The sequence below is a fragment of the Cyprinodon tularosa genome, unplaced genomic scaffold (genome assembly GCF_016077235.1).
Source record: "Cyprinodon tularosa strain WSP-4 unplaced genomic scaffold, ASM1607723v1 ctg197, whole genome shotgun sequence".
Lineage (NCBI taxonomy): Eukaryota > Metazoa > Chordata > Actinopteri > Cyprinodontiformes > Cyprinodontidae > Cyprinodon > Cyprinodon tularosa.
The window spans coordinates 1,475,873-1,600,956 of NW_024038720.1; the positions used below are offsets into that span (position 1 = coordinate 1,475,873).

General features: G+C 37.0%; 5 protein-coding genes across 11 annotated transcripts; 4 read left to right on the top strand and 1 right to left on the bottom strand.

Moving 5' to 3' along the window:
* Positions 1-786: 786 nt before the first annotated feature.
* golm2 (golgi membrane protein 2) lies at positions 787-12,411 on the top strand. 4 transcript variants are annotated; one of them, XM_038283831.1, is made up of 10 exons: positions 787-1,795; positions 4,545-4,599; positions 4,735-4,837; positions 5,056-5,146; positions 5,454-5,562; positions 5,674-5,754; positions 6,011-6,289; positions 6,397-6,516; positions 8,045-8,221; positions 11,783-12,411. In XM_038283831.1, the coding sequence occupies exons 1-10, from the start codon at positions 1,469-1,471 to the stop codon at positions 11,860-11,862; spliced, it is 1,422 nt and encodes a 473-aa protein (XP_038139759.1). In that variant the 5' UTR covers positions 787-1,468; the 3' UTR covers positions 11,863-12,411. The 4 variants fall into 4 exon arrangements, with proteins under 4 accessions (XP_038139759.1, XP_038139757.1, XP_038139760.1 ...); XM_038283829.1 differs by having other exon boundaries at positions 788-1,795; positions 5,671-5,754; XM_038283832.1 differs by having other exon boundaries at positions 788-1,795; positions 5,671-5,754; positions 8,045-8,212.
* Positions 12,412-18,632: 6,221 nt separating this feature from the next.
* Positions 18,633-27,012, top strand: ctdspl2b (CTD (carboxy-terminal domain, RNA polymerase II, polypeptide A) small phosphatase like 2b). Of its 3 annotated transcripts, none has more exons than XM_038283823.1 (13): positions 18,633-18,753; positions 21,374-21,564; positions 22,311-22,449; positions 22,558-22,704; positions 22,902-23,150; positions 23,302-23,395; positions 23,773-23,884; positions 24,186-24,272; positions 24,357-24,419; positions 24,506-24,585; positions 25,133-25,259; positions 25,602-25,697; positions 26,434-27,012. In XM_038283823.1, exons 2-13 carry the CDS (start codon positions 21,397-21,399, stop codon positions 26,497-26,499), a joined length of 1,428 nt encoding a protein of 475 aa, XP_038139751.1. In that variant the 5' UTR covers positions 18,633-18,753; positions 21,374-21,396; the 3' UTR covers positions 26,500-27,012. The 3 variants fall into 3 exon arrangements, with proteins under 3 accessions (XP_038139751.1, XP_038139749.1, XP_038139750.1); XM_038283821.1 differs by lacking the exon at positions 18,633-18,753 and adding an exon at positions 18,796-18,972; XM_038283822.1 differs by lacking the exon at positions 18,633-18,753 and adding an exon at positions 19,092-19,233.
* Positions 27,013-29,999: 2,987 nt separating this feature from the next.
* strc1 (stereocilin 1) lies at positions 30,000-57,843 on the top strand. The gene is made up of 28 exons (XM_038283866.1): positions 30,000-30,876; positions 32,073-32,765; positions 32,844-32,868; positions 35,783-37,145; positions 38,377-39,198; positions 40,662-40,727; positions 40,831-40,941; positions 41,079-41,230; positions 43,804-43,990; positions 45,444-45,559; positions 45,855-45,984; positions 46,058-46,240; positions 47,288-47,326; positions 48,438-48,629; positions 48,994-49,134; positions 49,431-49,492; positions 49,743-49,878; positions 49,968-50,053; positions 51,010-51,145; positions 51,934-52,130; positions 54,035-54,125; positions 54,391-54,562; positions 55,952-56,127; positions 56,249-56,404; positions 56,555-56,697; positions 56,797-56,945; positions 57,673-57,770; positions 57,832-57,843. The coding sequence occupies exons 1-28, from the start codon at positions 30,834-30,836 to the stop codon at positions 57,841-57,843; spliced, it is 5,877 nt and encodes a 1,958-aa protein (XP_038139794.1). The 5' UTR covers positions 30,000-30,833.
* Positions 57,844-61,919: 4,076 nt separating this feature from the next.
* eif3jb (eukaryotic translation initiation factor 3, subunit Jb) lies at positions 61,920-66,743 on the top strand. Its single transcript, XM_038283940.1, has 8 exons — positions 61,920-62,039; positions 62,192-62,280; positions 64,804-64,861; positions 64,994-65,094; positions 65,173-65,269; positions 65,395-65,553; positions 65,668-65,741; positions 65,983-66,743. The coding sequence occupies exons 1-8, from the start codon at positions 62,018-62,020 to the stop codon at positions 66,109-66,111; spliced, it is 729 nt and encodes a 242-aa protein (XP_038139868.1). The 5' UTR covers positions 61,920-62,017; the 3' UTR covers positions 66,112-66,743.
* Positions 66,744-71,473: 4,730 nt separating this feature from the next.
* Positions 71,474-80,592, bottom strand: LOC119782725 (cartilage intermediate layer protein, nucleotide pyrophosphohydrolase). Of its 2 annotated transcripts, none has more exons than XM_038283826.1 (9): positions 80,440-80,592; positions 79,620-79,734; positions 77,658-77,693; positions 77,278-77,547; positions 76,942-77,121; positions 76,556-76,861; positions 75,902-76,010; positions 73,939-74,087; positions 71,474-73,855 (listed from the first exon to the last, which is right to left on the bottom strand). In XM_038283826.1, exons 2-9 carry the CDS (start codon positions 79,681-79,683, stop codon positions 71,511-71,513), a joined length of 3,459 nt encoding a protein of 1,152 aa, XP_038139754.1. In that variant the 5' UTR covers positions 79,684-79,734; positions 80,440-80,592; the 3' UTR covers positions 71,474-71,510. The 2 variants fall into 2 exon arrangements, with proteins under 2 accessions (XP_038139754.1, XP_038139753.1); XM_038283825.1 differs by having other exon boundaries at positions 79,620-79,765; positions 80,438-80,590.
* Between the last annotated feature and the right edge of the window lie 44,492 nt (positions 80,593-125,084).

The window sequence follows — 125,084 nt, forward strand, 5'->3', positions numbered from 1 at the left end:
CATGTCAAATAATATATATATATATATATATATATATATATATATATATATATATATATATATATATATATATATATATATATATATATATATATATATATATATATATATATATATATATATATATATATTATTTGACATGCAAGTATATATATATATATATATATATATATATATATACTTGCATGTCAAATAAGTATTGTAATGTGTCTTCATCCTAACAAAAAGTAGAGCGTTGTGTATATACTCATCTTATTCTAATTCCTCCCTGAAGGTGCTCCATTTGATATGCAAAACATAATTAACCAGATCATAGAAAATAGGTGCTTTGTGACATTTTCTAACAGCAGGATAGAAATGGAATTAGGAGGTATTAAGTGCCCTTAAAGAGATTTGAGGAAGTTATTTTGTTTAGTAAATGCTCCTTTAAGGGGCTTAAATTATGCTAGGGAAATTTTTCACTTTCATCACGCAGCCTTCTCCACTAACTTTTGGAATCACGCTTTTGTGCGTTTAAGCGTGTATATATTATTTATCAAGACAGACATATTTTACCATGTACTTCCGGTTTTGGGATTAAAGTTTTCTGCCGGATTTGGGTTAATTCTTTCTCAAAATATCACCAACGTACCTGAATTTGTATATACTAGGCAAAACTAATATTTTAAATAAAAAAATAAACCTATGTACATGCTTATTTTTTTATGTTTTTTTTGTCAAAAGAACAAAAAAAATAAAAGAAAATCAGGACTTTAATTTTGAAAAGTAAAGCGGAAATGCTTAGTATCTTTGGCTAACTTTGTTCGTGCAGAGGACGACTGCTATATAGTCAAGGAACATAGACCTAAAGCTGGCACTCTTAGTGTATCGATTATCGCGTTATATTTAGCTGTCATGCAATGGAGTCGCTTTAGCCTTAAAAAAGAAGAATATTTTTAGTTTGTTGTTTGTCTGACACCGGCTAACGTTTAAGTGATGTGAGTGAAACACTAGCTAGTGTGTCTGGACGTTAGCTGGACGTTAGGAGCTAACATCAACGTCAGGTCAGAAACCTTTGGTGGGGGGATCAGAGAGGGTCCAGACGTTAATCACTTGCAGCAAAACGATGAAGGCGGCTCGAACTGAAGCAGACAGTTAGCAGGAGGAAGTGTGGCGCGCGCGGTATGCTGGCAGCCCACTGCCACGGCGCCTCTTTGCTGTCCACGTCGAGTCCCATCTGCTGTCTAACAGGCCACGTCCCCCGCGGGCGTAGTTCAACCAGAAGATGCCGAGTGTGCGGAAGGGGATGGAGAGTAAATATATGAAAAGCCTTCATTTCTGACCGTGTGTGTGAGTGTGGCGTTTGTTTTTCCCCGGCGGCATGTCACGTACACGCTTGTGTTTTACATCGGGGTAACGCAATCAGAGCTGCGGTAGCGATCTGTTGTCACGTTAGGCTTTTTTATTTTGAAGAGCGTTTGTGTTGGAAATGATTGGGTTTGGTGCAAACCGACGAGGAGGCCGCATGCCGTCCTTTATCCTCATCTTTTTGATGATCGTCATCGGCGTGCTGGCGTTTAACTACTGGACTGTGTCCAACAAGCACGGCCGCCTGCTGGATGATCTACTGGAGATCCAGACGCAGGTGAAGCGCTCGGACGCGGCGCGAAGCCGCCTGGAGAAGCGCAACTCGGAGCTGATGGTGCAGGTGGACACGCACAAGAAACAGATCGATCAGAAGGATGGAGACTACAGCGTGCTGGAGAACAAGCTGCAGGCCAGAGAGGGAGCCTTCAAAAAGTGCTCTGATGAGAAGGTAAAGCAGAAACATTCATGGATAAACTCCCTTTAGCAGAGATGCAACCTGTGGCAAATCTATTCCAGAAAAAAACCACAGAACAACAAGCAGAGGAAAATATGTGGGCTTTATGGAAATGTGTTGGGCAGCACTCACAACAAAACGCTGCTAATGTTTATATCGTCAAACAAAATAGTTTTTGTTTGAAAATATAATATTACAAGGAAAATATAACTATAGCTCTCACTTTGACCTCCCTGATCACAGAGATACTCTTTAAGGATGATTATATTAAATCAGGGGTCTTCAATGTTTTCCAGGCCAAGGACCCCAAACTGATGGTGAAATGGAGCGGGGACCCCATAATTTTATATATATATAGTATGAAATTGTGTTCTATCAAACTGGTCCAATAGTGACTCTATTACAGATGGAGTCATGTAACGAAAGTAATTCCTCTCTGGGATTATTAAAGTATTTCTGATTCCTGGTTGATGGGACAGGTGTTGTGAATGAAACGGTGCCCAGCTTGAAATACTATGCTGAATGTGTGCATTGATGACTGAAAGACATCTTCTGCCTCCACTTATCTGTTTACTATAGTCTGTTGAATTCAAGACATTTCAATTAGTGAAAAAAATTCAGGGTGAATATGAAAAGAAAAGTCTAATCAACCAAAACTTTCATGACCCCCTTGCATTACCTCCGTGGATCCCCAAGGGGTCGTGGACCCCCTGTTGAAGACCTCTGTATTAAAGGATAAGTTTCAAAGCTGAAAGGCATGTTAAATCTGTCCTGGTTTCTATCTCCTGGTGCCTCCCAGGTCCCCCCTTTCTGTAAAATCCATGACACCAATTTGTAGACATGTAATAACCTCATGTCACTTGAAAAGTCCGTGCAGACTTTCCCTTTATTAAGATCCCATTCATTTATTCTCGCTGTTGCTCAGCCCTAACCGTTCTTTCCTGAGATCTACTCCACCCAATGTTTTTCTAGATAATCACCACTCTGCATAAACGCTCCTGGCTCCTCAAGCAGTACAGTTGTTCAAGTATCTCAGGGAGTGTCTTTGTATGAGTTTAAGGGAGTATAAATAATCTATAGTTCAGGGGTGGCAAACTGGTTCCAGAAAGAGCCGTGTGGCTGCAGGTTTTCTTTCCAACCAAGCAATGGCACACCAGACTCCATTCATCTCATCAAGTCATCATGTTCAGATTGGACTCACTTGATGAGATGAATGGAGTCTGGTGTGCCATTGCTTGGTTGGAAAGAAAACCTGCAGCCACACGGCTCTTTCTGGAACCAGTTTGCCACCCCTGCTATAGTTGTTCTGCCACACATCTTCCACATTTCAAAGGTCTGAAACTTTCATATTATAGATGAATAAAAGTTATCTTTCAACTGTAAACCAGCTTGACTGTTTTTTTTTTTTTTTTTTTTTTTTTTTATCAGAAAGTCATATAGTTGGTCTGGTCATGAATGGTATGTTGTTTTGATGATCGAATCAGACAGGCTTATCTGATCATAACCTGCTCAGGGTAACAGTTTTCCACCAGTTGCACACGTTAAGGAACTGCTTTACCAAAAGATTTTGTAGTATTCGTTAGTCGGTGAATACGAACCACTGAAGACATCAGAAAAAGTTAGCTTAGGTGGGGAAACCTTTCAGACGAGAGTCAATATTTGCTGATACGTTATCTCTAACTACAGCAAATACAAAATCCTCCCAGCTTCCTTGAAGAATCTGCTATGCAAACTCGTGATTAACCGATTATTAAAATAAGTTAGCGATTCATCATTAACAGAGTAACCCACTTGGAGCAGTAATTATACAAAAATTGTACATTTAAGATAAAAAAAAAAACTTTTTCTTTTCTCTCAATATGCTCTATCCAGAACACCACAAGTGGAAAAGTTGTAGTTTCACCTGTTCTAATTCTATAAAAAAAAAAAAAATCTTCTTTAAGGAACCTTTTGCTATCTGATTATTAATTAACAAAATCATCGACAGATTAATCGATTAGCATAATAATAGTTAGTTGCAGCCTTAAAAACAGAAAATCTACTTCTTCTTTTGGCAATCCTTCTATTCTATGAGCTGTCTCTTCAAAGCAAACTACACATTATCTCCTGAAACTTATTATGGGAATTAATTCAGGAAGCTCATATAATACTGTAAGGAATTTATGTTTAAGAAAATATGGATCAAGTCATATTATAAGTAGTAAAAAAACGCAGATAAACGGAGGAGGCTGAGCTCCCGGTAAAACAATAGTGCTTCTGTAATGAGGATGGAAGCTGGTTTGTTCCACTTCTCTCCCTGTGCAAACATCCCACCTATGTTTTCCCAGAGGTGCATACAGTATGAAACCTTTATTATAATAACTAACTCCCATATTTACCAAGTTAACAGAGGAAAGTTATCTTTCAGTTTGTTTTATTGTTTTAATCAAATCCTTTATCACATGCCTCGCAATGCATGGCAGTATGTTTGAAAATTGCATTGAGTTTTTCAAAAGAGGGCAAAAGACAAAGTTACAGAGAAACTTTTATCAGAAGCTGATGCACCTCAAAGAACCATGAGTGGCTTGAACTGTTTCGAGCGATCAGGTCTAGCCTGTTCCTCTTGATTTTCCTTGAGTGAGTAGTATTACCAGATGAGCAGTAAACCCTCCTGGTATTTGAACTTTTACTTTAACATAATGTCGAACACTTCTTTAAACTCCTCCTCAGTTCACATAACTTCTGGATTTACCTTTTGCCACAGATGAAGTTACAAAATGACGTCACAGCCCAAAACAGTGAGGTGCAGAGACTTAGAGGTAAGTACAAGCCAGAGGGCGCCCCAAAAATGATCTCTGGTGTGTTTATTACATCTATATGCCTTAGTTATTTTACATTTTTACACTTTTTTGCCAACTTGCTTTGTGTTTGCATGGTGGTGTTGCTGCAAACAGAGCAACTGATGGAGCTGAAGCAAGAGTTCATGAAGCAAGAAGAGCAGCTGAGAGAAGTGAGGAAAAATAGCACTAATTTGGAGAGAAAATTGGAATATGAGAGGTATTTAACTCTGTTCTTATTATCTGCATTTTTAAAGCAAACTTATATAAACAAAAAAAAAAGAATAGAAACATATTTCCACTTTTTGAGCAAAAGCCTTTCTGTGTTACTGTCTCCTTTGTGCTGAAATCCCACCGAACAACTTTATTACCTCATAACACGCTAAAATAATCCTAGATGGTGAGAATGACGCATTGAAATTTTTTTGTGTTTTACAGTTTACAGTGTGGCCGTCAGATTGCACAACTCAAAAGAGAGTATGAGGAAACAAATAAGGCTCTGGAGAAAGAGGTGGCAAGGCTGGGACTGGTTCGTTTTAATTCGTCTTGTTAATCAAGTTTTGAGAAATCAGAAAATTGAAGTCTGTGTTTGGCATAAAAAAAAAAAGCCAGGATTTTCCAATGCAACCTTTCACGCTACACATTTTTGATAGTTTATCATATAATTCTATTCATTTATAACTCTATTTTTCATTTTACTGCTAATGCTATATTTAGATTCATTTGAATGTTCAGTTTCCTCTTGGATCCATTTCAGCTTTAACTTTCTACTTGGTGACCTTTTGTATTTCCTTTAAGCTAATTTTTTTTCCTCTCTGTTTGTGATTGGTGACCAGAACAATGTAGGAGCAGGAAAGAACGTAGGTGAAGCAGCTGATGTGAATATGGCTGGAGAGCGCCACACAGTGGCCCCTCATCGACATGACAGGCAGTTGGATATTAAAGGTAGACTGAGCGTCCAGATCATTTCCATACTAATCTTTTGATCTCTTAAAATTATTTAAATCCCCGTTTGTATCCTTGCTGCGTCCCGTCTCTTGTGCCTTCTGGCAGAAGAAATGGGCAAACCTGGCAGTGATGCTGGCATGCCTGGAATTGAAGACAGCGAGGTGGGAAAAATTGACGAAATGCAATTTGGTAAGCATTGAATCTGTATATTAAGATTTATTTATTGTTAGATAAACCAAACATCCTGTTATGTTATATTATGACAATACCATGATTTTGGACCTACTCATTAGAAGTTTAGCAAATACACAATGTGGGTAAACAGTTGTTAACACTATTGTTTTAGTTAAGCTTTACTTTTCTCATTGCATGAACTGTAATATCATGTTCAGTTTTGATAAATGGATAATTCAAAGAAAGCACTGACTTTAGCATTTATCCAAAGGCCTGAAGAAGCCTGCCATCACTCAGAAGCACAATGATGCACCTGAAGTTGGAGCAGCAGCTGGGGTTAATCCTGAACCGGAAGCAGCCGACGGTCGCGGAGGCCAAGGCCTGTTGCTGGACCAGCCCAGGCTCCAACAGGACCAGCTGGAGGGTCGAGCAGCGGGACTCGCACCCCCACTTGTTATCAAACAGGGAGACAAGCCAGAAGTATTTGAAGAAGATAATAAAGCAGGGGTCAAGGCGGACGAGCTAGGAGAACAGCAAAGACAAAATCAAGGTGCAATCTTTGAAAAAGTGTCTTTGTGAAACACAGAAAATAAAAGCTTGAAAGGTAATTTTGATGATAACTTATGAAGTTTTTGTTATTTTTTTTTCCCGATCAAGTTGATGACAAACGTTTTAAGAGGATTCCTCTTCCTCACGACAACGCCCAGGTAGCAAAGCCCGTCCAGCTGCAACGTGCCAAAGACCAAGTCCCTGCAGAGCAGCTGCACCACCGTCAAAGTAGGTTTCATATTTCCTTGATTCGAAATGTCCATGGTCAAGGTGTGTTGAACTAAAGGGTACATCTTGTTAAAAAAGCCAGCCTTTCCTTTCACACCTTTGTTTTGACTCTGCATTTCTTTAATGCCCAGAGAACGATCCAATCTTCAATGGTGTCACGTGTGATTTTTTTTTTTTGTCTTTTTTTTTTTTGTCACTTGCTCTGATATAAAAGTGTCATTGTATGCACTTGAGTTTTAGTACAATCAGGAGTTGAGAATGGCAAAAATTAGAGGAGAGGAGGAACACACTACTGCCAGATTTTCTGCTTGGTGCCTGCCGTCTGCTTCGCTCTGCTACCTTTGATCTCTCCTCCTCCTTGTAAATTGTCTGCTCCTTTATCTCCTTTGTGTCTCTGCCAGAGAGCCATCGTTTTTTAGTTAGTTAAAGGAAATCCAAAGAGGTCTGGGTCATATCTAAGGTAGCATTCTGATGTGTCGGACAGTCCTAATGATTTAGACCTTGTTACGTATTTTCTTAAGTTTAGATACTAAATCTTGGGCTGTTTAAGAGATGTTTCAGAACTGGCTGCAAAAAAACTCTCAAGGCCTGAAATCCTTATCATTTTTTTTCCAGTTGGGAATATAAATTTAAATATATTTCTTTTAGGGATTTTATAAATATATATAAACCAAAATAAAGGAGGCTATAATTGGGAAGTAGAAGTGAAATGGTATATGGGTTTGCAATTACATTTCTACATCAGGATATGATTCAACAATACTTTGGATAACTTTTATTTTTTCCCAATTGCAATTTCAGCTGCAGGTTTTCTATGTTTTTTTTTTTGTTTGTTTGTTTTTTTTTTTTTTTTTTTTTACTTCCAACAAATTCCCATGTAGAGGCTAAGATTTTTAGACTTTTTGTTTATTTTTTTGGCAAAAAAATGATAACTAACTTCAGCTAGATTTGAATGGACAGCCTCAGACAGATGAGGTCTATACTTTGACTGGGACAATTTAAACACCTGCTAATTATACGACATCATATTACAGTTTTGGCAGAATATTATTACAGGGCTAGCCGAAAAAATCTATTGGCTTTTTTTATTGAAAAAGCACTGCCATCCTTATGTTATTGACAGGTATTACATTATTGGTTGCTGTTCAATTTCCTAAATGAATCGATATGCTGGCACAACACATAATGTGTTAGAGTAACTACCTATATTGCTGGGTATGATTATGAGGACTGCACAAATGTTTTTCTCAGTTCTTCACATTTTACCTTTCAGTTTCAAGATAATTTAATTTTTTTTATCACTTTTTTCCTCTCCTTGAGTCTATAAATAGTTTTCCTCCTTAGAAAATCCTGAACTAAAAAGCCTTTCTTCACGTATTAACCTCATCCTCTGTATGCCATCACTCATCCCTCATGCAAACTCCAAGTGGTTTTCCTTTTTTTTTCCCCCTCCCATACCTTTTTCCTTTTCCCACGACTGCCTCTGCTTCCCTTCTTTCCTGATGAGGCCCTTCTCTGCCTCCTGCAGGCCGGTTCTTTGATGAGAACGAGTCCCCAGTAGATCCGCAGCACGGCTCTAAGCTGGCGGACTACAATGGGGACGACGGGAACGTCGGTGAGTATGAGGCTGATAAGCAGGCCGAGCTGGCCTACAATGAGGAAGAGGATGGTGATGGTGGGGAGGAAGACGTCCAAGGTGAGCCAGGTGTGGGTCTTGGACTGAGTGTCCAGTGTGCATCCATCCTTCCTCCCTTGTGTCCTCCCTCCACCCCACATTCTGCTGCAGCCCCACCGTATTTTTTCAGAGTAGCTCACAGTGCCCTGAGTCTGGTCATCTGCACAAAGCAAAAATTCAACTTCTCAAAAAAAAAAAAAAAAAACATTTTTATTTTTTTTTCATTTATATTGAAGATTTGACCATGGAACTTGCGGTTCTGTGAGAGTTTCCATCTCGTATTTTCCTTTGTGCCTGTGCTTCGTTTTAGCTAAACCACCTGTCTGTGTCCACCAAACATCTGACCTACATCCAAACCAGTAGATATATTTAGCTGACTGTGCTCCTGAATGTGTCTGTGTTCTCCTTGAAATGTATGTCTCTGTGTTTGTTGCTCTTACCCAGCGGCGTAGGAAGCGGGGGGGACGGGGGGGACATGTCCCCCCCAATATAAAAGCCAGGTGGATATGTCCCCCCCAAAAAATTGTACCGCAACATATTATTTTGACATTTTTTTTAACTAGCGTGCTTTTATTTTGAAGGCGCAGCATAGCGTTACGTCACTGTACTCCCCCTCCCCTCTCTGAACTGCTGTGTGTTTGAAGGGAGGGAAACGGCGACACAGAATTCAGAAACTTGTGAATGAGGTGAAATGGTCTGTCGGGAATGCTGCTATGAATATTGCCAATTTATAACGTCTTGTCAGTTCACTTTCATATATAGAAACTGAATCTTTTTGGTTTAGTCATCTTGGTCTTGTACGGAAGAGGATTAGGGCCACTGAAAAAAAAAAGGTTAACTGATTTTTACTTTTTTTTTTTGTTTAACATGGGTAAAAAAGTCAGAATTCTGACTTTTTTCTTCTGACATTTTTTCTCATAAATCTGACAGATGATTAATATTTCTAATCAATTTACAGTGTTTTTTTGGGGGGGGGTACTATACAGATATATAAAAACAAGAAGGTCTAACTAAAAAATAACCAGAATATATGTTTAGAGTAAAGATTGACTACTTGTGTTTACACAAGCACACAATTTCAAATCTGCTGAGCTTGCTGTGCAAGAAAATGTAAAATATACTTTTAAAGAAATATAACAGGATGTACTGATAAAACAAACTAAATGTTAAATAATGTAGATATTGGTTTAAAAAATTCTTCAGATTTGGAAATTTGGAAGGAATACATAATTTTGAAATTAATCAACAAATCTGGTAAAAAAAAATAAAAGTTGCACTTTTTTACTTGAGGAATTTGTTGAATCACTTCATAATTATGAGTTTAACTAGTTGGAGGTAATGCTACACTTCTCTGCTTACTGTCCTGCTCATAAAAGGTAAACATTATAAACCCACCATTAATTTTCTATACTATTTGGAAAACACAACACAAATGTAATATAACAAAATGTTAACATCAAGCCATAGCCATGTCTGTTTTAGAGACTAGCTCTCTTGTTTTAATGACCTTCTGCTCCTCCATTAATGAGGGGACCCCTCGGGCACGTAAAAAGTTGCCACCAATGTGTCACTGGCTCTCTCAAACAAACTCACATCTTTGTCAGTGAAGCTGAGTGCTCCCACATCTCTGCCTTCATGGTGCCCATCTACATTAAGATCCAAAATTCTGAGAAAAAAAGTCCGAATTCTGGGATTAAAGTCAGAATTCTGAGAAAAAAAGTCTTAATTCTGAGAAAAAAAAGTCAGAATTCTGAGAAAAAAAGAATTCTGACTTTTTTCCCATATTAAACTGAAATAAAATTTAAAAATCACTTAACTTTTTTTTTTTTCAATGGCCCTATCCTCTTCTGTAGTCTTGGGCTGATCACTCATCCAATATTTAACTGCTTACTTTCTCTAGACGTTTGCCACGCTAGCCAAAATGTTTTTTTTTTTTTTTTTTTTATATATATCTCATTTAAGTACAATGCCACCACCAACTAAAAGGCTGAAACAGCAGTAGGACTTACTCAGATTTTTTTAAAAAGAGAAACGTCAGTGTGAGTAACAGTCACCTAACACAACTTGTGTTGAAATTAGCCCGGTCTGGGCGTGAGTTTTACGAGGATTTATTATTTTTTCCGTGGTTTTGATTCCTCGAAATGGACAGATGTTATACCTGCCGTGCTCCTGATCGTTAGTTAAAACCACAGGGAGAATTAATTTTTATTCTTAGCAGCGGCGGTCGCATTGGTTGTGCAACCACTAATTAACCAACTAATTAACTTCTGCACCTTTATTTCCTCAAATAAACTGCTGGCTCCTCTTTTTAGACTATAAACAGATTAACACAACATTGACAACTCTGTAGTTTTCTCTGTTCTCTACTGCAAACTGGAATTAAAGGCGCCATTTCTACCAAAGGTCTGGACAGACTGGCGACCTGTCTAGAGTGTACCCCGCACCAGCACCTCCCGACCCCACTAAGGGACAGGGTGTACAGAAAATGGAAGGATAGATGGATTTCTACCAAAGGTTTAGAATACGTTTTTTAACCAGATGCTTCAAAGCGCCCTGTCCGTAATTCTTCAACACACCGTCAGCTCCCTCTGTCAGTCAACCTATATAAATTCATTTTTGACCATTATTGCAAGTTTGAAAAAATAAAACATATCAAACTTTGCACTTCTGTGGCCTACTGAATTGTTTTTAATCAAACTGAAATATTTGATTTTCTAATGCGTATGCGGACACTAAATATGCCAAGGGCTGAAGCCCTTGAAAGACATCTCCCTTTGCTTAATAAAAGACTCCAGTCATTTTGTTTGGTGATATGCTCACATCTTATGAACAAATGCATTATGTAAATTTTAAATGCATTATTTTTGCAAACACATTTATAAAGGAATAAAGTAAAAGATTAAATAGCCTTTTTTTTAAGTAGCGTACTTAAGATATGTTTCTGTTGAATATTTACGAATCTCAGATTTCCGACATGTGTCCCCCCCAATTATAAACATATTCCTACGCCCTTGCTCTTACCACTGATTTATGAGGCTGCCAAAATGTCCAAGAGTATAATCTAGTCAAAATGAAAAAAAAAAAAAAGATGAAAATACATTAAGATGCTATGTCAACATGTGCTTTTCTTTTGGTGAGGGTGGTCATATGTGTTGTTGTTCCGCTGAATAAATGAAAGGGTTTTTGTGTGTGGTTAAATTATACATTTGATTAAAAAAGAGGTACTTCCTCTTTTGGTTTTAGGAGCTTAATGCAAAAATATAATCCGTTTCCTGAACGTTGGAGACTTTTACAGTCGGTTTTTAACTCTGAAAAAAGTCTGGAATCAGATTCTAGTTTTTTCAGGTCTGCATAAGAAAATATTTTTGGGTAAAAAAAAAAAAATACAAATATTTTAGGACTTTATTTCCATCTCATTGTCTTTGTGTTCCTCCCTTCATTGTATCCTGTTTTTCTCCTTGCATCCTTTTGTTTATCTCTTTCCTTCTGTCTTTTACATTTAAAGGTCTGTCCAACAATAGAAATATCTGCCATAAGTCATAATTAATCTGCTACATAACCTCTAATGTTGGACTTTTTGTTCTTTTCCAGATGACGACGATCGCGACATTCAGGAGCGAGACAGAGCGGTGGATTATGGGAAAAGACATCAAAACAATGACATTCTTTGAATGGAAACTCACTTGGCTCTAACTTATTAACAAACCTCCTTAAAAACCGTCTTCTACAATCAAGGTCTCTCCTGGTGAATAAGCTGGAGCATCACTTTGTCCAAGCACCTACAGGAGGCCTCCTCGCTGTCACGGACCATTTTGACAGACATTCAAACAATTTCTAAATAATAATCTTAGTAGAAATATAAACAGATCATTCTCCTAAGCTGCTATAGCTGATGTTTTTTTTTTGTGTTTTTTATTTGATGAAGGTACGATGATGTACCTTTTCACCTTCATGGACTGGTCTCAGAGATTCTCTTCTGAACTTTTGAATCAAGTGATTTTTTATTTTTTTTTTAGCTTCTTCCTCTTTGATTTTCCTAATATATATAGAAATTTGCTTCCTGAGATATTTATCAAATGAACTAATCGGGGCTCGCTAAGACAAGATGCCTACATTACAGACCTTTTTGTACTGGAGTGGGAGATTAAGTTGCCAAGGACTTTGTTTATGGCCTATAAAACCTTTTTGTGACAGAGACCTGGAAGCATTCCTCATTCTGTATAAAATACCACTGCATGTATTAGAAACTTTCCAGACATCAAAACACAGCAAAACCTACTGCTAAAGCAATACCTTATGGTGATGTTAGGAACAGACAGACATGCTTCCGCCAATGAGGTCTGCTTATTATTTGCTGTAGTTGAACTGTTGATATTTGTACTGAGGAAACATACACTATATTGCCAAAAGTATTTGCTCACCCATCCAAATTATTGGAATCAGGTGTTCCAATCACTTCCATGGCCACAGGTGTATAAATTCAAGCACCTAGGCATGCAGACTGTTTTTACAAACATTTGTGAAAGAATGGGTCGCTCTCAGGAGCTCAGTGAATTCCAGCGTGGAACTGTGATAGGATGCCACCTGTGCAACAAATCCAGTCGTGAAATTTCCTCGCTCCTAAATATTCCACAGTCAACTGTCAGCTGTATTATAAGAAAATGGAAGTGTTTGGGAACGACAGCAACTCAGCCACGAAGTGGTAGGCCACGTAAACTGACGGAGCGGGGTCAGCGGATGCTGACGCGCATAGTGCGAAGAGGTCGCCAACTTTCTGCAGAGTCAATCACTACAGACCTCCAAACTTCATGTGGCCTTCAGATTAGCTCAAGAACAGTGCGCAGAGAGCTTCATGGAATGGGTTTCCATGGTCGAGCAGCTGCATCCAAGCCATACATCACCAAGTGCAATGCAAAGCGTCGGATGCGGTGGTGTAAAGCACGCCGCCACTGGACTCTAGAGCAGTGGAGACGCGTTCTCTGGAGTGACGAATCGCGCTTCTCCATCTGGCAATCTGATGGACGGGTCTGGGTTTGGCGGTTGCCAGGAGAACGGTACTTGTCTGACTGCATTGTGCCAAGTGTAAAGTTTGGTGGAGGGGGGATTATGGTGTGAGGTTGTTTTTCAGGAGCTGGGCTTGGCCCCTTAGTTCCAGTGAAAGGAACTCTGAATGCTTCAGCATACCAAGACATTTTGGACAATTCCATGCTCCCAACTTTGTGGGAACAGTTTGGAGCTGGCCCCTTCCTCTTCCAACATGACTGTGCACCAGTGCACAAAGCAAGGTCCATAAAGACATGGATGACAGAGTCTGGTGTGGATGAACTTGACTGGCCTGCACAGAGTCCTGACCTCAACCCGATAGAACACCTTTGGGATGAATTAGAGCGGAGACTGAGAGCCAGGCCTTCTCGTCCAACATCAGTGTGCGACCTCACAAATGCGCTTCTGGAAGAATGGTCAAAAATTCCCATAAACACACTCCTAAACCTTGTGGACAGCCTTCCCAGAAGAGTTGAAGCTGTTCTAGCTGCAAAGGGTGGACCGACGTCATATTGAACCCTATGGATTAGGAACGGGATGTCACTTAAGCTCATATGTGAGTCAAGGCAGGTGAGCAAATACTTTTGGCAATATAGTGTAATTCCTCACCTTTGGGAAAATCTGTAAAACCAGAAATGTGTTGTCTTAACAACCTGGGGGAAAAAAGGATTTCTCACTGAAAGGCGCATCGAATGTAATTTAATTTTATTAAAGGTGATGCTTCATGTTTTTTGTCACTTGTTGCATTCACAATTTAGTTATAGTGATGGTTTGTCCTTGGGATGTTTTTTTTTTTATTCAAGAATACCTTTAAAATGCACTTTTTATAAGAACAAAATTATCTACTCAGTTAACAAACACAATGTTTTTGTTTTTTAATCGATTTTCACTGAATGCTATACTTTGGGAGCTTCATGGTGGGTTCTAGTCCCAAATATGGACAATTTGTAATTTGTCCATATTTGATGGATTGCTTTACTTAAAAAGCAACAGTGTATACAAATACTATATATATAGCTGGGAATTTAAGGGACCAATTCTAATCAACTGCTAATCTAATTTTATTAATTTTTTACTTGGGCTTTAAGTTGAAATGGGAAACCGTCATTTTCAAGAGTTTTTTTTTATTTTTTATATATATATATATTACAGTTATATTTAATATTAATTACCATGGCAACTTTAGATTAAGTTATGACTGTCTTCTGCATTCACTGATTAATAGAATAGAATAGAAAATCCCCTTTTAGTCCCACAATGGGGATATAGCTGGGTTACAGTGCCAAATGATTGTAGCAAAAGTGGTCACACAAATTAATGGTACTCAAGTTGAAGAATAAATCTAAAAAATGCAAGATAAATCACTTAAGATTCAGGGTTGAAGATCCAAATATAGAGCTAAAACACAAAGAAACAGGCATTCAAGCAAAAGGTTGAATTCTGAAAATATTGCAGAAAACAGATATATGACCATGGAAACACAATGGTGTTTCCAAAGGTGTAGACATTGCTAAAGAAAATTCACATTTTGCATTGATTTTCATACTGAGAAAACGAGTGATTTCAAGTTGTTCACACTGTCCTGCTTAAAAAACAAACAAACATACTCATGCAATTCTTAATACATTTAATGCATGATAAGACTTTACTCCTGGTGATATCTACCAATTTCCTTAATTTGCATTTAAGTGTACAACAGAGTTAACAGATCATTGGTGTGTAATAAAACCAATGAATTATTGATGGAAAAGGGGATAATATCAGCAAGAGTCACAGCTCCAGCTAATGCAAAGGAATGCCCTATATTGCACATCCCATGCTTTTTAAAACTAATGTATGTAATTGTCTCCTCTCAGGTTTTAAATATGCTCAGATTTTATACAGGACTTAATTACATTTTGTTAGACCATTGCTTTTCTTACTATTAATTTTTATCACTATTTATATTTTTCAGTTTGTTGTAGTTTGAGATTTTTGTTGTATACCTCCCATCTCCTTCTGGGAAAATTCAATTGAACTAAGTGATATTGAAATACCTATTCCAGTCCGGGCATTTTTTTGTGTATGAGGCATTACATTTAAGTGATTTAGATCCAAAAGCAATTGAGTGAAATGTCAGAGACAAAAAAAAAAAGGAAAATAACAATTCACAAATATTGGTTGACAATTTTATTTTTAAACTTCCTGAATTACTTGATAGGATCAGCTATGGTTATTGACTAAGTCATCTCAATTTTGTGCACATTTTAAAATCTTTACTGTAAGATGTAAGATGTTGTTAAAGGTTAAAGGTCATAGGAACAGTGGCAGTTCTAGACCAACTTGCGGTTCTGGAGCTGCAGAGTTTTAGACCCCTGAATCCTGCAGATGAAAATAGAATAGAGTAGAAAATCCCTTTATTGTTCCACCATGGGGAAATGTTGGTGTTCCAGCAGCAAAATGTTCTAGCAGAAGTGGTCACATAACGTGGACCTTTTAAAAGTGTATAGAAATAACATAAGAAAAAAAGCACTGTACTGTATAGTGTTTTAACAATATAAATACTCTGTATCTGGAGAATAAAAAAAATCAATAAACAGCTGTGGACATGTTTTAAGTAATGGATATGTGAAAACTCATCCTGTTTTGATACGGCTAAAGCTAAAAGCAGAGCACTTTCACTTTTTAATCATTGTTAAAGCAAAAATGGTAACTAAAAAAAAAAAAAAACTACTGTAGGTACAGTGAGCAAAGGAGATCAGTGAAAATAGTCATAGTGACACTTTCATAATTAATTGTTGTAAGAATGAGAAGAAAGAAACCTAAAACCCTGGTCCTGGTCTTCTAGTTTGTATAGCTATATCCGCAGCTGGAGGCATCACTCGGAACAGTTTGGACAGTCCCTGAGGAATAAGATGAGCACTGGATGTGCCAGTCTTGAGAGCCTTGGTTTTATCTCCCACATAAAAATAAAAACAGCTTTCAGGTTCTAAAGCTCTGAGTGGAGCTCATTCAAAGGACACAGAGACGACAAGCTAATGTAGGATCCACATGAAAACAGACAATATGCAGAGGTGACAGCTGACCTAGCAGACCCAAATCTAACAGTTGATTAATCTAAAATACTTTTCCCCAAAATACGTCACAAATGTATCTGTTCTAAGAGAAAAATCGGTTCTGCTCCAGAGGGTACCATCCAGAGGTGGGTATAGAGTACCCAGAAATTGTACTTAAGTAAGAAGGGCACTATTTCATCATAGTTTTACTCAAATAAAAGTAAAATATAGCCTTTTAAAAAATTTACTCAGCTAAGTGCAAAAAAATGGGTAGACAGGCAACTATTGAACAAAATATTAAGTGATATGCAAATTCTGATGATTCAAAGAATAAGGAAAAATAATAAACATAGAATTTAATAAAACAATAAAAAATGTCAAATGAACATGATATAAAATACACACTGAGTTATAAAACTTAAAAAATCAATAATTACTGTATGCAGAATAGGTTAGATTACTGCATGCAGTATTTTCACTCAACATTCAAATAACGGCAGACTCAGCAGATGGAGAATAATATTTAACCGATAAGCCTTGAGTACAAGAAAGAAGAAAGTGTCTCTCAATGGTGCATATTTGTTAAAAAGCAGCTTGTTTCTTATCAGGTGAAGTTACTCACAATGGACAGGTAGCCAGAAATTTTACTCAAGCATAGCGATGCTAAATTATATTTTTGCTCAAATAAAAGTAAAACCACAATGCTGTAAAATAAATCCTTATATTACTTCTCTCTCTTTTTTTTATTACACAAGTAAATGTAACTAGCTGCTACCCATCTCTGATGACATCATAAGGAGCAGACGTTTTTGTTATATCTTCAGAAGCTAAAGGCTAAATTTACCCAGGGGCGGAGCTAAAATCTAGAACTAGATTTTGTGTTATATGGGGTAAAGAGAAAATTATGTGTCTCTGCAAGTCATCTAAGAGTCTTCAGTAAAATCATACATAAATAACTAGTTTAGTAAAAACATATTAAATAATCAATTTATGTAGATATTAGTACATGTAAATATCAATTTTATGCAGAATGATTACTTATAAAAATAGGTAAGTAATGACAAAGGAAAAGATGTTCGCCCAAAACTCAAACCTGAAAGAATTGTTTCCACTATACCTTTAATCTAGAAAGCACGGATTTTTATATATATATATGCGTCTATTTGTTGGGAAAGGCTGCAGGAAAGTATAGTTCGTCTTTATTTAGAAAATATGGATGTTGTGCTTGTTAATTTTCCTGTTGGAACAGTGTAGATCAACCCTTAGGTTCTGGCGCCTATCATCTTTCGGCCACCCCTCAGTGTATATTGCTTGTTGCCTTGCCAGCCTTAAATACATTTTCTGGCTACGCCTCTGCCAAGACCTACAGAAGAGGATTAGGGCCACTGAAATTTTTTTTAAAAATTAAAAGATTTTTAAATTCTATTTCAGTATAATGTGAGAAAAAAGTGGGAATTCTGACGTTTAATCTCGGAATTCTGACTTTTTCCTCAGAATTTGACTTTTTTTCTCAGAATTCTGACTTTAATCTTAGAATTCTGACTTCTTCTCACAATTCTGAATTGTTTCTCACAATTCTGAATTTAATCTCAGATTTCTGACTTTAATCTCAGATTTTTGGATCTTAATGTAGATGGGCACCATGAAGGAAGAGATGTGGGAGCACTCAGCTTCACTGACAAACATGTGGGTTGTTTGGGGGGTCCAGTAACACGCTGGTGCAAAATGACGGAATTAGGTGACTTATGTGCCCAAGGGGTCCCTGGTGATGCTATTTCATTAATGGAAGAGCAAAAGGTGATTAAAACAAGAGAGCTAGTTAAGTCTTTCAAACAGAAATGGCTAACATATTTATTAGCTGTCAGAATTCTGAGATTAAATTCAGAATTCTAAGAAAAAAGTCAGAATTCTGAGATTAAAGTCAGAATTCAGAGTAAAAATTCAGAATTCAGAGATTAAAGTAAGAATTCGGAGAAAGAAGTCAGAATTCTGAGATTACAGACAGAATTCTGACTTTTTTTCCCCTCCCATATTATGCTGAAATAAAATTCAAAAATCAGTGAACTTTTTTATTTTATTTTTTTCAGTGGCCTGAATCCTCTTCTTTACATCTACATTAACATCCAAAATTCTGAGACGACAGTCAGACTTCTGATTTTGTTTTCCTAATATACTGAAATAAAATTCAAAAATCAGTGAACTTTTTTTTTTTTCAGTGGCTCTAATCCTCTTCCGTAAAGACCCCTGTTGGCCCCTGTCCAGAACCGCCCATGCACAGGATAAAGGAAATAAACCTAATGTTTCTTTTGTGTGTTCAGAAAGACAAATATGCGGTCATTGTGGTCAAATAAAAAAAAAAAACATTTTTACCGAGCCAGTGGGGAAACAAACTGCATAATTGTACTGTACACTTTCTAAACGCAATGTGAGGCTTTGGAGATCCAGCTGCGGAGGTTGCTGCGGATTGTCTGCTGTTTTCCAGAGGTAACTCAGGGGGTGTGTCCCATACGGGTATCTGGCTCTGAGAGACAGGGCAGAGGCGGGAAATGGCGCCTGGTAGCTCAGCGGTGTGTCATTTCGAAGACGGTCCTTGAACAGCAAAAATACAACAGGGGGCGGGTGGGGGGAAGAACATGCAGTGCTATGTTGTGATGTTTAATCTGTCTTGAGTCGTTACTGTCACGTCCAGCGGGTCACATTACAGTAAGTCGCTAATATTTAACTGTCCGCGCATCCTTTATGCACTTGGGGTTGTGTTTATGCAATTGAAGCTATTGACAGGAGATTTATGCTCCTCTCTCCATGCCTCTGCACATCTGTTAGCCCGGAGCAGTTCTGCGGGAAGCTTTCGAAGCTAACAAGCTAAGAACGGGCTAATTCACGGCCTACCTTCGACATGACTAATTTGACTAACCTTTTATTTAAACTCAACCTGTATTCTGACAGAAGCATTTTATTGAAGAGGTGATTTAAACATAACTAGACGCACAGTACATATTAGTGTTACTTCGTTTAAAAAGTATCATTAAAACCCGAAGCGCTGCTTGGCTAACGGGTTTAGCCGGCTAACATTCCTAAGCAGCGCTACGCGTTAGCGCTCAAACTGCAGTTTAGCTTTATTTCAAAACGTATTTCAACATTTCCGTATTACTCATTCGATGAACTATCATCAATTAAATTCACGGAATGGTGACTATATCAGATTTACTGGTGTTATTGTGACTGTCGGCTTTGATTAACGATGTCAAAATATTAACGGCTACTGCAGCTCGGCAACCTAAACAGTGTTGATTTAACTTAACAAATCCTTTCATTATTCTTTACTTTGTCATTCAGATTGTGATGCTGCATTGACTGGGACACTATAAAGTGTTTTGTTTAGGTTTCTCCATTTTTAAAATCTAAACTTCTCCCCGGATTTGCTTTACTTTGAATTGCTCGTTACTAAAAGTTACCTTTTAAGCAAAAGCTAATTGTGCTTAAACTCAGTGATTACACTGCAGAGCTTTTAACGTGGGATTTACTGGCTACATCTTTATCAGTAATGTTGGTTTTAAACAATTAATTGCGATCTGGCTATATGTCATTGTCCGATTTGCTTTCGATTATTAGCTAAGCGTTGCTAACTTGTAAGCTTTTTGAAACTCTCGTTATGCATTTTTGCAACACGAACGAAACGTTTTTTGGAAGGGCCTCCACCCGCTGTATGGTTACGGATCCTTGCTGTTGTCCGTAGCTAACTCGTATTAGCCTTCTCAGTCTCACAGATGTTCTTATTTCCCGCTCACTTCACTCTCAGCCAGCAGTGTGCATGATCCATGGCTGATTGCTTGGAAAGGTGGATGTAATGTATTGGAGCTGTTGGTGTTTCCATCCTCCCTGTCTGATCATGTGTTGAGATTTCACAGATTTTATTTTAATCTGTAAGCTCACTGCTCCATAAGAACTTAGAGATATGATGCATAATTAAAAGGAATTAAATCCAACATTAAAAACCAACTTAGTTCTGCAAACCTACTGTCAGCATGTATAGCTGAAATGTCTGAAATCTGTGTCCAAAATTGTATATATATATATAATTGCGTAATATATAGACCTCATCGGGGTGATTCAAAAGATATAGGTAGTAAAAGCTAAAATGCTGCAAAAACGAAAATAAAATGGGGAGGTGTGTGAATAAATATATAATTGCATTAGAATAGATTAGTCTTATAAAAAACAGTATAGAGACAGTTTATATCAACTATAACACCTGCTTGATTAATGGTGATGATTACAGTTAATCTCTAATTTACTGTAGTTAGTCATCCTAAACATTTTTTGTTCTGCTGCATGTAGTTGTGTTCCATTCTGCACAGTTGCAACATACTTGCACTGCGTTTTCTCTCCTGTTGCTTTGGCAAGCTTTTTTTTCTTCTTTTCATTTTGCTGTGCATTGAATACAGCATCATTCATTCTCTACTCGGTTATGTCGTTGTGTAAATGCGAACCAGATGTTGGGAATTACAGCATGCAGCATGTTCAGCTTCTACAGAGAAGGCGCTGTTGCATCTGGAGCGGTTCCTGACTGGTTGCGGATATGTCTGGACACATTTTGTTTTTTGTTACGCAAGGGAAAGAGCTTTGCGGAATTAATGGGTTAATGCAACATTTTTCTTTTTTTTTTCTTCTTTTTTTTCCCAATCCATAATACCGAGCTACTCAATCTGTCTTGCAGAATGTATGTAAATATCTTTGCGGATGTCTTGGTTTATCGCACCCATGTCTCTTTAAGTCTTGTCGTTGCTTTATTTTGTTGCCCTGAGCAAAACTTTGATCTTACTTTCATGTCATCATTCCTGCTTCATGTTTAGAAAAGTTGTTTATTGTATGATCCAGAGAAATGCTCCTTTCTTAACTGTAGAGTGGAAGTAAAGCCAGCTGTGGCTGCTGTGATGCTCCTGATGTAAGTGAAATGGGATCTTGAATGCATCCAGATGTTGGCAGAAAAGCAACCAATGTTGCCTTTTTACACAAAGTTGCATCCTTGAGACTTAGCCTTTTTTTTTTTTCTTTCTTACATCTGTACTCATTCTTAAATGTTTTTTTTTTATTCTTGCAACAGCCTTACATGTGACTGCAAGAACAATGAGGCTGAGAATGCGAAAGGCGTCTCAGCACCAAAACCCAGCTCTGACAAGCCGCACGTCCCGAACCAAGAGGAGGCATTCAGAGGTAGAAGACGACCCTCCTGCCAGCGGAGGAAGGGGAATATTATCCACCATCAAGAAGTTAATCCGAGGAAATGCTGTCAAGGTACCTCTCCTATGACCACATAGTCACTTATGTGAAAGCAGTCATTTTCTTTAACAGCTTAAAAACTTGGTCAGTGGGATGGAGTTGGTGCTCCTGCTTGGTGTTTATTTTAAAAAGGGAAAACGCTACCAGGAAGTACCAGCTTAGAGTTGTATTGGCTATTGTGTGCTACATGTCCACAAGTCAAATGCAGCATTTCTGGCTGCAGAGTGTCATGTTTCATAAGAAAACTCTGATGGAATGCAGCAGCTTGTCCGAGAACCCTCTTTCTGATCTAATTTTAGATTGTAGCTCACAATGTTGGCGCGCAGTGACAGGATCTCTATGCGAATGGAAAAGTCAACTAAATTTCCTATAGGAGGTTATAGTTGTTTTTTTTTATTTATTTTATTATTATTTTAATACTATGTATAAAGAAATAAACTGGTTTTAATATCAAGCATGTGTCAAATGGTCATTTCCTGCCTGTATTTAGAAAAAATATATTAAAAACTATGCTAAATTTATATCATTGTCCTTTTAATACTTAGATAATGGTTGCATCTGCTTTGCTGGTTACTTTTAAATAATATAGTTTCTAGATTCTGCTCAACTTTTTTGTTACGGTCATTTTGTAACCTGCACAGCAAGCTGCCATTAATCCTTGGCTTCTGTAAAAGATTGTATACTCTCTGTCACATGCTGTTTTTGTTTAAGAACGGGTGCATTTTAAGATGTCTACAGCTGTTATGGTTTCTTTTTGCCAGTTACAGCAGGAGAGCCCGGCTAAGAAGACACGCCTCCACTGCGATGTGGACAACAACCTCATCACCTCCACTCCTTCAAACACCAACTCCCCCCGGAGGACTGCAAGCAGAGTAGGCAAGAAAGGCTCCATCAATGGCCGTAAGTTAACAATGCTTAAAGTAATTGAGTTATACCACTTAACATCTGGCCTTTTTTTTTTTCCTCCGGATTATACTTCTCTTGAACCTTGTGTTTTCCGCCCTGCAGAAGCGACCAATCATGACAGGAATAAGGAGAAGCCGAACGGCAGTTTGGAGGATACGGCTGCAGTTGAGCTGACCTCCAGTCCTCCCAGGACAACCCTGCTTGGGACGATCTTCAGCCCTGTTTTTAACTTTTTCTCACCAGCTAAAAGTAATTCCAGTTATCTCAATGTTATTTCACTGTTTTGTACATGTGCATCATTTGGCATCTTACCTTTTCCAAAATGCTTCTTTTTTATCTCTCTTTGTACTTAATTGTAAACCATATAGAGTGTGCAGAATTATTAAAGTGATGCTTTGATATGTCAGAAAGAGGATTTATGTTAATTTTTTTTCTTTGTTTCTCAGCATCTTCAGGCTCAGACTCCCCTGGCCAGGCTCTGGAAGCAGAGGAGATAGCCAAGCAGCTGGACATGGAGCAGGTGGTGGAGACGCCCACCAGCACAGCCACATCCACCCAGGATCTGTGCCCCGTTAACAACTTCTACTCCAGCGTGTCACACCTGCCGCCTCTACGGCCTCCACACATCCTTGAAGCGTCCTCTACGTCAGAGGAAGAAGAACTGGATGCTGATGTTGACCTCCCCCCTTTAACAGGTACGACCCCATCATAGCCAATTCTGATTTCTTTTTTTTTTTTTTTTTTTTGAAAGGAAAGTTAAATTGATCAGCTGCTGGTTCTGCTTTTGTAGTGGGCTGTTCTGTTGTTTTTTTTTTTAATTTTTATGCTTTTTCGTTGCGCTTTTAGCTCCAGGTTCTAATCTGAACGTGATGTATGTGGATGTTCCAGCAACCGTGCCACCTGAGGCATCCTATGAGGAAGACTGGGAAGTGTTTGACCCGTAAGTAACGCACTGCAAAGACAGAGAAAACCCTTTCCAGTCCATTACAATGTTTTTAGACAGCTGGTTTATATATCTTTGACCGTGTTTCTATAACACTTAAGAAACTACAAAGCTGTTTTTTATTTATTTTATTTTTTTATAATTTCTTGTTGACACTTATAGTTATAAAATATTTTCTGAGAGTACAGAGAGGTTTGCTGGGAATCTGCATTTGCCATGGTTTGGAATCTCAAACCTTTTAAGCGCCTTAATGCTGCATCATTCTATGAGAAAAATACAAATATATTACTGTTTAAAAGGTTTAAAAGTTCCAGTATTTTATGATTTGACTAAATATGGGTGTTTCTCGTTTGGTTTTCTCTTTTGATTGGCAGGTATTTCTTTATCAAGCATGTCCCTCCTCTGACAGAAGAGCAGCTCACCAGGAAACCAGCCCTGCCGCTAAAGACTCGCAGCACGCCTGAATTCTCTCTGGTTCTGGACCTGGTTGGTTAATTATTCAACCTGTTGGATTTTATCAGGGAATAACAATCCATCGATTGTTAATCTCTTTACAAGGATGTCCCAGCCAAGCATGATGTGCAAATAAGCTTTTGCATTTACAAACACCAGATATTTCTTGAGCAGTCAGTAAAATCCTGAAGTATTAAACAGTGAAAATAAGACTTATGTTTATTTAAAAAAAAAAATGTGTAAAAAAGAAAAATAAAACTTTAAAATGTTAAGTTAAAGATGTTTGAACCGGGAAGTAACTGGATAAAATTAACTTTTTATGTTTTCTGAAAAGGATGAAACGTTGGTTCACTGCAGCTTAAATGAACTAGAGGATGCAGCACTTACCTTCCCTGTCCTCTTCCAAGATGTCATTTACCAGGTTGGTTCACTTTCATTTCCATTCCCATATTATGCCACTAGAGGGAACCAAAGTCTCCAATAAAGCATAATCTGTCCTCTACAGGTGTATGTGCGCCTGAGGCCATTTTTCAGAGAGTTTCTGGAGCGTATGTCTCAAATATACGAGGTAAATAACCCCAGGATAGTCCTTTGCTACATTTTTATTTTGCATTTATCATGTTAGAAGAGTGACCCAGTATCATTCTGTTCTAGATCATCCTTTTTACGGCATCTAAAAAGGTGTATGCAGACAAACTACTCAACATTTTGGATCCTAAAAAGCAGCTTGTGAGGTATGATGTTTGTTTTATTAAGTAGTTCTCGCATGGCAGGCATTACGGCTTAAACAATTAATCAAGGTTTATGGCTTTTTCAAATAATCGATTAATTTGTTAATCGATTAATTATTGAAGTATACAGACCCTAGCACATACCATTAAGTGAGAAGACAACTGATTAAGAGCTTAATAATGCTAAAATCGTGTTAAATAAATAAAAGGTATATAAAAATACTTGCATTTAAGATGGAAAAAGGATCACCCCTTAGGGGATATATTTTTTCTTGATAAGATTTTGCTTTTCGATTATTAATTGATCAATTGGATAACTGATCCTTTGATTAATTAATTAGGAAAAAGATTTTTTGGTTGCTACCATTTTCTTTTAGAATATTTATAAAACAGTAGGTTTAGGAAGCATTAGTTCAGATTCGCCAGGTTTGCATTTGGCTTCTGTTGCAGGTGTCAGTGTTTGTAAATTATTGATCTTGCTGACAGCAATACTGATTTTTTTTTTTCTTCTCTTCTTTATTTTATTTTTTTCCCCCTTTGGTAAATGTAGACACCGGTTATTTCGTGAGCATTGCGTCTGTGTCCAGGGAAACTATATCAAGGACCTCAACATCTTGGGCAGAGATCTGTCAAAGACCATCATCATTGACAATTCACCACAGGCCTTTGCATATCAGGTAAAATAAAGACAGTAAATGCAGCACAAAGTAAAAATTATACAATTGTGAAGATAATGGTAATAGTGATGACATTGTAATAAACTTCTGTGATGAAGTCTTTTTGGCATCATTTGATGAAGAAGCCTGCATGGAAATAATGCCAAAAATTAAGTTCGTTTTTATTTTTTATCCTTCAAATATTTTGTTTTTTTCCTTCTCCCACTTGAGGCGATATCAGCGACTCTCTCTACTCCTTTTAATGTCCATCTGATGTCAGATTCACCAAGTTGCTGGCATACTTGTTCAGGTCAGCTAGACATACACCAGTCCTTTCTCACAAGCTGTCTTTTGTCTCCACAGTTATCCAATGGGATTCCAATAGAGAGCTGGTTCATGGATAAGAATGACAACGAGCTGCTAAAACTGGTCCCTTTTCTGGAGAAGCTGGTTGAGATGGTAAGCAGGGCTGCTCTTTACTTGGATATGAATACAAGTCTCACAAATCAAAACATTGACTCTGTTATTTCCTATACAATGTCATATAAAAGGTACAGTTTAAACGTTCACATATTTAGACACATCTTTCCTTTTTTTTTTTTTTTTTGTCGTTTTCAGATGATAGAAAACCTGAAATCAAATTTCTCTGAAAATAATATTGGTTTAAAAAATATAAAAAGTCAGGTGAAATTTATTTAGATTCAGGAGTGGTGTAGATCAACCACTGTTGTAGTCCGTGGTCTTGAACACGTTTTACCATTTCACTCACCATGACTTTCACTAATTAAAAAATAAATTGTCATACTAAACTTTCTGGACAATAAATTTAGGGTTTTATTACAAGTATCCCTTCCTCACTCAAACCAAATGCTTAAGTCAAATCCCTCCCTTCACTTCAGTTAAATCAGCCCCAAGGAGCCCAAAAAGGCAACATGTAATAAAATGGAGACATACGTTATTTTAAAGTGAAGAAAGTGGCTAAAACTACAAAAAAATTAAAGTTATAGTACCAGAGATGTGGGCTCTGTTAATGAAAGTTAATGAAATAGTAAGTTAAAATTTAACAGCTGCTTCCAGCTTTCAAAGACTCTGCTACACACGGACCACAGTCACCATCTTAGGTTTAAATGCTTTGTCTGTTAAAAATAACCCATTCTAATGTACTTTGGTGTCTTTTCCCTTGTGAACATGTCAGAACGAGGACGTGCGACCACACGTTCGAGAGAGATTCCGACTTCACGACCTGCTGCCTCCTGATTGAAATCAGCAGCGGTGCGTCACAACCTAACAGCAGGATAAGACTGAAATCAACGTGTGTAAAAAGCATCTCTTTGGAATACAAACTACAGCATTGCCGTTAATATTCAGTTTTTTTTTTTTGTTGAGGAGCAGGAGGAAAAAATTTTAAAAAGTTTATAGTTTTTTTTTGTGTTTTTTACTTCTGTGTATTTTTTCTAAAAAAGAGAAAAAAAGTAATTGGAGGGAAATTACACACACAGATTAAAGCCTATGTAGACTCCTCTTTTTAAGCGACTCTCCAGCAGCGGTGGAGCCAGAAACAAGCTCCACCCTAAACTCTGAGGTCTCGGTGCTGGTTTAATGGATACCAACAGGTAAAAATCCCTGAACACATCAGCCCCTTCTGGTGCTCATGCTGTCAACACTGACAAAAAAAAACAAAAAAAAAAAAACATTTGTTTGTGTTTTTAAAGCTGGAAGGAGGGGGTCTGATCTGATGGGTGGGCAAATATCCTATCTGTAGCTAACAGAAAAAGAAAAAAAAATATGCATTCCTCTGTAGCTCTGTCAAGTTTCTATTGTAGGCTCATGTTTTCTCCCGGTAAAACTGCTCTTTTATTGTTTTTTTTTTTTTCCTGTTTAAAATATAGTATTTCCAAGATGTTTTACTAATATTTGTAAAATGCATTTTTAAAAGGTGTCATGTAAGTTTTAGAAAAAGGCTTTTTTTTTTTTTTTTTTACATCATAGGTGCATATTCATAAGTCCATCGCTTTCTTAAAAAAAGCAACTAAAGTTTTGTTCTCAATCTAAGTCATGTTAAATTGTTGTGATTGCCTTACTGTGGGCATGTTACTCCTTAATTATTGGGACTAATATCTACTGTAAATTGTGAAAATTAGAGGGCATTCATATCCATAGTGCTGTCTCGACAAAATCTTTGATCAGTCATAACTTTTTTAATTTATCATCCAACTGTAATCAATTTTGTCTCCTACAGCTGATCAACTTTTTCTGGCTTAAAATCTGTGCTTCAATTCTCTAAGTCTGTCTCATTTAAAGGCTCAATCAGTAGCGTCATGATAAATGTAGCACATATTTGCCAGTGTTATTCTGCTCACGGTTGAAATATGGCTAAATATATACCAGCAGCATACAGTTTCTTCCTTTGCACCATTATAAATGTTTTTTTGTTTGTTTTTTAAAAGAATGGCAACAAAGGCGTTTCTTTTTTCCCAGTCTGAACTCTGGCCAAACACCTTTAGTTTCGCCAATGACTGAAAATAAAATTAAAAGGTTGTTTTCTTTTGATACCCAAAGTTGGAGTGTAATAAGTGTGCAGATCATGCAGCGATTTTCCGTTGGTGTTTGAATGAAATTATTGTGCATTTTACATAACGTGAAATGTGAGTGTTTATATTTGCCTGTACAGTGCCATACAATCCCTGTTCTCCCAAGCTCCTCCTTTGGGCAGTTATTGTGCAATTGTCCCAAGATAAATGTAGAAAGAGAGACAATCAAACGTTTTTAGCTCTGCAGATATTAAGAAAACACAGAGGGCAGCAGGTGCTGTACGTGTTGTTTGACCCTGTCTCCAGTCGCGTAAAACCTCCCAATCAGAACCTTTAAATATTTCAGCGCAAAAGTAATTTCCACCGTTTCGTTGTTGCCTGAGTTTGCCTTTTTTGTGGCACTAGGGTGTTTTAATCAGAATGTTTTTTGTTTTTTTGAGTGAATTTGTTCTGACTATGAATGTAAATTACACATGGAGTGAAGGCTTAAAACATCTCTCCAAAACGTCTGCCTTGTGCTTTTGCCTAATCACTGAAAATAGAAAATAAAATAGAACCTGGGAGTGCATACTTAATAAAGAATGAAAGAAAATAATTGAAATGCACTTGGAATGGAGAAGTTTGTCAAGTTGACCATCCTGACTGCCATCTATATGCAAGCCTCACTCCCTGTGTGTGATGTTGCCCCAGCTTGCTTGTCTCCTCATTAAACGACACGCTTTTATTTGTGTGTTGATGCCTTTCTGAAGGCTCAGCAGGAGGCATTTGATACTTTTCATTTAGCTCATCTTTATGTGCATTAGCAGTTTATTGTACACTGATTGTTGTACAATACATGCAGCTTCTTGTATGGAAAAAAAATCCTTAAAATAAGGAAAGTCTTGTATTTTTGATTCTTTTTCCTAAAAGCATGACATATCTACTTTAAATGTATTAATGAAGATTTAACTTTACATCAGATGGGGTTTTTCTCTTTTTTTTTTTTTCTTACGGATATCCATGTTTAGTTTAGGACTGTCTAAGAACGGTTAAAATTAGCATGTAGACAGTACAGCTTGCTTTGTGGGGAAAGTCATGTAATGAACTGAAATCTTGACATTTTTCTGCAGAAAGATGTCATGATTTAGGTTTTTTTTCTTTTAAAAATCAATATCCGTTAAGCCATTTTACTTGCTAAAGTTGCTGTTTGTGCTGACGATGTATTTAATGTTTTCAGACATCTTTGTTATCTGTTAGGTTGTATGCTATTGTAAAGTGTATATACAGTTACATTGAATTTCTGAAAGAAAGTTTTAAATTGACCAGAAACTTGTCTTCCGTTTGTTTTTATTTCTATCCACTGTCATAAAGATGAGTATTTGCATTTAGTCCACTCTGTAGTTCAAATCTCCAGTATTCATTATTTATATTTTGTCTTGAACACCTTTAAGTCAAAATGCACCAGTCACATGTGATCTTAAATATTAGGCACCAAAGTGAAGATTTGTCCCGTTTTTAGTAATGCGTTGCTGTTATTCATGTGATGGTAGTGCAGTGTAAAGCCAAATTCCCAAACTACTGCGTGAAGGGAAAAAAATAAAACTTTAAACACTGGACATTGTTAGATTTCACTTCAGCCTTTAAAACTTATTTAAATGTGGTCTTTATGTGCGCCTGAATTTTACATCAGTTACTGTTTAGCTTAAGTATAATGACTAATTTGGAACAAAGTTCCTTGTGAAACTATATGAAATAAACTTATTAACGGTAATATGGGCTACATTTGATTAACTTCAGCCAGCTTCTTTGTTTCCTGTCTTGCATTATAGGACAGCCTGATTAATCCAGGTGTGTCTAGCCTCAGTAACCATAACGACAGTGGCCAGACACACCTGGATTATACAATGATGAAAAATGAGAAACAAATGAGCTGGCTTAAGTTAAGGAAATAGTGGAGTTGGGCATATAGTCCATTTAAATTACCCCAATGCCTCAAAAATATTTCTAAATAGTTGACATAGCTTCAACTAAAATGACAGAGAAGCTGGATAGCTTGTAATTAGGTTTTAAATTCAAGCACATTCTTGTGACAAAAGAACCTGAAGTCCAGATTAAAACCTAAATAAACCTCAAGAATTCACAGTTCTTTAAATTTAACTTGTGGTTTAAATATAATTTTTTTTTTTTTTTTTTTTTTTTTTTACAAAAATGGACAGCAATGTTACCTTTTGATTTAAAAAGCAGGCGAAGTGCTTCAAGCAGTAAATGCCAGGAACACTGGAAAAAAAATGAAACCTTACTCGGCTCAGAATTCATTCAGAAAAATAATTTTGGAAGGCATGTATTTTTGCCAAATACAATATATCCGCTCAGGTTTTTACTTGTAGCAATATTTAGTTATAAATGCTTGATAAAACGGTAACAAAAACATAAATCTGTTTGGTTAAACAAAAATAGACCTGCTCACTAAACTGAATATATAATTTAAGTCATTGCTTATATTTTTTTCACTTTCTCTGTCATTAAACATCTTCCCTTTCTAAGCGACAGCTTGTAAATAAAAGTTACAGTCTGCTGATCAAAGTATTGGCAGCAGCTGTAGGATAACTTGTCCACCAGTTGGTCTGGTGTCTTCTGACTCCTCGGGTAGGAGTCGAGTTTCAGATGGTCGACCTATTCAACACGCTCCATCAATAATGCAACGTCGACTGATGTGCTTGTTGTTGAAATCCGTCCTGCATTTCACAGCCCTCGTTTCGCACCTCCTCTTCCCTGTAACGCGTCTCATTAATAATGCCCAAGGCAGATCAGGTGCAGGGTTGCAGGTTGATTTGAAGGTGAGGAGTAAGTTTTTTTTTCTCTGAGCACAGAGCAGCCTAACGGGGAACATCTGATCGATGGACATCAATCAATGAGGAGAAATCAATGCATGTTTCTGTAAAGGCCTAATTTATTCTAATCAAACATGAAATCTGTTCTTAGCCCGGTTCTGCCTCAGCTGATGTTCTCTGTAGTAAAAGGATAAATTTGATCTTTTTACACTTTATTTAACTACAATCACTGCTTTACTAGGAGGACAATAAAGATGTGGTCTTCACCAACTGTTCGTATGGTTTGCATCCTATTTGGTAAGTTTGAAACAGTGATGCTATGACCTTTCCACTGGCATTTCTTGAGAAAGAAGCACCAGTTTGTATATTGCAGTTGTGTGAAAGTGTTTTTCCTCTGTGTTGAGTTTAATATTTGGCTTTCAAACATATTTTAGAAATGTTTGGGGTGGCACAGTTGGGGCATGAGCAGGTGGTAGATGTAAATAGGCCATAACACTAAAGATTTATATCTTTTCATTTTTTGTGAGTTTTTTTTCAGCTGCCCCCTAATATAAGGTTGAAACTAGTGTAAACAGTAGAGTGAGTCTTTAGGCAAAAACTGCAGAAATGTGAAAATGTTCCTTAAAATTCAAAAGTTTGTTTTGCAAAACCATTTTAATAGCCTGATAAATATAAGGCTGTTTTTAAAATTACCCTTTCTTCCTTCTTAAACTCTTAAGCAGGCGGTTTGCTCAAGAGTATATATTTGAAATATGAAAAAACTTTTTCAATAAATATTTTTTTAGAAAACATTTTATGATTATTTAAGATTGCTGAAATAATTATCAATTATATAATTAAATTAAAAGTAATTATAAATATTCACAAATATCACAAAACTGAAAACTACTCATAACACAGATCTGCTGGATATTCATAGTCATGGAAAAACTGACTAATTTTTTGTTGTGTTCATTGTGTTCGTCAGCTAATATAACTTAAGACTAAAAATTTGAAAAAAATCAGGAGCGGTTTAATAGTTCTTTTTCATTAACTGTATGCAGAAAATAAAGTAAAACTGAAATACCAAGCAGTAAAAATAAATGTACATGAGGCTAATTAGTAGTAAGAGATGGGTAAGGCAGAATGTTGAGAGCCAACACTAGAGAGTAAATACTACTACTGAATGAATAAATGTCTGAACATGCATGAGCTGTGCATTAGTTGCCTCTGATGTTTTTTCTTTTAAACTGATTTTTCACTGAAACAAGTGTATTCGTTGTGATGTCACATTTTTTTCCTTAACTTTGAGGAAGTTCAGTTAAGTTCATCCTTTGGTGCATGAACCCATTCTGGATACATTTACATTTAAAATGTCTACTGAAACTACAGTCATTTAGTATGAAAAATCATGCAAATGCTATTGTTGCAATTGTAGTTCAAATAAACCTTTTAAGGTTTTCATGATACATTCTTTATCATGTAATGTTTTATTTATTGATTTGTTTACACAGGGATCATAAGTGATATCACACCGGTGTGTTCACAACCCAGATTAGTTCCAGGACAGAACAACAAGATGACTGCTGAGGACGGCAAGTTAGGAGAGGACATTCAAAAAGTCATTGATGAAATCCACCTCCTCTCTGAGCAAAACTCACGCAGCTTTGCTGTCCCCTCCACAGAGGACCATCTCAACCTGAATACATACTATAGCATCCTCAGTAACCTCTACAGGCTTTTTCAACCACTGATGAGAAAGGGTTTTTTTGATGACCTGCCTAAAATGCTGGTTTGCCTTCTCTTAGAGAGACAGGACTGTGGCCTAGAGGCAGAGCTAACAAAGACAGTTTCATTGGAGATGGGGAAGCCGTTCCTTATGTTTTTCTCCTCACTCAGATCTCAGACCTGTGGTCCAATGACCCCCGATGGAGAGTCGAGGAGCTTCTTTGGGACCTACCTCAATGTTGGAAGCACACTGACATCGGCATTTAGTGGTTTTCAGCAGCTGTTCATTAACATGCTGTCAAACCTCATGCTGTCTGAGAACTTGACTAATGTTCTGCGTAGCCTTCTAGATTCACTTTCAGCCAATGTGCTACATTTCCTATCAATGTTCCTTGAAATACCAGTTGATTATGTGAGAATAGCCTTAGAGTTCGGAATTGAAGTCCCATCCCTGGATGGACAAGACACCTGCCAGCAAGGTAAAATGGAACTTTTTTTATTTTCGAGTGTATAGGCATCTCTGGATCTGCACTAACTGCTGTTCTTCTTTTCTACAGGCGATCTCAAGCAGCTAATTATGTGGTGAGTCATTAGCTTTCTACCATACCTGATGACAAAACATTACCAGAAAAAAGTCTGTTCATGAAATCAGCTCCTTTTTGTTGAAAATTAAAATAGAATGAATCTAACAAGAAGCTGTAATGATTGTGAATCTACATGTTTTTTTTAACCATATATTTTATACAAGACAGGTAGTACAACACATTTAAATGCATTTAAATGCAAAGTCTTGAATTAAGTTTCTTAATTTTGTTGTCCAATGTTGGAGACATGTTCCTAGTTGAACCTCTAGTGAAATATTTAAGTGTTTAATGACTGAAAATGGTCAATGTTACTATTGAATTCAAAGGTATGTAGGAAAAAACAGATCTACAAGTGACTAATGCTTTAGAGTCTGGAGATGGAGTCTATGATTTTCTGTATGTAGGTTCTTGCTATTTCAGTTCATCTTAAGAAGGAAGTTCCTGTTGCAGAGTCTTTCTTTATCAGGATTCTCAGTGTCCCTGCACTAACTATATCTAGATCGGAAATTGTGAAAGGAAACCTGGGAATTTCCCAGCTGCCGAAGTTTTGTAACACAGACTGTGATAAAATGTGTGTCAACTCTTAACCTGTGTTATTTCCAGATGTTGGTTAAGATGTGGAAGCCTGCTCTCTTTCAAGAGGGCCAGAGGGCTTCCTCAGAGGTTTAGCTGAACAATTTCGCTCCGTTAGACCAAACATTTTACCTAAATTTTCTTGAAGTAGTAGGTAAAGAAAATCAAACTACTTGCTTATAGTTCCCACTTTCCTTTGTGAAAGAATAAACACTCAAAGCTGAAAATGTATTCTCTTCTCAGACTCAGGTAAGGCGAATGCTGTTTTTGATTTCCTGCACCATGGAATGAGAGGTAGCCAATGTCTGTCCTTGAGTGTCACTGTTGTGCAGCTTTTGCATACACCCCGTGTTTAACACACCTGAAACAAAAAAAAAGTTTAATAGCCATCTTATAAACTTACCTACACACCAAAGAGGTAATTTGGCTTTTTATTTCAGGTATGTTCGAGCAGGGGATGATGCAAAAGCTGCAGGACAGTGGCACCTGAGGAACGACATTGCTTACCCCCTGTCTAAAGAGTCCGAAATAATATAGGTTACTGCAATCTTCTTAAGGCCACAGTTATTTATTAGGTTTGAAGTAATTATATTAATTATTACAAATTAACCTGTTCAGAATAACAGTGGAAACAGACAAAAAGTTGGACAGCAAATACTAATAATATTAATTTATGATATTATTAGTTAATACATTAAAAATAATGAAATTATAAGTTAATACATTAAAATATTAATTAATAATAAGATGATGTGAAAATCAATTTTCTCTTTACAATGATGAATTATCTTTTTTTTGTTTTATTTTCACATTTCTTGTGGTTTTAGATCATCTACATCAGGCAAGGGTATGAATACATTTGGGTTCCATAATAAAATTAATAGGTTGGTAATTAATTGAATTTATTGGTGATTCTCAACACATATTTGGTCAAATAAAATAAAGTAATACAATGTAAAAAACAAAACAAAAAACCCAAAACAGTGACTGAAAGCCTCTAATGGGCTCCAACTTGAAGTTTACATGAAAATGGTCTTTTCTTATATTCCTTTGAACTAGCTTAGCCAACCTTTGATCAGTACAACACTATACAGGTTCAACTAAGAAAAATTAGAATATTCTGTAAAATGCAACATTTTACAGTCATTTGAGAATGTGAAACAGTTATTTTATAGAGATTAATTTCACAGGAAGTAGAATGTTTCAAGCATTTATTTTTTGCCATTTTGATGATTATGGATCACAGGTAAAGAAAAATCAAAATTATGTGTCTCAAAAAATTAGAACATCATATTAGAAAAATAAAAAAATAATGCTTTAAATATAAATGTCCAGCCTCTAAAAAGTATGGAAATTTCTATACACTTACTACATGGTTGTGCTCTTGCCAGATTTACTGCACCAATACAGGAGATCAGCCTGCAGACCTATGGGGTGTGATTAAAAGCCTAGATTACTCTGATAAATGCCGTCCTTGTTTGGTCTCATGTTTGTCATCTTCCTCTTGACAAGATACTATAGATTTTTTAGGGCTCAGGTAAGTGGGGTTTGGTGGTCAATCAACAAGATCAATGTGATCATTTAACTAGCTTTGGGTACCTTTAGCATTGTGGGGATGTTCCAAGTCCTGCTCAATAATAAAATCGGCACCTCCATCCAGTTTGCCAGCAGAGGAAGCATGGAGTACTTTAGAATTTCCTATAGATGCCTGTACTGACTTTGGGCTTCAGGAAACTTAGTGGACCAACACCAGCAGATGACATGGCAACCAAAACCATCCCTGACTGGAAACCTATCACTGGACTTCCATGGATTGTGTGCCTCTCCAATCTTCTTCTGGGTCATTGATTTCTACATGCAGGATTTATTTTCATCTGAAAACAGGACTTTGGGCCATTTAGGGGGAATCCAATTTATTTTCTCCTTTGCCCAGCTTCATCAACATTTACCTTGTGTGGCACATACCCTATTTAGAAAGGGTGTCGAAGGCTGTGGAGAAGGTCAAGTCAGCAGTTGACTGACCCACTTTTTAAAGGAAACTTTCTTTTGTGGGTTTGTTGTTTAATAAGCTGATTAGGGTGTCACATGATTTTTTTTGTTGTGTTTTCATTATCTATATGTAAATATCAAAAATACAACAACCCAATTTTTTAAGCTTATCACTCTAATTTTGTATAATGAGTTTCACTTTCTGAGATGAATAGCAGAAAATGCACTTGTACACTTTTCAGATGTACCTATAGTTGGTGAAACTTTCATAAAGTTTGTACTTTTAGAGTAGCTTCATATTGTTTTAAAGCAAAATGACTCATAGATGGCGGATTTTTTGTCTTTTTCAGGGGACTAAAGCGCAATGTGAGTTGGTCTTTTGGCGTCCCACTTGTTGACATCCTCCTGGAATCCTTCCTCCCCTTAGATGAATCTTTGAACAATTATCCAGGAGCAGGATGCCACAGTCCTTCCAGCATCCTCTTTCAGCGCAGCGCATCACCACCAAACAAACACACCGATATCCGCTACAAGATGTCGTGTGATCATCAAAACCTGGCCAATATCAATGACACTCTCTGTGCTGATGTCCTCATGGGTTTAGGAAATGCATCTCTGTCTTTGTTAACCTTTTGCAAAGCCCTGGGCTCCCTGAACAACAGCCAGATGGAGCATGTGTGGAGCAACATGTGTTATATTTTTCAGATGTTGACGTCTCCACTGGTCAACAAGTCATCTAACTGTGTTGTTGAGGACACCCAGCCCTCTGCTGTGTCCAGCCCTCTGAACGAGTCTCAGCTGGTCCCTCCTTCAGCTCCTCGCCGAGTTGCCAGGGAGGCTTCAAGGCTCCAACAGCTGGACTGCAATTATAGCAGCTGGTTGAACAGCACTGCAGATGCTGCTCTTGTGTCTTTCTGCAGAGATAATGATAATAAAGAGTTTGTGAGGCAGGTCTGTAACAATGCTTCACTGATGAAGAAGCTGCTCTTAGATCAGGCGAACATCTGGCTATATGGATTCTGTGCTAACTCCTCTGCAGATGATGTGTACATGGTGAGTCAGTTCTGCAGGTATGAGCAGTGGATTGACCAGCCTTCTTATCAAGTGGGTGCTGCCCTGCTGCAGTTTTGTATCAGCCTTGATGCTCCAAGGCTCACCAGTCTAATTTGTGAGCACACTGGATTTTTCATGCTTCTAAACTCCAACCCTGACAACTGGCAGCTGATGCCCAACTGCACAAATTCACGCCCTCCAGCACCGTTCCCTAACCCCAGTTTATTACAATTGGATTCCTGCCAATACTCAGAGTGGCACAACGTGATGCAGATTACCACAGATATTTTATCAAAGTGCATCCTTATTGATCAGATTAGATTTGCGACTGAGGTTTGCGCGAATAAAACCTTTCTTAGCAACCTTCTGCAAAATAAGGACATTGCATGGCTGGAAACCCACTGCAGCACCTTTTTGGTTGTTCAACCCACTGAACCAATTCCAACCTTTGACCTGGCATCGTGGTGCGACTATCACACCTGGGGGGAGAGGCAGGTGGACGATTCTGTTGTTGGCCTCTGCTGGCAGAACGATCAAGCTGCTTTTCAGGAGAACGTGTGCTGCAAGATAGCTGTGTTTGAAAAGTTGCTGGAAAACCCTAAGAACAAGTGGCTCACAACAGTCTGCACTGACATGGAGAAAATAACCGTGACACCACAGGTGGGTACTTTACAAGTTGTTAAAAAGTTAAATGTTGGTTAATCAAAAACAATGTATACATGAAAAAAGTTTTAGAAAAATTGGGGTATGATTTACTTTAATCCTTACCATTGAAGAAAACCAAACAGTATATATTTAAGTGCATTTTTATCGAAGAGGAAAAAGTAAGACAATTTCAGATCTTACATGACATTCAAAAGGGTTTGCAATACAGTTAAGGGTTAATAGAATTATGTATTTTTCCTAAATAGAGGGTTGGGTATTTGTAAGTGCAGTATTATAGATTGAGGTTTGTCCAATATAAAGCGAAAATAATATATCAAGATATTTGCCCCATATTTTTTCTGACCTTTATTAAGATTGGAGCAAGCTGGATAAAGGGACCTGCTGTTTTCAAACTATTAGGAAAAAATGTCAGTTTTGATCATAGAGGGACATTACCAGATATTTGGTGAATATCTTATTTGTTGGAGCATCAACAGGAATTTTTACAAGAGCCTAGCAACCTTAAAGAGCTAAATAAGAAAAACAGGCTCTTACATTTTGATATTTTAAATCTATAGAACAAACTGTGAGTCAAATAAACTGATGTCAAAGGAAATAGTCTTATTGTATGACAGGTGAAAGAAAATATCGAACCACAAAAAAAATATTTTTAGTAGAGTACATAAAACATATCACTCGTTTTGTTAGATAACTCATCTGTGGAACTTTTCAATTCAGTTTATTTATATAGAACCAATTCACAACACATGTCATCTCACTTTACAGTTCACGCGATCATCCAGTGAAATTGATTAAAAGTTTTCTATCTAATGAAACCAGTTGATTGCCTTGACTCATTGACTCGAAGGCAATCCCTCACACTATGCATGCTTGTAGCGACAGTGGAGGGGAAAAATTCCTTTTTAATCTTCCAAGGCTGACTGGGGTTCAAGGAGACAGAAGCAGAGATACAAAAGGCAACTATAAAAGGCGGCCCTGTCCAAGAAACACACAGCCAGGCAGCTGAGCTCCAAACCAGCACATCCAGCCAGTCACAGTCAGAGAAACAGGACTACACTGAAAAACACCAACGTTCCCCACTAGAACTATTGTAAATGCAAAAATGAAATCAATCACAGTACAGTTATATTAAAGTCAACAATGAAGCATTGATTTAAAGAAATAACCCAAGGCATTATGCTATGTTGTAATACCTCACAAACGTCATATGATGTCTGTAATTTAGCTTTGCAGGTACACTGACTGGACCCATCCTATCATCGTGGATATGACTGAGCTGGCTCTCTGTGCTGAGATTGACCCACAGAACTTCACTTCCAAAGTCTGTGCTAATGCTACAGTCATACAGAACCTTCTGGCCAATCAGGATAATGCATGGCTGGTACAGTACTGCAGCAACCACTCAAGCTCAGTGAGCCCTCCTGTTACAGGTGGAGGACAGACCACCCTAACTGGATTCATAGTCTTTGAGCAGTGTGTGTACTCCAACTGGATCACATCTCTTCCAAATGCAACACTCCTGGCTCAGTGCTGGGAGAACGACCAGGCCAATTTCGTCTCATCTATCTGCCCTAACCCTGTCCTCCTTTTGCTTCTGTCCCGGGAGCCATCTACAGCCTGGGTGAGCAGTATGTGTACTACCTTTACTAACTACACCAACACCCCCACAAAGAACGGTACCACAACAGTACCCAACACCTGTGCATCACAGACTCTAATGAAGCAGTTCACCTTATTGTGCCCAAAATACCTCATCCAAGACTGTCAGCCTTGTCCCAGTGAGAACATGATCCTACAAATGATGGTGCGCTGCTGGGTGGAGAGTCTGAGCTCAAGGATGGAGAGTCTGCTGACTACGCCTGTAACTGAGGTGCTAAATAAGGCAGTTGCTACTACTGTGGTGATCCTGCTGGCTGTAGAGGACTCAATGGGTCCCATTTGGCAAGTCAACAACACCATAAGACAAAACGTCCTGGCGTCTATTGTTGACTTTTTAAAAAGAGAAACCAACCAGGACAAGAAGACAGTGTTGCTACAATGCTTTGGGGTAGGTAATAGATGTTTTTTTTTGTGATAAGTGTATTTATTTGGGGACTGTGGATAACAATAATAGTTGGAAAGTATTAAAACAATTAATAATAGTAAGAGAAAAACTCGATCTCTCAATTTTTAATCAGAAAAGGTCTGATTTTCTGTCCAGATCTTATTTATATTTATTATTGATGCAAACATGTATCAAATAAATTTTCATTATTCCCCATGTACAGCATTTGACCTTCAGCTTGTAGCTGGTATCTGATAACATTACTGTCACTGATGCTGATAAGTCTTTGCAGCTTGGTGTAGTTTCTGCAATGTTACACCTAATTTACTGATGGCATTTATAATGCCATTAAAGGCATTATAAATGAGAAGGTGGCCAAATGCTTTCTCTGGGTCCACTAACATATTCGCTCTCTGGAGTTACTGAGAATCCAGTGCTTTAGAAACAATATTTTTAGGGAGGGGAGCTGCTGACCTTAAGTGTTCCCTCCACTATCCACCATGACTTCATGTCTCCAGTCCTCCACAGACTCTGAGGGGAGCTCCTAGGGTGGGAGTTGATTACATCCATGTCAAGGGCTCCAGCAGATATCCCCAGCAGACCATCGCTACTCACTTTGGCCTGCCCTAGTCTGTCTGGCATACTTTTCTTACAGTGTACCCAGCTCACCACCATGTGGTGATCCATGGACACCTTTACCCCTCTCTTCATTCACATTTCCAAGACATATGGACCCTAACCCTACAAGATTGGAAGATACAACTACAAAGTCAATCATCAACCTGTGGCCTATGGTCTCCTGGTGCCAAGTGCACCGATGGACTTCTTTATGCTTCAACACGGTGTTCATTATGGACAATCTATGACTTGCACAGAAGTCTAATAATGAAAACCACTAGTGTTAAGAGCTGGTCACTCCCTTCCAGGTGTCATAGTCATTTCTCACATGAAGTCCCCTAGCAGACTTATGCTATCCCTTGTAGTGGTTCGATCCAGACCATCTGGGGGATAACCTTGGGTCACTCCTTCGGGGCTGGCTCGGCTGGGTTTTGAGGAGGAATGCTCAGCAATTAACCACAATCCTTGGCCTGGCTCTAGGGTAAGGGCCCAGCTCTGCTGTACCAAGTGGTGCCTTAATCATAAGGTCTTTTTAAACTGCTCCTTGTTTAAACCCTAACCCAGAGCCTGACCCTACCAGTGGCATTAAATCCCCCAACATTGTACCCTCTGGGATTATCTGAACACTGAAATCCCTACATCATGTTTAGGTGATAAACAGGGGTGATTTCCCCCCCCCCCAGATTTTTCAATTTTTCTCTTGCTGATCATAAAGTTGACAAATTTAGTTCTCTAGAAAGAAAGGCTAAGGTACAATTAAATATAGTATTAAAATTATGTACATCAACACAAAATTAGTCTTAAATGCTGTTAAAACTGTTGTATTTGTGTGCATCTTCCTGTTGCAGATAGTACTCAGCAATTTGCTGCAGTCAACAAGAGACATGACTAGCAAGGAACAGCTTTTCATCAAGGTTGGACACATCCCAAGTCTCTGTGGTAAAATTTTATCAGCCAGCATTTATTAGCTGTCTGATTTTAACCTCCCTCCCTATAATTTCTTCTTCTACTAAATAGGAGTATTTCAGTTTGCCTTTGAGCAGCCTAAGGCCAGTGTTGGCTGCTGCACATATCAGCACAGTCAGGCTGATCCTTCAGTACTATAACAGATTCAAGGACTCCCTACAGGTGACTAAATTTCCAACTATGCAATCGCTGTATATATGCAGCCTAGTTTTCCACTTCTGTTTGTTTGCTCAGTTCTACTAGATTCTAAGGAAGAGCATACTCTGGTGTCATTTTCTGAATTTGCTCCTTTTTAACAGTTATCAGATGAATACCAGTCCACCATGGTGTCAGTGCTCCTAAAGATCCACCAGGCAAAAGATGAGAAACTTCTTCTTGAGTTGGGCTCTCTGCTGGCTGCAGCAAGTCCAACTGATATCCAGGCATTGCCCTCCATGCTCAACATCAATGTGTGAGTAATGACTCCAGGTGTCATTTTTAATTGGTGCAATGCTTATTAAATCATTTGGATTTAATAAAGTGTCAGATTAATCCAAGAAAAGTAAGAAATATACAGTGATTTCAAAGAGAACAGTTTGGTTTTGGGTTATCTTGTTTTCAGACTCTTGTCACATAGAATATTTATTTACTTGTTACTGCACTTTTGTGCCTCTCTTCCATCATTTAAGTTAGTTATGTTTGGTAAAAGTAATCTGTACTCCGTAAAAGTATTTGCTCACCTCTCCAAACCATTTAGTTCTGGTATTTTAATCACTTTCATGACCACAGGGGAATAAAATCCAAGAGGAAGGCATGCAGAGTACTTCTGAACACATTTATGCAAGAATTGTTAACTTTTACTGTATGAGCTCAGTGAATTCTAGAGGGATACTGTGATATCTTTCCATACCATTAAGCATGTTAAGTCTTAAAATGTTGTCACTTCTAAGTATACCACAGTCATTTGTTAGCGATGTTAGCACAAAGTGAAAGAGCATGACAAGTCAGTCGTGGTTTGGCAGGTCAGGTAAAATCCCAAAGCAGTCAGTAGAGGATAACATGTTTTCCACCTAAAGACCAAAGAATCCCAATAAGGAGAGCTAAATTGTGCGAAAGAAAAGCACATCAATGAGTGGCCAAGTTGTGAATTATCTACAAAAAAGGATAAACATGCATGCAGCTTTGGATCGATCCATTAAAATGACCAAATTGCATGTGCTACAGTCAGTATGACAGTCGTCATAAAAGAGACAAAGCTCTAAGCCATTGGAGGAAAAAAAAGAATATTGACAATTGTTATACAAAAGAAATGAAAATGTTGTTATTGATTAATATTATGTTTATTGCACTTAGATACGTATCTGAAAGTAATACACACGAAGGTAAAACAAAAATAAAAATATGTAAAAAAAAAAAAAGGTAATGGTAACTCATAAAACCTGGAAAAGCTCTCTTTGTGTGATCCTCCCTCCCATATTCATAGTCATGGAGGCACGTGCACAAAAAAAAGAGTACACATCCAAATCCCCTCCGCACCTTGTATAAATATTAGCTTTGCATGTTCAAACCAACATGTATTTATAATTTAATACATGCAACCTTTTTGAAGATTAGGGCCATAGTTTGCAAAATTCACCACCCCTGTGCGCGGCCAATTTTAACACGACCATAAACCTCAAGTTCTCTTAAGAATACATGAATCAGAGCTTAGCCAGATCTTCTTATCATGTATTAATATCAAACACTTTTCTAAAAAAGCTTCCATACAAACACGCTTTCTGGAAATTTATAAAAGAGGAATTGAAACTGTTAGAGATGGAAAAAAAAGGTTGTGGAGATTGACATTATATTTCAGTTATTATTTAAAGAGCTGTAATGTTCTAGAAGGCAAAGGAAAAATAATTTATAAATGTGGCATATTTTTATATTGATGTTTTCTGGCAATATGGTTATTATTCGTTAAGCATCTAGGATATGCAGTCTTCACAATCAAGGTGACAGACCAACTCAAGAGGTAGAAGACTACCAAAAAAGCAGAAATGAAGCCAAACACTCACACTGTAGTACATTTATAAGTGAGTTTGATCAATATATTTCCAGGCATTTCATTTCTTATCAACTTTTAATTGATTTTTGTTATTCTTACACTTTGTTTTTTCTATAAATATCTGTAGAATGTTAGAAAATGAAAAACAGGGAGATCAGACCTTATAAACAGTGTTTAGCACTATCCAGTATCCACAATTAAATATTAAAGCTTTTGTCATTAAGATATAGGGAAATTAGTTCATGACACATTCCTGTGAATTGCATCCTTCTTTTATCATTCAATCATCTATTCTCTATTGTTTCAGCTTATAGCTCTTTAGGAATCACCTCCTATATTTCCAAACTAATGGTCTATGCATTTGTAAGTTATATTCTTGTATTTTACAAATATCAAAGAACTAATTGGGAATAAACTGTGTTCTTATGGGATGTTGCAAGTGACAAAGTATTTACAGTTTCAAATCCATTTTATCTCAATGATTAGGCACCACACTGGTTAATCAACTGAGATTAGAGGTCTTTTATAGCTGAACTGTGATTTTAGAAGTTATATTTAATCATGGAGTCTCATTTACCTGCATACATACATGGCACTTCTCTCTGGGGACATATCTGGTGTCGGACGTCTGTGAGAACCGATGTGTCACTCTGCCACGAGTTGTCAGCCACATGTATTATGTATAGTCAGTAAAGGAAGCTCAGCCACTAACTAGATTTCAATCTTCGGAAAGCTTGTGTTTCTTGTAATCTTCCATGAAGAGGAATCTTTTGGAAAAAACAATCTGAATATTAAAGAGAATTACCTTTAACAGCCTGGTTTTGTTCAGGCTATTAGCGTTAACTGAAATGTCACAACAACAAAACATCAAAGATTTATGACGTGAAAGTATCAAAAAAAATGTTTTCCTCCTCCAACTTTCGTATTGTATTTTATAAGATACGCTAAGTATGGTACAAGTTTTAGCACCATCTCTGACGCCCTTGTTTTCCTCCTAGGCGGGAAACTATCAACACAAACATGGACAGAATGAGTCTGGCCCAGCGAGAGGCATTCGGCTTGTGGTACAGCAAAGTTATGTCCGCCTCTAACATCACTGGAGGTCATCTATCGCTCATCAGGGACACAGGAAACCTGATTGCTTACTTGCCTTTCCACAGTTTCCAACACCTTTCAGCTGCTCAGGTAACTTCCCTTTGAGCTCTGACACCCGGCTGTGGAACATGAGATCCCAGGACGGAGCTCGATTAGCTGTGGGTCACAACAGAGCCACTGAAAAGCACAAGCCTCTTTAATCTGTTATTACCTGTATGAGTAATCTGATTTTGGATTTAATTTAGTAAGTAAAACCACACTAAAGTGTCCCCTTTAAAACTGGTTGTGCCATATTTTCTGGCGACATCACCATCATGTGTTTGGAATAATTGGCAGTGAGCCCTTTCTATTGCCGTGAAGGCATCACTCTTGTTGTTTGGCTGACTCTTGTTTACAAAAGGTTTTTGATTCAGCCACAGTGAATAATTTCCAGTCATTAACATCCTTTTAAGGTCATGCCTAATCATCTTTATGTCCCGACTTTACTAGAACACCCAAAATACCTTTTTATTTCAGAGGACTCACTAATTGGATTCAGATACTTGTCTTTCTTTATAATCAACATGTTCCGGCTTTAATCTTTACTCCATTTGTAAATAATGACTCATTTTGGTAATTATGGAGGTACAAAGCTTTAAGAATGGCTTTCTAATAACAAATCTCCCATGCTATAATGTTAGCTACTCTGTTTCTTATATTTTTTATAAATGTTATATTTTTTATCAGGCTCCATTTCAATAAATTTGTAATTCTACAGCTCTGTTGCTCGTCAGAGCAGGTTGTGCCCGTTGACGCTTGTTGATTTGAAAACATTTTCTATTCTCACAAAAAACAGATTTTTATTTTGTTCTTTTTTAAATGTGAAAAAAGGCAGAAATAAAAGAAATGTGTAAGGAGATAAGTGTTTTTTTTATTTTTTTATTTTTATTTCATACAACTGAATAAAATTTGGAATGGAACGCAGGGAATAATTTCCTCCCTGGGTTTATCTGAAAAAGTAATGTTTTTCATTTTAAAAGGCATGAGAATACTCCCATTAATCTCAGACTCTATCTGTATTTACTGTCAGAGCAAAGATGCGTACTAGAATTCTATCGTATTTTTCAAGATTTTAAACAGCTGTGTAAAGCCCCTTAACATTTGTCTGACTCTCAAACAAGAATCTTTAAAAAAAACCTTTGCACATTAATCTATATTTTATATTTTATTCAGTAGCATTCCCACACATAGCTTTCATACACTGTCACTTATATACATATTGATAAACTTTGTTAAAAGCAGTTTGCTTCTTTATTAAAAATCATGCTCTCTCATCTTTCCAATTCTGACGAATGGCTTTTACTAAATAGGCTTCCATGTTAGATCATTTCTATATCAATACATTAAGAGATCTCATCAAAAATTAATTAAGTATAAAAGAGTGAAAAAAGGAAATTAAAGGTCTAAATTTTCAAATTTGGAATAGCTTTAGATTACAAAGGTTTTTAGAATCAATGTAGAGGAATCTCTGTATTAGTTTCTAAAGTTTTCTGTTTTTCTGCAGCTGTTCGATGGTCTGGATGTGTTGCAGAGAAACACGCTCTCTTCTCTAAAGCAGGAATTCATTGCCGACAAATTTATTGGGACCTACAGGAACCTGACGGCTCAGGACTTTATCCGGTTAGGTTAAACCTGTTACAATTATTGCAATTTTTTTTTTTTTTTGAGGGGGGGGGGGGTCTTATCAGAACTACTGTTTGCATAAAAGTATAATATCTTGTAAATGCAATTTCCCAAAAAGAGTTACACCTGGTTAGAAAATTAGTGATTATTGTTCTTCCCTAATATATCTTGGAGGAATATATGTGAGGAAAGACCGGTAGGTTAAAAACGCATGATTGAACATATGATTGAGAGGACAAATTTATACTGTCTAAATATGTATATATATATATATGTATACATGTGATTTCAGATTGGGAAATCTGTCATGCCTCGCAGATCCAGAGGATCTCCTTGTTTACAGAAATACTGAAGCCTTTCAGGTCATCCAGGAGAACATATTGAGCTGCGCACTCAAAGGACTCAGTCTGCCCAGTCAAATGGTGCGAGCAGATCATTCTTAGTGTTGTATCTGATCATGAACAATAAAAAAAAGTTATATTTTCTTTTCTCCAGGTTTCAGATTTCTTACTCAACAACCCAGAGCTTCAGACCCCGTCCTCACTCAGTGCTAACCGACTGAAAGAGCTTGCCCCACTCCTGCCCTTACTAGGTGTAACCTTCTTAAAGGATCTGACATCATCTCAGCTGATCTCTGCTCTTCCTGCACTTAAATCCGTACCATTCACACCAATACAGGTAGAGCTGAACTGGCGCTTTCTGTCTCGCTGTTGTCATGTAATGGGACCTTATCGTTCTGATAGTTTTATGAGAATCATGACAAAAACTATTAGGCGAGGTGATGCATTTCTCAGAAGAGTATTAACGCTAGTAGAAGCTGATGGTTGCTCATCCATAGCTTGTTCACAGTTTTTTATGAATACTGAATTAAACCTTTCACATGCTGCAGGCTTACAGTGCCAGAGAAAGCAAAGAACCCCAGAGCATCACTGAGCCACTGCCATGTTTAAACTGCAGGCATGGTATCATTTTAAGTCTATGCTACTCCCTTTATCCTCCTTGCTGCTGATCCACTGACCAGAAGAGAAATGTCAAACCCCTCTTGCTTTTTTCAGAGTTTTAAGCAAATTTTAACTGACTATTCCTGTGATTTTATATGTATGTATTTAATGCCTGAAGCTCTTTAATATTTAGTTTAATTATGCATTATTATAAAAACTAAAAACTAAGTTTTTACACCTGCAGCAGATCTTTTCTTGTCAGTTAATGGTTTTAAAGCACCTGCCTTTTGGGGAATCTGATAGCCTTTGCTGTCCTTTTGAATATTTTTTCTAGTTTGTGCAAATAATGACATTCTTTGTGCAAACTTTACTTGCATTATTGTTGCTTATATAAAGTATAACTTGCTAAGAGTCCAAATATGCTCTATCTCAAATATATCTCATGCAGTTGGTAAGACCTTTGGTTAGCTGCATCAGGCCAAATGTAAGAAACATTGATGTTTATTCCTTAGGCTGATAACATTTTGCTAACAGTGTGACTTAAAATAGGGTTGAATTTTTGAAAATGTTTTTTCAACATTTGTTAAAAAAAAAATACTTACATTGTTTAGTTCCTAATGATTGAAGCCTTTCTTAGTTTGTTGGAAATATCTTAAAATGATGTAGTTATGCAAATAACCCTAATTTAGTTGTTGAATAACTTTATGTGCAGTTTTATAAACTATAGGGACCTGAATTGAGCTGAATGTTACAGCAACTTCTGCTTATTTTTTGTGATTTAAAGGCATCTATAATTGTGGACAAGCTGTTTTTAAACAACACGGTGAGTTACTTTGAAAATTCAAAATTGTATCTATTAAAGGCTGGTTCACACGGCAGGATTTTAACATTTTTGGTTGATTTTAAAAGTGAAGAGACCCCATGCATAGCATTAAAAAAAGAAGGATAAAACACTTATGGTCGTACAGAGTGTTCTTTCCTGTCACACCGCAAGTGAGGCGATTTTGACGCTCTTGACTCACATGGAGCGAAGGGAGTAAATGTGGTCTCTGTGTGCAATGTCAGATGTAATTTTAAGGGTGGCTTTGTTTTATTTGCTTTGATGAGTGGGGGAAAAAAAACAGTTTTAAGATGTTTTTAACCAATAAAGTAGACCTCAAAACGTCCTCTGTGCAAGTCAGTTCACCAGGATCAGGATGTTCCACCTTTTAATAGTCTGTAGTTTTGAGTAGCAGACCCCTGCATACCGGTGAACCGTCGCAATGGGAATCCTAAGTGAACAAAAAGGGTTTTTTTGGTAGTAAAAACTCAGAGAACGAAAATATAAAATAATTTTTTTTTTTGCCATCAAGTTTTGAAATTTTAAGTTAATATATAATGAATTATTAATTGTTTTTTTGCCACAATCCAATAGCAAATTATTTTGTTGAAGCAAACAGAGCCCTAATATTTTTCTTTGTACTTGAAAAAAAACCACCTGGGTTTTCATGCAAACGTAACGAACCCCTTTATGAACATTCATGCTAATTTCCATAGTTTATGGAGGTGGAGAGATCATGGCTACCAGCCTGCTCCTGGATCAGCTGCTCTGATTTGTTGATGCGCAGCGACAAGCTGCAAATGTTCAGATTTTTAAACTCCACTATCTGATTTGAACGCGCTTGACTCAGTGGACTTCACACACTACAGAATATCAGGGCAAGACAATCCCATCTGTTGAATTTCCCTAATTCGATCAAAGGGGTCAAGTTGCTCCGCCAAGCAGACTCAGAGACACCACACGGCTGATTATCAGTCCCTGGAGGCCCCCGAGGGCTCTCAGAAGGGGAAGACTGGGCAGTTATCTTGCTGTGTGAACCAGCCTTAAATTATATGAAGAAACGTTTCCTTTGCTGTGGGATTGTCCCCTCACACCTTCCTATCCTCTAAACCAGCTGAGGCAGAACCAGCTGCAGGAGCTTGGCTCGCTCATTGTTGGTGTAAAGACAGAGACCCTGCTGCCCCTCACTTCTGACAGACTGCTGTCCATGTTGAAGGCCCTCAGCCAACACACTCCCATCCGCTGCCTGCCACACAAGCATGCCCTCTGCGCACCAGAAGCAAACGCCATTGCAACCAAACTATGGGTACGCAAGGAAAAGGGTTATTCATGCGGTTGTCACATATTTAACACAAACATTCTAAAAGTTAATGAAAAGCTGAAATAAGAAAAAGAAATACAAATCAATTTTTCTTAAAATGTGTTTTTACATTATTTGATTAGGTAAATAAGACAATTTGCCAATGGAAAAAGTTGATTTACATAAAAAAAGAAGTGCATAATATGTGATTTTCTTATTTTATGAAAAGAAAATACTGGTTCTGTTGGCATATCCTGTTTACATTCTCAAATTAAGAGCAAATACATTTATTCAACTCAATTTTGACATTTTAACTTAACAGTTTTTGCAGTGTTTTGGTTCTTTATTTGAGGTGACATGTTTTTTTCAGGGCTTTCCAGAAGTTGTCAGCTGGCTGGATGACGTGGAGCCTTTGCTCAGATGCACGCCCCTGCTGAGTATCCTTCCCAGAACTCGCCTTCTTGTGGAAAGACTCTCTAATACATCCACTAAACCTTGGAACACACAGCAGGTATTGCATAGTTGCCACTAAATTAAAAAACGTATGCAAGTGCTTTAAAAGTTGCATGAAAAATTGTGCATTAAAGGCCAACACTCTCATGCTGCCTACTGCTCAAGTCAAAGTGTTTTCAATATTATATCAAAAGAAGCCCTCATTTCAGAAAGTTTTTTTGATTTATTTTTTACTTCCTCTGTTTTAACAGCAAGAAAGCTAGAAAAACTAATCGTGATTGACATTCTCTCATATCATATCTAGAAAGAAAAAATAGATCATGTATAAAAACCCTTTTCTGTTCTATTTTACAGGCTCAAGCAATTGTCAAAGAGCTGATTAATATTAACCCAGATCTAATCAAACAAGATTTTCTGTAAGTATTTTTACATTCCTCACATATGACATTTTTGGCAGATTTCATGGTTGTTTTCATAAAGGAAGAAAGAGATAGCAGATTTTTTGGAGTATGCTGAAGCTTAGCACTGAAGCTTATTTCAAAAGATTTTCAAACTTAGCATCCTGCAATTCTACAGAGACACACACATAACAAAATCATGTTTTACTACCTTTCCAAAAACATTGCATTTACTTCTGTTGACTCTCCGTCCTGTGTGTGCATTTAGGACTCTGCAAAGACTGGGTCAGGGTCTCAGCTGTAAGATCTTAAAGTACCATTTTCAGGCTGATAAATCACCTTCTTCTGTGAGGAAGATTTTGAGCTTCCTTCAGAAGCAGCCTACTGTTCTTCACACTTCCCTGGTAATTCTAACAACTCATAATATAACCTCTTCTCCTATAATACATGTAATATATATCTATCATGTGTCTTGTTCTGTCCTGCTGGATAGAAAAAGTGTGTGATCGAGGAGCTGGACACATTTGACTTCACCGACATGCTTCAGGATCTTGGAGCTGAAATTGCTTTGTCGATACCGTGAGTCATAAAACCAACTACACATACTCCATATATTCATATTTAAAAAAAAAGAAATTGAAATATTACTTTTTATGAGAGAGGAAAAACTTTGGAGCAGCATTTTGCTTTGTTTTCTCTACAGATTAAAAATTTGGCCTAAATCAGGTAACACGAATATATGAGACTGGATAGCAATAATTTCAATTTTTTACATTTAATTCAATACAATTCAGCTTAGTTATATGGAGCCAATCCATAACGCATGTCATCTTAATGCAATTTACAGATACCATTCAAAAAGATCATATGGTCAGATTGGTTCAAAGTTTTCTATCCAAGGAAAACCAGCTGGTTGAATTGACTCAGTGACTTGAAGGCAATCTATCACACCAAGCATGTATATAGCAGCAATGGAGCAGAAAACTCCCTTTTAACAGGAAGAAACCTCCAACAGAACCTGGCTCAGTGTGATCGGCCATCTGCTGAGGCCGACTTGGTTTCAAGGAAACAGAGGCAGACATACAAGAGGAACATAGAAGCACTGATCTATAAAAAACTTGCTCCTTAGGTGGCTCTATCTGGAAAAGAAACAGTTTAGAAGCTCTAAGTCAGCCTTCATGTCAAAGTGATGAAAGAGAATACATGCAGTTAGTTACAGAATGGGAGAATAGAGATATAATGAAGCAGAATGATGTAAAGTGGTCACTATGTCCTCCAGCAGTCTAAGCGTATAGCAGCATGACTATAGAGTTAGCTTTGGATAACCTGAGCCACTTTAGCTATAGGCTTTATCAAAAAGCAAATTTTTAAAGTGTCGACGATTTATGTAATTAATACATTAAAATCATGAAGCAACATTTATAGCTTAAATACAGGATTTTATATATATCTATATATGTATATTTATGTATGTGTGATTTTTTTTCAGACTGTAACCAGTAATATTCTGTATCAATCTATAATGCTGTTTTTAGGGTGAGCACCATTAAGAAGTTTTCTGCAGATAAGATGGACACTCTGAGGAACATGATTGTCACTACACCTCAACACTTTCTCATGTTATCCAGAACAAAACAGGAGCTTCTTGTTGACAAGATTGTTCAGAGGATGGTATGTCGATCTATTTCCCACTCCACCTTAAATTACATTAGGAAGTACAAATTGCAAATAAACCAGAAAGAATCCAGATTGTGAGAAGTTAAGACTATGTCGTACAGCCTTGTTCTAAGCCGTATTTACCTGATGGAAATTTTGTGGAAAATTCCCTCCATGAAGTATTTTGGAGGATGAAAGTTACCTTCTATATTGGCCAACATCAGCTTTATAATGAAATATTTATTATCGGCTATTCCACCAGTATAGCTTAGCGATATAAAGGGCAGTGTTTTTGTGACAAACAAAGAGTGATTATGTTGGTGGCAGCAGGTTGTGTGCAGCAACCTGAAACATTAGGCAGTCACATATTGGAGTGAAAATTTCAGTGGTGCAGATTTTTTTTCTTACGGTTACAGAAACAGATAACCAAACCCATGGCTCTACGGTAGTGTTTTCTAACCTTTTTTTTTATTATTATTTTTGTACCCGTTCAGGCATTTTGTCTTACCATGAGTAACTGTCTCAGTCAAACATACAATAACTGAAATAAACAATATTTTAGTTAATCTTGCATTTCATTTTTATAATTTTTTGCTTTCCATCTCAAATAAGAAAACAAAATAGATATAGGGCCTGAAAGTTAGTGAGGAATTGAAATAAAAAAAATAAAATCCTATTATAAACCTGTATTTATAAAACTGCAGCTCCTCTGAGTAACTCCCCTATAATCACATTTAACCTTGTAGAATTGGGAACAGAACAACAATTATAGTCAGACTGACTTGTTCTGTTTTACTCTGCAGGCCATGAACACCGGGCCATTCACCGAAGAGGAGTTTCGTTCACTGGGCATTATGGCACCATTTGTGGAGGATGAAGTTTTTGTTCAGTTGGAACGAACCTTCTTCATTCAAAACCTGGAATACCTCAAAGGACTGTGCTACAGCAGCAGCAAGACGGAAATAGTGGCACGTATGCTGCAAGAACCTGCTGTTTTTGGGTAAATGCATCTCATACTAAGAAGAGTTAAAAAAAATTCAGTCTCCAAGAAGCAGTGTTTAGTTAACTTCATCAAACCTTTAACTTTTAACAAAGGCTGGTATAGTTATGGAAATGGTAATACTGAAGAAGTAAATCTAAAATAAATAGATATAGTAAATCACAAAAAATATAAGAGAAGGAGACTGCTTATAAACAATAACATTCCATTCTATTCTGTTCTGTTCTGTTCTGTTCTATTCTATTTTATTCTATTCTATTCTATTCTATTCTATTCTATTCTATTCTATTCTATTCTATTCTATTCTATTCTATTCTATTCTATTCTATTCTATTCTATTGTGGTCTGTTCTGTGTTGTCCTGTTTAATTCTATTCTGTTCTGTCCTGTTTTATTCTATTCTGTCCTTTCCTGTCCTATTCTATTCTACTCTATTCTATTTTATCCTAGTATGTTCTGTCTTGTCCTATTCTATTCTATTCTAACCTGTTTTATTCTACTCTATTCTATTCTGTCCTGTCCTGTTTTATTCTACTCTATTTTTTTCTATTCTTTCCTATTCTATTCTATTCTATTCTATTCTATTAGTGTATGTCTTGTCCTGTTTTATTCTATTCTGTTCTATTCTTTTCTGTCCTGTCCTGTTTTTGTTCTATTCTATTCTATTTTGTTCTATTCTATTCTATTCTGTCCTGTCCTGTCCTATTCTATTCTATTCTATTCTATTCTATTCTATTCTATTCTATTCTATTCTATTCTATTCTATTCTATTCTATTCTATTCTATTCTATTCTATTCTATCCCGTCTTGTCCTGTCCTGTTTTATTCTACTTTCTTTTCTATTCTTGCCTGTCCTGTTTTATTCTATTCTGTTCTGTTCTGTTCTATTCTATTCTAGTCTAATCTAAATGCCATTTTACCTGAGGGAGAAGGTAAAATTTTATTCTATTAGATTTACTTTGAGGAATTTAACATAATAATCAGATGTGTAAAATAAATTCAGAAAATTCCTCCTAAATTAGCAGTCCCTGTTTTAATTTTTCTTCTACAGATGTCTGTGAAAAGTAATAATTCTTAATTCATACTTAAATGTGTTTTTAAGTTTATTAACTAAATATGATACTGACAAACAAAACCTCTTGTTTTTTTTAAAAAAAAAAAACATTTTTTTGTTGTTCTTATCCATTATTTAAAGATTTTGTCCTCAGTAGCTGACTTTAATGTCTTTATAAACTTAGTAAACCAGAACTTAATATTCTCCCTAATCATGTAAGAGCAAATATACAGTCATTGAAAAAATATTTAACTACCTTGGTTTTTTTCTTTCTTTCATTCATTTTTTTAGGTTCATTGAATTCTTCGGAAAATATACCTTTAGATTTAAACACCAAAGGATGGTCTAAAATATAATTATCTTTTATCTTTGGTCTACAAACCTTCCAAGCATTGAAATTCCTAAAAAAGCGGTAATTGCTATTAAATGCTATGTAAATATGTTTAAATTCAGTTTATTCACACTGACACATGTGTGATACTTAGTGATACTTACTCTGAAAGCTTTTTTGCTTTTAGCATTTTTTTGAATGAAGAATTGACTAATACAATAAATGAAACATTTCTTTTAAGTTTTTTCTTCCCTAACCCTGTCAGGTGAAATGTGATTTTTATTTTTTATTTATTTTTTTTTAAGTTTACATTTTATTATGATTTTCCTAAAATCCCACTAAAAAAACAAAACAAAATCAAAATCAACAAAAAACATTTAGAGTATAGATGAAAAGTATAATGATTTGACAGAAATCCTAATTTTCATATTGACAAGGTTTCAGGTAAAAAAAATAAATAAAAAAGATTAAAAGTGTTTGTAGAACAGTAATCATGAAGTGTTTGCGTATTTGCTTCCAGGCCAGTGAAAAACTGGAACAAGGCAACTCTCAGTGCGGTGGGACGGTTTCTCTTTTTCCTGCCTTGGAACATTCTACAGGAGATTTCATCGGTGAGTTCTCTTTGAATTCATCTTAATGTATCCCTGCAATAGGCAAACAGATATGGCTGTTTCTGTGAGTGATTATTACGGTAACATTCCCTTTGGGGCGGGTTTATAGTGATAGGAACCCGACCTCAGTGTAGGTCAGACGTACAAAGGCTGTAAAGACATCCTTCAGGTGTCAGTTTTCCAGTGAGTTGCAGGATCATGTGGTAAAGTTCCTGTTTTTCTGTAAGGTGCCAACGTTTTTTCTTCTTCATTTGTTTTCCCTCAGCCGTTGATGACGGTGGGGCGCATAGAGAGGCTGTTCATGAGCCACCGTCATTGGGAGGAGGGGGAAGTGGGGATCCTCTGCTCAGACATGAACGAGAGGAAGGAACTTTCTCAAAAACAGCAGTTTGTTCTGCAGACTTACCTGGGATTCCTGAAAATAAATTCTTTCTCACGTGAGCATCGTTTTGGTTACTGTAATTTATCAAATGATTCCGTTACTTTTTTAAAGGTGGCCAAAATGTCACTGATGTAAGACCTTTTGTAGTCTAAAAGGTTTCTAAACTGTGCAAATCCACTGCAAAACAAGTAATGACCATCAGAGTCAAATTCTGAAAAGTTTTGAAATAAACTTGTAGCATATCCTTATAACTTTGTTAAAGTAACTTTTGACATAACTAAAGTAATACATCTGGCTGAGTTCATATTTAGTGCTAGTTGTATTGATGCTGATTCTCCTTTGCATCTTTTATTCATCTAAAGCTATCCTCAGCAGAGAACTTACAAAGACTCAAAATGTAGTCAATACAGAATAATTACTGCAATCTTCTGATAGTCTTGATTGTATTCTCTCTATACATGGACCAAGGAGCAGGACTGCAAATCTAAAGATTTTTTCTTCTAAAGATCATGGTTAGGCAAAAACCTTCTGCCATCTTGTGACAGAATGAGTTATGGACCTTGAAAACAAACTAGAATGCTTATGCTACTCTGTAATCCTGACAAATACCATTTCCAGTGTTGAACATGTCAGTGGCAGCATCATGCTCCAGGGCTAACTGTCTTATATGGATGAAAATATGAACACTTAAATATCATGCAGTCAGGATGTCTGTTGTCCACTATAAATTTAACGCTGAACAGAAAACTCTTTCCTAAAGTCAAACAAACAAGTCAGAAAAAAAAAAAAAAGATCTTCACTAGAAGAAGGTGAATATTCGTGAGCAGCTTATCCAGAGTCTGGACTTTTATCTGATGAAACCAGTCTGTAGGTTTAGGGCTTCAAAATAGGGATATCCTCACAATCTGATAGATTTAGATTTCAATTTGTGTATTTATTTTTTAGAAACATTGGCAAACAAAGCTACGTCAGGCTCTGCAATCCTCAAAGAATCTAATTAAGACTAAATAAATCAAAAAGGGACTCATTAATGGAAAATGCTCATTAAATAATTCTTGTTTTAGATTATACATGATATATGCTGCTTCAGAGGCGGAAATAACCTGGGATTTTATTCTTAACATCTTTGTTCTTGTTCTGTATATGTATGTAAGGAAAACTAATAATTAAAGATTTATAGAGACAGTTAATTTAGCAAAGTAATTCAACTCTTTGCATGGAGAACAGGCAATAGGTTTGGTCTAGAATATTATAATCTTGAGAATTAAAGCACAGTAATAATCAACTGAATTACTGTAATGTGCTAAAGGTACCCTTTGGTTGATTTATTTCTTGTTATTGGTTGGTTGGTAGATTATTATAAACAATGAGACACCAGCCTATTTATGAATCTTAATACTGCCTCTTCTGATCCATTTTTTTTTTTTTCTGCATTCTTTCTTAGTTCCTCAAATTGTTCCGACCTGTGAAATCCTGCGTACCACAGCCCCGTCTGCCTGGACTTCAAGCAGCCTTGGCAGGATGTCTTCATCTGCCTTCTCCAACTGTCTGGAGCTAATGGGGCAGGACCCCTTCCTTCAATCCTATCAGCGTGCAGAGGTTCTCAGCAGAGTAAAAAAGGTGAAAAATCAACATAAACCTCCAACAGTACTTCAGGGGGGAGGTAGCATATAGAACTTGTCAGGTTTTAACACTGTATGTCTTCCTCTGGGTCACCCTCCTATGATGGTCATGTGTGAAGATATATGGCCCTATCTCCTCCTTCTCCCAGTCTCTAATTGCTCAGCTGGGTGGAATAGCATTAGAGCTGTCACCAGAAGAGCTGAGTGCTCTTCATCTGGAAGAACGAAGGAGTATTGCTGCTATGGGAGCCATCAGCACCTGGAACAACAGACAGGTAACATCTTGTTTCATGGTAATATTCCTAGTTTTAAAATATTTTATCCACAAAAGCAACTCTAAAGGTAAAGATCCTGGGTGATTACAATGAATCTTTACAAATGCCTAAGAGTACAATTTAATGATGTTGTATTGTTTATCTTTCCAGCTGACTACACTGTTTACTAGAGTGTTGAACTCCACCAAGCGGACACCGAGTCAGCTTGACTCCAGCATGCTGGTGGCGCTCGGACACATTGTGTGCGGAGCTAAAACCACAGAGATCAAGACTTTTAACAATGTGGAGTTAAGGTGGGCATAGTTTCCACTCTGAATGACCTGCCTGTCTCTCAGCTCAGCCTGCCGTTTTTATTTACTATCTTGTGTTCTGTCTCCCCCTGCTGGCTGCAGTAAGGCAGTTCTCTGGCTGGGGCAGCTGAGGCTGTCCTGCTCAGAGGAGCAGATGCTTGCTCTGGTTGAGCTGCTCACCAACAATCTTGCTTTTGGACCCATGGATTCATGGGGCACAGATGTGTTTATTGAAATAGGAGTCCTGGCAGGTAATGCATCTGGATTTGGGAGTGCAATTTTGATGCATTTAATCTTCCAATAAGTTGATTTTGTGTCATTTATATATAAAGGTAATTCAGATCTAGGAATAAAACATTGTTCTCGGTGACTAGTCAACACACTATGATGAAACAATATTTAGAAAATAAAACATACCAAAATAAGATTAATTTAAGTTGACTTAAAGTAAATGGTAGATTAGCATTTTAGACCTGCCGTTTCAGATTCCTTCACGATTCTTTGCAGGACTTGCAAACCAGTTAACTTTTTATTTTGCTAACCATTTATGTTTAGGCCTCTAACATGTCAGCTTTCATTATTACTTCTCAAATCTAATCTAAAATCAGCTTGTTTCTCTAAATTTCTTATTTTATTGTTATATCTTATTTTACACAGTTTGTATGGGAAGGGTGCAATTTTACTTATTTTCTTATGTCTTATTATATTATATTTAAATTTTCTCTATTGTACTTACATTTTTATTTTTCTCTCCTCTGTAAACGGGTGCATTGCAAGAAAAGAGTTTCCCGCAAGGGATTAATAAAGTACATGTGATTCTGATAACAGCCCCTGCAAATATTTACAGCTTTTTTAAATTTTTTTAATCAAAGTGATAAAGAAGAGCCTAACTTGGTATCAATCAAAAGCAACTGAAACACATAGGAGCTAAACTGATATCTACTCAGTCTGCTTTGTTGTCTTTGAACCTGTTTGTAGCTGGTCTTCCTGATATTGCCATGTCAGCTCTGGTGAAAGAACAAATCGAAGGTATCACGCCCCTGGCTATCTCCATTATACCTCCTGAAAAGTTTGCTGTAAGTCAACAATGTTTTTTATCTTTTTCACAAGCTTCCAAATAGTTTTTTTTTTCTATAGTTCTTGCTTTAGAGTCTCATTTTGTCGTCTACTACTTCCCTGTTTGATGCTCTCTACTATGTTTGGTTTGTTTTTTCCAGGCAGCATTTCACCAGAGGCAGATTAGCATGTTCTCCTATGAGCAGGCAGTTGCAGTGACTCCACAGCAGCTCTCAGCTCTGAGAGACGTTCAGAGGACAGCTCTAGCCATGGTTCTGACTCCCTGGGAGGACAGGCCAGTCGTTCTCAAAAGTAAACACAAAGACCTATGAATTTCTAGTAATCAATCAATAAACGTATCAATAAACCAGCACCGGTTCAGTTAGAATATGTTCAATTAACCTTTCTTGTGGCTTAGACAGCATCCAGCTTTTTAGAAAGAGTTTATCACATTTAGCATTAATTATATTTGTACTGTTTTCTTTGTGCTCCTGTAGGCAGACCACTGGGACTGGGGCTGACACTGAGGCACAGCCCTCTCTGCCTCATCCTGGAACTGCTGATGCTGCTGATCATCTTGTTCTGACTCGACTCATGAACCCGCTCACCCAGCAGGATCACGCCCCCGATCACATCACAACAAAAACACATCTCATTTTGTTCTGTACAGAACTTTACATTAGAAAGTTATTCAATTTATAATCTGTTTTTAGCAGCAATCAGTTTGACACCTGAAAGAGTAAACCCTGCATTTGAACTTATGTCAGAAAAAGATGAGCATATATATATATATCTATATATATATATATATATATATATATATATATATATATATATATATATATATATATATATATATATATATATATATATATATATAATATATTTATTTTTTATAAGCCTAACTAAACCCATACTATTGTCATTTATTACTCTCTGGGATTACTATTGTAATTTGAACTCAGTTAAAACAACTTCTGTCTCACATTTACAGAGTTCTATATGCTTTTGAATTGTTGTACTCTAAGACAGTAGATTGTATTAGCAGTGGTAACTTTATTCTCTTATTTAAATTTGTTTTGTATTGTTGTGCATAAGTTGCAGTTTGATTATTAAAGACCAAACGTGTTCAAAAAAGTCAATCATGGACTATGTATATATACATATATAATGTTCTGTATGACACTTTACTCTTTTTTTGCATCACACCTCCATTTCTCTTAAATGTTGGGTTGTCAAACCTCATTCCTCATTATAAATTATTCGTTTATCTATTTATCTGAAGTATCCTCCAAACTAAGTGATTACATCTGAGTTGTGAGCTCCAGTATTATGTTGTCACTGCCACCACAGCTAAACACAGCTCTGGTATTTTATTACATAATTAAATTATTATATTTTTTTACCCCTGAGCTTTTAATGTTAACACAATGTGCAACTTTAATCATTTCTATACCAAGAACTGGGTTATTTGGAGCAAATTTTCTCTAATTAGCTCTGATATAATAACAGCACCAGACATTCTTTTAGCACCTACTCATCATTACTACATCATCACTCTTGCAATTAGTTTCTATATTTATTGCTTCTGGGGGTTTCTTTTAAAGAAAATAAAAATTACTTGTTTGACAAAATTCAATGGACTGACCAATACTAAGAACAATGGAAAAATGCCCAAGAACTAAATAAAGTTCTAACAAGGATAGATGATAATTTGCACTTTTTGAAAGCTATTTTACTCTATTACTAAATATCTGCAAAAATTCATGATTATCTTGTTATACAATTGTGTGTAGTGCATTGTTATTCGGCTTTCGCCTCTTTGCAAACGAATGGAAGCTGACACAAACTGTCACCAGTAGGTGAAAGGATGTTAGTTTGGATTATCAGGAACAAAAAAAAAAAAATGGAAACACCAGTGTACTGTCCATAATAAAAGGTGTTTTGTCATAGAATCAGAAGAAATAAAATAAGAAAGAGGCTGTTGTTTAAAACTGGACATGTTTATGTTCAACTGAAATTTGCCACATCAGCAAGAATAATCCATTCTAAGAAAAACACGGTCTGAAAAGAAGCTGATTGAGCTGTTTAAAACCCCCAGTAACAAATAGACAATGTAAGTGGGAGGGGAGATGTGGCTTTTAAAAGGCCTCTGTACCAGTTATCCAGTTTGGTGGCGGAAGTTGAAATGTAAACAACTTAATCTCACAATAGAAACATTTTGCTTTCTGGGCTGACACAAATTAGGCTAACATTAAGCTTCAAGGCTATGTTAAAGAATTGAATGCAGCGCACTCAAAATTCAAGGATTTATCCCAAAGCTACATCTATGCTCTTAATCTAACCAGTCCAGCTTAAACCAGCCATTCTTTCTATTTCAAAAATTCAGCCACATTCAGACAAGAAGCATTTCAACCAACAGGACATGTTGCTGAGTAATAAATAGTTTATGTATGATTTGCTCTCTAAACATAATAAATTAAGGCTTGGACACACATTTTCTATTTGTTTTTAATGATTAAAATTAGATGCACTCCCATCTGGAAAAATTATTAAGTGAATCTTTGTAGTCTCTGTAACTCTCGGACCAGAACTATCCGTTCTAGAGAGTCACTGGGAAACCTAAAAGAACAGTTGATGCATTTAGCTAACTTTCTCTCTTCAAAATATATTTCATACTATGTTTTATGCAAATTAGGTAAAATACTTTTAAACAGTATATATTCTTAATATCGTAAGAGCATACCCAGTAAATGTTGATGGGTATAATACAATCAGCCCTTACAAAGGTAAAAACCTACTTGAAAAGTTCAAAAGTAAGGCAAAAAGTTAATAAGCGTAGTTAACATTCATATTTAGGTTTATAAACTAAAAAATGTCAGTACCAGTATCAAGACCAAAAAAAAAAAAGTTTTTTTTTTCACTCTTTTTCATAAATTTCTAATAGAAGCATTTTTTTTTTATTTTTCTTAATATATTCAGGCAAGTTGGCGTTTGCTGTCATTACATTGACATTAATTTTGACCATGAAAATATCCATATTTTTTGAACGTTCCAAAGGTCATAAGGCCTTGTCTTGGATTCCAATAACACTATTATATATAATATATGACATATAATATATTATATAATAAATAACCAAGGCAGACACAAATATCCATATATATATATATATATATATATTAGTGCTGTCAAAATTATCGCGTTATTAACGCGTTAACGCGAGGCCATTTTAACGGCGATAATTTTTTTAACGTGAGATTAACGCTATGTGGTTTTATGGTACAATTTTTCCAAGTACATCCCGCTGCAGCCTGCGGGAAGGCGGGGCTATTTTCCCCCAGTCTATGCATTTCTCATAGGCTTCTAGAGCGGAGCTCCTCAAGGGAAAAAGACGCGCATACACTGGGTGACGCTAGTGCCTTTTCTTTAAGCCCCACCACCAACAAACAAGTTGAGTGTCTGGTAACTAGTAGCAACCTGAAATACGCTGAGAAAACTGATTACTGAGGTGAAATGGAATCTCGTAGCAGCCCTCTTGCCGTCTGTGTACGCAACAGGTCAGTATCGCGTGTGTGTGTGTGTGGGTGGGTGTGTCTGTGTGTGGGTGAGTGGGTGTGTGTGTGTTCTCATTTTTGTTAAGAGGCTGAAAAGTAACTTTCTAGAGAGCATAGACTACCTTCATCTAGTGATGTCGGTCTATTGATTTTGATGTATTGATTGAAAATTGTTCATTATTACCTTGGTTAATTAACATCTAATGTTAACTCTACTGCATTTTATAGCGGTAGGGTAAAATGCTTGTCTTTGTTCAAAAGACTGTATTAACTGTAAAGACTGTCTTTTACATCAGCCTGTTTTCAGGGCCTTTTTTTTGGCTACATATTTGTTATTTTTTGCTACATGCCTCCCCATCTTCTTGCCATATGTTTCTATGGCATAAATCAGTATCTGTGACCTGTTTTCATTTTAAAAAAAGAACATTGGCACAAACCTAGCCTGTATGTATTTTTTTGTATGTCATCGAGAGTATTTAAATGATTTTCAATCAGGAAAAAAATGTGCGATTAAAATGCGATTAATCGCGAGTTAACTCAGGCATTGATGCGATTAATCGCGATTAAAAAATTTAATCGATTGACAGCATATATATATATACATACATACATACGTCTAGAACGTTGGAGCTGTTTGTGGGCGTGGCCAGCCAACGGGCTGCGGCGATGACTATACTGCGAGCCTGTCAAACACAACCAACACAGCCAACATGGCGGACGTCGAGGACTGGGGTGAGAAACTAACTTAGGAACGACAGCTATATACACACACACACAACCCGCTTGTAGCAGACTTTGTTAAAACAGCCCAACAGTTTTCTACTGTTAAACTAATTGGTTAGATGTGGATTGGCCTGACGAATATTATGTTGTTGGTTCTACAGACGCTGACAACTTCGAGCCGGAGGAGCCGATTAAAAAGGCGGCAGTGCTGGACAAATGGGAAGGCGAGGACGAAGATGAAGACGTTAAGGTAGTTTAACGTGACCTGCACTTAACAGTTAATTTTTTGGTTCCGCTGTATTTGTCAGGCTGGATCAAAAGTGGTTCGTTTGATGGCTGGAATCCTGAGACTGTTTGACGAAAATGTGTAATTGTATCTCACTGGTTGTTACGCCATGCTTCGGTGCGGCTCCATTCTCCCTGTCAACCCTAACCTCGGGTTAGCTTTATGCTACCTAACGGCTAAATCATGTGGCACACACAGGCAGCCTGTTACTCGGCGATTCAGAGACAATTGTTCATTTAAAATTCTTATGTTAATACATTTGATGTTGACGTTTCAACCGGTCATCTTGGTTGAAGTGTTTTTCTGTCGGAATCCATATTTTTAGGGACGAAGTTATTTTTAGTAAATTTCGGAAGCCCAGCTATAAGCTAGCAATTCAACGGGCCAATTAGCTACTAGCATCCATTCTTTCTTAAATGTCCACTCGCTATAAGTGTGAACTTTACTGACAACATGAGTTTATCTGAAGGACAACAATGGTTTCTTATAGTGATAAAGATTTGTACACTAGACTTGTGGAGAAAGTGTCCGTTTGAGTCTGAATTCCTTTAATCTTGAGCCACGTCCAGCATGCGGCATCGTTAGCTTGCTAACTATCTCTAACCTCAGATGAGATCTTCCAGTGGGTTGATGACTCAACCAAGGCGAGAATTAGGCCAAAACTTTGCGAAACTACATGAAACTTAATGCGCTTTTAACAATATAGCCCGCTTTTCAGTTGCAGGGAGAAGTAAATACACATAACCCCCTCAGAGTGTTGTTGATTTGTTTCTTTCTAGAAAGTTCACATTAGGAAAAGGCTGGCAGGGTCGCTTTTAGTTGTTGTCGGTCACATATGGCACAAGGGTTTCTAGGCTCTTTACTGGCTTGTAGGGTCACGAAAAGAAAATATGAAAAAAGTAGAACCCCTTTTTTTTAATCCTTGTATTTTTAGAGACTAAAGATTTCCATGTTATTCGTTGGGAATGATGAGTCAGAACTTGGCACTGTGCCTTTTTTTGTTTTTTTTTTTTTACTTGAGCTATTTTGAGGATCAAAAATTTTGTCTGTCAGTATCTTAACATTTAAGATACAGACTGACATTTCCATGCAAGCACACATGGCTGCCTATTTCTCAGTAATTTACCTGTTGAATTAGCTTGTAACATAACGCTTTCTGAAAAAATAACCTGGAAACATGGTGACATATTTGAGCTAGACCTTCCTCTAAACTATCAGCTAATCTAATGTGTTTTATCAATCTTTCCTAAAGTCTTATGGATAAAAAACAACAACAACAAAACAATCCCTTTTGAAGTATGAAGGAAATGTACAAAAGAAACCCTATTATCAGAAAAAGGGAAATGCGTTTGTATTTATGTACATATATAATGAACTGAGAGAGCATAAATCCAAAAGTTTTAATGGAAAAAATACTAGGCACTTAAGTGATTGTAGAATATAACAATGAAACACATTTCCAATTTGTAATAAAAACATTCAGATTTAATGTGGTTCCATTATTGGTAAACATACTAGCAAAAGCACATTAAAGAAATAGTAAATCAGACCTGTTCTCAGTCTCGTAGTTCTTATGCCTCATATCCTGTACTTGTATACGTCTAAATCAATTCCAAGGACTCAAACATTCAGTTATTTACCTATTTATACACACACTGACGTTTGTACGCAACATGGAGCCATATCTGATCACTTGTTATTTGAGCCAAACTATAAAATGTTGTCGTCTACCTGATCATGCTTTATGAATAATTGAAAAGTTCATTGTCAACATGCTTCTTTTTTTTTTTAAGAGGAGGTCTTCCATCTTCAAAGCCAAAAATGTTCAGGATATATTATCAAAATGACTACATAAATACAGTTATTACATGAAAACATCAATCCTTTGTACTGCTATTAGCTGAAGGTTACAATTTGTAGAAGTTTTGTTTTTAGGAAAAATATCAAGTTAAACTGCATTGCTGTTTGCTATTTAATTTTATTTAGAAAATAGCCAGAAGTTATTATTGGTTTGTTTTAATCTTTAAATTTTAAATGGTTACTTTTCATTCAGTAAATCCATTTATTGTCCCACAATGGGGAAATTGTGGTGTTACAGCCGCAAACGCATTACAGCAAAAGTGGCCACACAAATTTGGGCCTTATAAAGGTGTACACAAAATTTAAAACCTTTTACCAGTGGGGGGAAAAAATGGATGAGAAATGATTGAATGATTTAACAAAGAATACCCTTGTTTCACATGAGGTTGTAATAGCATGCGCGTCAAGGTGTAATTTGCTGTAATAAATGGATAAAGTTTTTGAAAATAGAATAAATATATTAAAACCTTAGTCTAAAAAGTGGATTTGTTGCAATCATTGTAACTAATTCTGTTTTAAAGTTGGATAAATATATATATGTTTTGAATGTGTTTTAATAGTACTTTAACAGCAGTCCTTAAACAAGCTCTATCGTGTATCTGAAAATATTTTATTTTTTTTCCTCAGGATAATTGGGACGATGAAGAAGAAGAACAGGAGAAAAAAGTAGAGGTGAAGAAGGCAGGTAGGGCTTTGAAATTTACTTTATTGTGCACATTCTGTCAAATCTCCTTCACCTTTTCAGTCTTTTGTCTGCTTTTTTCAAAACTAAACAAGGTGATTTTCCTTTTTTTATTTATTTTTTAATATTTATCAGAGACAAAGGTGTCCGAAAAGAAAAAGTTGTCTGAAAAGATTAAAGAGAAAGAAAACCAGTTAAGGAAGAAACAACAAGAACTGAAAAAGGAGATGGAAAAGGTAAGTACTGTAGCACTTTGTCTGTTTTACAGTAAAAGCTCTTTAATAAAGTAAAGTAAATTTTATTTGTTATTCCAGCCAGAAGAACTTACTCCAGAGGAACAACTTGCAGAGAAGTTACGAGTTCAGCAACTACAGGAAGCAGCAGACTTGGAGTTGGCAAAAGATGCTTTTGGTAAAAAATATCCCATATCTACTGATTAAACTTCCTATTGCTACGGCAAAGATTCTTTTTGACTAAATGTGTTTTTTTGTTTTCTTTTTGTCGTTTTTTTTAATTATTTTTTTTTTATTTTCTAGGTGTTAATACTGTCTCTGGAATTGATGCCATGTGTCCATCTTCCAAAGAAGACTTCACAGAATTTGAAAAACTGCTGAAAGAAAAGATAACCCAGTTTGAAAAATCAGTCCATTATTCAAGTTTCTTGGATTCATTGTTTCGGGAACTTTGTATTTCATGTAAGAGAGTCAGTATTTTCTAACAGTAACATTAAACATAACTGTAATATGTTTCATTTTCCACTGTAGTTATTTAGCTTGTTTAGGATTTATTTTCTTTTTTCTTTCTTACAGTGGAAGTTGATGACTTGAAGAAAATCAGTAGTTCCCTTTCAGTCCTGCTTAGTGAAAAACAGAAACAAGAAAAAGTAAGTTGCCATATTATGGTTTTCACTTAATAAAGCTTTACAGCAGTAGGGGGCGCTGTAAGTCTACTCTGTTTGGTACTGTGCTCATAATGGACATATGTTGTAGTTTGTATGTGTTCTACTCAACATCTATGTTTTGATAATGTTTAGGATACTTAAATAGGGCTGTTTTAATTGACACAAAATGCTCTAATCAGGTGATATTCTGTAGACATTTAGTGATTTATATTTTATTTTTCAGCAAAACAAAGGAAAGAAAAAGAAGAAAGGTGTAGTACCCGGAGGTGGACTGAAAGCACAGATGAGAGACGAACTTGACTATGCAGAGTTTGATGGAGGTTACGCCCAAGACTACGAGGACTTCATGTGACATAGGCTCTATTACTGCTTTCCCCCCCTTCTTCCTAACCCTCTGAAGTACAGCTGTACCTTCCCATGCTGTCCAGTGCCATCCTGGGAAATCTGAACTCTGTGCCGCCCCTTTTCATTTTGCTTCATTTACCGGATGGACTATTCTTGGGAGCATCCAATCTTGGCGCCCTTAACATACAGAATGGCCTTTTCTGTCTCATTCAGCCTCGACATGCACACAAATCTGTTGTGTGACCCAGCTTCAATGAAGAATACATCTGTAACTGCTGCTGTCTGAATTTTGCAGGGCTCTTTTTAAATTAAACATTGCTCCTGTTAAATTGACACATGGCAGTTGTATGTGAAGTGACATAGAAATAAGGTTCTATGCAAATTCCTCAACCAGAATGTCATGTATTATAGATCACACTGAAGTGTGGTGAGATCTTTTACAGGAAAACATTTATATTGTTGTTTCTTGGGTTGCCAAATGCATAGCAATTATTCAGTTTATTAATCTTTATCTCTGGAACATTTACATAGAGGTATTTGAGAGAGGCATAACGAGTAGATGTACTTTTACAGAGCGCACATGACATTCAATGTAAGATAAAAGGGATAGAGTATAATAAATGTGACTATAAAACCTCACAGCCATTCTCTTAATACATCAGGAATATCCTTGAAAGTATGGAGTAAATGATGCTTAAAGGTATTTTCTTTTGCATGACAGAAATATAACTTACTAATTTGAGTTTTACTAATGCAAAAAAAAAAGAAAATACTTCACTTGCCTGATCTACAGATCAGGCAAGTGAAGTATCTTGCTGCAACTGGTCTGTTGCTTCTGGAGGCTTGTATCAAGTGTGATGAGGAGCGGAGGCAAATGGGTTCCACCCCCCACATGTCTTCATGTGGGCTTCAGTTAGTTGAGAGGGGCATCTTTCTCCATTTCTTTTCTAGCTAATGACCAGTTCCAATCTTACACAGACAATTCGATACATGCAATTTTGAAGATATGACCTCTGTTTTTTAAGCATCTAATTTAATAAAGTACTGGTCAAGAGATCAAATTGTTTGTTGATCCTTCTTAAGTTCACACAAAGGGAACCTGGAAACTAATGTCAATTGTTCAACACTTGAATTAAAATAAACTCAAGAATATTGTAATGTTACTGTACTGCAGTTTTGCATGATGTAACAGTGGTATGAAAAAAAGCATGGTTATTCAAGACTGGTACTTGAAAAGCCAGTTCATACCCAGGGTACCCTTGGGCCAATTAGCCATGAAATAAAAATGCAAAACAAGTAACAAGTCACACACAAGTTCACATGGAGGGATGCAAAACTACTTGGATTTTCCTTGTATTACGCCCAATCAGGAAGAAAGGCTGGCTTATATGCAATTACAAAAACCACCCAATCCTTGAATCCCTAGCTATTAGGGTGTGTATTTCACTCTTGATTACATAGAGCTTTTCCTGAGCTGTTAATTATTACATGACACAAGTTTGTTCATCTAAATTTTTCCCTTTTGAAACTTTTAAGTTGTGTTTAAACCTGCATTAATTGGTATGGTGTGATTCATATATTACATCAGAATGTGCTCTTAAAGTAGGCAGCCTCGGTCCTTGAAGCCTGCTGTCCTGCAAGTTTTAGAGGTTTCCCTGCTGTAGCACAGCTGATTACCGGGTATAATGATTGCAGTAGACCAAACGCCTATTAATCAGCTTTCAATTAAAATCAGCTGTGCTGGAGCAAGGAAACCTCTAAAACCTGCAAGACAGCAGGCCTTGAGGACTGTGGTTGGGGATGCCTGCTCTAAGGCATAGTACTGTTGCATCAGTTTTTCAAAAAAAAAAAAAACACCTTTTGATAACAGCTGTATTGTCCTGAAAGTTTAGGTAACTTTTTATTCAAGCCATCATGTCCTGGCTCACTGAGAATGTCTACAACATACATTTCCCTTAGTTATTTTCCAAGGTTGTGGCAAACTTCTTTCATGTACAAACTTGGCTGACTGAGAAACTACACAAATGTCCACTGACTTATTATATGTGCCTAAAATAATCTCAGCTAAAACCTTTTTATGAACTAGACGGTAAAATCTTTGAGACATGCACTTTTTAGATGGCAAACATCCCAACATTGCGAATGACATAGATGAGTGGTAACCAATAAAAAATCAGCGGGGTCCGAATACAGAAAATCAACAACCAGTAAAGGTCCGGAGACGTTTCTAATTACCGGTATATCATACTTTAAACATAATTTAACACTGAAATTAAATTAGTTTTTATGCATCCATTTTATACGATGAATTTTTTAATAGAAAAATATAAAAAAAATCCGAGACATTTATTTCAATTTTAAAATTTAATTGATTTTTTTTTTTTAAGTAGAAACAATCATTCAGTCTGATACATGGGCAATTTCCTGACTTACATATCTTATAAAACACCTGATCATACTGTTATTTTGTTTTCTTTTTCATGGCTTAATGAGAGCAATGGGTTTCAAGCTGACCTGCAAGGCTTTTAACCTGGGTTTGAATGATGACAAAACCATTCTCCAGCCATTCCAGGCTCAGTCGGGAGCTTATATATTCCCAAAAAATAAGATTGTTTGTTTAAATGATTGGATGCAAACTATTACAAACTGGTACTTCAACATACCAGGAAGCAGATTTCTCATCTCGATCATCAAAATATTTATTTTATACTAAGAGGCTTAAAAGTTTTATCAAATCATCATACTTCTCATCTCAGGCATGGGTGAAGAATTGCTGAGTTTTGATGCAGAGAAAAAACATAGTTCATACAAACCATGTATGATCCCAGTTATCCCTGTTACAAAAATCCACAACAAAATGAAAATATTTGGCCAGAAACTGAACATATGCTGGCTGGATGTTGGTGGGGATTTTTAAAAATTAAATTAAGTGCTCATTTCCGCATGTGTTGCTCCTGAATTTAATAATAATATACAGGTGCTGGTCATAAAATTAGAATATCATGAAAAAGTAGATTGATTTCAGTAATTCCATTTAAAAAGTGAAACTTGTATATTATATTCATACATTACATACAAACTCATATATTTCAGATGTTTATTTTGTTTAATTTTGATGATTACAAATGACAACAAATGAAAATCTCAAATTCATCATATCAGAAAATTAGAATATTGTGAAAAGTTTCAAAATTGATGGCCCCTGGTGCCACACTCTAATCAGCTAATTAACTCAAACCACCTGCAAAAGCCTTTAAATGGTCTTTCAGTCTAGTTCTATAGGCTACACAATCATGGGGAAGACTGCTGACTTGACAGTTGTCCAAAAGACGACCATCGACACCTTGCACAAGGAGGGCAAGACACAAAAGGTCATCGCTAAAGAGGCTGGCTGTTCACAGAGCTCAGTGTCCAAGCACATTAATAGAGAGGCGAAGGGAAGGAAAAGATGTGGTCGAAAAAAGTGTACAAGCAAGAGAGATAACCGCACCCTGGAGAGGATTGTGAAACAAAACCCATTCAAAAATGTGGGGGAGATTCACAAAGAGTGGACTGCAGCTGGAGTGAGTGCTTCAAGAACCACCACACACAGACGTATGAAAGACATGGGTGTCTGCTGTCGCATTCCTTGTGTCAAGCCACTCTTGAACCACAGACAGCGTCAGAAGCGTCTTGCCTGGGCTAAAGAGAAACAGGACTGGACTGCTGGTGAGTGGTCCAAAGTCATGTTCTCTGATGAAAGTAAATTTTGCATTTCCTTTGGAAATCAAAGTCCCAGAGTCTGGAGGAAAAGAAGAGAGGCACTTCATCCACGTTGCTTGAAGTCCAGTGTAAAGTTTCCACAGTCAGTGATGGTTTGGGGTGCCATGTCATCTGCTGGTGTTGGTCCATTGTGTTTTCTGAGGTCCAGGGTCAACGCAGCCACATACCAGGAAGTTTTAGAGCACTTCATGCTTCCTGCAGCTGACCAACTTTTTGGAGATGCAGATTTCATTTTCCAACAGGACTTGGCACCTGCACACAGTGCCAAAGCTACCAGTACCTGGTTGAAGGACCATGGTATCCCTGTTCTTAATTGGCCAGCAAACTCTCCTGACCTTAACCCCATAGAAAATCTATGGGGTATTGTGAAGAAGAAGATGCAATACACCAGACCCAACAATTCAGAAGAGCTAAAAGCCACTATTAGAGCAACCTGGGCTATCATAACACCTGAGCAGTGCCACAGACTGATCGACTCCATGCCACGCCGCATTGCTGCAGTAATACAGGCCAAAGGAGGCCCAACTAAATACTGAGTGCTGTACATGCTCATACTTTTCATGTTCATACTTTTCAGTTGGCCAACATTTCTATAAATCCTTTGTTTTTATTGGTCTTCAGTAATATTCTAATTTTCTGATATGATGAATTTGAGATTTTCATTTGTTGTCATTTGTAATCATCAAAATTAAACAAAATAAACATCTGAAATATATGAGTTTGTATGTAATGTATGAATATAATATACAAGTTTCACTTTTTAAATGGAATTACTGAAATCAATCTACTTTTTCATGATATTCTAATTTTATGACCAGCACCTGTAGAACATGCTCTCCTTGAGCTCCAAGGAAGTCGGAGCGGAGGCTGTAGGCTTTGCTTTGCGCAGTAGGTCTGTAGTGCAGCGGAGCAGAGATGGAGGATGTGGGGTTTCGGGGTTAGACACTGTCATTGGAAAACGTGGTAATTGATAAATGTTTCAATTCAGGTTGGGTCCGGAACCGGACCGCGGTCCGCTAATCTGTGACCTCTGACAGAGATGACCAACATCTCCCGGATAATGAGAACTATCTGCTCTCAAGAGAGTGCACTAAGTCGGGCAGGTCCTTGAGTTGTTTTCTTAGGTAAGGAATGGTGACGCATAAATCTTGATTGTACGTAAGGAATAGGGAAAATCAGCAAAAACAACCCAGATACTAAAAAGGTTTGAAAAAAAAAGACTGCCTGTTGAATCTTTCATCAACTGATATAAAAAATTCCACATACAATAAAGTGTTGAAAAACCGCCCAGAGGAATATAAATACATTATTTGGGGAATGTTTCAGACTTCAGGCAGTTCATAAAAAAAGTTTATTTCCTTTATGCATTTTTTTTCAGTTACATTTGAACCCCTGAGAAAGAGGGTACATACATAATTAAAAAGCTTTAACCCTAATTCACTAGTCCAATTTGGATGTCGATGCATTAATGCTGAGAGCTAAGAACTAAAGTCTGACCATTTCTATTATGAAGTACAACTGCAGCTTGAATATATTTTGGTATATTATTAATGTCAAAAACTGCTTCAGTGTGATTTATTTCCAAACCTCTTTCTCGCTCTGTTTTGCCTGGTCTATGGGTAGAGTCACTTATCTTCTACCTTGTTAAGACCCTCGTTTAGGATTTCTGGGGCTACGTTTACTGCTCCTGCGGGATAGGTTGGCTCTCTGTCGACGTTTGGTTTTCCTGTTGTCTCCTCTGGCAACACTTGTAACTATCTGACTTTGAGAGTTCTGCATAGCTTGAAAGACACTCTGGCGTGTCACTTCACGGTCCCCACAAGTAAAAGTTAGCGCCACGCCCTCATTAGTTTTCATGACCCGAGATGTACCATCAGAAGTGCCATCAAAGCAGCGCCCAAGAGCAATCTCTTTCGCTGTACGAGGATCCTGTTCCGTCTCTGTGTAGATTCCGTAGTTGTGGCCCAGAGAGTCTAGAGGTGCCAACATGGTAAACTCATTGGTGTCATTGTTGACTGCTAGAGGTAGGTGGTTCACCAAATAATCCTGAAGCATTGAGTTCACATGGTCCCTCTTACAACTACCTTGAGGGATCACCTTCACCAGAGTACGATCCACACGCTCCTGATCATACAGCATGCCACTGCACTTAAACTCCAGACACACGGTTGAAACATTTGCCTGTTCCATATCACGAATGCTGCGAGTGTCTCTGAGACCGTACAGCTGGCCCACAGTTTTTGGATGAGTGCCACCCATGTTACGAGACCTTACATTGATTTCATGCGGACTGTTTATTTTAACCTTGATGTAACAGGCGCGGTATTCCATGGGCTTGGGCCACCAGCTCAGGTAGTCTTGCGTCCAGCTCATTGGGTCGTCTTCATTAAATGGCACAGTGTTGTAATCATAACGGTCTCCTTCAACTCTTGAAAACCTGAAATGAGCTGCACTGAATGGGGCTTCCTCACATTCTTTTAGTTTTTCAAATGCATACACTGGTCCATTGGATTCCTCGGCAGCATTAGAACTTGGTTTTGCCACGTTGATACTAAATGCTGTCTTCTTTACTCTAGGGTCTTCATGATCAGTCCGCCTGTAGTTGAGTTTTGTCAGGTAAGGCTGTGGTACTCCAATGAGGCCAGGATTAAGTTTAGGAGAAGAGGACCCAGCCTCCAGCTCCTCACCCCCGAGGTTGGCCATTACATATGCAGAATAAGCATCAGGTTTTTGTTTGTCACAAAAGGCTGGAAGACAAGCCCCATTTGGGCCAGTAACAACGCTATCAAAACGGCCCCAGGCACGTGGATTCGAGGAGAAGCCAGCTACTGGTTCCATGTTTATGAGACTCACCACAACTCCTTCTACCTGCTCAGTAGGCATGAAACGCTCACTGCGGAAAGCTCTTACTTTTACATAACACCTGCGGTTTTCAGGAACGTCCAGGTTAAACAGACGCCTTTCTCTGATTTCCATGTTTCCGATCAAAAATGTTCTCTCCTCCCTTTTGCTTCTCTTTTTCTTTTCCAGCTGGAGAATTCCCTCGTCTTCCCACAGGCCAGTTTCAGGATTCAGTGACCACAGCCTCATGTTGCTGAGGTGCTCTGACATCTTTACCTGAGCAGAGTCCAGAAAAACCTTCACTTCACCTGCATTTAGAGGTTCATCATTTTCTTCCCCTCTAAAGTCAACAGAAAACATGCCATAGGTTCTCAGTGGAAGTACATCACCCTCACCTCCTATAAAATTAAGGTCACTTGAAGCAGCAGCAGCAGTAGAGACATCTCTCGGGTCTAAGAATGTAATACTTGCATTGACGTTCCCAGTAAAGACTTCTCCGTTCTGCTTATAGAATGAATTAGGGGGAATCTGGATTTGGACCATTGCCTCTTGGCCATCTACCTCTCCTAGATCAAAAGTATTAGTTTCTGAGGAAATAATGGTCACAGGAGCTTTCTTCCGTAAAAGTTTGATTTCATGGTATACAGCTCCCCCCTTAGTTTTAAATGGGAGCACCTTTGTAGTGTTAACAAATTTCTGCATGTTGTCAACAAACGTCAGAACTAGTCTTTCAGTGTCTGGGGGAACCTGGACAGTAAAGGTGCCTTTGTACCCAGTACGGCCAATCCTGACTCCATTCATATAGATGTGGCCAAATCTCATTGGCTCACCATTGTCTGCTGCAATGGCACGGCCATACACAACAGCCTTGGTGTCCACACATTTCTGACAGCCGCATTCTGTCACCACCATGGTGGGCAGCTGGTAGCCTTGACATGTCAGCTGCCTCTCTTCCATCTTTGCCACACCACAGCAGTACGCTACGTTGTCTTTGCACCTGATGACATTATCCAGCTGTCCAGCACATGTATTTGAGGGGCATTTGCCAACATCGTAGTAGAAGGAGTTTGTGCTGTTTTGGTAGCAGTCATGTGGAAGACGAATGAGATGAGATTCGGGCTTGGGGTTGCATGAATGCTCGTCTCCTCCTGCATTGAAAATGTACAAATAAACATTTCAAATTTACACTTACACTGCTGATGTATGTTCAGTTAATTTGCTAGGAACACACCTATAATTTTTAGAGATGCTGGTTTGGTTTTAACTGCACCAGACGGACCACTTGCCCTGCAGTAGTACTCTCCTGCTTGATCTGGACGTAAATCTTTCAGGACAAGCGTGCTTTCGTATTGCATCTCCATGAGACTGTTGTTATGATACCTGTTGGCTCACACACATAGGAAAATAGCAGAAAATCTTTTTTTAAAGGTTTAACTTTAGTGTATTAAAGATATTACTATTCAGTTATTGAGGGAGTTTTTTCTTTTAAAAACTTATTTCTTAGAAATAAGCAGTGAGCTTACAGTAGTTAGTATGTAGCCTGAGTTATTGTGTGAACATTAAGTTTCAGATGGGTTGTTGTTTCACATATAATCCCTTTACTTATAGCTATAATCTTTTTTGTAAGTGCTACACCTATTAAAATGTTTACTTAGCTGCATTTACATAAAAGTAGGGGAACCTGGGGGCAGATGCAACTTTTTTTCTTAAAGGAATAGTACACCCAAAACATGATTAGCCTTCATTTTCTATTCACCCCCATGCTGAACAACACTCTGGAGTACTTTTTTGATATCTCAAATGCATCTGGAGATCTGGGAGGCTTCTTGTTGTCTGCTGACATTCAAATAATGGAGGTGCCCAGCGCCCGAGACAGAAAGGTCCATAAAAGTCCACAAAAAACGTGTCAATATTCCTCCATACTGCTCGTCCAATGTATTCCAAGTGTCCTGAGTGGGTAGCATCCAGAATTTACTCGAAACGAAGTCATTTCGAATGTTTTTAGAGCATAAACAGTAGTGTATAGGATTTCCTGAAAGCGCGCACATGCGCGTTCACGACGCTACGGAAGCCGGCAGACCAAACCAGATGAAAGTGCGCATTCAGCGTCTGCTCTGCCAATAATGCAAGCGTAGAAGAAGAAATGTGCTGTTTACCTGTGCAAAGAAAGAAACAACGAAAGAAAAATGTCTTAGGACTTCAGTGTTGAGGAAGAGCATGAGTTCTTTGCCGAGCTGAATGCGCTGGTTTGGTCTGCCGGCTTCCGTAGCGTCGTGAACGCGCATGTGCGCGCTTTCAGGAAATCCTATACACTACTGTTTATGCTCTAAAAACATTCTAAATGAGTAAATTCTGGATGCTACCCACTCAGGATACTTGGAATACATTGGACGAGCAGTATGGAGGAATATTGACACGTTTTTTGTGGACTTTTATGGACCTTTCTGTCTCGGGCACCATAGACCTCCATTATTTGAATGTCAGCAGACAGCAAGAAGCCTCTCAGATCTCCAGATGCATTTGAGATATCAAAAAAGTACTCCAGAGTGTTGTTCAGCATGGGGGTGAGTAGAAAATGAAGGCTAATTATGTTTTGGGTGTACTATTCCTTTAAGAAGGTATTAAGGGCTGCACATACCATTTATGGTTACATAAAACTTTCATCTGATTGCTAGTTGCTCTTACAATTTAAATTATTTAATTTGACATACTTTTTTCACCATATTCATTAAAAAAAGTCAGTTGTTGCAATGTTTCCCATTCCTGGGACTTTTGCAACACCCCTTTAAGACATTTGCAATTGGTCACGAATCCATTGATTTTCCAAATCAACTTTTTTTTGTCTCAATAAGTATTATTCTGAGAATTTTTTATGGTTTGTAAACCTTGTCTGTAACTTTGGAATCTCTACATACATATAAACAGAATACATTTTCTTTTCCAATTAAATGAAATTCGATTTGTCTTCTGACCTACTGGTTAGGGGATTGGTCCATCTAAACACATGCAGTATTACTATCATCAAAATAGCATGCTTCTGATTAGAGAAAAAAGACTTGTTGCAGTTGTCTCTTGTTGCATCTATCTCTCGAGTCTCCCCAGTCTCCACTACTACTCCAAAAGTTAAAATGTCTGTCATTAACTCAAAGAAGGAACTTAAAAATTGACATTATGTGTGTGAGTTGAGATCTCACCATTGGTATTTGTCTGGTGGCGGCGTTCCAGTTACTTTGCAGCAGAAGGCAACACTTTGTCCCTCTCTTCTGGCTTTACTCTCAGGGTTGCTCACAACATGAAGCTTATCTATCAAAACAGTCAAATAGAGTTAGTTTATTATTTATAATTTTTTTTGCAACCTTTCTTGTGTGCTTTTACAGTTCTATCTTGTTAAATTATTTTTTATGGGCATTAAAACTCTTGATAGCCTTCACAACGCCCTTGCCTTGGCCTTTCATTCGCATTATTACTTATTAATCTATGGCTTTCTGAGTGTCAAGATAGTTTTATTTATTATACATCTACATTATACATTCCTATCCTATTTTCAAAAGATGGATATGACAAATTTAGGCCTAAAAATTATTCTGAAGGATGAACCATACTTGTGATGATCCACAATTTTGTTTCCAGTATCTTTGCCGATATTGTAAGATTTTTTCCCCACATGACAAAAAGGACACATTAGGTTTGAGGTGTTATATTAAAATACATCGACAGGTGAGCCTCATTCTTTTTTTTATATTCTGTGATCTAGCAACAAGGAATAATGTAGGTAATCATAAGTAAAAATTCTGTACTGTAATGCAGTTTAGGATGTGTTTTAATCTGGGTTTAGACACAATTCATACCTTCTCTTTTAAGCTGCACACTTAGAACCGAGGTCCGCTCACTGGTGATGGGCACAACAACATCAAGAGTTGCATGCCCCAGCAGTCTGATTGTCAAGGTTGTGTTACCATCGGGGCAGATTCCAGGGATTCGGAAATGTCCGTTGTGGTCTGTGAGGGTAAGGAGTTTGCCTGAGCGAAGAATGGCTGCCCCCTCAGCAATCAGACCACCTGCACCTCGCACAGAACCCAAAAGGGTGTGCTCTTCACACATGCAAGCGTCACAGTCAGCATTTACTCTCCCCATCACACACTGCAGATAACAATCTAGAAAACAGAAAACTCTCATTAGGGAACTTTTGCCTTAGTTTGTGTCCAACTGTAAAGTTCATTTAAACTTCACCCACCTGTCTTCATGCACTCAGGCCCATTGCATGGTTTCCCTTCTATTTTAGGCCCATTGCAAGGAACTGAATGAGACTGGCAGCTTCGATAGCGAAGTTGCACACCAACTTGACCACAGAGAGCAGGACATGGGCTCCAGTTTGACCACAGACCCCAGGTTCCCTGAATGTTCACACTTCTTTCTGGTAAAATAAAATCACATGGTTATTGTGACAGATCTTCTAAAGCGACAAGATATTATTTTAAAGTGCATTAAAGGTAAATAAAAACACAGCAAAAAAACCCCACAAAACAATAAACTATTATTATAGAAAATCTTTAATTTCAAGGGTCCAAACCTTTTGGACATAGAAAACGAACTGCATAGTTAGAGCAGTTGCGTCCAGGACTTTGCTCTTCATTGAGACACCAGAATCCTATTGTTGGGTCGGCATGTATCTTCTCCCCGGTTTCACGGGCTGGGACCCATTCCGTGGTTCTAGCTTCAATTGCTCGTGGAGTCTCACATACTCTGGTGCGATAGTAGAAGCGAATGGCATCCAGCTGCTCGTAGTCTCCTCGACCTCCTGGGTGGTCAACATTGAACCATGTGGTCCACTCATAGTTGTCTGGACATGTGGAATAAACAGAAAAAAGATAGGCATTTATCTTCACAGACTATACCACATAAAAGGATATAGGCTAAAACTTCAGCCTTAGTTTTATTTGTATTACTTACCATCAGAGTGATGGAGAGACTCTCCTCTCCATGATCCTGTAATTTATAAAAAATGCTTTTGAGTTTGAGTGATTAATGCCTTTCTGTAATGGAGGTATAGCAAACATGCGTAAACTGTTTCAAAAAGCAACATATTATTGCAGATAATTGCATAAAAATAAAGGTAAGCTGATCAATTGTTTATATTAGACATGTCTTAAGGCATGAGACAAAAGAACATGGCTCAAAAATTGTCATGATTTTGGCGCTGATGACTGGCTTAATTGTTTATTTCATTCACATGTTTAACTCTGTCTGATTTCTCATTAGTGCTAATCTGATCCACCTGCTCCTGCCTCTATTTAAGCTGCTTGTTCCCAGCCATCAGTAACAGATTATTCTTGAGCCTTTGGTGTGAGAGTTTTTGAGCGTAACTGTTTTTGTTCTGATTGTCTGATCCTGACCCGTTTTGCTATTGGACCTCTGAGCCAGCCTGTCCCTGTTGTGATCTGTTTTCCTGACCTGTCTTCGGACACCTGCTGGACTCTTCTTGTAGACAGAAGCTGAATCTGCCTCCTGACCTGGACCTGGATTATCCTTCCTTTGTCTGCTTGGGTCTGACCTCCTGCCAGTTTAAGACTTCAGTGTCTGGAACTTTCTGTCAGCCGATCGGCTGGAATCAACCTTGTTCAATGGCACAAACTGAACTATAAAACTAGGTTAGTGACTCACATGTTCATAATCATCCTCCGTCAGATTATTGTGTACACTAACCAGTGTTTCTCTCCTGTAGAGGTTCCTGTCTTAGACATCCTAGCTGCTTCTACTGCAGATCCTCTCTAAATAAAATGATTTTTAAGTTATTTCACTGTTTGTCTTACCTAAATACTGGGGCCCTCTGTTCTGAGTCGTGACAGAAAATACTATCAGCCACTTCCAACATACCTTCTTATCAGTTTGATCACTGGTGATTTGGATGGTTAAAAATTATGGATCAAAAGAAACTCAACTAGAAATAATTCCAAAGGAAAACAAGTAATTAACAATAAAGTTAGATATTTTTCATCAGTTAACTCCAGTCTTAACGTCAATTCTCAGTTGCTTTGAAGACTTTATTTAGAATGAGATCTGCAATGCAGGCTTTTAATCTTAACTGAATTGACATTATTGTTAAAGAAATACACACACACACACACACATATATATATATATATATATATATATATATATATATATATATATATATATATATATATATATATATATATATATATATATATATATATATATGAAATGAGAGATCTTCCAAGGGGTAGGGATTTTACCCTTCTGAATATGTACTGATAAACAGGTTATGGGTCAGTTTTGTTTAAAGACACTACAAATACTTTATAATATTCAAATAAGTGTTCTTAACCTTACATTGCTCTGCAAAATCTGTTCATACCTAATCTTTTTACATTTCACCCTTTAGCTGGATTAAATGAATGAAGTTTATTTTTGTTTATTTTGGGAGGAGACATCAGATTTCCACTTTACTCTCAGCTAAGAATTGATTTAGGATGAACGCATGAGAAATGACCACGACAGAAACCATTTTGTATAGGATTACTGAACTCCTGCTGTAGGGCACTCTGTCTATTAAGCATGTTTGTGTCTGTAAAATCCCTTAGTATTTGATATTCCATATCGGCTATAAATTCAGTTCTTTGGACCTCATGCTTCCTTTTTGTTATTCTGATGCTTCCACCATATCACATTCACATTCCAAGGCTAGACAGAAAATGACTGCCAAAGCAACCAAAGTCTAAAGTAAAAAAAAATCAGAAAGACTGATGATTCAATAATGCAAACAAAATGAAAAATCCTTCTACATGCTTTCAAATATAAAAGGTCACTTCATAACAATTGCATAGTACTGTATATGTAATTAAAATGCATGAATAGAAAACATGAAATAACATGAATTTTTACAAGTCCCACCTTGAACTGTTAGAAGACTGGCTGCGGTGATTCCCAGGAAGATGAGAAGAGGCCTCTGTGACATTTTCACACTCTGCCTCCACACTGGACCTTTCTCTTGTATGTGTTTCTCTACAGCAAGTCCAAGAGAAAAGCAGCAAAGGCACCTGGTGAAATGATTAAGTTAAAATATGTTCCATGCCATGAATGTTTTGCACATACTGTACATCCCAATAAAACTGTGGAACAGCTCATAAAGGGCATGGAAACCTGGGACTGGTGGTTAACTTTCAAATGTGTATAAGAATACTTGATAAGCAACAAAATGTTGCAGTAAGTACATGCTGTAAGTTTCTTTGAGGTTTTAAAAGAACAAAAACCTGGATGGACAGAGCTCTGCTCTCAGATTACACATCTGTGTTCGCCATCAGCATTTGTCAGGGGACCACTCAAACATATCTGATGAAACTCTGGCCTCACAACCAAAACACCCACGCACAAACATAAGGTCCAACTTAAAAACTGAAAAAAAAAAAAAAAGCTGAACATGACCGTGTTCTCGGGTATTTATGCCTAATATTTTACAGTGAATATTTTAAAAAGTGTTAATGTGAAGCAAAAAGGTGAGAATAAAGAAACCGCAACACAAATGTTCTAACAATAGTTGATTAAACTGTACATGGTGCAAATAATAAAAAGGATGGAAGCTGAGCCTGTAAATAGTTCATTTAGATTTAATACAATCTTTCATTTCCAGATCTTGATAATCTAACTTCTCTGCACAGTTTAATCTAAATATCCCATCCATTAATAAAACAAGTAGATTAATTTATTCTTACCTTTTGAAAAATGAACCCTTGGTACAGAGCTTCTGATTTTTTATTTTAAACTTGAAAATCTTCTTTCTCCTTTTGCAGATAGTTCTTTCACATGTCTCTCCTCCTCTTGAGCTTTTTCTTCTACTGAACTGTCCTCCGTCTCTTTTATACCTCTCTGCCTCTGACACCACACCTTCTTCTCTCAGGAACTGGCCACAGGGTTACAACAGTTACACCTTTTGTTTCTTATTTTTTACCTCCTACTGTAGAACTATGACATCAAGCGATTATTAGATGGTCTTTTGTATAAAAGAGAAATTATCAGGTGCTTCACATTGCAAAGGCAAGTGTGTTAATAGATTGACCTATGTGTTAAAAGACTGAAGTGGCGAATGAGCCAGACTGGTGATTCTGATTCTTAATTCTCACAGTTGCGTCACATTGTATGGTTTGAGTAAAATTGGTTTCACACGCATTATTAAATTTGTGCTCCTAAGGATCCTAAGGATAGGACAGCTGTTTCTACAAATATATTGATCATAAGTTTGGTGTGATTTAAAAAAAACCTGAAATTCCACTTTTGTTTAAAAAGATATTTTGTTTAAAAAATAAACAGATGTACAGTGTACTGTGCAACTGCAAACCATTCTAGATATCTTTTAATTTTGAGCCCAATTAGCCAGAGCTTATTGGATCTTGATTGATATTTCCCTAGAACAACCTTTCATTTTTTTTGACTTGGCACTTTTTCAGTTTAGACTTTGCATTTGAAACTGGCATCATTATGTATTCAGTGTTTAATTATCCGGTTACATCCAGAGGTGTCAAGTAACGAAGTACAAATACTTGGTTACTGTACTTAAAGGAATAGTACACCCAAAACATGATTAGCCTTCATTTTCTACTCACCCCCATGCTGAACAACACTCTGGAGTACTTTTTTGATATCTCAAATGCATCTGGAGATCTGGGAGGCTTCTTGCTGTCTGCTGACATTCAAATAATGGAGGTCTATGGTGCCCGAGGCAGAAAGGTCCATAAAAGTCCACAAAAAACGTGTCAATATTCCTCCATACTGCTCGTCCAATGTATTCCAAGTGTCCTGAGTGGGTAGCATCCAGAATGTACTCGAAACAAAGTCATTTAGAATGTTTTTAGAGCATAAACAGTAGTGTATAGGATTTCCTAAAAGCGCGCGCCTGCGAGTTCACGAGCCTACGGAAACCGCGGCAGACCAAACCAGATGAAAGTGCGCATTCAGCGTCTGCTCTTGATAATGCAAGCGTAGAAGAAGAAATTTGCTGTTTACCTGTGCAAAGAAAGAAACACCGAAAGAAAAATGTCTGAGGACTTCAGTGTTGAGGAAGAGTATGAGTTCTTTGCCGAGCTAAATGCGCACTTTCATCTGGTTTGGTCTGCCGCGGTTTCCGTAGGCTCGTGAACTCGCAGGCGCGCGCTTTTAGGAAATCCTATACACTACTGTTTATGCTCTAAAAACATTCTAAATGACTTTGTTTCGAGTACATTCTGGATGCTACCCACTCAGGACACTTGGAATACATTGGACGAGCAGTATGGAGGAATATTGACACGTTTTTTGTGGACTTTTATGGACCTTTCTGCCTCGGGCACCATAGACCTCCATTATTTGAATGTCAGCAGACAGTAAGAAGCCTCCCAGATCTCCAGATGCATTTGAGATATCAAAAAAGTACTCCAGAGTGTTGTTCAGCATGGGGGTGAGTAGAAAATGAAGGCTAATCATATTTTGGGTGTACTATTCCTTTAAGTACACTTTTTAGGTATCTATACTTTACTCCATTACTTGTTTTTCCTCCTACTTCTGACTTCTACTCATTACATTTTCACACAAGTATCTGTATTTTCTATTCCTTACATTTTTAAAACAAGCTTTACTCGTTACTCTTGGCTTCGGTCTAATGTTTAAATATCTATTTCACGTCATGTGCGCCATCCAATGCAAATCATTGGCTCCATCCACATCTAGTGAAAACTAGTGTGATTGGATGAGTCATATAGCGCAAACCCTCATTGGTTAGCTATTCGTCAAATTTGTGCTGACACCAAAGGAAATCATCAGACGTCATCTGCGCACCTGACTGGAGTTGTAACAGGCAGCCTGGGCCACAGGCGGCTATGCTCTACGCTCCTTTCTATTCATTCAGCTAGCTAATCTGAATCGTTCAATTCCATTTCAAGTGCGAGATCATCTGTGGTAGTAGCACTAGACATCTTCCAGGCATGTGAGTAAAACTAGCAGCAGTTTAGCGGACAGGATGAATGGCGTGGATGACGTCATATACGCGGCGCTTTGCAAAAAAAAAATAGGAAAATTATAAATATAACCTCAGATTTCTGGGGGACAGAGATTATCTGACAGTTATTCGCCTACCTGTTATGAATGCTGGCGTACCATAATGAATAAATTATGAACAGTTTAGTTTGTGCCTTCAACTCGTTGCCCATAGGAAGACGTTACTTGAATATAACCTAACGGAATATCTTCAGAACAGCTCCAAATGACACAAAACTAATATGGGTGAGTAGAACATGATGCAATAACGTAAAATCAAGGGCCCAATGTAAAAAAAAACGGCATTCCCCTTCAAATAATAGCTTTACTGGAATCACCTTGTTCGTGATATGCTGTAATACTTTTTTTTTCTTTGAAACACAATACATTTACAGATATTAGAAAATATAATTGCCAAATTCTACTTAAAAATGTTAACTTTCGAACATATATATATATATATATATATATATAAATATATATATATATATATATATATATATATACATATATATATATATATATATATAATTTTTTTTTTTTCAAAAAGTTTTGTAAAAGTCGTTATGCTCACAGCACACTCACTTCTTCTGAGACGGCGCCTCTACGACCAACAAAATTAAAGACAAAAAAACTAAAACAAAAACTATCTCAAATGTTGCTTTTAACTCTTCTCATCAATAAAAACAGTTTTTGGCCAAAATTGTGGGTGAAAGCTTAAAATGCTAATCAGATAATGGCTACAAATAATGAACTTGTGCTTCTCTACATTTAAGACTTTTTAAAAACTGAAGGAAACCCTGTCGCAAGAGGCAGATGAAATCACTCAGAAATCATGCTGCTGTTAAAAGCTTTGAAACTGACAGAGGAGAGGACCTTAATTAATAATTGAGGATTTCTTTTTTTTTTCTGGTATAAAATCTGTGTAAACTCTCCTGACTCTTTAACTGCTAATTACTCTGTGGTGAGCTTCTGACTTTGGATGGTGTTTTTGCAATAAACAGATGGTCTGCAACTGGTGTTAGAGGGTATTTTTAAAATCTGAAACCTGAAACCAATCTGACAACTGCTTCTGGAATCCATATTATAACATTATAATGGAACAAACATCTAAATGATAACACATTGAAACCCATGAGCAGAGAGGCTCCACTGCAAGGCTGGAGGAGGCTACTAAACTTTTTCTGTTTCAAACTGCAGGTTAAAGACACAGTTGCATTTTTTTGTGTGTCTTTGATATGGACAGGAAAAAGCAAATAAAAACAGAACTTGGCACAGTCTGACTATTTCCTATCATGGATTTGGCTGTGTTTCCACCGTAATGTTTTTCCACCAAACATTCATTAGGTGACATCATTGTATAAATTAGGGGGGGGGGGGACACAGGAAGAAAAATGACCTGTTTTTGCATCTCAACAGTTTTCTGGCTTCCTTTGGTTCTCAGGCGAAGTAAAAAAAAAAAAAACAATTGATAAATACATTATACAGTGAATAATTATGTTTTAAGAACATGCCATCAAATATGAATTTGTTCTGCCAGTTCAGACGCAGCTGAAGCATCATATAATGCTCAGGGGGGGGAATTATCTGCATAATTTTGATAATTCTGTAGTGCAGAGGTAAAAATAAAGAGCTGTAAAAACATTTTGTCTTGATAGTGTGCTTAGTGCATATTTGGAAAGCATGTGAGCTCTCATTCACAGTACATGGGCTCATGAGCATGAAAAACTAATGAACAGGTAATTACTGCGTTATCTCTACAAAAACAGATCAAAAGATAATTATATATTGTATTCTAGCATAATTATCTATTATCCAGTATTATTTATTGTATTATCTAAGATTATTAAACCTTTTTCAAAGCCTGGCCCCTCAAGGTTGTAATATTCTGGTCTACATGTTTTACCCAACATGTTTTACCCAACATAGTTGTCTGATAAGTCAGGATATGTAATGGACATTTTATTGACGACTTCCCTGTAATGTTTGCAGTTTACAGAGAGGAAGGTTAAATTCTGTTGAAAATAAATGCCATATTAAGTAGGAACCTTTTTCGTGACAAATAAGTAGCTTTACAATGACTCCTTACTCCTGTTGAAGGCTAAAACATCTTGGACAATCAAATGGTTTTAAGATCTGGAGACTAAGTTATGCAAATGCTGCCTAACTTCTGTTACGTATATAAACATATATTTTATTGACGGAAAGGAAGTAGACTGGGGTAGATGTGGGACTCAGAGACCCTGATGACAGGAGCAGAGGCATGTCTGCATACTTCCTCTGGTTGAGTCATTAAAATGGACCAACACGGCCACTTATTTTCTTCCCTCTCATCACTGTCCTGTTCCTGGAGTGCAGTTGTACTCTCTGTTACATACATCTTCCACGTTTACCCACTCATCAGAATTCTGTATCAGACTAATACCATCAGTCTGTGGGTCTTTTTCAGCATTTGCAAAAATAATGTTCCTTTTAGCAGATAAAATTAAGGATTTAAGTTGCCTGAGTCAATTAGATGCTTAAGTAATATGAAGGTCTTCATCTATATTTTTTCTATTAAAAAAAACATCAAACACAAGGCCATTAAAGCATCATTTTCATTTTTATCTATCGGTAAAGCATGTTTAAATTAATGCTTTTGTTTCAGGTTATCTCTTTAGAAATATGACAGTTTCTAAATGATTTGTTTCTTGCCACATGCATTTATATATTTCCAAGAGCACACCTGTTCGCTGTTCACATTTTGGTAAGATCACTATTGTTTTACTAAATAGCTGCCAATATTAGTGGGATTCGCTTCTTAACCATCTTAAAGGAGAGGAGAGCAAAACCCAACAAGTTCAGCACTGATTATAGGTTTGTAAATATTGAGTAGTGATAAGATAAAACAAAGGGAAATAATGTCATTACACGAGTCTAAAGCTGCTATAGCATTTTGTGAAGATCATTTTGTGTATATGCTTGGTTCAAACTATAAATACTGTTCAATTGTTTTTATCGCTTTTTGGCATTGTTGTTACCTGGTATTTAGGTAATTTTATATCTAAAACTATTTTTTTTGTGGCTCTAATCCTCAAGAAATTACATAGAAAATTATTTGCTATCTAATATGTGTATCACATCTCATAATAGGCTACTGTTTATTGTTTGCTTTTGATAGAAATGAGCAATCTTTTTATATAATGTGACCAACCTGTTTTCATTTTCTATTCTTAACAATAAGCAGAACCATATTTCAACTTAGAGAGACTCACAGCGAGAAAAGAAGCGATTGGAAAGATTTTATTGACATGAATGAAATAAGTTCTTTGGTGCTCGGACCCCGGCAGCAGACTTGATGACGTAAGCCGACATGAGCTTACGGATTAGGGTAGTCTACCCCTGGGCCCCAGACACTGGTGGTGGAGTAAGCCAGAGGATGAGAGGGTCTAAAAATAGTCTGAGAGTGAGGGAGGAGATGTGGAGGAGGTGGGAAAAAGTTCAACAGATGCACTGAATGGAGAAACTGGGCCTTTGTCTAATTGAAGAAGAAACTATTAGCTTTGAAGGGGGTGGGGTCCGTCGTTGACTGGCTGAAGCTTGAGCAACGAATTTCATCAGGTGTTTCAGGTGAGGCTGATAAAGAGTCTTCCAGACTGAATTTTAACTTAAGCTTAGGCCGAAAGTTCAGCGTTCTATTCACAGTTCATGAGCAGTCCATGGCATCATATCAGGCTAATATGTCACTGATGTGACCTGTGCATTGCAATGTATACCCAGTTTATATGAGGTCTAAGTTGTAATGCTGAGGCCATTGGATATGTTGCAAAGGTTTCTTTTGGGAATTGTGCAGATTCTTTTGGGAATCTGGAGAGAAAATACAAAACTTGTAGCAAAGAAAAGAAAAAGTTAGACTCATGACAAAAAAAGGCAAAACATCAGGTTCAGCATATTGTTTAGATCATTGTACTTGGGTCCCAGAGGTTCTGAGGGCAAGTCCCACACACTCCCACGGACTGCCACTGTGAGCAAGACCCCTAACCTCAGACTTCTCCCTGAGCACCACACAATGGCAGCCCACTGCTCCCCCCATGGGATGGGTTAAATGCAGAGAGTTCATTTCTCCATTGAGGGACAATAAAGGGATTTAAAATAAATTAATCTTGAATATATTTTAGTGTATTTAATAGGGTTTTAGGACACTGAATATTGTAAATGTCTCAAGTAAAAAAGAGTGCGTGGCTGCTGCGCACTTTCACAACAGATAAAAGGTTTGTGGACATTACCACACACTTAACACACATCTTTTTATACATCCTGAGTTTGGTGCGAAACTTTGCGCCACAAGGTTTTATGTTTGTATGCATGATTCATACATGAGTCACTATGAAGTTTATTGGAGCACAATAAACTGGGGATTATGTTGATACTGATGGGAGATAATTTAAGCTTTGTGACATGATTCTTTACACTTCTGAAAGTAGCCATCAGAGGGCTTGGGAACCATCGTCATAAAAGGATGGACTCGCTTAGCAACACTATTCTTCAGACTATGCTCCATTGTCCGTTGGGACTAAGCAGCTCAACAGGCAGAAATAAAATATCCCCTATAATGTTTAATCAACCCCAACATCCTGTCAATTTACAGTCAGGATTGATTTATTTTTAATTCAGAATTTTTGACTTCTGTGATTTGCACAAAGGCTCCTTTTAGGGAGTTTTAAGACATTTTAAGACTGTAGCCACAGTTGTCCGTTCTTATGTGACAGAACTTGTGCTGTTGTCTTTTAATACTGTAACTTAAATGTGTTGTGAAAATGTTTATAATTAGTTGTTACTTAAGCAGATATTGTCATAACTTTTAAAACTAGCTGGCTCATCCTTTTCTGACCGAAAATATCAATATTGGATGTCAGAGAGAAGAAGTTGTTTAGTAAAATAAAAGCTATATACTGTCAGAAAACTGGTGCTTGGTGTATAGTTTTAGTTAGTTTCTGAAATACCGAGACCGTCGGCATCCATGCGAAGTTCAAACTCATTTTAAGTCCTTTTTTACCTCCTTTTTGAGGCTCATTTTGATCTTCTACCAATTATCTTCCTAATGTCTAGATGGCTTAAATCAGCTGAACTATCCAACCAAGGAGGTGCACCTATGCTAGGGAGTTTATAATTTTGATTTAAAGCAGAATGTCTTCATGGAAACAACAGGGAAATGTATGAAGGGGTGTCTTTAGATTCCTTTTTTATTCACAACACCAAAAGGGTTTGGTCATTATTATAGTGCATTTGAGTGTTTTCTTCAGACATTACCACTTATGTCTGCTTGCAGTACCTTATTATTACAGTCTGTTCCATCTTACTTACAGTCAAAAACAAATAAAATACTAATGGGTGTGTTTGTTCCATGTAGCTTCTGTAATGATGGTGCTAATTTAAAGCAAGACAGAACTAATCACATAGGAAGTTAGTGGCAAAACAAACTGGCGGTTCCTCTACAAGCAATGATTAAAATGTTTTAGGCTGCATTTCACTCCAGTTGGAACATCTGAGATGTTTTCCACAAATGATACACAAGTACATACACCAGAGGAAAGCTGACAATCTAACAGATGACTTTGTGTATCAATGAACAACTCAAAGACAAACAATTAAATCTATGAAATATTATATATTTTAAAGAAAAAGCTGATCATAATTTAACAGGTCTGAGTTCATACCCTCAGGGAAGAAAATGGAAATACTGAGGCCAACTGTGAAACCTCATTCCTTCTCGGCTTTGACTGCTAATAACACACTTACAGCTGTGCTAACTGCATAACTGATTTGGCATTGATGCAAAAGCACCAACTCTGTTTATCTAACGGATGATCATCTTAATAATGCTGTGGAAAAGGGGGATGGAAGGGGGTTGAACATCTGCACAATATTATAACCTAATCCTTATAAGACATGTTTGAAGCAGTACCCCATATCCACTTACATGCATTTCTGCTAGGTCATGTAGACCCAAAGGAGAGCTGAAGGAGAGCATGCAGGAGTTTCTGATGAAATGTCATGCAGAGTAAGAGCTACTTCATGTTTGCCCCAAAACTTCCAACCCATTGAAAGCAAGAATATAGGAAAAAACTGGAGAAATGTGGGGTCAAAATGGAAGCCTAATCAAATCTGCATATCAAGCTTAGAGACCTCTGGGAATCCTCTGCTAAAGGTCTGAGGAGAGCAGGAGCATAATGATGGGAACATTTAAATACATATAAACATATAAATCTAGTATTCTTCCAGGGAAATTTACAATTTTACATTGAATAGACTGTTCACCATGCTTTAAAAATATGTATAAAATAATGTATTGAAACTGCGTGTAGATCAGTATGATATTTACGGGTATTGTTGTTATCAAAAACAAGAAGCGTTGATCCAAAAACGGAGGATTTATTTTTAGGTAAAGTAAAAAATAGCCTAAGGTGGAGAAGTAAATTATAGAGGTTGATTCAATTCGGTGGATCGTTTTTCATTCTGCTGCAGAAGATCTGGTTTTCCTCTCACAAAAGAAAACATTCATGAGTCCCTCACTGCAGGATGGGGTTAACTACATGGCAGAATCCAAGGAAAATGTTGCTTTCAACAGGACAAATAAAAAATACACTGTTGATCATCTTCAAGTACCTGCTTATTAAATGCCTAACACTTCAAATGATGTTATTGTGTGAAATAAAACAAACTTGTTAAAATAACGCTGCATGACATAGATTACAAAAACAATTTTATTTATAACATGGTTTTAATTTTTATTCATAACTGCAAGATTACTTTGCTTTGCATTAGAATTATAATTGTAATTATAAATAAATGGCTTTTTCGGTGCCTGTTCAGCAATTTAAAAGAAATGTATCTACAGTATGTTTCTACACCATACAATATTGTCTAAACTACCCAACTTTTCTTAAAAGTAGGATAATGTCGGTGTCCCATCCAAGATAAGCAGAAACCAGAGAACTGAGTCAGCTATATCTGTATTAGAGATGCTACAGAATAATCCTGAGAATATTTCCTGAAATTCATTAATTCTCCTTTAGCTCGCTTTGGCTCCTTCTGGAAATTAAACATCTTAAGCAGACCAAAAAAGATTGGAAAGAAAATCTAAAACTATGTATAGGACTTGTTGAGCGTCAAGGACTCAAAAAAACACTGTTTAGCAGTTGTACTACATGTACTAAAAGTATTTAGGTACTGACAAATACTAAGATATTATTCTGTGAAAGTAAAAGCTCCCTGTTTAAACCTTCACCCAACTCTTTATATACATTTTTTCCCTTGGCTTTCTCATATTATTTTCTTAAATCCTTGTTATGTTGTGCATTTCACTCACTATTTTCTCAAACTAATCTGTGTACCTTGTGTTGAACTTGAACCAAACATTCCCAACTTTTCTATAACTCAACAACAACTACTACTTCAGTGTGTTTTTAAAATGGTGCAGAACAAATGCCAGTCAGATTAGGTTCAAACTTTTCTAACAATCTGCTAAAAGGATATTTAAACTCATTTTACTGTTGTTCACATTTTAATGAACCTATATAATATATTTACAATAGTATCCAACTGTTTGAAGGAACGTTAATAAATGTATTTATTGGAAGTTGATTTGAAGAGGAAGGACCTTTTACTTTAAAAACCAGACTTAAGTCTATTTCCTAGATACCTGACCTCACTGATTTCTTTCAGATCCCTCTTTCCTTTGGCTCAGAACTTATCAGGCCAGCTGTAGAAAGCTGATATATCTCATTCTTGCATGTCGGTCATAATTCACTCTTACAACACAAACAAGGGCTTCAACTCTTGTGTTCCAGAAGGTAACTTGAGATATTTAGACCTGCTAATGTTTTAACTCTGGCACTGAGCTTTCATCTCTGAATGTCGGGACATGTGTTTCTCAGATAAAACCTATATATCACACAGCTCTCTGCTTGCAATCATGTGTTTCATTAGGGAAAAAATGTTGGCTGTGATACTGGCATGCTGATGTGTTTGTCCAAACACAAAAGCCCATATGACTGTAACGTATGTATAAGTCCTCTTTGGATCAGCATCTGTTAGCAATTTAACAATCATGGCTACTATGTGGACACAGCATATTTGAGTTTTCATATGTTCAAACACTTTTTATTTTATGCTGTAAGAAAAAAAATTCTGGATATGTTTCTCTTATTAACCAGGTTCAAAAAACATATTGTCTTAAGAATTATATAAAAAACAAACAGGTTAAGAATCTGCAAAAGTCCTGTGTGGCATAAGGCACAGCCTGACAGCCAGAATTGTTACCCATTTTTTATCTAATCCCTCTTTCTTGCCATTTTTTCCAAATTACCATTAGTAGTGATGTAAAGTTTGCAGTAAGCTAAAATGATATAATTTTAATATCTATTCCATGTTTAATAAACTTATACTACTTTTTGATGAATTTATTCTCACCAAGTTTGATACATTTAGATGATTTTAGGATTTAATCTTGCTCGATTAAGAACTATCTCTATCTCTAAAACACCCAGGCAGTTGTGTGTTTGTTCATTTAGATGGTTTTATACCAACTAAAATTAGAAGTTGTATAAATAAATGAAATGTTGCTAGTTTAGACTTTTCTTTCAGTTGGCCCCTAATCTTTTATTCCACATTTGTAGCTTTGCAATCGTGCCAATTTATTGCAGATTGGATTAGGTAACAATCAATTCTATGTACACTTTTTTTGTCAGACGAAAGAAAAATTACAATTTTTTCACTTAAAGATAGAACTAAAGTATGACTTAGAGAGTGGGAGTTTCACTTTTGTTTAACAAACTTGCACAGGAACTTTGTCATATTTTTTGATGGTCAAGAATGGTGATGCTGCACTCTAGTGGATGTTAAGTTTGGACATTTGGTCTGAAATGAATGTAAAAGATCAGTGGAATGAAAAATTATTATTTTGAATAAATAATTACTTTCTAAGGAGGACAATAACAGAATAATCAGAAAGATGAAAGATTAATATCACGTGTGTCTTTGAATCCCTTTTTTGTTTCAATATGCAGTTATGCAACAAGGCCTGTTTGTAACTGGATTTACAATGTAGATTAAGGCAGAGTATACTTGAAGCTGCAAACATTAGTTTGTCCAATTTTGCAAAAAACTAATAAATGTCCTGTCAAGCCTTCCAATGTGCAACAAAAATCTCTTCACTATTAGTTCATTATTTAATTAGTTAATTATTATTGACTCAGCCAGTATGTTCTGACAGTTCCCATCCATGTTTCATCCATCCATCTACCTTTGTATATAATATACACTTTAATACATACAGTTTACCATTCTAAATTGATATCTCAGCTAATGTAGCACCTTAGAACACACAAAAATCCATGAATAGAAATTCCCCATATTCTCTTCCTTGGCCTTTCCCTTCACCTTCAAGCGGTCTTCTGACCCCAGAGAAGCATTTGTGCAACCAGCCTAGAGTAGACACTAAGAGGCATGTGAGTAATAATATCTTAATAATCGACTTCTATACACAGGCACGTTTACCTCTAGACCTTACAGATAAACATTTGCTTCAGTCTTACTAACAGCAGGCTTGATATGGTCTTTTTAATTATTTTCTCCTCACATGTAGCCACAACACTTCTTAATCAGGATTCGTTGTGTGAGGGGTGGAACAGAAGGCTTCATGCTAATCATGAAATTCAATAAATAGTTAAAAGGTTTTGTGTGCTAACTTAATTTATGAGGCAATCATTGGTTAAAGTGAAGCGGCAGAAAAAAATGATAAAACCCTTTAAATAAGGTGCACACATGCTCATAAAGTATTGTATAAGTCAGCATAGTAAGAATGATAGCACTAAGACATACTTATTCATAACATTTCGCCTACCCTCTCTTAATCAGATTCAGAATTACGTTATTAATCCCTTCTAGGAAATTATTTTCCAGTACAATAGAGCAGAATAAAATACAATATAATAAAACAGAATACAATAAGTACTTAAAATAAGTAAAATAAGTTAAATTACACCCACTGAGTAAAATCAAAACTCCTCCATATAAAAAGAGTAAAATAAGATATAGGAATAAAATAAGATAAGGATAAGAATAAAATAAGATAAGGATCTTATACAATCAACAGTATTTACAAATTACAATGCTGCTCAGTACCTAAATTACTATTGTTACCATTGAGATAGTACTTTAATCCATGTTATCCTGTATAAACAGTCAGTGACCACTTATGATTTACCTGGCTCATACAGGACCATGACAATAAATGGCTGCCCGAGATATATATTCTACTCTCAATTATCAATTAAATTCAATCCACTACAGTTTATATAGAGAGAGCCAATTCAAAACAAGCAATCTCAAGGCACTTTACAATTAACCAGATCATACAGTCAAATTGATTCAAAGTTTTCTATCTAAGGAAAACCAGTTGATTGCATTGACTCGTTGACTCTAAGGCAATCCCCCAAACCAAGGAAGCTTTTAGCGACACTGGAGAGGAAATACTCCCTTTAACAGGAAGAAACCTCCAGCAGAACAAGCCTCAGTGGGAGCGACCATCTGCTTAGGCTAAACTGGGGTTCCAGGTGACAGAAGCACACATAGAAAAAGAAGCAGAGATACAAAAGGTAACTGTAAACCAGCTCCACAGTGGGCCCCATCCAGGAAACAAACAGCAGGGCAGATAAACTCCCAGCCAGCTTCCATATTCAGAGGATGAAGAGAGCACATCCAGCTAGTCAGAGAAACAGGACTACACTGAAAAACAGGCTGATCTCAAACAACCCAGTCTCATGGGAAAATGTGCTGATAGCAGCAGCACAGCTGATATCACTCTCCAGGATAGTGTCACAGCCAAACAGGAACAGACCAGATGAAGCTACTATGAGAAAATGCAGGGAGAGCATACGGTAGCATTAGAGATTGAACTAACAAATTCTGCTGAGTGGGAGAACAGAGATAGAATGAAGCAGAATGATAAAAAAGAGGTCCCTATGTTCTACAGCAGTCAAAGTCTATAGCAGCATAACTATAGCGATAGCTCAGGATGTCAATGTTGTCATTGTTCTACTGCATTTTGCACCTTATTTATTTATTTATTTATTTATTTATTTATTTTAATTTGCACTGCGCTGCACCTTCCATATCAATGCCTTTTGGACCATGACTGGTTTTCCTTTTCTCCTACACTGTCTACACTCTTGATCACTGCTTCACTTTATAAATGGTAATGTTCATTTCACTGTTGTATGCTGCTCATTCACTGTTGACATTTCGTTTTGTATACACTCTGTGTATACAAAATGACAATAAAGTTTGTCTAAGTATACATTAAAAATGGATGCAGGCATTGGCTTCTTTCATGCATTTCAACCACTGGAGGCAGAATACAACTATGTGAAGAAGCTTCTCACTCAGAAATACCAAAGTCCCTTTTTCACTGTTCAAATCTTGTTGAAGAACTGCTCCAATACCCATTCCTGAAGAATCTATTTGCAGGATGAATGGATTTGTAACTTCTCGTAGGTATTGGACAAGCATGTACTGGTTCTTTAAGGTCTTTGATGCTCAGTGACATTCTTTTTTCCGGTACAAATGACCACTCTGCAAAACAAGGAATGAATTTCATGTATCACTGCACTAAAGTAAGACTTTTTCTCAAGCTATATCTTTGCACTTGAACCTGGAAAAGACTGGATTGCACCCATCTTTCTGAATTGGGTCTTCACCTTCCCAGAATAAGTCCTAAAACTCAAATACTAATGCTACGCCGGATTACACTCCCTTCAGGACTGGTACACCACAGCTTCATCAAGATGTGTGGCTGAAAATGCTGATAACAGTGAGGATTGCTGCCACACCAGAGCAATGCCCCTTTTTATAGGAAGTTTGGGCCGGATATATCATTAAAATATTAACAATTGGCTGCTTTAAAAAAATGTTTTTGCTTCACATCCATAGTTGTCTGATTAGTTCTAAAATATTGCCACTGTTTCTTTTAGTCCCACCTTGGTCCTGCCTCCTCCACCCTAGATTTTCCAGACTGATATACTGTGTATACAGCATAAGTCAGTCAAGCAGACCAGGCTGTCCCCTTTAAGCCCAAATAGCTTGATTTTAAATAGGTACCTAACCTTGATGAGTTGTGAAGGCTTTCAGCTCTGTTGCCTCTGGTGTCAATACCACTTTCCAGTGTCCTTTACACACATTCAGCATTGTAATGCAGCTTACTGAACGAATTCCATCCTAAAGGTTGTCAGTCTTTGGCAGACTTGTCCTTCACCTGAATCCTCAGTTATTCCCCAAAGTCTTGTTGGCTTTATTTTTGTTTTCAGCTGCTCTAATGTTCATAGCTCTTTTAATGACAATGTGCATCTACTCTCTGGGAATCTTGTGTTAAATTACTAAGGGGAGTTTTGAAAGTGTGGGATACAAGACATATTTCATATTGGCTTGTTAAACTAAAGCACAATCCAACATACTAATTGGGAGATTTATTTCAGTCACCTCCTTATCCTTAACCGGATGCACAAATAACTCCTGGTGTACAGAAGGCTCCTTCTGGTGTGTAAATGACTAAAAACACAAGTTTGATCTCAAATAGCCCATGATACTTTGACAGTATGATTTTGTTGCTGGTGAGAATCAGTAGTACCTTCTGTCCTGACCTTTGAGTTTGATTTCAGTTAATTTTTATGGGTTTAGTTAGGTGAAAATATTTACTCAGTTCAAAACAAAAGAACAGTTTTCTCAGTATCCCTCAATGACTTAAAATGATCAGCCATCTGGATTTCCATCTAATTTCAGCTATAACACAGGTGAAGTTGTCGGTTTAGCTAAACTCTTTCTATCAATCTCCAGGTGTTCTTAAAATCATATATTTGTTTACTTTTAAAATGGTAAAAGCATAAAATAGCTTCACATGTAACAGCTCCAGTTTATGCATTTTCAGCACAAGACAAAAGATATAAAACGAGGTACAGATCAGAACATGCTACCAGACTCCCCAGATATTTACTTTGTTAATAACTTTACAGGTGCTGGTCATAAAATTAGAATATCATGAAAAAGTAGATTGATTTCAGTAATTCCATTTAAAAAGTGAAACTTGTATATTATATTCATACATTACATACAAACTCATATATTTCAGATGTTTATTTTGTTTAATTTTGATGATTACAAATGACAACAAATGAAAATCTCAAATTCATCATATCAGAAAATTAGAATATTACTGAAGACCAATAAAAACAAAGGATTTATAGAAATGTTGGCCAACTGAAAAGTATGAACATGAAAAGTATGAGCATGTACAGCACTCAGTATTTAGTTGGGCCTCCTTTGGCCTGTATTACTGCAGCAATGCGGCGTGGCATGGAGTCGATCAGTCTGTGGCACTGCTCAGGTGTTATGATAGCCCAGGTTGCTCTAATAGTGGCTTTTAGCTCTTCTGAATTGTTGGGTCTGGTGTATTGCATCTTCTTCTTCACAATACCCCATAGATTTTCTATGGGGTTAAGGTCAGGAGAGTTTGCTGGCCAATTAAGAACAGGGATACCATGGTCCTTCAACCAGGTACTGGTAGCTTTGGCACTGTGTGCAGGTGCCAAGTCCTGTTGGAAAATGAAATCTGCATCTCCAAAAAGTTGGTCAGCTGCAGGAAGCATGAAGTGCTCTAAAACTTCCTGGTATGTGGCTGCGTTGACCCTGGACCTCAGAAAACACAATGGACCAACACCAGCAGATGACATGGCACCCCAAACCATCACTGACTGTGGAAACTTTACACTGGACTTCAAGCAACGTGGATGAAGTGCCTCTCTTCTTTTCCTCCAGACTCTGGGACCTTGATTTCCAAAGGAAATGCAAAATTTACTTTCATCAGAGAACATGACTTTGGACCACTCACCAGCAGTCCAGTCCTGTTTCTCTTTAGCCCAGGCAAGACGCTTCTGACGCTGTCTGTGGTTCAAGAGTGGCTTGACACAAGGAATGCGACAGCAGAAACCCATGTCTTTCATACGTCTGTGTGTGGTGGTTCTTGAAGCACTCACTCCAGCTGCAGTCCACTCTTTGTGAATCTCCCCCACATTTTTGAATGGGTTTTGTTTCACAATCCTCTCCAGGGTGCGGTTATCTCTCTTGCTTGTACACTTTTTTCAACCACATCTTTTCCTTCCCTTCGCCTCTCTATTAATGTGCTTGGACACTGAGCTCTGTGAACAGCCAGCCTCTTTAGCGATGACCTTTTGTGTCTTGCCCTCCTTGTGCAAGGTGTCGATGGTCGTCTTTTGGACAACTGTCAAGTCAGCAGTCTTCCCCATGATTGTGTAGCCTATAGAACTAGACTGAAAGACCATTTAAAGGCTTTTGCAGGTGGTTTGAGTTAATTAGCTGATTAGAGTGTGGCACCAGGGGCCATCAATTTTGAACCTTTTCACAATATTCTAATTTTCTGATATGATGGATTTGAGATTTTCATTTGTTGTCATTTGTAATCATCAAAATTAAACAAAATAAACATCTGAAATATATGAGTTTGTATGTAATGTATGAATATAATATACAAGTTTCACTTTTTAAATGGAATTACTGAAATCAATCTACTTTTTCATGATATTCTAATTTTATGACCAGCACCTGTATATTTTTACAGAATACATAATTTTCAGTGAGAAGTTGGGCCTAATGGAAAGTTTTTCCATTTTCTTATTATCCACTAGGGGTCACTATATCAGCAGTCAATTTATATGATCCCTATTTAAGATGTAATTTTTTTTAAATCTAGAATATTCAAATAAAGAATGTTTTTTGTAAGGAAAAATCAATGTCTACTCACAGAAAACCAGCGAACTGTTCATTTCCGTTCCTTGGTCAGGCTCATACTATGATAGTCAGCTTGAAGCTCTTTAAAATCTCCCTTCTCTCTTATTTAAAGCAGCATCAATGAAGCAGACAAGGACACAACAAATAAATAGGAACTCCATCTCCAGGTGTAAATACATATAAAAGCTTTCCTGCGTACATCCACATTAGCATAAACATGATTTTTTTGTTCTTTTTGTATGTTCCCCAGGTGCAAACCTGACACCAAGCCCTGAGTAATGGATCCAATTAAACAGTTGCCATGGACTTCCATAAGTAATAGTAATGATCAAGACAGTCAGCAGTTAATAGGCAATCACTGCCCCCTGGGACACTCAAGGCTTTCTGCTTTGCCCAATCACCCAATAAAGGCTTGTGTTGTTGATTTGTTACTCCTAATTGTCTGTTTAGGTTTCATGCTTACAACACAGACAAGAAACAATCAGCATTAGGAAGTCTACGTGTAACTGTCACATGGTAAAGCTATAAAAGGCACTAAATTCATAATGGAAAGTCATAAAAAAATATGAAGAATGTTTACATTATATTACACTAGCGATTATCATTATCAAATGTATTTTCATGCTCATAATTTAATAATTTACTTACTGCTAAACAGTAAGTAAAGAAGCTTGTATCAATACAGTAAGATACAGCTATTTAACTCAACAGGAGTCTTGGAAGCTTGCCCACACTTATCAATTCAGTTTATTTATATATAACGCCATTCACAAAATATGTCATCTCAAGGTACTTTACAATTCACCAGATCATACAGTCAAATTGATTCAAAGTTTCCTATCTAAGGAAAACCAGTTGATTGCATCGACTCATTGACTCGAATGCAATCCCTCACACTAAGCATGCTTGTAGCGACAGTGGAGAGGAAAAACTCCCTTATAACAGGAAGAAACATCCAGCAGAACCAGGCTGCAGGCTGCAGGCGGACTGGGGTTCAAGGAGACAGAAGCAGAGATACAAAAAGCAACTGTGAGTGTAGCAACTGTGAGCAACTGTCCATATGTGGGCCGGTGTAGATGGACAAATGCCAGGGCCAAAAATCATTCCCAATCTGAGTCTGCTATAGCAGCATAACTATTGAGAGATAGCTCAGGATAACCTGAGCCACTCTAACTATAAGCTTTACGAAAAAGGAAAGCTTTAAGCCTACACTAAAAAGTAGACAGGGTGTCTGCCTCAGGGAATAAAACTGGTAGTTGGTTCCACAGGAGAGGAGCCTGATAACTAAAAGATCTGCCTCCCATTCTACTTTTAGAAATTCTAGGAACCACTAGTAAACCTGCAGATTGAGAGCGAAGTGCTCTGTTAGGAACATAAGGAACAACCATATCTCTGATATGCGATGGAGCTTGGCCATTTAAGGCTTTATATGTGAGAAGGAGGACTTTAAATACTATTCTGGATTTAACAGGAAATCAATGAAGAGAAGCCAGGATAGGAGAGATATGATCTCTCTTTTTAATTTTCATCTGAACTCTGGCTGCAGCATTTTGGATCAGCTGAAGGCTTTTAACTACAGTTTGTGAACTTCCTGATATTAAAGAATTACAATCTGGATTACATCTGGATTTATAGACAGATATAGCTGAGTGTCATCAGCATAACAGTGGAAATTAATCCTAGACTGTCTAATACTTCTAGTGATTGTGAGCATATATATAGTAAAGAGAACTGGTCCTAGCACTGATCCCTGTGGGACTCCACAGGTAACCCTTTAGCATGAGGAAGATTTGTCATTAACGTGAACGAACTGAAATCAATCAGATAGATGAGATTTAAACCAGACTAGTGCTGTTCCTTTAATTCCTACAAAATATTCAAGTCTTTCTAAAAAAATATTATGATCAACTGTGTCAAATGCAGCACTGAGATCTAACAGGACAAGTACAGATACAAGTCCATTATCTGAGGCCATGAAAATATAATTGGGGACTTTTACCAGAGCTGTTTCATTGCTATGATGAGCTGTAAAGCCAGACTGAAACTCTTCAATAAGTTAATTATGGTGTAAGTGACCGCACACTTGTTCCTACTACTACTACTACTTTCTCTACTACGTTCTCAAGAATTTTAGATAAGTAAGGAAGATTGAATATAGGTCTATAATTGACCATGTCATCTGGGTCAAGAGACAGTTTCTTAAGTAAAATTTTAATTACAGTAACCTTAAAAGCCATTGGAACATATCCATGTAACAGGAAGAGATTAATCACATCTAAATTGGAGGACGAGATCAAAGGGAATACTTTCTTAAATAACCTGGTTGGAACTGGATCTAACATACAATTTGAATGCTTAGATGAAGACAATAGTTTTGCTAACTCTGAAAATTCAAATGGATCAAAGCAGTTTAAACCCGTTTCAGATTCCATGACTACCTCAGATGCCGCCCCACCCTTCAGAGATAAATCAACCATAGTTAGACGAGTGCCAGTGATCTTCTTTTAATAAGATCAATTTTATTTCAAAGAATCCTATAAAATCATTACTGCTAAGAGTAGGTGGGATGGACGGTTTAACAGAGCCATGGTTTTGTGTGAGTTTGGCAACTTAAAAAAATAACTAGGATTATTGTTATTCTCCTCTATTAGTGAGGAGAAATATGCTGCTCTTGTTTTACAAAGCTTTCTATTTTTTATGTTTTAAAAAGCTTTTCTGGAAACATGTTTCATACAATTCTGTAAACACATCTTTCATCTAAGCCTTCAGAATGTTTTCCATTTTTATACTTTCAAACATTTAATTGTAAGGTTTTTGGGTTGATTTGGTTTCCCTTTGATATTTCAGAGTTAAGGTGGATCCGAACCATTAATTAAATACATATTTTTTTGCAAATATTATCCCTTGAATTAACGTTTGTGTTTGGTAGAGAACTCCCCTTTCATGTGGGAGACAAAAGTTCTATCACCTTTAAACAGGTGCTTCTCCTGCTTCACCTCATTGTTTGAAAGATAGCTGCTGCCTATAACAATAGGTTGTTCCCTACTTTTGTTTGTAGCACTTTAAGATACTTAAATGTAATATGGAATATATATAATAACAATCATTACTATCATTATAATTGTCCTTAGATTTTGATCATTATTACATAAACTTCATGGCTTAGCACTTCTGCACTCTTCCTGACACAGCCACTCCCAATGTTATCATTTAAATAGGGTTGAATGAATTGGTTCTATACACCTTGCACATGCAATCTTTGTAGATCACCTGCAATAAGTCCACTTATTGCAAACACAACCCTTTTTCACCCATTTAGTTTAGTGCTACTAGTGCTTTGGAATCTTTAAAGATCAGACCTAAGTCTCTAACCAAATTAACACACTACCATCTGGCCACCAGAGTCTAAAACTAAACCAGGAAAATGCATCACATCCCACCATTTCTAAAATCACTGTATCATTCATCTTTTGTCTATTGTCTATAAAGCATTAAGGATCTGATCTTCAAAATGTTCATGTGTATTAAAACGTGCAAACCTGTTTGCACTGGCAGAGCAGATCTTCAAAAATTATGCAAATCCATTTGCTTTTGCAGTTCAGCTCACAGCTTGAGCAGTTTTTTGTGTTTTTTTCTTTTTTTTTTTTGCATGTGTGCCTTCATAAATGTGCAAACCATCTTCCAATGTAAAAACCATGCAGGTCTATGCAAATTTAAATACTTAGCACCCACAGAGCGATTTATCAGACCTGACACTCATTACGGATGCAGTTTCTGCATCAGGTTGAAACTCAAAGGCCATTTCTCCAGTAATTGTGACCACACAGAAGGCATTGGTACAATAACAGGTGATGAAGAGAGAGTCTCTGTGCATATAAGCCCGTTTGGATTGTTAAAAATAGAAATAGTGGAATCATAATGGGGAAAGTGAAATCTGAGCTGGCTGGCTCAGATTAATGCATCTGCCTTCCTTCCTGTTTATCTATGATATCAATGACGTCAGGAGAAACATTTATATGAAAAGCACTATAGTTTTTAATAACTGTTTATGATTATTTTCTCCATCTCCATGGCTTAGAACTTTATCTCTTTTACAGCCACTATAAAGCAGCCAGTTGCTAATTTAAATGGTTTCAACATCTCATCGGTACACATCTGTTTAGATAACCTGCAACAAATACATATATTTTTTTTTTTTCCTGCCCTTGCCATGTAGCGCTTCTTATCTGGATTTCTTGAAGATCAAGCGCTAAATGTTTTTTGCCAAAATATGCTCAAGTTTAAAAGAGATCCCTCCCCCATCATATGTTCTTACTCACTGTTCCAAGGACCAGAAGGAAACAAAATACAGCTGCATTTAATTTCCATGAAATTCCTCTCCTATGTTCTCCTATTTCCTCCAGCTTAGACTGCTGGAGGACATAAGGACCCCTTTTTCTTCATTCTGCTTCATTTTATTTTATCTCTAGTCTCCTGCTCTGCATAATCTGTTAGTTCAATCTCTAACGTTATGCTCTCTCTACTTTGTCTCATAGTAGCTTCATCTGATTTGTTCCTGATTTGTTCCTGTTTAGCTGTGACACCATCCTGGAGAGAAATCATCTGTACTGCTGCCATCAACACCTTTGTTTAGAGATATTCGAGATATGCCTGTTTTTCAGTGTAGTCCTGTTTCCCTGACTGTGACTAGCTGGATGTGTTCTCCTCATAGTCTTACATCAGAGCTGATTCCAAGCTCGTCTGCCTGGCTGCGTGTTTCCTGGACGGGACCAGGACTCACACTGAGCCTGGTTCTGCTGGATGCTTTTTCCTATTAAAATTGAACTTTTCCTCTCCACTGTCGCTACATGCATGCTTAGTGTGAGGGATTGCCTTTGAGTCAATGAGACTATGCAATCAACTGGTTTTCCCTAGATACAAAATCAATGAATCAATAAATTGTAAAGTGCCTTGAGATGACATGTGTTGTGAAATCGCACTATATAAATAAGCTAATTGAAATTGAATTGACACAAGCTTCCCTTTAAGTTGAAATAGCTAACACATTGTTTGCCCAGGCTTTTCTCCATCATGTAGTTTTTACATTAATTTTATGACAATACATGAAATCTCCATATTTTATTTTCATACATCAAGGGAGTTGGCCAAGGACAGAACCCCTAAGGAGATTCGGTTTCACTCTTCAAGTGAAATGTATCCTTGATAACAATGGTACATTATAACATATGTAGAGCTGTGAAGCTTTAGGAGTGAAACTGCCTGCAAAGCCAGGCGGGATATAACCTTCATATGGCTGCACAGTGTGACCTGAAAGAGTGGAACAGTTATTGAAATGTAAAAGCACCATTGAGAGAGAAAATGGAAAAAGCCTATCTCTGTAAGATGGTAGATGAGGCATATCGGTATAGTAAAGACTGCCAGGTTATGGTAAAAACTGAGCATTGGTGTGTGAACAATAAAAGGTTCCCATGGGTTTACTAGGAGTTTGTTATCAGCTCTTTATTAAAAGTGGTGCCTGCAAGTGCCTGAAAATAGATGACATGGGATTGATAGCCAGGAGCCAATCTAAGCTGTTTAGGTATTGATAGATGGGATGTGGACCCTGGTGGTGAAAGGTGAGTAAGTGGCAGACAGAATGATGGTCACTTGGTCAGTGATCGAAGAATATGTAGCTCCCTTTACCAATTTTATATTTTGATGAGCATATCAGTAATAATCTATATGGGTTTTTTTTATTATTTCTTTTCACCACTCTAATATTTTAGACATAATTTTAAATTTGTTTTTGGTTCTATATAAATTCCGTAAAAATTCAAAAAATATCCACTGGACTTGGTTTTCAAGATTTGAAGACGTTTCGCCACCTCTCCAGGAAGCTTTCTCAATTCAAATGTCTGGATCCGCAGTGGGTTCTATATAAAGACAATATGTGTTGCCCTACAATAGGGATATACAGTGGGGCAAAAAAGTATTTAGTCAGCCACCAATAGTGCAAGTTCTCCCACTTAAAAAGATGAGAGAGGCCGGTAATTTTCATCATAGATATACCTCAACTATGAGAGACAAAATGAGAAAAAAAATCCAGAAAATCACATTGTCTGATTTTTAAAGAATTTATTTGCAAAATATGGTGGAAAATAAGTATTTGGTCAGTTACAAACAAGCAAGATTTCTGGCTCTCACAGACCTGTAACTTCTTCTTTAAGAGGCTCCTCTGTCCTCCACTCGTTACCTTCCTTAATAGCACCTGTTTGAACCCGTTATCAGTATAACAACCTTAAACAGTCACACTCTAAACTCCACCATGGCCAAAACTAGAGAGCTGTCAAAGGACACCCGAAAAAAAAATTATAGACCTGCACCAGGCTGGGAAGTCTGAATCTGCAATAGGTAAACAGTGTGAAGAAATCAACTGTGGGATCAATTATTAGAAAATGGAAAACATACAAGACCACAGATAATCTTCCTCGATCTGGGGCTCCACGCAAGATCTCACCCTGTGGGGTCAAAATGATCACAAGAACGGTGAGTAAAAATCCCAGAACCACACGGGGGGACCTAGTGAATGACCTGCAGAGAGCTGGGACCAAAGTAACAAAGGCTACCATCAGTAACACACTACGCCGCCAGGGACTCAAATCCTGCAGTGCCAGACGTGTCCCCCTGCTTAAGCCAGTACATGTCAAGGCCCGTCTCAAGTTTGCTAGAGAGCATTTGGATGATCCAGACGATGACTGGGAGAATATCATATGGTCAGATGAAACCAAAATAGAACTTTTTGGTAAAAACTCTACTCGTCGTGTTTAGAGGAGAGAGAATGCTGAGTTGCATCCAAAGAACACCATACCTACAGTGAAGCATGGGGGTGGAAACATCATGCTTTGGGGCTGTTTTTCTGCTAAGGGACCAGGACGACTGATCCATGTGAAGGAAAGAATGAATGGGGCCATGTATCATAAAATTTTGAGTGAAAACCTCCTTCCATCAGCAAGGGCATTGAAGATGAAACATGGCTGGGTCTTTCAGCATAACAATGATCCCAAACACACCGCCCAGGTAACGAAGGAGTGGCTTCGTAAGAAGCATTTCAAGGTCCTGGAGTGGCCTAGCCAGTCTCCAGATTTGCACCCCATAGAAAATCTTTGGAGGGAGTTGAAAGTCCGTGTTACCCAGCGACAGCCCCAGAACATCACTGCTCTAGAGGAGATTTGCATGGAGGAATGGGCCAAAATACCAGCAACAGTGTGTGAAAACCTTGTGAAGACTTACAGAAAGCGTTTGATCTCTGTCATTGCCAACAAAGGGAATATAACAAAGTATTGAGATGAGCTTTTGTTATTGACCAAATACTTATTTTCCACCATATTTTGCAAATAAATTCTTTAAAAATCAGACAATGTGATTTTCTGGATTTTTTTTTCTCATTTTGTCTCTCATAGTTGAGGTGTATCTATGATGAAAATTACCGGCCTCTCTCATTTTTTTAAGTGGGAGAACTTGCACTATTGGTGGCTGACTAAATACTTTTTTTGCCCCACTGTATGCCCTTTTGAAGAACACATCGTTGACTCCAAAGAAAGACAAATACATGATGGAGGGAGTGGGGACCCACAATCCGTGAAAACACATTTACACAAACACAAAATTATTTCATTTGTAAAATATAAAGGCTTCTGTATTTAAACCGCTTTAGCCTAAAATGATTCCATCACAGACTAAACTTGGAAATATGGTCAACATTTAAATTATGCACAAAATACAAGTTACCATTTTGTGGCTGAATTTATATAACAGAAGTATATGTAGTTTAAATCTTAAAAAAAACCCTCTTTGAGTAATTATGCACATACTAGAATAGAATAGAATAGAATTCAACTTTATTGCCATTACAGTGTCACAAGTACAAAGTAACAACATGTAGTTTGCCTCTATCTAAAAGTGCTATACAGAATATAAATAATCATTTTAATGATGATGATTTTAATGTACAAAGACTATGTATGTATTGACTATAATAGGCATATATATAAGTAAATAGTAATTTTAAGAGGCTATAAAATATATAAATATGAAATCTACATACAGGTTATAAAGGAAAGTTAGTATATGTATATCCTAACCCCATTAATATATATATATATATATATATATATATATATATATATATATATATATATATATATATATATAAATAAAAGGGGTTATAATGCAGGATAAATATTGACAGATAATAGTAGATAAATATTTGCAGATTACATACACCAATAGTTGATAAGCATGTGTAAGTGGTGTTGGATCCGTGGAGGGGTGTATGAGGACAGTCCATATGTTATTGTTGTGTGTGTTTGGGGGTGGTGTGTACAGTCCTTATAGTTGGTGTCAGGAGGCATTCAAGAGCGTGACAGCTGTGGAGAAGAAGCTGTTCTGATACCTGGTGGTTCCAGTTCAAGCTTCTGTGATGCCTCCTGGAGGGCAGGAGTGAGTAGAGTGAGATGCTATATCTGTCTGTAGTAAATCTCCCTTATTACTAACGCAAATGTTCATGCATTATGTTATTGCATTATTATTATGTAAACATTCTTTTTATATTTAAACATAAAAGTTTTTATTTTCTTGGAAGTATAATCATTGTCTTATCTGTACTTCTGCTTGGAGAAGCCTAATGCACTGCCAAGCCAATCGAGAGACATAGTCCATTCAGTGTTTTATTGGTTGTTCCCTGGGCCTCTCCTCGCCAGAAATACATGGAACACTTCCCTGAAAAGCCATCCAGGGTGAGTCTGAAAAATATGTCCAAGCCATCTCAGCTGACTTGTTTCGTTGTGTATCTCTAAGGGAGAGCCCAGCCACCCTGCAGATGAAGCTCACTTCAGCCCCTTATACCCAGGATCTTGTTCTTTTGTACATGATCCAGATTTCATGACCATAGTTGAGGGCAGAAACGTAGACTGACCCTAAAACGAGAGCTTTTAAAATGAGAGTAGTGCAGGGTCTACATTATAGCAGCAGCTGCATAGATTCATCTATCGATGTCCTACTAAATTCTCCCCCTCAATCGTGAACAGGATGACAAAGATACTTGAAACCCTCCACTTGAGGCAGGGACTCTCCTTCAACCTGAAAGGGACAAGCCCACTTTTTCCAGTTGAGAACCATGCTGTATGACCTTTTTTTTTAAATATATATATATTTTTTATCATATTCAGTTTTGGATCGGAACTTAGATTGGATTCCTTATATTCAGTTTTGCCTTTATAGTTTTAGTGTTACACCCGTGAATATGAAGCTACCAAGTAACTCTAGGGATGAAAGGAGACTAAAATGAATTTCCATCCATAGATAAAAATCTAAACAACTTCAACTTACCTTCTTCTGCATCTGTTTGGTTGTTTTGGATTTAGCAAGTCTTTGACACTCAATAATTTACATCGGTTTAACTGTTTCATGCATTTTCTGTATTTGCAGTCATTCATCTTTATGTTTTAGCTTCTTTTAAAAGGCATATTTTTGTCTTTCTCTCCCTTTCTGTGGTCTATTAGCTAAGCTGCAACATCTGCCACTGCCTCAGTGCAGACAGAGGGGTAAAAAATGAGAAGAGGCCATCTGCACTGGGTCACAGTGTAGCAGCGACCACACCGGACGTGCCCAGTACACCCCTCCACATCATAATAAGTGCTCCCTAAAGCTTCTATGGGAACTTTCCCCCTCTCCTGTGAGGCTCTTTCTTCTCGTGCACCCTCTTCCTTCCGCTCTGTGGCTCTTACTTTCTTCATACCTCTTGAGATAGTTTTGTGTACATGAATTGACAAATCCTTTTTTGTGTTGCCCCGTTTATCCGGGCTTTGTCTGTAGTGCTAGCTTAGCTTAATTCAAGAAGAGGGCAGTGTATCTGTGATGAGGGACCATTTGAGGAAAAGGCTTTTGTTACAGAGTTGCAAGAGTCTGACAATCGGTGGCACATTGATAGGGGGAGCAAACAACAGTCTGTGCATGTTCACAGACACACAATGTCTTGCCAGATATGCTCGCTGTGACACTCATTGCTCCCTCACACATACATATGAAGAGAGATCAACTTTGCTCCAAAAACTACATCTCTTGTTAAAAACAAAAACTGCAATTCACCCTTTTAATCATGCATTTCCATAACAATGTGACGGTTGCTGGTACACTCCTTTGTCCTCTGTGGTGTTGTAGAAGTGTCTTTGGACAGTGAATACAGTGTTCTGTTTTGTGTCTGACACTCTTGACCTGCATTCTTTTGGAACAGTATTTCCTTATGCCGCTCTTTAGAGCTCTGAGAAAGTCCCCACTGTGAAAGAGATTCCTGGTGACTACCTCTGTGTTTGCTCCTCCCTTACTGTGTACCATAATAAACTTGTGAATTGCTCTCTTTTTGTCTGTGACAGCGCTGGCTCTGAGAAGCAGAGAAAAATGAGGAAGCTCCATACTGGTAGTACTGTACTGTAGGACTATCCTGAACTGCTGCCAGTGTATTGGCACTATCCTGCCACTTGCTACTGGAAGCTATAAAATAGAACTGGCTTTCTCTCCAGCAGGAGAAAAATGCATTGTTACATGTTTGGATAAAGCATGAGTTTGCTCTGTCACAATCTTTCTTTATTCATTATTGTGGGCCAACCACCACTCCCCACTCTTCAGAGTAAAAATTCTGGGACTTTTCTTTTTTCTGATAAAATTATGTTTTTAATGAGTTAAGGGTTTTGAACCGCTAATGTGTAGTAAAGGGGATCACGAAAAACATGTACTTGATCTGTGGTAATATCTTCATTTTGACTGCTGCCATTCTTCCAAGGAGTGTCCGTGGGAGTTTTATCCAAAATTTATAGTCATCTTTTATTTTCTTGAGAAGAGATATCTAAATAAGATTAAATAGCTCTGACAGTCTTGGGGAGATGGGGGAGAATACCTAGATATCCAATGTTACCAGTGTACAAAGGGAGAGAGGGATTCTGAGCCACAGAGTCTCAGGCATCTCTTGAGAGGGGTTGTATAATTGAGTTGTTCCAGTAAAAAAAAAAAAGAGAAATAACTGATTATAATGATATTGAAAGTTTCTTGGAGTGATGTAACTTGGTTCTGTGAACAAAGTGTCAGGATCCCAGTTTTCATGTGTTCGTTTGTTTGTCTTGTCTTTTGTGTTTCTCCATTCCACCACCAGGAGGCACCTGGCTCCGGTTCGCCTCCTCACACACCTGCAAGCTGTTGCCTCATCACCGGACTGCTCTTAGGCCCCGTCCACACGAAGTCAAACCCTGGCCTAAACGCACAAATTTTTCACCAAACCAGCCTCTCATCCATACCAAGCCGGCGTTTCGGGGGTCTGTAAACGATCTTTTTTTTATTAAGCCTTCAGAGTGGGAAGATTTTGAAACGCCGTTTTCGCGTTTCCATCTTTAAGCTCTAACCGCATTTTTTTTTTACATGCATGCGTCATAGCGTCCCCTCTAAACACGCATGCGCGACACAGTATCACAACAACAATGGCGCCGTACTGTGTTGAATGGTTGCTGCTCATGCTACTGACCCTGCTGTCGGGCTTACAACAGAATCTTCTTCTTCTGGAATATCTCCAGGAAGAACAGAGCAATATCGACGACATAGTTCAGTACCTGAATTTGACTGAACCACGAAAATGGACCCGCAGGGCAACCATGTATAAATATTAGTGCGCATGCCCAACATTTCCTCGCCTATTTTTGCTTTGGCACCACAGCGCCACTTACAGGCCTGGCATACATTTTGCAGCGTTTTGATGCATTCGTGTGGACGATCACATTTATTTTACATCTCCGTCTTTACGACAAACGTTTTGGAAAATATTAGCATTTCGTGTTCGTTTTGACTTCCTGTGGACGGGGCCTTAAGCTGCTGGTTGCCACTACTTCGACGCCAGAGTGTTTGCCAGTTTGGGGTACTCTAGCCAAGCCTTGTTTATGCTGAGTCTTATCTAAGTTTTTGCATTTTGAGTTTTTTTCCTCTAGCTAAGCTGAGATCACATTGAGTTTTACTGAGCGTTTGTTTCTCCCTGAGTCTCAACTTTGTTTGTTCTTTGCCTTTCGGCAGGAAGCCTTCCTGCAAACTGGACCTTTTCGGACCGCCTTCTCCCAAGTGGGATCAACTGAGTCTTACACTGAGCGATGGATTCCAAACAGGAGGTTTGGATCCTTGGGTCTTCACCACGACCTGTTCAAGTACCACAGGAAAACTGAGTTGCAACCACCGGCTGCATCATTCCACTCCGTCCGAGTTCTGGGTAAACCCTGCTCCGCCCTCCACCGAATCAAACAAACTCTGGAAGACCAACACACAGACTGGAGTCTACGTGTCTCTTTTTCTCTGGAAACGTGAGTGGCAACAAATCCTCTCCTTCAAGATTAACAACTCCAATTCCCCACTGAGCCTGAATCTAACAGTCTGTCTTCCCCTCGTCTTCTAGTTTCCAGTCCGAACTCAAAAATACTCTTCAATAAAACCCATTGAAACCTTTAATCTCTGTCTCTCTGTTTGGCTTCACTGCGTGTGGGTCCGAGCTTTAGATAAAATCATGACACAAAGTAAAAAGTTATCAGCATTTAAGCTTATTTTGGGTTTTTTGTTCTGTGAAAGTTATTTTTGAAGCATATCTTGTACTGACCTTGTAAAGGTAGATCTTCCACAGCTCATCAAAAGCCCTACAGATGGAGGTCTGACCTAAATGTAATACAGATATCATCCGCAATCACTGTTGTACCTGTAACCTCTTTCTCAGTTGTTTTTTGACAAGATTTTCAATGTTGACAGCTGTTTGATAACACTGATTTTCAGGCCTTTCCACAGATAACCCCATTATCTTTAACAATCCTGGCTCACACTATAGAAATTATGATGTGAGATCAGTTGCATTCAGGTCTATTTAAAAGTCAAAGTTGCTGTTACAAACCTCAGCATTCATAATCACCATTAATGGTCTACGAGGTCTACGAGTTTGCATCATTTACTTGCGATATCTGAATCTTTAAAAAGGTACGCATGGATCCTGGCTGAAATACAGCAAAACTCAATGAAGTGAGGATTCTGTCATATTGAGCTTTCAAAAACAGCATTAAAGGTATAGCAAATGACTGAATATCACATCAAAGTAGACACATTTCAGACAATCTGAGCTAAAAGAACCCAATTGGCTCTTCAATCAACTTCACATCAAAGAACTTCCTTTGATGTTATCTCTTTCTTTGCGCTTGGACCTTGTAGCCAGGGATAAAATAATTTAATTTTTCAGATAGATTAGAAATGCTTTCTTTTAGTCTTAAACTTTAAATCTGAACGGTTGTATGGATGTTCATGTTTCCATCTAGGTTTATTAATATTTGCTGTTGACTTCTGAAGGACATATTTTAATATTTTACATATTTTCTGTTCCAGCTGTGTCCAGATGATTAAATCATGATATAATGGTAGGTCTGGAATATTAAACTCAGGCATCAGTACAATTCATAATGCATGTGGTAACAAAGCCTGCAGCTCAATTATATAAAAGGGATTGTGCTGATTTATTTAATCAGGGAGAGGAAGTCAGGAGAAACAATGCCTGAGAGTGGTTACTTCAGAATGTGTCAGTCTCCACTTACATACTTGCTGAGAGAGAATTATTTATTTTTCAGCTGGCGCCCATGTCATGCAAAAACTGAGCAAGCTATGTAGTGTCCTTTTCCTTCAGGTTTGGGTTGTTCTTTCCATTTGGCTTCTGCTGGTATCATATAGAAAAACGGTTACATTGGTGAGTAGGAAGGAAGCTGGCTTCCATACTTGTTTACCTTTACAAAGTGAAGCTCACCCATCTTCCCTGTATAGAGAATCTCTATTGAACTGTGATCACTACACTATGTAAAAGTTAAAGTATTTGTGTTTAATAAGTAATTTTGGTCAAGAAAACAATGTATTATTTGATAATCCTTGATTTGAAGTCTTTTCAAAACTTTAAAAACAGACAAAAAGACAGATTATCACATATTTACGTTATGTACATTCAAACTGTTTGTTTTGAATGTACATAATGAGAATTGATTCAGGTCAGTAAAAAAAACTAAAAGCAAATTTAAAACCTGACAATGGAACAGTAACAAGAGCCAAAAGAATTTAATAAAAATGTATTCAAGATGGTCCTGAACAAATAAATTCAGTAGGCTGTAGCAATGTGGAGATCTAAACAAAAAAAAGGTAAAAGGATTAAACAATCCAAACTAAAATTATAAATGTTTGCACTTTATTTTTATTGATATCTAAGAAAATAACACAATTATGCTGGCATACATTTTACTCAGGTTTAAAGAAAGCATACAGTGAGTGTGATGATATGACATATGCCTGCTGATAGTTTAAGTTTAAATATAAACTACAATTATGTTGCTGTAAAGAAATGTGCACAACTTAAACTGTCTTGCTTTGAATATATTAACCACTCTCTACCCTTATTTTTTCTGGCAACCTAAGCTTTTTTCCAAAAAGGCCTTTCGGATTGCAAGCCATTAATGTCAACTGAAGTGATTTTTTTTTTTTCAACTAAATGGGCATCAACAGTAAATAGAGCAGCAGGGAGTCTGTTGACATTGCCTGAGTGTGGTAATTTGTTTTCACCAAAAAAAAAAACATAACAGAAAAAGATTTACAGTCAGGTTGAATGTCTGCATTTCCGAATAGGCCTTCATATAAATGGTTGCTGTAAAGAGGAGCATTTGATACTGCCACATGCTGTATCTTTAAAACAGATGCTTTATGAAAACTTTCTAAAAAGATATGCAACCTTTTATTTTACTGTCTGACATCAAATTGGACTGATTTTAAGTCAGCTGGGCTTTACCAATTTCTATTTGCTAAATGCAAGGATATTGAAAGAAATAAATGTTAAGATAATTTCTTTCATCCTCTGAAATTCTAAAGTTTACATACGTTTATAACGTAAGTGTGCTCCGTTTTTTTTATTCCTTTAAAATATTTAGGTCTTGTCAAATGTAGCATTTGACAGTGAGAAGAAATTGGTTATATCTTCTCTTGAAAGTTTATGTGGATATCCTTTTTTGTCCTGCACATGTTTTAGTCTTCTGTTTTGGTTCTTCTTCATTTTTGCTACCTCCATTATTGAGCTTATTTGTAAATCAGACCACCTTCTTTCAGAGAGAAAAAAAAAGAGAAAAGAAAAAAAAACCTAATAAAACCTAATTTCCAGCAGGTACATTGGTTCATCACTTTCATGGTACCTCAGTTCACCAAACCGCTATGAACACCATTACACGAATATGGCTGCCTGCTGCTTAGATACTGTCAGGTAAATTGAAAGCATAATTAATCTGCACCTTTGCTTTGATACCTTTTAATTTTTCTGATTGATTTTCATTGCAGCCCAGTGGATGATGATCTAGAACAAGTTGGTCAATTTTTGTCCCTCTCTGGTCATGGCCAATTGATTTGATGGCAGGGTTACATTCCCTGGACCAAAGTGATCAATTAATAAATGTTGATTTCCAATTTTCAGGGCCTGAGAGGTGTAAGATCCTCCTTTATTACCCTTGGGACATATAGATCAAGCCTTGAAGAAACCTGGGGGCATAGTGATTTTTTTACACTGTGAATACCAATTAATATGAGTGACCAGGAGTTCAATAAGTTTAAGGTATAATTTAATTAGATTTTAAGCAGAAAATATTTTAAATCAACTCTAGATCCTGTTGAAGTAGGAAAAAATCTTGATAAGGCAATTAGTAAAAGATGGTGTGTGTGAGAGGTGTTATTAAACTAGCAAACAGAGCAATGACATAGAAAACTTGCATGAGGATGTACAGGATATGGGTGACCTGGATACAGATGTTGGCCTTCATCTGTGGCGAAGTGCTATTTATTTTTTTTTGGTACTTTTACTTCCGTGTTTCATGTCACAAATATCTTGAGCTTGAATAAATGTATCAATGCTTATGACCCATGAAGCTAATGTTGTGTTTCAGGGAGCGATAGGAGGGGGAGAAGATGCAGGCAGCCTCAGTGCGAACTAGAGACTGACACGGGAGTGGATTTTCACTCCTGTCCCGTCCCACTCCCACAGAAAAAATGGTGTCCCGTCCCGATCCCAGGCCAGAGTAGAAATCTAAATCCTGTCCCGTCCCACTCCTGGTGAAATTACTCCCACTCCCTTTTTGCTGAGTGACAGCAAAAAGACTTTAGTTTGAACCCTGGAAATAGTTTGGGTATAAAAAAATCCCTGTCCTCTATAGGTGTATCATTTGTAAAAAGATAGGTAGGCTAGATTTCTCGTGTTTTATATGACATATAGCATGGCAGGACTCCCCCCTCTACCTTTGATTAATTTCTTTTCCTTTTTCACAGACATAAACTATTGCATTTGTTCTTTCTGGATGTAAGTGAAAATGTCACTTTTTCGATTTACGGATCCTTTAGCTTTTCGGACAGCCAACATAAATCGGATTATTAGCTTAAAGTTATTATATATCTTTATAGAAAAAAAAATATTTTCAAACTCCTACTTAAGGGGAAGCTTTCACATATGATTGCGATACCAGTATTGGGTGGGGCCCCGATCCAGCACTAAAATGGTAGTATTGGTAAATACCAGCAAATAGGGCTCCTTTACCATTTTGAGAGCCAAAAGTTTATTCAACTATTGTCACCCATTCAAGGTAGGCAATACAAATATTCTACTGGATTCACTTTGTATTAGTCTTTCTCCTGCTTCACAAAGGTAGGCAGCAGCTTGACAAAACCATGATGGCAATTATTTTACATCCAAGTAGTATGCAGTTCTTCATCTATACACACACACATCAATTTCAAACAGATGGTATCGGTATGGTATCGGTAACGGCAAATATGCCGTTGCACAGCCAGGTTTCGGGGCAAAATATGAGCATTTGTATGATGTCTTCTAATATAAAGCATTTTGCTTTCCATCAAACTAAGGACTCTTGCCGGCAAGAGTAGAACTATTTTATGGTTCTCCCTTTGTGTACTTTTGTTCGAGCTTCTTTTCTAGTTTGATTTATGTTATTTTGTGTTTTGTTGTTTAGTGGTTTCTTTTCCATTTTGTGTTATATTTATGCAATTTTTTATTTCTTGAGTTACTCTCTGTCGCCCCCTTGTGCCTGTCTCCTTTCTTGTTGGCTCCCTTTTGGTTAGTTCTATTCACACCTGCTCCATATCAGCTCATTAGCCTGTTCTTTAAATACACCACACCTGCAGTTCCTCATTGCTGGTTTCTTGTTTTTTTTGTCACACCATTGCTTGCTCCCCATGTGTTGTTCCTCTCTGATGTCTTCTGATTGTTGGTTTCTTATTTTTGTTCCTGGATTTTGCCTCTGTTGCCTGTGGAACCTAATTGAATCAGCAAAACTCATCTCTGCCTCTTCATCTCTGCATTTGGGTCCACAAAATCCTCCCCCAAACCTTGACAAATTCCTGCAAATTATTTAACAACGATCGTAGAACAAGAATCAATCCTCTCTTGTTCTTTCACTCAATTATAAATTTGACATCTCATGTAATAAACAAAAAGAGATCCATTTGTATTTCATTGTATTTGACATAAATATATCATATCAGATCATGTTTTAATGATAACATGCTTTATTAAAAAAAAAGCTAATTTTCTTTAATGATGCAATGCGAAGAAAGGGCTTTCTGTTCAAGGTTAGTGCATGGTCAAATAAACTCTAACCAACTATTACGTGATAAAATTATGTCTATATTCATATATACTGAACCGTAGCAGACCCTGTAGCAGTAGGTTCTGTTAATTAGACAAACTGCTGATGCATGCATTCACTTTCATCACCAGAACCAACTCTGAATTTTGCAATTGCATTAATGTGAAAAGTGAAGATGCAGCAGAGCTAAAAAGAATGTGAAAACACAAAATCAGTGACGTGAGGATTGGATGTGCACTCCTCCTTAGACAGATTAATGTTCTCTTTCTGACAGTGCCTGAAAAATTACAAATCCATAAGGGGATTTGCCCCTATTTTTTTTCTTTAATATTTATTTTTTTTTCAGAAGGATACATTTGTTTTGTGAATCAGACTGTGTCTGTTGAGCATGCTGCTCTTTGTTCTTGAATCCAAAAGCATCCTCTTGTATAGTCTTTGAGAATAAACAATTAAAACTAGCCAGCCTTGAATTCCAACTTCCCTCTCTCCCATCTCCATATGAAAAGTGCTGCCAGTGTGATGCATAATGAATTATTAAACGTCTTTCTTTGTGTGTCCGTGTACAGTATGTAAATTGTAGAAGATAGTTTCGATAATTGAATAAAGGTGGAGAACCTTAACTGATTAAGGGGGAGAAGTAATTGCTTTTCTTAACACAGCTAAATAAATTCACATGCTGATTAGGAAAACTCACTCCACTTGCTGTTTTTTTATTCCCCAATCAGTCCTCTCAAACAGTCGGCACACATCTGCTGTATTTTTTAATGCATTCGTGGGCAGTGTTTGATTTAGTAGTCATCTAGTTGTTTATAGTAGCTGACTTCCCAGCACAGAGTAACTGACTGACAACAAAGAGAAGAGAGGTGAAAGTCCATTGTGAAGGGTTTCCTGTCATTTTAAAACCATTTCTGATCTTTTTTTTTTTATCTCCAATTGTATATAATTTTTGGCGCATAGAACAGTACTAAAAAAAGAGAGGAAACAGTGGGAAAATTAAGCAACCAAGGTTGTATAAAACACAATAATTATTCTTTCTTTCCTTTTATGAAAATACTTGAAATATTTACACATTTTAATGAGGCCTATTGAAATCCATCTTTGAAAGGCATGAAAATATAAATTTACATACACAATATTTATAGATGTTTATTTCAAGTCTTCATGCCAACCTCCCCTTTGAAATGGAAGGCCCAGTCAGGTCTCACTAGGTTTTCTAGGTCACGTGAATTCTATGAATTGGGGTTGTAATTGAGCATTTCTTATTTAAGAATATATTTTCATTTTCCTTTGGTTTTCATATGTATCATAACAAAGCAGTCTGTTTCCCTAAACGACATCTAGATAAGAGCAGAACCAATGCAGATTTAACTTTTCAAAGTTTATTGTCTGATGTGGAATAACAAGTAAAGCCTTCAGAATGGGACTTATAGTCACTGACATTTGGTGAACACCTCCCAGAAGTGTTCTTCTTTCATTCTGTTTTGTTTTGTTGCAACATTTACAGTAACCTAGATAAAATATAGATTTTGGAGGGCTTCAATTTTGCAGTTCCAATTCAGATGTTGATTAACTTTGGTGATTAACATGTGGACGGCTTCTGACATAATCTTCAAGATAGAGTAATCACTTGGAAGATATTGTTTTGTTTTAATAGTTACAGAAAATAAGGGAAGGTACATGGATATTCTGAAATAAGGAAATTACAAAATACCACATGAAGAAATTAGAATTATTTTTATAATCACAGATAGACATTCCTTTTATATTGCTAGGTCAAACCCAGTATAACTACTAGAATTTATTGTCTTTGCCTGACCAACAAAGCCCTGGAGGGCTGCCCTGACTACTACAGTATTTACAAAGGGGAAGCTGACTTGAACGTAGTTACAGTTTGCAAATGGTTTCTTCTGTCAATTGCTGATTTGGTGCACTGATTGAGTGCAACATCAGTTCCGTCCTCTCCTTCCTGTGCACGGTTCCCGGTCCGCTTTTGGATTGATTTTAAAAGTGTAATACTTGTTTTTAAAGCCCCTAATGGTCTTGCTCCGTTATATTGAACTGAGATGTTGACTGTGCATTGGCCAAGTAGAGCTCTCCGGTCTGCCGATCAAATTGTTCTGGACATGCCCAGGTCTTAGTATAAACAGTGGGGCTATCGTTCCTTTGTGGTTCCCACACCTAAACTGTGGACAGCCTGCCCCTCGGTCTGCGGGTTCTAACAGATCTGTTCCTTTTGAAGTCCAGATTGAAGATTCATTCTTTCAAACTGGCTTTTAATACTCATGACACACTGTTTTATGCTTAGGATATTTGTTTTTACAGCATTTTTATCATTCTGTGCAGCATTTGGGCCTTCCTGGTGTTGTTGTAAAGTGTTATACAAATAAACTTTGATTGATTGATTGATTGATTTGGTGTTTATTTTTTTTCAGTCGAACTTCGAAATAAAATTCTATAAATCCCCCTGATGGATGTCTGTCCTCCACTACTGTGGTGGTTTTGAGCATCTAAGAATTGAACCCTTTTAACATATGAAAGATTTTGCAGGATCTCATCAAACTGTGTGGATCTTTCAAAGGTAAGTCAGGATTCTTTTATTTTTTCTGCGTGTCTCTTGCCAGGCTTGTTACTCTTCCCAGCCTTAGCTTCTCACCTGCCCCATGTCTCCAGAAAATGTGCTTCTGGTTACTCTGTTATCTCTACACCCCTGCCTCTACATTTAAGCCCATGCTGGATTATGCTTTTGTTTGTCTGCCCCTTCTATGGATTTCCTGTGCTTCAAGTCCTAATGTTGGTGTACAAAGCTATTTCACTTTGTCACTTTGTTTAAGCTTTATCTCAGTCTACCCCTGCATTTGAATCTTTTCTATAACCCAGCATGACAGTTTTAGATGAAACACATGTATATACAAACAGACAGCATTGCTTGTGGTTGAAAAAACATCAATACTTTAATTACAAGTCAAAGGCAAAAACAACCTAGCATCCAGGTTTTTGTAGTTGAATGAAACCTTGGTGTGCTTCAAAGCCACAGTTCAAGCTTTTTTTTCTAACTGGTGGCTGTCTCTCATGGCTCTTAGTGAATGTTTAATCAATGAGATGCTCATTGAAGCCAGTACAATAAAAGCATTCTTCAACCCTTTATCCTGGGTATTCCAATTATTTGATAGAGTGCAAATTGTTAGTGTCACACAAGAAAAAAGCATGCTGCTATGTTTATAAAGGCTTCATTTTGAGATGAGTTTTAGTAGCCCATTACTGAGAAATCAGAATTCAAAAATTTGCTGAAGATATTAAATTTTCCCCTGCTCTAGCAAAATAATATGAAAAATGAACAACGCATAAACTGCTAAATATGTTAAAGATGCTACTTATGTTCATTCATAACCCGTCAATAATTTCCAAATAAATAATTACTTGTGATTTAAATATGGATAATTACTATTTTTAATACTAACATCTAAAAAAGACTGAAAACTTTTGCAAAATAAAAAAACAACAATTATAAGGTTTTTGATGCCAGAATAAATTGGATTAGAAATGATATATATTCTGTAATATACATATTTATTTAATAGTAGTCACATTTTAGTTGCCTAAACTATTTTCCACCAAAAAAAGGTAAGTATGCAAGTAGGTAAAGTTTTCAGTAGCTTTTCCAAATAACCCCATAGAAAAAATACACTATTAAGGGAACAGTTAAACTTTCAATACAACTAATACAATCTAAATATATAGTGCCTTGAAACAAACAAAAAAAAAATACCCCAGATTGTCTTATCTTATTTAAGGTTGATGAAACAAAAAAAAAAAAAAAAAAAACTAAACAAAACAAAAATCAACAAGAAATAGCACCCATTAAAATGTGTCACAGAATGATTTAGAAGTTTATCGAAAACATGCACTATGATAATGTTGAAATGATAATTAACTTTTTGATACATTTGTTTAGTTTTTAGTTTCTATTTTTAGATAACAATAATTTATAATACAGATTAAACATCTTAAATGACAGTTAACCCTTTAAAGCCAAGTGTATCATATTTAATAGGAGTTTTTGATACCTCTGCATCATCAGTGGGATATTTTTTTTCCAGAAAACTGTAATTTACACAGTCAGACACATGTAATGAATAGAAAGCATAAAAAAAGGTTATACAGAAATGCCTAAAGTAGTACATTTTATGCAAATAAATTATCTCATTTAACTTATACAAAGTGTATGTTTTTTATGTCACTTGTAAGAAAGTTCAATGACATCTCTCATTTTGAAAAAGTTCAATTTTCTGTCAATTATTTCATCATCCAGGCTCGTCCACTGTTCCTGGGCGCTGCACAACAGCAGCCCACTAGTCCCCAAGGGGACAGGTTAAATGCAGAGGTAAATTTCTCCAGTGTTTGATCAATAAAGTTAAATTATTATTATGATCATATTACTTTACTGGAAGCACCAATAGAGATGCTGATAATGACACTTTCATCTCTATAATTCACCGAGGCTTCAATATTGATATTTCAATTAATGTTTCCCCTTTCCTTGTATCTCAATTAATAGTGAGGGTTTAAATATCCAGTCTTTGACAACTAGTATAAAAATTATTTTTTTTTTGTAACATAATTTACCCTTTGTGTAAAAAGACTTCAAGTGTCCTTTCTTTGCTTTTCTATCCCCCCTCCCCAAATTAAAAGACTTAATTGGTTAATTGTTACATGTATTATATTGAGCACATCTTTGATTTAACCTTTTTTCCACTTAAAAAAACTACATGTTATAGAGAGGGGGATTAAGTGAGTTGAGTCAAGAAGGAGTTTGGGATTTCCAGATATTGATTTGGTGCGGGAGCTTCTGAACACATATGTCCAAAGTTATCCTCCACTAAAACCTGATGGGAAGCTACAAACTACCAGCAACATGAAATGGAGAAGGCTCAAGAGATAGCTGACATATGAAGTATAAGTAAAAAGTGTTTGTCGATCTGAAAACCTGCAGCACCAGTTGACTGATTGCCCTCAGTGGGTTTATACTTGCTGCAATCGGACAATGTTGAGGAAGTGAATGGGCTTTTGTGTAGTATTTTTTCACAATGAAGTTCAGGTCTGTATGTAATGACATAGGAAAAAACAACTACATGCACCAATGTCTTGGAGGGATTTTGTTCATTTGTTCAAGCTAAGTTGTGGAAACAAACAGAACTTTATCATAGGAGTTAAAAACAAAGGTTTGTCATTACACATGTGCATGATAGATATATTTTGCTAAAATACTTTAAGATGTTAATTGACAGATAATTACCTTTTTGGTGATGATTGTATAACACCCGTGGATATCAGTTTGATAAGCAAACTAAATGACTTTAAATCAATTTTAGAATCTGATAACTTTTAGACCTTCTTGAATGAAAAAAAAAGAAAGAAATGTGGTATTAGCCTTTTTTGTCTGTTGCATTAATCTGCAGAGGAGTTCACAACTGCATTTTTTATTATGATTGTCTACTTTCACAGTTTTTTTTTTCCCAAGTTGTTTCCTTTTTGTAAGAAAATGTCTCATCTAATCAGAGCTCCAATAAAGCCAGATTTTAATTTGCATGCCATGATGTCCAGAGGCCAGCTTCTTAGAGAGTTTTAATGGATTAACACCTACAGATTTTTACTTCTGTATGGGTTTAACACTGATTTAGTGCTTCTAATGATCAGAGATTGGTTAAAAAAATAATATATATATATATATATATATATATATATATATATATATATATATATATATATATATATATATATATATATATATATCTGTTATTGTTGTTTGTTTGTTTTGCATCAGCCCCTGCTGTTATATGTAACCAATGTAACTAATAACTGCAAGAGAGACTGCATTTTTTCATAGTACAGACATGTATGAACAATACATGGACAGATAGAGCAGTATGTTTCTTTTTTTCTGTTGTTTACATACTGTACTGTTTTATCTTGAACTAGTTTGAGTTCAGGTATGCATAACCTTTATGGCATGTCACTATTATTGCAAACCATGTTGTGTGCATTTTTCTTAACTGTTGGCTTGTGTGACCAAGTTTTAACTAATTACATTTTCCCTTGACAAACAATCACTGATACCTAAACCTGACCCAGAATTCTGTGAATGTTGACTGTTTAGCCCCTAACTAACCGTCTTTAATTGTTTGATAAAAATCATGTTATAACATCGCAAACAACATGAAAAGCTATTTTAAACTGATACTTTATTATTATTTTAGATTCATTGATTGTTTGCAACTACTTTAAATGATAAAATGACACCATTATTGTATCTTTGTCTCAGTTTTGAAAAGAAAAACTTGCTTGTTAAAAATGTTTCTTATTTTGAGAGAGGTGGTTAGAAAGCATGTTGTTTGTGCCCGAGGTAGCTGCAAAAGTGTTTAAAACTTAGATTAACTCCTGTCCTCTACTTAGTGTAAAAGACGGTTAAGGACAAAGGGATCTTTCTTCTTCTTTTAAAATAAGAGATAGAATAAACTTAATGTATAGATTAATTAATTTGTTTTTTTAGTTTATAAAATCGGGGTCAGTCATAATTGGATTAGTTTGACTCCATCTGGACCTGAATCTTTTGTAAGGACACACTCAATAATTGCACCACTTCAAGCCTTCAATGGAAATCATATAGATATCGTTATTATATTGTTATTATAGTATGGATGCATCAGAAATATGTGACATAACTGCTGTTACTAACGATCAAAACTAAAAAACTTATACTTTTTAAGAATCATTTTTTGTATTGAATATTTTATATACTCTAAAGATTTTAAAAGCTTTATTCTTAAAACAAAAGCAAATAAAAAAAATATTATTATTATCATCATCATTACATCCTTATTATGCTGTTTTAGATGCAGTGACTACTTTTTACCGTTAGGTGGCAATGCCTCTCTTCTCTGTGCAACAAGATGACATTAGTGTGACCACATCGTGTGTCCCTCTTTTTGTGCACCTCTATAGTATGTGTGTGTCTTTGTATTTCGTCATCCATACATTACCAAGATTGCAGGCCAATAGCATCGTGCCCATAGGCTGAGGCAACAAAGGAAAAGGCCATAGCCTGTAATGGCTGCAATAACAGGACAAAGGCCAGTGATCTACAGGGACTCTATTTATGACTGAGCCAAAAAAAAGTTTCTAGGAGAAAAGTGTTATTCTAAACTTGACCGTAAAAAAAAAAAAAAGGGCTAATATACTATTTAAACCAATATTATTATTGTAGTCATGATCTTTAGAGTTTATGTATTTATTTGCTTACTGTTTGACATGTTTAAAAAATCCCCAGGTCAGTTTACATGTATTTTATGGCTGATTTATGGATCCTTTGGTTAGCAGCCTGGTAGGGTCCACCCACTTATGTCCAGTTAAGAGTAATAGCAATTGAAAATACAGTTAATGTTTAAAACAGAAAAAGAAAAAAACATGTTTTATTGGAGAGCCTGATGATGGAAACCCTGGGACCGGGGTACCAGCAGCAGCATCCACCCTGACCTTCACCTTTCCTCCACACCAGCTCACTGATTTGATTAGACAAACAGACAGCTGGGTTGACCTCCCCTCCTGTGATCACCCACCCACTCATCTCTCTTCACATGTAAACAAGTCTGGGCGCCCATGAAGCTGAGAAACAGGCTTTGTGTTTCGGTACAGGGGTTGGTACATCCATTAGGGCGAATATCCTTCATCCTTGGGGTGATGATGCAACATGAGAGCAATCATTCCACATGATCCGATCTCAGTGAACCACAGGATTAAAGTGGGCCCTCAGGCTAGTGCTCATGTTTATGTGTTCCTGTTGTCAATAAAACAAACTCAGCAGCTTTATGTCCTTTTCTTTGTTTGCTGTCCTAACGCTTCACTCAAAGGCATTGTATGCATAAAATATTATCACCTGTCTGTTATGTTGGGGTTAGATCTTGAAAGAACAGGATTAAAAAGAGTTATTAGTTTCACTGCCTCACCATGCAAGGAGAAAAATAACCAAACAGACCTAAAAAGGAAGACCTAAAGTTGCTGGTTAGCAATACAGCTGTTCTCTAAACTGCCTCTTAAGTTGTAATCTTAATCTCCATCTCAATGTGGAATTAGGGACTTACTATATGTTTACGATTTTTATGTTGCAGAATCGGGTAAAGTAGATAAAAAGTGAATATCCTGGTCTCCTAGGAGACTTCTGAGAGGGAAGGAGGCCAGATGACTAATGGAGGTTAGGTCTGACAGTAAAACATTGACTGCAGATGCTTGGGAGATGGAAAATAATGGAGCAAGTGGATTCAACAAGCCACTTATTAAGATACAAGTCAAACGACAACAAACCACAGGTTTCCTCAGAAGTGACATGGAAAGTATGTATGGAAAATATAAATGTAGAAAATCCGAACTGAAGATAAAACAATTTAATTATGAAAACCGGAGGTGGACACCTGTAAATGTAATATATTTTGACATTTTTTTATGTGTTTTGAATTAGTTAGAAATAATGTTTATTTAACAATATCTTAAGGTTGCCTCAAATTTTTTCTATTAATGTGGAAATAATCTGGACATCAAAAATCAGCAATGGCAAAAATATACCATAAACGCGTGTTAATACGTTAGTGTAAAAACCATGCCAATTTTATATGATAATATTGAGTATCATCACATTTCGCAGTATCAATAGTTATGATTTAATTTTGATGCCAATAAGGACATTTTTAATAAATAATTGAATACAACAGAAACAAAAAAGAAAGTATTTAAAGTTCTCCCCTTGTGGTCTTCAGTTTGAGTTTCTTTTTAAAATTTCAGTTCCACTTTTGATTTATGTTATTATGTGTTTTCTTGATTAATGGTTTCTTTTCCAGTTTGTGTTATATTTATGCAGTTTTGTATTTCTTGAGTTACTCTCTATTGCCCCCTTGTGCCTGTTTCCTTTCCCATTGGTTCCCTTCTAGTTCTATTCACACCTGCTCCATATCAGCTCATTAACCCATTCTTTGTTCTGTTCCCATATATGCACCACCTCTGCAGTTCCTCTTTTTTGGATTCTTGTTGATTTGTTGCTTTATTGTCTCTTTGCTCCCCATGTGTGTTTTCCCTGATTTTTCTTGGATTTTTTTGGTTTTCATTGTTTTTTGTTTTTGGACTTTGCTTCAGTTGCCTGTGGGATTTTCAAGTAAATCAGCAAAACTCACCTTTGAGTCCCCAAAAACCTCCACCAAACCTTGACAATTTTGAAGGTTATAAATTTGGAAACACCTGGAGAATAAACCCCCTGAGTGGAAAATACCAAATGTTCCTCCCTGGATACATCTAAACAGCAAAGCAAAACAAAATAGTTGTGTTTTACTAGTTTACCCTTTCTGTTTCCATAATATGAAATATGTGAATGACAGCTTTTTATATGAATTCACAAACTGAGTTGCATTTTTGATAGGCACAGAAACGGGAACCCAAGCAGATAATAAATCACAGAGCAGCAGGCAAAACAAATGTGTCTTGGGGCTCATATTGCCAATGTGATGCCTAAATCCCTTTTGTTCTTGTTTTGCACCTGCTCTGTTAAAGAGGGCAAATGCTCTCTTATAGAAACAAATTTGGTTTAACTGTTCAGGCTTACTATGCGCCATGTTTTGGCTTGTAATGTTAGAGAACTTTATAGCTGCTGAAAGGAAGCAACCATGCATGAATATGATGTTATTTGATATTTTATCAGCTGTTGTAGCTTAAATGATACCAAGCAAGAGCTAACATGCTTTGAACTATTTCCACTGTCAAAACTATC

What these genes read in the sequence shown, in the direction of transcription:
- strc1 (XM_038283866.1), top strand. Translation starts at nt 30,834, where the DNA reads ATGTGGTCTTCACCAACTGTTCGTATGGTTTGCATCCTATTTG. An exon ending in ACGGCTCAGGACTTTATCCG is followed by an intron (nt 45,560 to 45,854) that starts GTTAGGTTAAAC and finishes ATGTGATTTCAG; the next exon opens with ATTGGGAAATCTGTCATGCC. An exon ending in GAAATTGCTTTGTCGATACC is followed by an intron (nt 50,054 to 51,009) that starts GTGAGTCATAAA and finishes TGCTGTTTTTAG; the next exon opens with GGTGAGCACCATTAAGAAGT.
- golm2 (XM_038283829.1), top strand. Translation starts at nt 1,469, where the DNA reads ATGATTGGGTTTGGTGCAAACCGACGAGGAGGCCGCATGCCGTCCTTT. An exon ending in AAAAGTGCTCTGATGAGAAG is followed by an intron (nt 1,796 to 4,544) that starts GTAAAGCAGAAA and finishes CTTTTGCCACAG; the next exon opens with ATGAAGTTACAAAATGACGT. An exon ending in GCAGCTGCACCACCGTCAAA is followed by an intron (nt 6,517 to 8,044) that starts GTAGGTTTCATA and finishes TGCCTCCTGCAG; the next exon opens with GCCGGTTCTTTGATGAGAAC.
- LOC119782725 (XM_038283826.1), bottom strand. Translation starts at nt 79,683, where the DNA reads ATGTCACAGAGGCCTCTTCTCATCTTCCTGGGAATCACCGCAGCCAGT. An exon ending in CAGTCTTCTAACAGTTCAAG is followed by an intron (nt 77,694 to 79,619) that starts GTGGGACTTGTA and finishes TATAAATTACAG; the next exon opens with GATCATGGAGAGGAGAGTCT. An exon ending in CCACCAGACAAATACCAATG is followed by an intron (nt 74,088 to 75,901) that starts GTGAGATCTCAA and finishes GTGAGCCAACAG; the next exon opens with GTATCATAACAACAGTCTCA.
- eif3jb (XM_038283940.1), top strand. Translation starts at nt 62,018, where the DNA reads ATGGCGGACGTCGAGGACTGGG. An exon ending in GTTGGCAAAAGATGCTTTTG is followed by an intron (nt 65,270 to 65,394) that starts GTAAAAAATATC and finishes TTTATTTTCTAG; the next exon opens with GTGTTAATACTGTCTCTGGA. An exon ending in TCGGGAACTTTGTATTTCAT is followed by an intron (nt 65,554 to 65,667) that starts GTAAGAGAGTCA and finishes TCTTTCTTACAG; the next exon opens with TGGAAGTTGATGACTTGAAG.
- ctdspl2b (XM_038283823.1), top strand. Translation starts at nt 21,397, where the DNA reads ATGAGGCTGAGAATGCGAAAGGCGTCTCAGCACCAAAACCCAGCTCTG. An exon ending in TCCAAGATGTCATTTACCAG is followed by an intron (nt 24,273 to 24,356) that starts GTTGGTTCACTT and finishes TGTCCTCTACAG; the next exon opens with GTGTATGTGCGCCTGAGGCC. An exon ending in TGGAGAAGCTGGTTGAGATG is followed by an intron (nt 25,698 to 26,433) that starts GTAAGCAGGGCT and finishes TGAACATGTCAG; the next exon opens with AACGAGGACGTGCGACCACA.